General features: G+C 34.4%; 14 protein-coding genes, 2 long non-coding RNA genes and 1 pseudogene across 34 annotated transcripts; 7 read left to right on the top strand and 10 right to left on the bottom strand.

Moving 5' to 3' along the window:
• Positions 1 to 310: 310 nt before the first annotated feature.
• Positions 311 to 2,520, bottom strand: LOC142517769 (large ribosomal subunit protein eL20y-like). The gene is made up of 4 exons (XM_075620206.1): positions 2,375 to 2,520; positions 2,105 to 2,220; positions 1,140 to 1,203; positions 311 to 810 (listed from the first exon to the last, which is right to left on the bottom strand). The coding sequence occupies exons 1-4, from the start codon at positions 2,456 to 2,458 to the stop codon at positions 469 to 471; spliced, it is 606 nt and encodes a 201-aa protein (XP_075476321.1). The 5' UTR covers positions 2,459 to 2,520; the 3' UTR covers positions 311 to 468.
• Positions 2,521 to 2,578: 58 nt separating this feature from the next.
• LOC142517768 (glutamyl-tRNA(Gln) amidotransferase subunit A, chloroplastic/mitochondrial) lies at positions 2,579 to 7,970 on the top strand. The gene is given in 11 exon segments (XM_075620205.1): positions 2,579 to 3,062; positions 3,065 to 3,150; positions 4,933 to 5,244; positions 5,543 to 5,722; positions 5,824 to 5,918; positions 6,092 to 6,167; positions 6,330 to 6,407; positions 6,643 to 6,736; positions 6,856 to 6,905; positions 7,268 to 7,381; positions 7,546 to 7,970. Coding segments are annotated over 11 exon segments (1,614 nt in total). The 5' UTR covers positions 2,579 to 2,626; the 3' UTR covers positions 7,639 to 7,970.
• A 573-nt stretch (positions 7,971 to 8,543) lies between these two features.
• Positions 8,544 to 14,506, bottom strand: LOC142518746 (ubiquinone biosynthesis O-methyltransferase, mitochondrial). Of its 5 annotated transcripts, none has more exons than XM_075621558.1 (10): positions 14,484 to 14,506; positions 11,469 to 11,734; positions 11,289 to 11,378; positions 10,897 to 10,975; positions 10,681 to 10,758; positions 10,406 to 10,454; positions 9,705 to 9,754; positions 9,323 to 9,472; positions 8,906 to 8,986; positions 8,544 to 8,797 (listed from the first exon to the last, which is right to left on the bottom strand). In XM_075621558.1, the coding sequence occupies exons 2-10, from the start codon at positions 11,678 to 11,680 to the stop codon at positions 8,690 to 8,692; spliced, it is 897 nt and encodes a 298-aa protein (XP_075477673.1). In that variant the 5' UTR covers positions 11,681 to 11,734; positions 14,484 to 14,506; the 3' UTR covers positions 8,544 to 8,689. The 5 variants fall into 5 exon arrangements, with proteins under 5 accessions (XP_075477673.1, XP_075477671.1, XP_075477672.1 ...); XM_075621556.1 differs by lacking the exon at positions 14,484 to 14,506 and adding an exon at positions 12,177 to 12,535; XM_075621557.1 differs by lacking the exon at positions 14,484 to 14,506 and adding an exon at positions 12,256 to 12,535 and having other exon boundaries at positions 11,469 to 11,739.
• Positions 14,507 to 15,670: 1,164 nt separating this feature from the next.
• LOC142518686 (uncharacterized) lies at positions 15,671 to 18,668 on the bottom strand. Its single transcript, XM_075621483.1, has one exon. The coding sequence runs from the start codon at positions 18,429 to 18,431 to the stop codon at positions 17,022 to 17,024; it is 1,410 nt and encodes a 469-aa protein (XP_075477598.1). The 5' UTR covers positions 18,432 to 18,668; the 3' UTR covers positions 15,671 to 17,021.
• Positions 18,669 to 19,066: 398 nt separating this feature from the next.
• On the bottom strand, positions 19,067 to 27,707 carry LOC142518253 (serine/threonine-protein phosphatase 5-like). Of its 2 annotated transcripts, XM_075620999.1 has the most exons (13): positions 27,393 to 27,707; positions 27,090 to 27,259; positions 26,914 to 26,985; positions 26,058 to 26,208; positions 24,568 to 24,780; positions 22,770 to 22,878; positions 22,485 to 22,602; positions 21,683 to 21,830; positions 21,255 to 21,503; positions 19,975 to 20,100; positions 19,777 to 19,877; positions 19,534 to 19,608; positions 19,067 to 19,413 (listed from the first exon to the last, which is right to left on the bottom strand). In XM_075620999.1, the coding sequence occupies exons 1-13, from the start codon at positions 27,475 to 27,477 to the stop codon at positions 19,354 to 19,356; spliced, it is 1,677 nt and encodes a 558-aa protein (XP_075477114.1). In that variant the 5' UTR covers positions 27,478 to 27,707; the 3' UTR covers positions 19,067 to 19,353. The 2 variants fall into 2 exon arrangements, with proteins under 2 accessions (XP_075477114.1, XP_075477115.1); XM_075621000.1 differs by lacking the exon at positions 24,568 to 24,780 and having other exon boundaries at positions 27,393 to 27,701.
• A 7,624-nt stretch (positions 27,708 to 35,331) lies between these two features.
• Positions 35,332 to 40,964, top strand: LOC142517937 (uncharacterized). Of its 5 annotated transcripts, none has more exons than XR_012813433.1 (5): positions 35,332 to 35,702; positions 35,805 to 36,371; positions 38,174 to 39,860; positions 39,976 to 40,061; positions 40,228 to 40,964. XR_012813433.1 is itself a non-coding variant. In XM_075620463.1 (4 exons), exons 3-4 carry the CDS (start codon positions 35,958 to 35,960, stop codon positions 40,217 to 40,219), a joined length of 2,460 nt encoding a protein of 819 aa, XP_075476578.1. In that variant the 5' UTR covers positions 35,332 to 35,493; positions 35,656 to 35,702; positions 35,805 to 35,957; the 3' UTR covers positions 40,220 to 40,964. The 5 variants fall into 5 exon arrangements, 3 of the variants coding, with proteins under 3 accessions (XP_075476578.1, XP_075476579.1, XP_075476577.1); XR_012813432.1 differs by having other exon boundaries at positions 38,174 to 40,061; positions 40,228 to 40,381; positions 40,542 to 40,964; XM_075620463.1 differs by having other exon boundaries at positions 35,332 to 35,493; positions 35,656 to 35,702; positions 38,174 to 40,964.
• A 1,009-nt stretch (positions 40,965 to 41,973) lies between these two features.
• Positions 41,974 to 43,276, bottom strand: LOC142517938 (HVA22-like protein f). Of its 2 annotated transcripts, none has more exons than XM_075620466.1 (5): positions 43,059 to 43,276; positions 42,891 to 42,947; positions 42,676 to 42,798; positions 42,314 to 42,557; positions 41,974 to 42,241 (listed from the first exon to the last, which is right to left on the bottom strand). In XM_075620466.1, the coding sequence occupies exons 2-5, from the start codon at positions 42,905 to 42,907 to the stop codon at positions 42,215 to 42,217; spliced, it is 411 nt and encodes a 136-aa protein (XP_075476581.1). In that variant the 5' UTR covers positions 42,908 to 42,947; positions 43,059 to 43,276; the 3' UTR covers positions 41,974 to 42,214. The 2 variants fall into 2 exon arrangements, with proteins under 2 accessions (XP_075476581.1, XP_075476580.1); XM_075620465.1 differs by having other exon boundaries at positions 42,891 to 42,917; positions 43,059 to 43,273.
• A 1,920-nt stretch (positions 43,277 to 45,196) lies between these two features.
• Positions 45,197 to 48,822, top strand: LOC142518356 (zinc finger BED domain-containing protein RICESLEEPER 1-like). Of its 2 annotated transcripts, none has more exons than XM_075621113.1 (3): positions 45,197 to 45,472; positions 46,264 to 48,252; positions 48,334 to 48,822. In XM_075621113.1, exons 2-3 carry the CDS (start codon positions 46,305 to 46,307, stop codon positions 48,390 to 48,392), a joined length of 2,007 nt encoding a protein of 668 aa, XP_075477228.1. In that variant the 5' UTR covers positions 45,197 to 45,472; positions 46,264 to 46,304; the 3' UTR covers positions 48,393 to 48,822. The 2 variants fall into 2 exon arrangements, with proteins under 2 accessions (XP_075477228.1, XP_075477227.1); XM_075621112.1 differs by lacking the exon at positions 45,197 to 45,472 and adding an exon at positions 45,495 to 46,144.
• A 584-nt stretch (positions 48,823 to 49,406) lies between these two features.
• On the bottom strand, positions 49,407 to 54,604 carry LOC142518357 (putative galacturonosyltransferase 15). Of its 3 annotated transcripts, none has more exons than XM_075621114.1 (7): positions 54,432 to 54,604; positions 53,858 to 54,229; positions 53,673 to 53,716; positions 52,214 to 52,399; positions 50,515 to 51,096; positions 50,118 to 50,420; positions 49,407 to 49,968 (listed from the first exon to the last, which is right to left on the bottom strand). In XM_075621114.1, exons 2-7 carry the CDS (start codon positions 54,123 to 54,125, stop codon positions 49,684 to 49,686), a joined length of 1,668 nt encoding a protein of 555 aa, XP_075477229.1. In that variant the 5' UTR covers positions 54,126 to 54,229; positions 54,432 to 54,604; the 3' UTR covers positions 49,407 to 49,683. The 3 variants fall into 3 exon arrangements, with proteins under 3 accessions (XP_075477229.1, XP_075477230.1, XP_075477232.1); XM_075621115.1 differs by having other exon boundaries at positions 54,380 to 54,598; XM_075621117.1 differs by lacking the exon at positions 54,432 to 54,604 and having other exon boundaries at positions 52,214 to 52,394; positions 53,858 to 54,045.
• LOC142518358 (uncharacterized) lies at positions 52,380 to 53,075 on the top strand. The gene is made up of 2 exons (XR_012813530.1): positions 52,380 to 52,497; positions 52,551 to 53,075. It is a non-coding gene; the product is annotated as an uncharacterized LOC142518358 (long non-coding RNA).
• Positions 54,605 to 59,017: 4,413 nt separating the features above from the next.
• On the top strand, positions 59,018 to 62,041 carry LOC142519115 (uncharacterized). Of its 5 annotated transcripts, none has more exons than XR_012813708.1 (3): positions 59,018 to 59,143; positions 59,260 to 60,523; positions 61,538 to 62,041. XR_012813708.1 is itself a non-coding variant. In XM_075622044.1 (2 exons), the coding sequence occupies exons 1-2, from the start codon at positions 59,134 to 59,136 to the stop codon at positions 60,394 to 60,396; spliced, it is 933 nt and encodes a 310-aa protein (XP_075478159.1). In that variant the 5' UTR covers positions 59,018 to 59,133; the 3' UTR covers positions 60,397 to 60,736. The 5 variants fall into 5 exon arrangements, 3 of the variants coding, with proteins under 3 accessions (XP_075478159.1, XP_075478156.1, XP_075478155.1); XR_012813709.1 differs by having other exon boundaries at positions 61,670 to 62,040; XM_075622044.1 differs by lacking the exon at positions 61,538 to 62,041 and having other exon boundaries at positions 59,474 to 60,736.
• A 673-nt stretch (positions 62,042 to 62,714) lies between these two features.
• On the bottom strand, positions 62,715 to 64,334 carry LOC142519348 (protodermal factor 1-like). The gene is made up of 3 exons (XM_075622338.1): positions 64,049 to 64,334; positions 63,376 to 63,745; positions 62,715 to 63,263 (listed from the first exon to the last, which is right to left on the bottom strand). The coding sequence occupies exons 1-3, from the start codon at positions 64,173 to 64,175 to the stop codon at positions 62,906 to 62,908; spliced, it is 855 nt and encodes a 284-aa protein (XP_075478453.1). The 5' UTR covers positions 64,176 to 64,334; the 3' UTR covers positions 62,715 to 62,905.
• An 8,541-nt stretch (positions 64,335 to 72,875) lies between these two features.
• LOC142518448 (xyloglucan endotransglucosylase protein 1-like) lies at positions 72,876 to 74,125 on the top strand. The gene is made up of 3 exons (XM_075621235.1): positions 72,876 to 73,195; positions 73,294 to 73,487; positions 73,595 to 74,125. Exons 1-3 carry the CDS (start codon positions 72,944 to 72,946, stop codon positions 73,989 to 73,991), a joined length of 843 nt encoding a protein of 280 aa, XP_075477350.1. The 5' UTR covers positions 72,876 to 72,943; the 3' UTR covers positions 73,992 to 74,125.
• A 2,754-nt stretch (positions 74,126 to 76,879) lies between these two features.
• LOC142518808 (xyloglucan endotransglucosylase/hydrolase protein 24-like) lies at positions 76,880 to 78,226 on the top strand (annotated as a pseudogene).
• A 154-nt stretch (positions 78,227 to 78,380) lies between these two features.
• On the bottom strand, positions 78,381 to 80,270 carry LOC142518810 (uncharacterized). Its single transcript, XR_012813654.1, has 2 exons — positions 80,177 to 80,270; positions 78,381 to 78,617 (listed from the first exon to the last, which is right to left on the bottom strand). It is a non-coding gene; the product is annotated as an uncharacterized LOC142518810 (long non-coding RNA).
• Positions 80,271 to 81,269: 999 nt separating this feature from the next.
• On the bottom strand, positions 81,270 to 82,781 carry LOC142519096 (peroxisomal and mitochondrial division factor 2-like). Of its 2 annotated transcripts, none has more exons than XM_075622006.1 (2): positions 82,634 to 82,781; positions 81,270 to 82,439 (listed from the first exon to the last, which is right to left on the bottom strand). In XM_075622006.1, the coding sequence occupies exon 2, from the start codon at positions 82,428 to 82,430 to the stop codon at positions 81,543 to 81,545; it is 888 nt and encodes a 295-aa protein (XP_075478121.1). In that variant the 5' UTR covers positions 82,431 to 82,439; positions 82,634 to 82,781; the 3' UTR covers positions 81,270 to 81,542. The 2 variants fall into 2 exon arrangements, with proteins under 2 accessions (XP_075478121.1, XP_075478122.1); XM_075622007.1 differs by having other exon boundaries at positions 82,640 to 82,761.
• A 6,706-nt stretch (positions 82,782 to 89,487) lies between these two features.
• LOC142517733 (mitogen-activated protein kinase 20-like) lies at positions 89,488 to 96,084 on the bottom strand. Its single transcript, XM_075620134.1, has 10 exons — positions 95,581 to 96,084; positions 93,680 to 94,088; positions 93,218 to 93,345; positions 93,063 to 93,122; positions 92,404 to 92,553; positions 92,140 to 92,295; positions 91,408 to 91,619; positions 91,231 to 91,332; positions 90,269 to 90,411; positions 89,488 to 90,173 (listed from the first exon to the last, which is right to left on the bottom strand). The coding sequence occupies exons 1-10, from the start codon at positions 95,602 to 95,604 to the stop codon at positions 89,710 to 89,712; spliced, it is 1,848 nt and encodes a 615-aa protein (XP_075476249.1). The 5' UTR covers positions 95,605 to 96,084; the 3' UTR covers positions 89,488 to 89,709.
• Positions 96,085 to 105,515: the final 9,431 nt, after the last annotated feature.

Genomic DNA, 105,515 nt, shown 5'->3' with positions numbered 1-105,515 from the left:
CATAACTATCAATATTCGATAAATCAAAGTTAATTAAGAAATAGGAATGAATAATTTATAATAAGATGAGACATTTATGTGGTACTTTGAGATTCTTTGGAAAATGTTTTTAGGATTTTCTGACTTTTGAGCATGAAACTTTCTCGAGTGTATTTTCAAAAATTCAAATTTTTGTACGTATTTAAAATTCCAATACATCAAAATTAATATATTGTAATAATTAAACAACTCTTACAATCGTGAGATTAAATAATTATAATTAGCTATACTTCAGACATTTTTCGTTGCGGCCTAACATATATATCTATAGTAGCTCGTAATCCCGAATAATTTATAGTAGTTCGTTTCAGATAAGCACTAGTACAGAATATTTGTCCAATGATTAGAAAAGTAAAACCAAAAACTGGATTCAATTTACCGACTACAAAACGAGCGGGTATAAATTTGGCAATCACCAACTCAATCAGCTTACATAAACAAGTTTGGCCTGGAAGCTTTGTATGTGGTTTTGAGCTTTCTAGTTGGCGGCCTCACCTTTCTAAACACCAAGGGAAACTTGATCTTCGAGTCATGGAATTGCTTTGTGCTCTCCCTCTTGCACAGCTTAGCGGGAATGGTTGCAGTCTTAATAATTTGGATGCAATGGTGTCGAACTCTGTGGCGAGAAGCCATTTCTGTATACATCTGTTCAACAGCACCGTTCAAGGTAGTATCGCGGTATTCCTTGTACATGTTGTGATATCCAGTTCGACTTTGGTATCGCAGCCAGATTCCATAGTTCTTAATAGTAGTTGGGTTCTTCTCGAAAATCTACAAACACACAGGGGAAAGACAGAGATGGTCTCAATGTGAATGTCGGTGCAAGGATCAACATGTTTTCTCAAGATATTACATGGGAACATATTATCGGTACCAAAATGAACAGGAGATTAGTAGAGTGTAGATGAAAATGATCCAACAATGCCAAGCATAAAAAATGTTTTTTGTTTAAATCCTAATGCTTAATGGAGGAAAGTTTCACCGGACAGTGAGGTAATCTAAATGGGAACCAATATATTTAAACGATAGATCTGTTTTCAATTTCAAATCAAACAAACTGAAATGATCAGAACAAAAGATGAAACAATTGGATCATTTACCTCATTGATAGCAAGAACCTGACCATTGCTCTTTTTCACCTTCTTAAGCTTCCTCAAGAAGTACCTTCACGAATAAAACACTATCAAAACCCATTTAATGTAATCAATGCAAATCTTTAACTTATAAGTGGCAAGAGCACACATGTAACACATTTAACTATTAAAAATTAAATTATTATTATATAAAAAAATTTCAACAAGTTGTAAAACAAATAGTATTTAAGTAAAAATATATAGAAATTACAACACAACCTATGTTATTTTCTCATCTTACTTACCTTGAGGGTTAGTTATGAACACCACTAAAATATACCAAACTCAGTTTTTGTAAGGCCATCGTGAGAGATATTACTTAGGCATTCCGCATAAAAAAACGAAAAAAAAACTAATTTGTATCTTAGTATGTATGAAGTCGTGCCACTGAGAAATAGAATTTGCTTCTACTTCAAGGCCAGGGCCGGCAAAATAATAGTAACTGAATATATCCAGCATTTATCATATAAGATAAGATAAAGGGTTTCAAGCCTAAACAAATCAAGTTGTAATCCAATCAAAATTTTATTCTTTTAAATAAGACACTAATAACCAAATAAAATTAAGAAAAATGTATTTCTGCTGATCTTTAAAACACTTGAATCATAGATAGAGTAGATACAACATTGGGCAATAGAGCTAAATAAATGTTAATAAAAAAACAAAAAACTCCTGCCATATATTCCCCCTCTACCCACACAGATATTTCTTTTCTTTTGATCGCAGTTATTCATGGTTTCAGCTAGCATTTAACTTGGCTTCAAGGGGTGCTCAGAATTTTGAAGAAAACCAGGCGTAAACTAAAATTACCCCAATCAATCCTATAGACTTGTCAAAGTAACAGCGTTCAAAGTAAATGTATCCTTTTAACATCCAACAGCATCCAATTGGGAGACTGGGGATAAAGAAGAGGACGGAGAGTGCAATAATACCAGAATTTGGACTTGGCTCGGACCTCATTAGTAGCCCAAAGCTTCATGCGGTAGATCTTAGGGTGCGCATCTGTCTCCGTCGGAAGAGCTCTCCCCACGACCTGATACTGGTGGAACTGCGCAAGTACACAACCCAGTCAATTACATCAGGCTTCGAACCCGAATCAAACACCTAACGCATTGCACAGTAAAAATAGTATGTACAAGTACAATTACACGAATATATGAGTTCAAAGACACAGCAGATAGAGAAACTACAAACAAAAGTACCTTGAATGTCACCATTTCAGTGGATTTAGATCTGCGCGTCGCTTGTAAAATATGTTGGGGTTTGAATTTATATATGGTACGCATGAGGAACGAAATGAAACCCTACTAAATGGGCTCGTCAACCTATTGGGCCAACGGGTCATATTGGGCTAGCATATATCAAATATTATCACGGGCCCATCGTCATGAGCTCAAAATGCCGATCAAGAGAAGCGAGCAGCTTACTTTCATATTCCAATTCACCACCGGAAAATGCTATCCTCAGCCCAACCGCCACGTCTCTTCCGATCCCCCGCAACCGCCGCCACCACCTTCAAATACCTACACGCCTCACCTCTGCTCCCCACAGCCACCGCCATTCCTTCTCCGCCATCTGATATCCTCACGACCCGTAAATCACTCCTCTCCCGCCAAACATCTGCCGTCGACCTCGCCAAGTCCTTCCTCCACCGCCTCCGCCGCATTGAGCCTCAAGTTAACAGCTTCCTATACGTCTCTCCAGAAGAAGCCGTGTTGAGGCAGGCTCAGGAGCTGGATGATAAGATCAGGAACAATGATGAAGTGGGGCCCCTAGCTGGGGTATTGGTTGGGGTTAAGGATAATATTTGCACCTCCGACATGCCCTCGACCGCAGGGTCTAGGATCTTGGAGAATTATCGGCCACCTTTTGATGCCACGGCAGTGAAGAAGCTAGGGAGGCGGGGGCTATTATTGTTGGGAAGACGAACTTAGATGAGTTTGGTATGGGGAGTACAACTGAAGGCTCTGCTTATCAAGTTAGTATCTTTTTTGTAGCGATGATAGAGTTTGATTTTTGCATGAACTTTACTTGGTTTGCTATGTGTGGGTTCCTCTGCTCGTAAAAGTGGTAATCTGAATTGTTAAAATGTGCAATGTGGCTAAGTGAACTGAAGCTTGTGAATTTTCTGGAGGTGTTTGACGGATTAAAATTGTCCCTGTTCACTAACACTTTCAATCTATGGACTTCCGTAAAATGTCTGGATATTGGTTTTGTTTTTTTTTCTTCGCGGAGAAAGTTGCAATTTTTGCACTTTGTAGCATATATTTTGTGTTGCGGTATTATGTACCTCAGAAGATACTTTCTCCGTGAAATAATCAGTTGTGCAGCATTATGATTTGTCTCATTGTGGGGATACTGATTGAAAAAGTGTGATGTGAATATGTAAACATAAACGACGCAAACTCTTACTATGTTTCCCTTTGGGTAGTAAACCAAAATCGGAACATTATCTCTAAAACTGCAACCAAAACCTTTTATTAGTTGTTCCAAAACGGAATCAAAACCGATGATTTACAATTAGAAACTGGAACCTAACCCGACGCCATTTGGAATTAAAAGCTAATTAGTCTAAACTTCAAAATTCATCTTAAGTTTTAAAGTCATGAGCATAGATCGACAACTTAATTTACATAATTTGTAATACTTTTTTATTTTATTATTTTCAAATACAAATTTTATTTCTTTTTCAAATGGTTGTTTTATGTTGTAATACAATTATTGCATGATTATATTTAAGTAGTTTGATGACCTTATGAAAGTAATTTTCTTTTCTTTCACGACCGTTAAATTTTAACGAATAATGCGGTTTAAACCGTAACATAACCAGAATCGAGTCGTGTCTATGGCTATATGCTAAACCTTTGACTTTGGGATTATGGTCAGGTGTGATGTTGGAATACCAAATCCTTACCAGAGTTGTAAGTCTCTCAAGTGACTATGGCTTAAAAGCAAGGTGTAAGAAAAGGCAGGCCCCTTAATAGAATATTGTTGTATCTAGACATAATGTTCTAAAATCAAAATACTTTGTACAAATCTGTGTGACATCCCCAGAATGTACTTTACAAGGTATTGAATTATAACAAGCAAATATTTATCAGTTTAAAAGGAAAAACTAACTTAATATAAGATGTACTCAACAATTCCTATATCTTAGGTAGGTTCATCGAGACCTTGAGTCTTTAAAGCGGACCAAGGTGCCGGCTGCATGGCAAGTTGTGATTCATTGAAGAGTTGCGTCTTGGCTTGTGTATATACGCTAGTTACCCCTAGAGTCTATGATTAAACCTGATTCCATTTTTTACTTGCATTACCATGTGTAGAGAATCACCATGTTAAAGTTTGAAGTATTACCTGATTCTTGGTGGGGAGATGGATTTAAATAATTGATTATATATTCTCTTGTAAAAGGTGCCAAAGTAGAGTCTAGTGACCATAAATTCCTAATCAACCATGGATGGTGTTCTTGAAAAAGAAGTGGTCCATAATTTGACTTTGAATATTCCAGTTTATTGAGCCAACATAACAGAACAAATAGTACGGTCAATCACAAATAATTGCAGCACTTTCAGTCCTTTAGTGTTGAATAAGATCTTTATGGATATTGACATCATGATAAGATATTTAGATGGCTCAGAGCTCTTTTGATTTGCTACAACTATTTCGAGTTATTAAACTATTACAAAGTGAAGAATTAGCTTAAATTATAGCCTGTAATTGGATATGGTTTACTCAGGTGACACATCTTCATATTCGTTAGGTGACGGCTAATCCTTGGGATTTGTCACGGGTACCAGGAGGGTCTTCAGGGGGTTCAGCTGCAGCTGTTTCTGCCAGACAGTGCATGGTTTCACTGGGAAGTGATACTGGTGGAAGTGTTCGGCAACCAGCATCATTCTGTGGGGTTGTTGGATTGAAGCCAACGTATGGGCACGTTTCAAGATATGGACTTGTGGCTTATGCGTCATCCTTGGATGTTATTGGATGCCTTGGTTCATCTGTTGCTGATGCAGGAATTCTCCTTCACACTATCTCGGGCCATGATAATTTTGATGCGACCAGTAGCAAGAGAGTAAATGTTTAAATACTTAAACCTGCATTCGTGATTCAGTAGCACCCAATCATCTACTACCAAAAATATCTTATAACCATTGTAGGAATTAAGGTGAATGGTTGGGTTGTTGGGCATAAATTGAGATGAAGGCAAACCTCATTTTCTTTTTTATACATGTATTTTAAGTGACATACCTTTTTTATGGCTAGGAGAGTGCTAATCAAGCTTTTAGTCTAGCTTCTACCTTCCTAAGATCAAGTCATGCTTTCAAGATTCTTCAGCTGTCTCTTAATCTTGATGGGCGAATACGTTTTAGGAAGTTCCTGACTACACATCACAATTCCTTGCCATCGATTACTTGGAGTCTAAACCCTTGAGGGGGATGAAAGTTGGTGTGATAAGTGAAACGCTTGGAGATGGGGTTGATTCGGAAGTAGCATCTTCAGTTTGTTATGCTGTTTTGCATTTGGAAGAACTAGGTTGCATTGTCACTGAGGTTTCCTTTTCTCTGTCATATATTTCCCTAATCTTCATTCATTTATGCCACTCTGATAGAATCATAATTTTTTCCTTTCCATATTTTTTTGCCTGATGCAGGTCTCATTACCGTCATTTTCCGTTGGATTGCCAGCTTACTATATTCTTGCTTCATCTGAATCATCATCAAATTTGTCTCGTTATGATGGTGTCAGGTTATATTACAACATTCCTTTATGACAATTCAAATAGAGAACTGGTGTGATGTTGATTGGCGGATTTGGAAGACAGCCGTATATAATCATCTCTATTATAAACTACCCAATACTTATTGTATGGAATAACAGCAGAAACCTTGTAATTTGTATCTAATTATTATTCTGTTTAGATATGGCAATCAAGTTTTTGGAGAAGAGCTTAATTCTCTTTATGGGGGTTCTCGAGCTAAAGGTTTTGGTTCTGAGGTATGACTCTTGAAAATCTATTGGGGGAAAATAGCTCATTGTTTTGATATGGGTTTATGACGTGTTATCGTGGGAAGTATTCGTCTGTTGTTGTTTCATTATCTTGTCTGAGAGAAGACCTCTCCAGATATTCACTTTGCAACATTTATCTTCTTGTTGCAGGTTAAAATGCGAATTCTAATGGGTGCGTACGCACTTTCAGCTGGTTATTATGATGCATATTACAAGCGTGCCCAGCAGGTTTGACTACCAATTCCCTGTTTTTATATTGTTCATGGATGAGACGAGTTAGATAAAGAAAATTAATACCATATGTTTTATCATTCTGCTGCGGCTCTAGAATATTCGAAACTCAATGTTTGATAAGCTGATCTACTGCCGCCCTGGAAGTAATTTGGTGTAATCACTGTGTCATGAGTGTTTATCACATTGTTATTCTTTCTGCACTTAATTATTTTCTTTGCTGCTGTTTCAGGTTAGGACTCTTATTCGGAATGGCTTCAAGGAAGCTTTGGACAAAAATGATATCTTGATATCTCCTGCTGCTCCATCTGTTGCTTATAAGATTGGTATGACACCGGCATAGTTCACCTTGCACTTTATTCCATATTTGGTTTATGGACCCATGATTTTTTCTCTTAATGTTCTAGTTTGAAATCATTCAAGAAGAGTTATGTAATTTGTCCAGGTGAGAAGAAAAATGACCCACTGGCTATGTACGCAGGAGACATAATGACTGTGAGTTTGTAGAAACACTTCTAGATTTTGCAGTTGTGTACTTATTTGGAGATTTTCAGTTCTTTTTGTTGTTCCCTTATCTTGTGCATCTGCACCGTGAGTCTTCGTGGTTCCTATATCTTAATGAGGGGTTAAGGGGTTATCATTCTTTACACCCAAGTCATTTTTAGTTGCTAGAGTAGAAAAACCTTTTCCCTTTCCCATTTGTGAAGTGGTCTGGAATGTGTGTGTGTGTGTGTGTAGAGAGGGAGAGATGCAAAAAGGTTACAAGACATCTTTGCATAGATATTGAATCGGATTATTTTCTGCGCAAGCACGGTCCTAATTTGCTGATTCTTTTGTATTTTTATGTGTTCACGCAGGTCAATGTTAACTTGGCTGGTCTGCCTGCATTGGTTGTGCCATGTGGATTTGTTGAAGGGGGATCTGCGGGCCTGCCCGTAGGAATTCAAATGATTGGAGCTGCATTTGATGAGGTGCGTAAATATTCTTGTCTTAGCAAAAAATTTAACATGTTCATTCTGCAACTATACATCTCAATGCTATTTAATATGCTGCATAGTTGAAATTAATGATATGCCTTTTCCTGTAAGAAAATAAAGTTTGTTCTGATGCATTTCTCTGAATGTTGATGGTGCAGGAAAAGTTGTTGAGAGTTGGACATATCTTTGAGCAGACTCTTCAGGGTTGTTCTTTTATCCCACCAATTATAGCTGATGAATGGAGTTCGTAATCACCCCACCATATGGTGCCGTTTCCATGCAAATTTGTTCTGGAGGATGAGAATTTTTGGTTCAAATTTTTCTATACATTTTCATTTTCTCCTTGTTACCTAAAATTATTATTCCATTATATCATTATCAAATGTTCTTGAAAAGTTGACTGTGCTATGAATGGCTGATAGACTAGGACTGGTGGTCGTTATTGTTGACCGTAATCTGTCTGTACCCGAAAATTGAAGACATGGGGACAATTTCCGTTAGATGCCTGGATAATCGATTTTGCTTATTTCTCTGAAAAACTTGACCATTACAACGTTGCATTAAATGAAATCTCACTTTCTTATTGTACTGTTTTTTTATACTAAGATAAACTCTAATCTAACTATTATGTATACAAGTGGGATTTGAACACAAGTTCTCGGATAATATTGCAAAAATGAAAACTAAAAAAGACCGAACGGGAAACGAAGGACACTTTGAATCTAACCTTCTCATATAAAGTCTCGTGTAAATTAAATCCTAACAGTTCTGTATAATGATTTACGTAAAAAACAAAATTGTATTTTATTTGAAACGTACGCACATATATTAGCTTTGTTTGGGTGCAAAGGTGCGTCACATTTTGTTTTCGTCTTTAGCTTCTGCTTATTAGAGACAAAAGAAATTCTAAAAAGAAATAAACACGTCTGTTTACGAATAACAATGATATATGCTAAGCGACAAAAACAAATATCCACTACAAAAGAAAGAAATAATATTTTATTTTTTACTTATCAATATAAATTGAAAATGATTAAATGATTGATAATGCGCAAAAAAGGAATGTTTATATTTTTATATAAAAAATGTATTTTATTTTAAAAACAATATTGAAACAACCTACAGACTGATGAACACGGTTATACATTACATCAGATTGTTGTTGGTATGGATTTATTGCAAGTGCGTATGTGAACGAGCGCGCATTAATTATTATCGTGATGTGACAAAAATGAAAATGGTCAAAAGGGTAAACCGGAAAAATTAAAGAAACCTATATAAAAACAGTGTATTTCGGCTACTCTATGCGCTGTGTTTTGTTCCAAATGCAATGAAATTTACACTGATATCATCAGAGAGAGACCATAGCCCTGACAGAGGATTGTAGACAAACCCGGCCATCTCTTGAACCTGATAAAGATGGGAATTACAATCGAAAATCAAATGAAGGAGAAACGAGACAGTCAACTCCGTGGAAAACAAGAATGAGAAAGCTAGCAACTTTTATCTCATACTTACATGAACGGAAGCACGCTCAAGGATTAGGACCAGTTCCTCTGGCGTCAGAAAACTCGACCATTCATGTGTACCTCTCGGAAGCTATATGTAACAAAATTTAAACACTTTAATACCAAACAATGATGAAAAAGAGGGACTACTTTTGAGGCATATTTTTTTAAACTTTACCCCCATAGATTTTGCTGGTAAACAGAGAAGGTTTTCAAGAAAATAAATATATATTTCAAATTTCAGAAGCAGATGACGCACATCTGTAGGCATTGTCAGAAATTTTGTTAACGACACACGCTGGACACAGAACAAATGCCACTTTCAATGTGACTAAAATAAGCCACTTTACTGATGCCTCTATCTAGTCCATGGTTTACCAGCATATAAACACTTCGAAAACAATGAGCGGTTGTATAGTATACATACCCAATGTAAGACATATTCTGCAATGACAATGGCAGTTGCATAAGCTCTTATTGAACGATTAATTGTTGAGATTAGAGTAGCTCCACCAACAGCTGTCAATGCTGACAAGGATTTGCAAAACTCAGCAGGATCTGCCACATGCTCAATTACCTAGGTAGGATATGCAAGACAATCAGATTAGTCCACTTTCCTATTAACACAATACTAAGGAAACCGAAACACGATTAAACCAAAAAATAACTGAATCCAATCAAATGTCCACTCATTTAATGCAGACTTGAACAATATTAGTAAATTGCGTTGGAAGCCATATTAATGATTGCCCTTATTTTCCACAAGTTGCACCATTGTTAACTGCATTTGCATGAATAAGCTAACACACCTCCAAAGCAATTACAGCATCAAATTCTCTCCTCTCTTCCACCAATTTTTCTGTATGACAATAATGATGGCATCAGCTTTTGACAAATGGTTTACAAATTCAAAAGAAAAGGTTTCCTGAATGAATGATAGAAAAAAAAAAAGATATAAAAATCATTCATGAAGCACAAACGGATGGAAATGATGAAAACACAAAATCTAACGTATTAACATGGTGTGATGTATAACAATACAAGTAAACAGTAATGTAAAAATGAAACAGTTATACTTATGTGAAATTCAAGATGTGAAAGCAATAAATCACATTCCATGCCAGAGCAAAAAGAAATACAGACTACACACGCTTTAATCGCTTCCATTTATCTGCTTGCTCCATCAAACATTAAGAAAAGGGGGAAAAGAAAAGGGTAGGTAAAAATAGAAAGAAAAGAAATATATAATTGCTCATAGTGTTGCAGGAAAAATAACAAGGAACACATGGAAGAACCAACAGAAATCTTGTGTTCGTTATTTTTGGGTGAGCATAGATAGGGAAATAGGAAGAAAATAGAAAGATTTGCAGAATAGCTCGTAGAAATGAGTTACCGCCAAAGAAAAAAAATGCAAGATGCACGAAGAATTCAAAGATTATTAAAATTGAAAAGTAAAAATGACAGATCAACAATTATAACCTTCGCAGCAACAAACAAATATGATGTGTACCAGCAGTTGTGCATTGATAATTAATTGATGAAGTAACTGAATCCCGGTCCTGCAAAGATGCAAACTCTTATAAATGAACAGCAAAAAAATTTCGAAGAAAATATAAATGTGTGACTCTCCAAATTCTTTTGAAAAAATTGAAACAATTGAGAAGGACAGGTCCATAATAACTTTTCCCAATACACATACAAAGAAACATAATTGCTCCTTGTATTAGTTGATCATGCCTACAACTGATACCCCTCTTTGTTTATATGACTTTGCAAGTAACATACCGCATGAATGCGTGCAATCTTAATGTTCTTTTCTATAGCATCAATTCCTGTTACATCTGCACCCATGCGAGCCAAAGGCTGAAATTTAAAAGGATAAGTCATTAGATTACTGCAAAAAGGAAACTCTAGTACCCAAGTATATCTGAAAGGCATTAGGCAATCTCAAGGATAGATATTACTTGCCCTTCCTGAGAGCCAAAAATTAAAGATGCATACCTCAGATAAAATACCCCCTCCACAACCAACATCCACGAATTTCAATCCCTCAAATGGTCTTGGGCAGCGTGGATCCTTTCTGAAACAAGTTCACACCAACTAGTTTTTATAAAAAAAAAAACAAGAGAGAAAAGAATATCCAGGTGGAACATCATTTCTTAGGTTCCTACAACAAGTAGACCTTATAAAAGCAACGGTGTAGGATTAACAAAGATCAATAACTTCTTGCCTAAGAGTGAAATTAAGGATTAGCATTATTAAGGAAGTGTTTGCAAATACTTTAAAAAAATTGATCATGAACTTTTTCTTTACAAAATTTAGAGGTTATTTTAAGCATTTCCAAACACCACCTAAGAAACATAATAAGTCAAACTCGTGCAGAATAAGATTACCCAAAATGTCGGCATAACGTAGACCTGATAAAAGCAAGTCTGGTAGGATTCATCACATGTAATGGCTTAAATGGCCCTTCCGAATCCCACCTTCAATTCATTCAACAAAAATTATAAAACAAATAAACTTCAACAATAACTGGAAGAAAAGGAAATCTCCGACAATTTTGAAAATAATACCATGTCTCAGCAATGGCGGAGAACTTCTTGAGTTCATCTTGATTCAACGAGCTCTTTAACTGAAAACCGGGAGCTGGTGGACTGTTGACAGAATCTGAATAATGCCTTGCAAGATTCAAGCACCGATATTGGGATCGACAAAACTTATTGTGGAACCTTGGAGAGGACCTTGTTAGGGTTTGGAGTCGTTTTAACAGAAGCCTTGAAGCCATTGCATTAAGCCGATTACAGAAGCGCCACTGCTTAACCTGGCGACGTTACTGTGCCTGTTCTAATGTAAAACAAAACAATGGGCTTCATCAAAAACCGAAAAAAACAAACCAAATTAAAATCGGTTATTTCGGTCGGAACAACACTAACCGAATGTTCAGGTGAAAAAATCTAAAAAATTAAAAGCAATAGAGAGATTCATGTGCTGTCACCCAAACCCAACGAAATTTGCTGATAAATACAATGAATGTAGCTTAATAAATTCTTCATTTGCAATGCGAATGACGCTAAAAATATCTGCAAATACATGATATTAGATGCCAAAATACGGCCTTAGTTCTAGCAAACGCCAGTACACAATTAAAATAACAAAATTAGTTTAATATGTTTAAAATTATTCATTTATCAAATTAAGCAAATGATTAAGTGAAATTGATAGGCCACCCAGGAAATCCACAACAAACAATTGCATTTCTACAATGATTACACAATACTTACAGCAAAAATACAGAAATGGTTGTTTGGCTATAGAAATAGAGAATCAAAACGAGCAGAGAAGGAAGAACATGAACAGTACCAACTTGATATCGAGTGTGCTAATAATGAAAGAGATGTCATTTTGTGCCATTTCCGATTTTCTCACAATGGATTTTGGATGAAGATGACCAGCATACACACTGTCGATTTAGCTTAGGGTAGGATATATTTGAAGTGCTACAGATTCAAGTGAGTGAGGCTTTTCTTATTTTTTCAAAATAAACTTGGGCCAATCAAAACAAAGCCCAATGGACAAAACTGCTATGGCCCTAAACTAAACAATATAAAATTGAAATTGTATTTAAAAAGTAAAGCGATTAATTCTGTTTAACCGAATTTCCAAAACAATAATCAAGAAACGAAACCGATTTTTTTAAAAATAAAAATCGAATTTCTGAATTAAGTCAATTCGATCCGTTATTTCGGACTTAAAAATAATATAAATTTGTTTGAGTGACGATTTTCTACCTCATTTACATATTTTACCAATTTTATATTTTTTAAATTAATGTAGATGTGATTATTTTTCAAGAATGAGGAACATAATAACGGCAGATTTCGTATTTTTTTATTTAAAAAATTTAATATTGAGAGTTGCAACAAAAGTCAAAATGGGTAAGATAACCTTTGGGGTTTTGATTAAATTTACCACATGAAAATAGATATAATCCAAGGTTGTGATTGAGGGGATTGGGGTGACAAGGGATTGAGTGAACGTTACTCTTACTCTGATTGGTTAAAAACTTCTAAAGTAAAATACAAAGACTTTTGTTCCAGTGAACTTTATTCTTTTCAGCATGTGCTTTACTCTTACATAAATTCTTTGCATGAATGAACAGATATATCCCACGTTACAGACTCTGTTCATAAATTCATAATAAAAGCAAATGTATTTGTTTTTACCCTATCTTTCTTTTTTTTTTTCTTTTTTTGCAATTCAAAATGTTAACCAAAAAAGACATTCACTAACTAAAATTTTCAATTTATAAAACAATATTTTGTGTGTGCATCACGTTTTAACTACTGTTTTCATTGATATTTTTATATATAGATGTGATTTTTTGTGAGTGGGGACCCTGCGGTGGTACCTCGTTGCGAACGTGTTGGGTAAATTCTCGAACTTAACACAGTCTGGGATAAAAGAAATGGAAGTGGATTGACATTATTAGGGAAAAAAGAGTTGAATTGAGTTGAATGAAGGCCGCCCATTTATTGTGTGTTTATTAGGACAGCTATATCTTTTGACCATTACGTCTTGGTACCTGGCTTAAGTATGGGAATCTTATTTGTAGGCCATTGGTTCAGTCTTATGATACATGTAAAGTAATGAAACTCAATAATACCAGGTAATATCCTATTATTATGATTTTTGTTGATTTTTAATTTTATTTTGTTGGAGTGTTGAGGTAATATCCTATTATTATGATTTTTGTTGATTTTTAGCACTCCAACAAAATATGATTAAAAACCAACAAAACACAAAGTCACGTGATTAAAACCTAATTTTGACAACGTAGAGGAAGACAACATAATTTATATGACCAAAATGTCTATTTTAACATAATTAATATTACCCCAAAGGTAAGAATATATGAGTGTGTGCGCCGAAGTCCACCACAAAAGCTAGTTCAAATGAGAAGACTGTCTAATTTTATACATACAACTCTCAATGACTTAATATAGTCGATATGTGACATCTAGCATACTCGTTCACACCTAAAAATGAACAACTGAAACTTGAAGTTTACAAGACGTTATCGGATGAACGGCTCATAGCACTACAAAAAAAAAAGAGGACAACCGTCGCTAAAACGGTGAGGCGACGGTTTGGCGGTCCGTAACGGAGGTCGCATCGCCTTCGTATATCGACGGTTTCTCAATAACCGTTACAACTAGTGACGGTTTTATTGAACAACAACGTCGCTATTTAGCGACGGTAACATACAGACCGTCGCTAATTTAAGCGACGGTTATAGACAAATCGTTTAGTATAGCGACGTTTAGTCAAAAACCGTTGCTATATTTAGCGACGTCGACGTTTATTTACAAAACGGTCGCTTTATTAACCAACGGTCTTTCAAAAAACCTTAGCTTAATGAAATGACGGTTTTTTAATCTATATATTAAAAAACAACCAATGCATGATTTACAAAATTAATAATCTATTAGGCTAAAATTCATAAATAAAATACTACGCTAAAATTCATAAATAAACTATTATGCAAAAATTAAGTATTAAATTTTCTGTAAAGAAAACGCTTTAAAAACCTTAGTGCGTGAAGATATGCAGATCCACGTAATATTGGAAGATCATACCGACGAACAAATCTACGAAATTAATACGAAAAAATGTGATTACAAAATAAAAAAACCGAAACTGCGAAAAAATTGATAGAGTTTCGCTGCTACCAGAGAAGAAACGCGAAATCGCGTAAAGAAAATGTTCGCTAAGCGCGGTATATATAGAAACTTAGCGACGGAATTAACCCGTCGCCAATAGCGACTGTTTTTAAAAACCCGTCGCTGATAAGATCTGCGACGGTTGTAGAACAACCGTCGCTATGTGCGACGGTAATCCTAACCGTCGCTAGTAGCGACGGTTGTAAGATAAACCGTCGCCAATACCAAACTATTTTACAATAATAGCACATAAATACACTAAAAATTATAACATTCCAAAGCTAATACCATGAAGAGTGACGCGGAGAAGCGAAATCATTGTTATATTCTTCATCAGTATCTCATAGATTAAATTGATTTTGAACATTTGGATATTGACGTGATTGTCCATAGGGATATTGATTAGATTGAGATGACGAAAGATCATTAGAATGGGATGACTGATTTTGTAATAGTGTTTCGTCTCGACGATTATAGTATCTGAATTCACAATAAACAGTAGAACTATCAGCTGTACTTGAAGATCTATACTCGGGACCATGACGTCCAACACCGATTTGCCGTGGAACTTTGGAACACCAATGGCCGTTCTCGTTCCGAGACGGGCATTCCGACCGCAACGCGGCTGTTCCGGCGAACCATGGCTTATACCAATGTCATAAATTTTCTCATAGAAAACTTCTCCAAATATTATTTATAAAAATTATCCCAATCGAAAGCTCTTTTCACTAAACTTTATTATTGAAGTACTCTCAATTTGCTTAATCAATACATCATGTGTATCATGAAAAATATTATAAAATGTTTGCTCATCTAGGAGCAAGAAACTATGATTTACACTCTTTAATATTTTTTTAATGAAAAAAAAATGTGAAATAAATGCTCTCTGTTACATTAGCTTGGTGTCTTTTTGGTAGTTTACTAATAATATATTTTTATATTTACTAATACTAGGCGACGGTTTTCTGAAAATCCGTCGCTATATAGGGACGGTTTATTCTATACACGTCACTAATCCAACCGTTTTTTTGTAATGTAGGGTAGTCCAACACATAACGGTGAGATTGAATTCAGATACCTTGTCAAGATTATTTGTTTTGACCTAACTACACTCCAAAAGCTAACTCAAAATATGAGGATTGTCCATACATGCTACTCTCAATGACATAATACAATCGATGTAAGACATCTGACACGAAACACAATATTTTAGAAAGAATTCTAAATATATTTCAAATGATGACATCAAAACAAGACAAGTATAAATCAAAACCCAAGTATACATAACCACAATAAACACTTTCACAATATTACCGTGTATATTTATTATATGTGTATCATCTTTATTTATTGTGGAATATATGCAAACTCTTTAACTGTAAAGCTCCCCGTGAATTTTTCAAACAATTTTAAGTTAATTACTCATGTAAGGAGGAGTAACATAAATTCCTCTACACAAACGGGCTGTAAACCAATAGTTTTACAATTGGTGGTCATTTTGCAAAAGCCTTGCATATGACAGTAAAAGGAACCTCCGCATGTTTGAAAAAAACAGACCACTAATCAGAACTGAGCAAAATTCTTGTATTAACAGCTTGGATTAATCAAAGGAAAACTGAGGGGCAAACCTGCGAGAGAAGGTACAACCTTTGTACCACAAAAAAAAGGTGAAAAAAGGTAGAAGTAATAAAATTGAAATGTGGGATCCATTTCCTGCCTGAACTTTGTCCTTGTTTTTCAGTGGTCTTGTTATGTCATATCCACCATTTCTTGACATTTATGACTAAAAATCCCCGTTTATTATATATTTTTTCCATTGATAAACCAAGAATTTGTCATTTTTGTTTGACTGATTTTTTATATTGCAGGTCAGATAGTGGCCTGAAAATTCTCATGTTATAGCAAAGCCTTTTCCAGTTGATCTTATTTTGCAACTATTCCCTTGTAAGAGTAAGTTAAGGGTGGTTTCATTTCTTTCTATCATTAAATATTTTAGAACCAAGGCAACTCAATTTACAACTACTACTAGGAGTGATATCTTTCGAATTGCCCATGCACAGAATCAAATGCCACATAATTTCACATTGACTGCACAACAAATCAAGACACGGGGAGCTCTCATTAATGCACTTATTAAGAACAAACGATAGATGAAAAGATTTCCAGAGAATCGAATCAGTTAAAAGACCATTTAAATTGGGTTGTCTTTGTAACTTGAAAAGTGGTTTCTACATTTTAGAGCTCGAGTGTAAAATGTGATCAGAATATTTTTCTTGATTTGGTTTCTGCCCGAGTATTTATGAGTCTATGACCTACCAATATCAAATGCTGAAGTCAGTATCATCAGAGAAACTTAAGACTAATGAAAATAGCAACATTTGATCAGCCAGAAACTGTAGCAAACCATTAAGCAGAAAACATTAGTTCATTCAATGCAAGAAAAATCAAAGCAACATTGAACCAAAATGATGTGATATGATCCCTTGGAGCTTCAGATTTCTTCGGTGGATGGATTGATGATCCAGATTTATTATTCCCACAAACATCAACTCCAATATGAACATCATCGGCTGCTGCAGATGGACTCAAACACAGCCCCGAATTGCCACTGAGGTCCAAATTTTTTCCAAGCCTTTTCAAGAAACTTGAGTTAAAAGGCACAACTCCGTTCAGAAAATTTCTGCTCAAATTCAAGTGATATATATGTGAAAGATTGCCGAAACCCGCTGGAATTTCACCTGATAACAGGTTGTTCTGCAATGTAAGTGTGCTTAGATTTGTTAGTTCTGAATACTTCTCTGGTATTGTTCCCGAGTACCCACAGTTTCCAAGTCTAAGTTCTTGAAGTTTCTTAAGATGACTGAATTCCAATGGCAGAGATATAAACATTGGATTATCTTCCATTAATAAATACTGCAAACTCTGCAACCCTTTCAATCCGTCTGGGAGTCCCCCGCTCAATTTGTTGTTGCTCAAATCCAAGAAAACCAAAGAATGCAGCTGTTGAAAACTTTCTGGAATGCTCCCAGTTAAAGAATTGTAGCTTAAATCAAGCTTTTGAAGTTCATTGAGCTGTCCTATTTTAGAGGGGATTGGTCCCATGAACTTGTTATAGCTTAAATCAAGGCCCACAAGGTTTCTAAAATTGCCTATTTCAAAAGGGATTGCTCCAGTGATGAAGTTGTAGCTAAAATCCAAGTGTAAAAGTGAAGTCAAACTGAAAATTTCAACTGGAATTGGCCCTGTGAGCCTGTTTTGCGACAATGTGAGGATTTGGAGTGATTTCAAAGAGGAAAGTTGAGGTGGGATTGAGCCAACAAGTCTAGAATTTGATCTCAAACTCAGCTGTTGAACTGGAGAGTTGATGAACGATTCGTTTACTGAGACCGAAATAATTGTTGGGATGTGAGTGAGACACTGGAAAATGAAAACGGATTCAAGATATGGGAGATGAAAGATTTCTGAAGGAAATCTGGCTGTTTTCTTGCATGTTGGATTTGGTGGGGTGCCAAAATCAAGTCTAATTACATGGAAAATATTATCATCTCCTGTAATTTTGCACTCGATTCCGGGCCAGGATGAACCCGGTTGACAAGGCTCCGGGTATGAAACTTTCCAATTTTCATCAGACGACAGAGTTTCCATAACCTTGAACAAGGTTTCAAGTTCAAGTGGATCCATATTATGAGGGGGATTCTTGTTTGACTGGCTGTTTCTGTCAACTTCAATAGTGGAGAAGACAGGAGATAATAAAAGAAAAGGTAGTGTTAGCAGAAGAGTCTGAAGGGAACATGAACGTGAAAATGAACAGAACATCTTCGTTATTTTGAGTTGAATTTTGTGAGTAAAAATTGTTATTCGAGTAGAAGTAGTGGCTTCATCATATGGAAAGCCTTCATTGGATTCAAACGCTAGAAAAAGGGAGAGAAGTGAATGAAAATCGTGCACAGGTTTGATTGACGTGATGGGTGGGGTATGATTTTGGGTGTCCAGAATCTAATTTTATTATCATGAGAGGGAAATCATGCTGGGAGATGGCAATTCAAATCTTCCCATATTTTAGTCTCGGTTTTGTGATCAAGGATAAATTATTGACAAATGGGTGAGAAAACTGGGAATTATGAATTTTCCAAGATTCAGTGCGAAATACATAAGAATTGTGTCAAAAACTGAGGCGTGCTTCAAAAAGGAGTACAAGTAAACAGTGCTCCAACGTTGATTTTTCGTGGGCCAGATTACAGTTCATGTCTTTGGGGGTAAAGATGTGTCATGCTCGAATTGAATGTCCCTTTCTTTTCATAATCGTACATTAGAAAGTGTGGAATTTGAATCAACTTGCTCGAACGTAAAGATTTTCAATGTTTCTTGCTCGAATGTGAAGATCTTAAATATTTATGAATTAAAAAATAAAAATAAAATAACCGAAGCTTAATTACTTGCTGCTTTATACGTAAGACAAAATTGATTATTGATATCCACAGCAAATTAAAATCACAATGAGCATGAATAAAAAAGAACATGAATACAAGTTATGGCGACCGCTGTGCGTAGCCTGCTTAGCTTATGACTTTCAAATCCACAATGGGGCAAGTCAGAAAAGGGCCGCCTGTATGGGAAAATACACATGTTTTCCTTGACGTGAACGAATTCTTTCAGCCTTCTGCTGCAATTTTGCACTTGTTTGGCAACAAGCGAGCAGAATAGGATATAAAAAGCAGTGCAAGTTAGGGATCATGGTTTATGAGAACATTCGCAGGAAATTGTTTGCATATGCCATTGGCTTGACGTCTGGGTGTGGCTGCAATCGATCAAAAGATTTCAATGGAGGTTATTTTCGCCGAGACTAGTGAAATAAAATTTCATTTTCTAATTTTGTGGTCTGTGGTTGGGGACATTGTGCAGGAGGGAAGCTACTAACCACAGCTGAAAAGGAGACGATATTTGGTTTCAGATCAGGAGCTTCAAAACGAATGAAGGCGCCCTTGTTTCCCATCTGAAACAAGCAGATAAAACATTAACCAGAATTTGGCTATCAGATAAAGTCAGAATTCGGAAAACAGACTATCCAAACATTCAAAAGCAACATGTTTGCGGAATGGCATAGTTGCATAAAAAGGCTTAAGACAATCATAAGGTGTAAGATGAATTGAGACAAGATTACCTGATCACAGTAATTTGGAGCTGAGAACACGGTGATAAGTTTACCATCATGCTCGATCTCATAACCTTCATCCTTAACTTCATGCGACCGCACTACTAAATCTGTAAAGCATTAGGTTGAGGTGAAGATGTTTAGTCTGTCGACATATAAAGTGCATAGATAATGCCGTGGACTTTAATAAAATCCATGGAAAACAACCTAGGTTATTGTCCTGCAAAAATCTTTTTGTAACATCGGGCCCAAATGAAAGTCCAACTCCACGCTTGCTGGGTCCCCTCCCGAGTTGAGGTTGTGGATCACTCCATAACAATTCACACATCAACCCTGAATAACGTAGAAAAAAATGCATGATGTTTGCCATAACACAGCAGATAACGCATCACTAACATGCTACAGTGATTACTAATTGTTTAAGAAACTCAGCTTATGATATATCAACCTAACTGCAGAAGCAATCATCTTTAGGAAGAGTAACAAGATATACCTTCAACTAAGCGGAAAAGCATAAGAACTAGGATGATAGAAGCAACCCCATATATCATTTACAAAATCATAAAAGGCATTCAATTCTTATCTAAAATTTAGATGGCAAAGCAGTGACAATGAAATAGTTCCTTCAGATGTCATCAACACTAAAACCTTACTCTAGATGCCCTTCCCTATGCATATACAACTGTGGAATTAAATGCAGTGTTACTGCAACTTCATAACCTAGGATCTACTTAACAAGAAAGGAAGAGCAGGTACAATCAGGCTTCAACTACCACAGCACAATGTAAAGGAAAAGAAACTTAGGTTGTAATACAGATTATTATACTAGAAATTGTGTCAAAAAAATATCAACTTTCATACAAGGGCCGGAAGTGGCCGTGGGTGAAACCACCTTTCTAGAGCCTTTAATTGGGTTAGCAGATAAACCCAAACTTTAAAATTCAGAAACTATATTTTTGGTTCCCTTAAAATGAAGGTTCAAAAAACCATCCATGAGATCTCTCTAAATAGAGATTTCATAAAGCAAAAGGTAGTTGCAATACCTCTAACTGAGTAAAGAATGTTCATACATACCCTCACAAATGAACAAAACTCTTCAATCAGCACAATTTCCTCACTCACTCAAGTAAATTTCCTTTATTCACTCCCAATCCTGATTTCGGTCCCCTCATAATACGTGTCTAATATCCTAGGATCCTACTTGAAGTCTTTCTAAAGAAAAGAAAGAGGGATGGGGAACAGTCATCCAGAATTTTGGGAATACTAACTCAGAACAATAAGCCACTGTCAAAAGATATTTCAAGAGACATAAGCATATAACGAACACCTCCAAACCCATTAATAGGTAAATGTGTGTCTAAGGTAAACAATAATACTAGAGTTCATATAAGTAAGCTTCAGTCAAAGCGGTCAATTTTTTTAAGAGCGTCGATTAGAAGTGTCAAATGAAAGCATCAAATAATTATACCGCCACATTTTTTGCTTACCTTCTTCAGGAGGCTCACAAAATCGATCGATTGCTCCAATTTCAGAGAGCTTAACACCATCAACGCTGAAAAGTCCTCCGTGGACCACAAAAACTTTCTTATTTATGACATGAGCCAGAGGTAAACAACAAAACACTTCAGCAAATAGTTCCACAAACTTATCACTCAATTTTGACTTGACCTCGCCCTCAAAACCATATATTTTGTTCATGCTCTTGCTTTCATGGTTCCCTCGAGAAAGGTACATAGCTGAAACCATTGCGGAAAAAATACTATTAGATCCAATCCTACAAGCAGTAATTCTTTGAGAGTATATCAATTTTAAGAAAATAGATAAATAGTTCAGTCTGTTCATACCCCTAACAATGACTGAGGTATAGACTGTATGGTGCAACAAATCCAAGAATTCAAGAACATAGGGAGGATACCTGATGGCGACATGCATTTGAAGGCAAATAGTGTGAGTATCACTTCAACAGAAAATGAACCCCTATCTACAAAGTCTCCATTGAACAGATACGGATTATCCTCTGATGGAAGCCCATTGAGCTCAAATATATTCATCAAATCGTAAAACTGCAATCACCAAATATGAGTCATCAATCAATAACAAACATACACACACACACATATATATATATATACACACAACTTTTTAAAAACAAAAATATCAAACAAAACTTTTGTGTGGTTGTAGCACATCATAAACCAAAAGAGATGCCAGTCAGCTGAAATCCAAACCCCACAGCAACCAATAAAAACATAATTGATAACAAACAAGAGAATATCTTAAACTGATTTCAAAACATTTTCAGAGTTAAGCCCATCATTGGAGGCTAGAGCACGAGTTAAAAGCATACTGCATACTATATATAACAGATCTTCACATGCAAAACATGCTTTTTGAATTACACCCTCCAAACATTAAAGAGAATTGGAAAGTTAATTAGTAATTACGTATCTCAATAAACCCACTATACCCAGCAATGTGCTGCAAGCTTCTTAACATACTTTTGCATAAAATAGTTTCGACCAGAATATACCAAGAAAGGTTGTTACCGCCAAGTAAAAGAGTACAGGTCCTCAGGAAATAATGTTTACACATACCAAGGAAACAATTGTCGTAAATGCATTTTAGAAAATTATCATGTTAACTGAGGCTCACGAAATAAGGTAAAGCTGACAATAACAAGACTGTTCCAAGAAAATTAAAGACTGAAGAGGAATTACCTGGCCATGTACATCACCACATACAGTGAAATGTTTACCATCAGGAACATTGATATCAACAAGAGATGGCAATGCCAGAAGCTTTTCTCTTAATTGTAGCACAATCTGGAAGGCATATCTGTAATATAATGGAAACTAAAAATCATATCTAAAAACTAGCTTCTTCTATAAAATATCGTTTTACAAAGGTAGAAATAGACGACTTGACCTTCCAAAATATAGAGTTTTTTTTAAAATTTGTCACAACATATGACAGTCAAAGTAGCAAGTATAATAATGGTATACCTTTTGTGTAAGCACTTCTGGTTCTTGAAATCATCCATCATTTTCTTCACAAAGTCCAAAGTCACAACATCTCCTTCTATTCTAGCACCAGTATATTGAGGTTCCACGTCTAAGAACAGAAAACACAATCATTGTTAATTTTTCAGGTTTATAAATTTTTCAAGGAATATAGAGCATGAAGCAGAAAATATTCATAAGACATTCTAGCAAGTTGGCGTTCTTTGCGAATAATTCTATACAAATAACATCAAGAATTAAATGGGAATGTTAAGCCTGTTGGTAAGCATCTTAAAACCAGATCATAAATTTATGGATTCAAGTCACTTGAAGGGATTTAGGGAAAGGGAAAAAGGTAATATAAAAAATTTCCAAAATAGTACCAGGAAAAATTAATATAAGATTAATTATCAAACAATATTAATGCGAAAGGGGGGGGGGGGGGGAATTAGTTAAAAAATAGACAGGTTGGTAATTAAATGACAAAGAGTTATTAATTAATTCAAATTATCCAATTTCTGCCTAAAAAACTCTCATGTGTGGTAGAGTGGTACCATTATCATGAATTTAAATGGCCATTCAGAATGAGCTAGGTTTCAATAACGCCTTTTCATTTCTAGAGCCGTGACCTGGATAATTAAATTGGGTTTCTTGAAGGATGAGATGGCAGAGCTAGTCAAAATTGGTTGTGCATGCTATGAACGTGTGCTTTCATCGAACGTAACATGACTGTTACTTTTGTTGTTCTCAAAAGTCTCGTACAGAAATGAGAAAACAACATCCAGTTATGATTGAATACATCTTTATTGATGTTTTTCTTGAGAGAGTAAGATATAAACAAATCATGTGGAAGACAAATCATGTGGATGGTCCACAAGGTTCTTGGTCCAATTGTCCAATCCAGGAACAAATTCTATTTTCCAGCTATTTTCTTTGATTTCCAGCATCTAACCTAGTTTGATTTCAGAATAGTTCCAGATTCAACTTCAAACTACTTCATTAAGATTCAAAACCATCAGCAATTCCAAAGATTACAACGTCCAGGGTCATCAGATCAGTTTGCAAGCCGTCACCCTACATTGTTCAAATGTCCAATATAACCCAGGCATCACCGATTCCACACCAAGTCTTTTCTCATAATTTATGCTTCTAAACCAAAATATCTGGCATTAACAAGTTGTCGCATTTTTTTCAGAATAAGGGGTCTGAAATAAAGTTTGTAAGACTCGTGTTTGGTTCCACTAAGGATACTACTTTAGATTATGTTTGGTTCAATGAACCACCCAACCCACCCAATTCACTATACGACTAAGAAACTTAGCCAGGCAGACAAAAAAATTTAAACTTGGCAAGAAAACGAGAGAAAAAAGAAGCAGCATCAGTCATCAGATAATACATTCTATATCTAAAAATTACAAGAAATTATTTTTCAAACATTCCCTTCTGATTAGAACTTTGCAGCTGATAAACTGGTGAAAATTTGAAACCTTACTTGAGAACAGACGATTATTCCAACTATTTGACAGCAATTCTCTTCACTTAATCAATCAGTAAAGTTAGACCAGACACCATTGAGAACAACTGATCCCTAATCTCCAACAACTAAAAGTTCCTTGGGTCAAGAAATGCAATGACAGCAACGTCAAAGAGATTATAATATTTAGCTGTGTTAAACTAATTTTCGAATGCAGACTGACCTAGAACTTATATTTTATCCACAATTAAAAGGTTAAGTTTTCCAATTAAGAAGATCGTAAGTTTCTTTATATCTCATTAATTGATTTTATCTTAAAAGTTCTACCCAAGTCAAATGTTTGACCCTTGGTAAAGACACCTTCGTTGCCGCGACCATGCCAAAATGTTACCCAGACCACCAATATCATCACCACAGCTCTCGCTGCCACTGCTATGGCTGCTTTAGCCCCCATATATACCGCCATTACTGCCACTACAGCGACTGCCGCTGCTACAGAAGTAGCTTTCAGGTAAACAAAAGATGATCCTGGCCTATCCCCTATAATGATAAAATAGTAATATACTAGTGAGCGTAAAAGTTACGGACATCCACAATTACATACTCATTAACATGACTAAGTATAAGGTTTCCCTGAATTAATTATATTTGACACTTAATCACCAAATTACAATTTTCGTTTTTTAAAAAATACTTCTATTACGGTTTGATCCATTTGTTATTTTCTTTATATAACAAAATATCTTTAAAGTTTAGTGATTACCCTTTTATTTTATCAAAATGATCATAAATCGAGGAAAAAAATTTGTGTGCCTTTGTCAGCATCGAATAAATTCATGATAATGGTCAATAGCCCATTACACTTTATCAATAACAAAATATGAATTTATATTTGAATCATTAAAAACTTTAGTTCAATTTTAGACTAAAACTTTTAGATTAAATTTTAATAATTCCCACTTTAGTCCATAATTAAAACTTATTTTTTGAAAAAATATTTCTGAAAAATGATAATTCTTAAAAAAGTGAAAAAAGTAAAATATAATAAGCTTAATAATTAAAGGTTCAACTCCCACAAAATAATAAAATGTGAATCATACATATCAAAGGAAGTCATGAGAACTGGAGAATATTTTGGTCATATTTGTATAAGGTTTATTATTAAATGGGTGAAAAGGGTGGGGTTTATTGCTAATTTTTTTATAAAAAAATTTTTTTTTACCTAGAAACACCAAATACCACTTGATTTACACATTGCCATCAAGTACAAAGAAATTCGTGAATAATTAGCTTCTAAGCAGCAGAAAAACTTCTCAAAAGGTAGATCTCAAAATAAATATTGCTTAATTGATAGATCTGAGATTTCGAAGCTGTAAGTGAAATGTTTCCATTGCCAATATCCCTCAAATAGAGAGGGTAAAAGACTAGAATTACAAGTCTAACATTAAACCTGTGTTTTGATGGGCTTCGGAAACAAGCTTTCTCATCTCTGAATTTGCAAGTTTAAAATATTCTCTACTTTCATAAATCATAATACATTGCAACAGTCTCTAAGAAAACTCGGATTAACCATTCTCATAATGCGCATATAAGAAATCACATCCGAACACCTTGCCAATTGCCACCACCTAAAACTTTAGACTCAAACCCCCAGCTAGTCAACTGTCCTAAGAGGAGTGTAACAACAATGAACAATGTTCGGGTACAGATGTTGGTAGTAGTCTAGTAGACCAGATAAGAGTGGAAACAAACAATCATACAAACAACGAAAGAGGCGACGAAGAATTTTAGGTGGCAGTGATGACATTATTGCATACCTATAGCATTATAATCAATAGAATCAGCTACAGAATGTCTTTCAGATTCAGGGACAGAAATTGCATCTTCAAATTTTAGCTTCATAACTGCTTTCTCACATTCCTTCAATTTCTTGGTAGCATCAGGGTCATTTGGACAAATCTTTTTCACCTATATTAGTATGACGTAAAGTTTCAACAAGCAAATCATAGCAATTAACATCTCATTATGTGCAAAAGTTGAAGGAATGAAAACTTAAAAAAAAATCAAGTATGTATGAGAAGCAGTATCAGAACCTAAGCAGCATCCTCTTTGCAGATTACCAACTCATACTTGGCGGGTTTCTCTCCTAAAGTAGGGCATATCATGTATTACACAGCAATGTCTCCGCTGCTCGCATAAAGCAAACAGCATACATTATATTTGATCGACCACTAAAGTGTAGAGCCTCATCAGCATATTCTAAGATGCTACATCTGTCAAATTGAATTTGTATTGACACAAAATATGCGTTATATTTAGTTTATCCATCATGGTACCTTCCTCTATCCTTATGCAGCAAAAAACCAAACACTTTCCTTTGTTATAACATGAATAACTTGTCCTCGATATGCAGGTTCAATCACGTATAATACTTTTGAATAGTTTCCATCAATGGTGCCCAATTGTTTAGCTAATTCAAGCGCAAGTATGCAACTCTGATCTTCTAAATCACACTTCCCTCTAATTCCATCGAAGGTAATATAAAAAAGTTACAAAAGCACATGCTTTTAATCATTCGCAAGAAACCTGGCGAAATGATATCTTCTCGCTAAACCTAAACAATATAACTTCAGGAAGTGCAGACAAAATGACAAACACAATAAACAGTCGCACTTGTTGAAAATCCTTGAGAGCTTCTTTAAACTTTCCCATCGCCAAATATGCTGCACCCCGTCTGTAATACCCCTGTATTAAAAAAGAATAACCGACAACTTTTACAAATATATTCTCAAAAAAAAAATACACGTATCGATTTCAAAGAAGAAAACCAAAAGAAACCGAAAACTCGCCTTGGAATATCTGGAGTCAATTTCAATAGCTTTCGTAGCGTCCAGTATGGCACTTCCATATTCTTCCAATTTGGTGTGCGCAAACGCACGATTAGCCCAGTATACCGCATTATCGGTATTAACTTCTATTGCTTGAGTATATAAATCAATAGCCTGAGAATACTTGCGCGCTGGAAAATAAAAACAAATAAAAACAGCTGTCACCGAATATCAACTGTAATAATAAAACTCACATCAAGTCACAAGTATTCTTAGATAAGATCCTAGAATATGGGTAGATGATTGGTCAGATTGACAGATTACCTTTGAACGCTTCGTTGGCTAGGGCTTTGAGTTCTTCTGCTCGCGAATCGTTGTTGGAATCTTCTGTCGCCATGCTAGGGGGCATGGTACGAGGTACAGTGCAATTATCCTCTTTTTTTTTTTTTTTTTTACTTTTTAATCAAACGTTTTTGTGGCAAGAGAGAGGGGGAAGAAGAAACGAAGAAAGAGGGCTTTAGGCTTGATAACCCGCGACAATAATAATGCAAACCCTGGTTAGTCCCAAATTAGTCCCCCAATTGAACGTCTACAATATATATCCAGCCGACTCGGAATCTGCATCAATGGGTCTTTCATTTGTACTTTAATAATGATAACTTCCTATCCTCAAATATTTTGTTCGAGTCCGGATGGTTTATTATCGAGTTTCGAAATCAAGAACTCGTCCTAAACGTACCATATCGATATAAGAAAATGAAAATGAAAAATGAAATTATAATTTATAATAATGATAACAAATCATACCATAAGAAAAACACAAATTGAAGCAATAAATTTCATCCCTAATCAAATTTGTCCTTCTAAACAATTTATGCAAATGTTTTCAAAACGTAATGGTAAATAAATAAATTCCTATATTATGTATTTTTCATAAAATTCATTTACCCAAAACTAATACTAAAACTTCATACCAGCTCCGCCTCTGGCTAGCTTAATTGATCATTTAGGTAGATTAGTGATCAATGAGATCCCTGGTTAAAATAGAAATCATTGGGCTATATTCCTTTGTTATGTATTTAGGTATTGTTTAGTTGTTTGATATGAAGGTGGGGTGAGACATTGTTTTTTATTCATCTCAACCAGATTCATAAAAATGTATTACATTTTATATCAAAAGTGGTACTTTTCATTTTAAATATGAATTTAGTTGACATGTATTTCGAAAATAGATCTGTAAGAATGTCGTACGAAAAACATACTCAAATAATTATATTAATTTTAGTTGGTATAGTCCCATACTCCATTTGATTTTGTCATCATACCAAAAGATATGACAATATAAAGTAATATCCACCACTTCGAATTCGAATTCAACTCCAATGGCTATGTTCTCGCGATTATTGGTTATAATTATATACATGTTCGTTTTAAAGGCTCGAGATACGGATCTATACAAATCCAAGTTAGATAATATTCTTCATTTTTTGCATATATATATTTTTACATATAAATCACATATACAAATATATAAGAAGAGACTATAGAGACATGCATATTTTAAAGAAGACCATGAATCTAGCTAAAATATATAAACTTGAAATTCTTGATTAATATACTCTCTATCGTTATCAGAACGAATGAGTTCTGCTTGAAATTGAGTCTTGATCATTATATGAAAGGACTTAAACACATCAAACACCTCATATTTGTGTTTTAGCCAGTATACCCATGTCTTTTGGGTACAATCATTAATAAAAATCACAAACCAACGGTTCCCAGTCGAAGTAATAATTGGGGAGGGTCCCAAACATCAGAATAGATTAGAGCAAATGGAAATCACTTTTATTCAAATTTATTAAGAAAGAAACATAATGTTTTTTTTTTTTTACTAAATGCAAGTTTTACATTTAAATTTTGACTCATGTAAAGTAGAAAACAAACATGGAAACAAGTTCTTCAATAGCCGAAAGATGGATGTCATAAATGACGATGCCAAAGCCAAATCTGTCTTTCCTGTTTGGGCGGTGCATGTTATTAGCTCTCCCTGGGTTAAATTCATCAATGTCGTACAACCCCTTATTAGTACCACGCCCAATGATCTCCCGTGTGAGAATATCTTGAAAGAGACAAAAATCAGGATAAATTAATGCACAACAATTTTATTTCTTCTATAACTTGGGCAACAAGCAGTAGTTTGATAGAAAATTATAGGACAAGTAAAGTATTGGACAAAGATAGAGAGGGAGATAGAGAAACAATTCCGGTTCCTGTAGGTATGTGACCCCATTGGCATTAGAAACACCAGTTCGTCTTGGTTGGGTAGTCTTGACAAAGTCATTGGCGCGCGTCAAAATTCATGTGATATACACCATTTGAGTCGATTATCCAGCGACTGAAATTATCTAGTCCTGATCCGAAAAATGCAAAACCACGATTACCTTTACTGTTTTGAGAGTTTGGCTCATCTGATGGTTCCACCACCGGCGTAAAAGATAGTAATGGTTCTACATTCACTAAAGCAGCTTGTCTAGATTTGCTATTGGCACCTCGTGCATTTTTATTTTGTGCCTTGAGATCGTGCCACCACTCGAACCCGATGCAATTTAAAGCAGGTTTCTTGAGTGTGTTTAGGGTTCCCACAGCGTGAACACCCACCTTCAGATTGTGTCTTAGGCTTTGGAGTTGCATTGGTTTTTCCACCACTTTTTGAGAAGGATTATAATTTGGACCAATTTTAATTTAGGCTGCGTTTGGTCCGAAGGATAAAATAAATTAATGATTAGTAAGTAAATGATAAAGAAAATGATTGTTGTAAGAATGTAATATATGGTGTTATGTTTGATATGATTTTTAAGTGTAGGATAATTTTGAATTTTTTGATGAAATGACAAAATTTGTCCTTTCTTTTTTTTTTTCTTCTTCCACTCCGGCGACGACGGCGGTGGTTCGGCGGCGACGGCGGCGGTCCGGCGACGGCGGCGATCCGACGGCGGCGACGGCGACGTTCCGGCAACGTCGGTGCGGCCAGCAGTCAATGACGTCGACGGCTGCCGGCCGGCCGGAAGTTATCGGTCGGCGGCGACGGTCGGTGGTCCGGCGTCGGCTGGTTAGTCACTTTAGTTTGATGGGATAAAATATATTGCTTATAATTGAGTTTATGAGTATATTTCATTATTAAAAGTTGTTTAACTGCTAATGGAGTGATGAGAGTGAAATTATCAGATTTAGATAAAAAATTTATAAAATAGATATATTTTGTCCTTCGAAATTTTTTTATTATTATATGAACAAGATTTGTATTCTCGCCATATCGATATTATCTGATCCTCGATCGAGATTATAATAAAGCCACAATTAATTAATTACTAAATTTAAAATTTACTAAATAGATAATACTTAGTAGTCTTTGACTATTAAGTCAAAATTATCAAGGAACACTCATATGTTCTGAAGTACTTGAGTTGATAATTAATTAACTATCGTATCGTGTAGTATTTTATTCAAAAATTGGTGAAGATATACATAGAGATTTTGATACGAATAAAACACACGACAAATAAATATTCATGATATCATATTCATTAATTAAAAAATAATAAATAGATTATCAATAGTTGATAGCAAACAAAACAAATTTCATGAAGAGATCTAATCTTTAATATTTATTTCCTCTCTTCTTCGCAAAAAGAAAATCGGCCATATTGATAGGAGATTTTGATTCAGAATCAAAAGTAAATCTTGAACTTATGATTGGACAACCAAAAATCAAAATGTCGTCCAAGTTTGATTTGAGACTCAAAAAGGATATCTGGACCAATGTTGATTGGTGGAACAAGCAAGTTTCAGCAATGAATTGTTTAAGAATCAACAAGCAAGTCTCGACCACCATCTACCACAACCATGCCTCGTCGCTACCATAGGATCGTCGTCTTCCGGTGATCAATTCCCAACACAAATATGGTTTAGATTTCTAGTACAATCTAAACAAAAAAATCCATATTCCAATCGTGAACATGATTAGGAGATTGAAGAACAGATGACGACCCCGTTGATTGTTTCTAGGAAAATACAAAAAAGATTATGTCCGCTTAAAATAAGAAAAAATAATTTGATATCCAAATGTTTAGAACACACTTGTTAACAATTAATCATGTTTAGAGTCTAGACCACAATTTTGGTCGTTATCTTGCAAATACGTGCATGTTTAGACTATGAGGCATAGTTTGAAGTTTCACTTTATTTAATATCTCATGTTTATTTAATCATATTATTTATCATTTTACTAATTTTTTTTATCTTACATCAATCAAATAATTAAATTTAAATTACAATATTACCTTCAATAAATAATATTATTAATATTTTTTTAATTATTAAAATAATAAAATGATGAGTTATCATAGCAAACAAAATATTATATAAAACCAAATACTATATTAATTATGACAAAAACTTATGTGAGACGATCTCACGAGTCGTATTTGTGAGACGAATATCTTATTTGGGTCATCCATGAAAAAAATATTACTTTTTATGCTAAGTGTAATGCCCGAGATTTTGATTCGGTTAATATGAGATTATTGATTATGAATTGATATAATTATAGACGGGATATTACGAGACCAGATTGACCAAAGCATATGAAGGGTGCAATTTTTAGACAGAACTATTGGCGCCCAAGCGGTAGAAAATAACCGCCCGAGCGCCAATGTTCAACAGGAGCATGTTTTGGGCAGAGGATGCGGCGCCCGAGCGGTATTTTGTGACCGCCCGAGCGCCAGTGCATAATAAACAAGCGCATGGACAGAGAATGCCGCGCCCGAGCGGTAGTTTAGCACCGCCCGAGCGCCGACCAAAATTCATGAAAAATAGACACGTATCATTAACCGAGCAACTTGATATATATATATACGTATATCTTGCTATATTCTTCAAAAACCAGCATAAGGAATCGAGAAAAGGTTTCTGTGAAAGAGTGAAAAATCCTTACGCCTTTATACTTCAATCCGTCCGTCCGAATTGTAATCTGACTTCAGTACTGCAATCCTATCAACGTAGGCTACAACTTGACGTAAGTTTTGCTACGTTTTGACATGCTTTGAAATTATGTCATTGTCAGAATTGAATAGGATTCATATATGATGTTCTTGACATGTTAGACATCATAGAATCGAAGTCAGATTGAGAAACAGACTGATTATGGAATTGTTATGATTTTCTGATTATATTGATTTGAAATCGGACAGATTTAGATTATGAATGAGTTACAGACTATATCGGATATGAGTTATGATTTGTAATTGATGTCTGTTGATATGGTAGTGACGGGGATACTGAGATTGTGTCGTTCTGTCATGAATTGGATTAAATCCAGATTAATCAGATTCAGTGTTGAACTGAGAATAGAATATTGATATTATGATTCTCGACATGTCGTTTCAGATTTACAGAGATAGTCTTGAGTTCAGAACTGAGATTGCGGCAGACCGAGACTACAAACGAAAGGTATAATTCAATGTGGTATTGGGAGATCGACTTGAGTCGGTTTAGACTTGAGTTTCCCTAAAGCACATACTTTACTTTATTGCGGTGATATTGCATTGATTTGATTGATATACTTGTTCTCTTGATTTATAGATAGCAGGTATCAGACAGAAAATCTTGTGACAGAAGTGCCTGATAGTGGTGGGATCGCCACGGGCACATTGCACGATGTTACAGGATAGTGTAGACATCTTGGGACGGAAGTGCCTGACAGTGGCGGGATCGCCACGGGCACATTGCACGATGTCTCAAGATGGGATATTAGCGATAGAGCTACAGTCCATGACGGATAGGTCAGGACACCGGATGTTGGTTATATCGAGTAATAGGATTGGAATTCTTCTATTACGGAATTCGATATAGGAACACCATATTTGTTTATATCGAGTAATAGGAACAGAGTTCCTTCTATTACGGAATTCGATATAGGAATACCACATTTGGAAACCGGGATCCCTAGACTAGGATGGAGTCTAGTCTGAAACGTGGAGTCACGTATATGTTTGACAGTCTACGATTGTTTATGTTTCAGATTTGATACATATATCTGTTACCTGATTACATGCTTTATATTTGTTTATATGATTGCATGTTTCGTTGATATATACTGGGATTTATTCTCACCGGAATTATCCGGCTGTTGTCTTGTCTGTATGTGTACATGACAACAGGTGGGACATGATCAGGGTCCAGGAGATGAGGAGAGATCGTGATAGAGTGGAGACTTCGGACTTGGATGTATATAGGGTTTTGACACTTGATATTTAGATGTTGAACCTTAGTTTTACTGATTTGTAGACCGTACAGGACATGTACTTTATTTTATACTGAGTTGTATATTAGTTGATTTCACTACGTTCCGCATTTTAAAAAGAAAAAAATTTTAGACCATGTTTTATAATTGATTAATTAGTCTCAATGATGATTAAGAACTTGATTAGCGTCCGGGTCCCCACACTAAGACATAGTTTGATATACTTGATAACTAAATGATTAATTAGGTATCATCCTTCATATCATGTTTGGTTCATTTTTTAACGGCCCATAAAAATTGGATGGGCCCGTGATAATGATGGTCCACTATGGAGTAGACATCCCTCTAATGTGTAGGGATATCTCCATGATAAATAATAAATTCTGTGAAATGACATTATTGCCCTCATTTCTCAAGCATTGGGATTTAAATTAGTTTTAGATATTCTTTCGAAAAAAAATTGCTATTGATATTGTGTTAGGGCATACATAATTTATTAATTTTAAAAATATATTTTTGTTATTAAAATTTAAAACTAACTAGTTAGTATTAAAATTAATTTATACTATTTATTAAACTTGAAATATTTCGAAATTTCGCCAATAATTTATTTCAAAATATCCATAATCAAATTATAAACTCATGAAACAATAAAAAAAATTTAAAACGTAAAACATAAATAAAAATAAATATATAAAAAAGTGAAAAATGAACTAGCGTATTGCACACATCAAATTAAAAATTTAAAATATATAAGATTATTTGATAAATACTTTATTTATAATTGTTTTATGACAATGAAATATATACACACACATACATATATATCGTAATTTAAGAATTGAGATATGTAAGTGCATGATCTCGATAACAATGAAAAATAAAGTTTTTATGATAATGTTAATTTTGTCATTACTATCCAATATATAAATTTAATCACTCTTGTTAAAATCATACCAAACATTCAATATATTATCTTAGCATTATACTTATCTTTGATTTATCCTTATATTATATATCTTATACTTATCATATCCTGTGTACCAAGCAATGCCTAAGAGTATTACTTTTTATTGTGAATATCAGTAGGATTGATGCGTCTCACAGATTAGGATCCGTGAGACGGTCTCACATGAGACTCACTCATTAATTATCATACTTTTTTCTTATTGTATTGCATTATTTATCTTAACATTATTATCTTATGACTTTAAATTGTGCCGAGTGTATTTGTATACGGTTTGTAAAATAACTATAGTTATTTGATTTATTATTTTATTTCTCTAAATATCACATATTTAATTGATAATGTACCATAACGGTTTTCAATATTATAATCAATAAAACATAGACGAAAATTCGTGTGAGACGATCTCATTGGTCGAATTTTGTGAGACAGGATATCTTATTTGGGTCATCCATGAAAAAGTATTACTTTTTATGCTAAGAGTATTACTTTTTAATGTGAATATCGATAGGGTTGACCCGTCTCACAGATAAAGATTCGTGAGACCGTCTCACAGATAAAGATTCGTGAGACGTCTCACAAGAGATCTACTCAACATATAATAATTATAAATAATAGGTCTCTTGAGAGTTATTTTTACAAATCTATTTTAGTATGATGAGTCAATCGGTCAACTTTTAAGTGAAAATAATATTTTTGATATAAAAAAATATTTTTTTATAAATTAGATCGGATAGATGATCAGTCTCATAAAATTAATCAATGAAATAATCTCATGCGTCGAAGACAAATTTTGATAGGAAAAAATTATACAACATAATTATATTTTATTTAACTTTTTAAGTAAAAAATATAAAAATAATAGGAAAAGAAAATAAATAAGTTTTAGACAAAAGTTTTTGTACGCAGGTTACGGTGTGGGGTTCTCATACGTCGCTTTCAGTCATAAGTAGGGAGCTGAAAAATGGATTGACATCACCACTACACACCCCACGCCTTCACCCTCGCTGCTCCTTTTCAAGCGGGAAAACGCATAAAGAATTCACCATCTTACTACATCCCATTCCGTCTCCAGTTATTACCACTCTCTCTCTCATAACGAATATTAGCTCACTTCTCTTTTGCGATTCCCTTCTCTTTTTCTGTAATTTTTCCTTGTAAAATTCATGGGTTTATCGGGAAGTTTGTAATCTTGTTTGTCCGGCAGTGCATTTTTATTTCTTGTTTTTTAAGTCTTGTGTTGCTTTCGTTACAAGCTGTAGCTTCCGTGTGGTTACATTTCCGTTCTTGCCTGGTTTTTTACTCCTTTCTCACTCTAGGTGAAGGAAGCTTTGGACGCCGATATGCAGAAGGGTTTTTCTATCCGGTGAGTAGCAAAAAAATGTCATCTTTGAAAGTTTTGTTTGAGATACGACGTGGGTTTTCCGATAAGCGTTTTATTTTGTGGTGGGTAATTTTTTGTTTGCAGAGAACATGCATTGAGGATGAGAAGTGTTAACATGGTAAAAGCTGGCCCTTTGATGACTTTGCCACTGAACAAACTGTAGATTCATTCCTTCCTCCGATCACGGTCAAGAAATTCTCCTGGTGGCTCGATGAGCTCGAATATTCACGTTCAGGAATGGCTATTGATGCCGTAAACTCAAAAATGAAGAAAATTGTTGAAGGAAAAGGAGAAACCTCTTTGAGAGGCGTAGAGGATGTGGAGGAATCTGATATGGACATTGAAGGTGTTGGAGTAGTAAAGGCTCCCAAGAAGAGGTCAATTGTGGAGATTTTTGCTGCGGCGCCGCTCTCCGTGGAGAGGGTGATTAATCGTGGTGAGGAGAAAGATAATCACGATCAAGAATTAGATGGGTTTTCCGTCAATTCCGAGTGGGGCCTCAAAGGGAAAAGGAATGAAAAGAGCAAGGAACAGAAGAAAAATAAGGAAACTATGTTGCGTAAGCTGAAGAATACGAAGAAAGCAAGGGACAGCTTCAAGAACAAGACGAGGAGAGGAGATAGCGAAATGGATATCTTAGTTCCAAACAAGGTTAATGGTTTCGGTTTTCTTATATGTTTCTTACAACATACTCCTATTTCAGGTTTAATTTAATGTTTATTACCAACATGAAATATCGAGGAAATCTTGAGGAATGATGATTAACTTTAGCATAAAATATCGGGGATATGTACAATTTTTTGGATTCTAATTAATTTTTTTTGAGAGAATTCAAATCTAGTTGTTGAATCATGAATGCTCATTTTTGGTACGATTTAATCAGAATACGGTACCGCATTACTTGTATTAATATGAAATAGAATCAGTATCGGCGAAAATACTGGTAGGCTGGTAGCATACCTTTAAAGATGAAACCCGTAGTTTTGTTGTTGTACTTGTTGCTATTAGATATCTCGTGTTAGGGAGATTTGGGCAACCTAGGGAAGAGGGATGGTGCCCCAGCATGTGGAGTACGGGTATTGTAGATATTTTTTATGAGGTTGAAAGTGTTCTAAATCAATTATGTTGTTTGTCTACAATATGTCATATGTTTCTCTTGAACAATCAATGTCTTGATATTTTAGGTGTATCTCACCGATCCATTTTATTCATTTGACAGTTTTCATGATTACAAGTTGAGACGATTCATATTTCAGTACTTTGCCATATGTTTATCCTCGATCTAAACTTACCTACAACAATGTGTAGACATGAACAACTTTCAACATGGGTTCAGTCAGCCACTAAACAGTGTGGTCTCTTTGTTGAAGAAATGAATAGATGGAATACTCAATGCCAGTCTTCTTTGTTACATTATATTTACTCTAACCTTGGAGGACTGGTAGCATGGTGAAGTAGGGTTTTTGAAGGTGAAAATGGGATTAACTAGGTGGAATAGGTTTGTAAGTGAAAGCAAATAATTTCAGAGAGAGAGATTGATACTCATGCATGCTGTTGCTCTCTCAAATAATGGCACTCAGGCATCTGATATTTCCGAGATTAGTTTTTTTTAAAAATTATGTTTGGGTTGAAGGTTCAAGTAATGGATTTAAATGTGTGGATTTCAAATTACTTTGTGGAGGATTTTTTAAATGCTTTTGTACGATGGAAAAGTAGCATAAAATTGTAGATAAAAGGATTTGAAATTCGTAGATTTAAGAGTCATTCAAACAACTAGAATGTATTTGTTATATGGATTTGAGAATTATCATTTTTCAAATCCTTCAATCCAAAATACAAAAGCAACCTTATTGAAATATATGCCTTAAAAGACGGCTATGGAAACTAGATCACTTACTATTCACCTGTTACATGGCCCTTAAATATATTAAAGGTTTTGTAATTGCAAAGAGAGAAACAATATCACTAATAACGTTTTTCAACTAATAATTTTGGTTGTTAAAGTGTATTTATTTTCAGTTGACCAGTCGCATCACATATCGCTAGTTTTTGGATTTTTTTTCCTGATGAAGCTTAATCCATGTTTTGGCTTCCTTCTTAACTCATCTTCACTTCATTGTATACTTACCTTCCGTCCTTTCGTGTTAGAATTATTTGTTAAGAATAAAATGTACCAGAGCCAAAGCAGCTTAAGTACTAAATAGCTATTAACTGTTTTTTTTTCCTTTTTTGGAAAGACTTGCAATTATTTTCTTTAAGATCTTACAACCTTTATTTTGTACGAGAACTTGTAGGTTTATGGCATTTTGTGTCTGTTATATTGTTTTACGGAGTTAGAATTACATATTTTCTCTCTTAATTTAATAATGATAATAATTTCTTATCCATATAACCTTTAACTGGAAAAGTTTCAGTTTCTCCTTCTGTTCTCAATCTTTCCTGAACCTTGGCAGGAAAAACGTTTAAAGCTCAAGTCACGAACTCAAGATAATGCTAACAGAAATTTAATACCATTATACAATAAGGAGTCAGTATATGGTATACATGATCGTGTTTTGATCCAGAAGAGAAAATCAAGACCACGTGATTTAGATGCAGATAAGAAGACCATGGCTCATAATGTTTATAAGTTGATGTCAGAGAACCAACACCAAATACTTCCCGTGCGTGGTATTTTAAAGAATCACTCAAAAGTAATTTCGGTTCAGAATTCAGCAAAAAATATCTTTCAGGAGCCTATTCAACTGAATCATCTTGGAAAACAAAAAGAAAACAAACACGTTACTTTCTCCGAAAAGGATGACATGATTAAACTGGCGAGAAAATCATTGCTTACTGTAGAATGTTTGAAGGTACCGATATTAAATAGTTCAGATATGGATGCTGTTGCTGCTTCTTTTGGTGAAGATGGTGTTCAGAGGATAGAAAAAGATTCAACTCTTGGGGAAACCAGTGGAAATGAGGAACTATCCAACGGAACACAGAAGGAGATTGACATTGGACATTCATGTAAGGAGCCATCAACTTCCCATTGGAGTTCTATCGATACAACACACTACTTAAAGCAGCACAAAATGAATGAATTTTTTAGCGGGTCTGTAACATCAGATCAAAACATGTTGCACGACTTAAAAGGATATTTGTTTGATAGTGGCCTCAAAGAAGCACCCCAAATTCCAGTGAATGCCTATCCTCCTGGATTCTTTTGCATGCCTCTGGAGTGTTTTTGTCACACACAAAATATCAAGATGATGTGTGATCCATCGAACTCTAACTGTGGGAGCCTGGTTGAAGATTTACGGAGTTCTGGTGCAATATTCCATCCGTTGTGTTTGAAGGATTATTTGGATGCATATAAAAAGCCTTCAGTTCCTTATCTGTATAATAGTGGAGAAATCGACAATATGCCTCAAGTTTCATCTCAAAGCAAGATGGCAAATTTATTTCCCCATCCTTCTCCGTATCAAACATTTCCTAGTCTTTCTCCAAAGGAATATATGCATTCTTTATCTGGCTCGACTTCTGGGAACCAAGGAGGATATCTTTGTGAAAAAAGGAGCATATATGGCATAACTGAAAGTTTCTTGGGATTGCCTCTGACTTTACAAGGAGAGTTGATCAAATTAAATTCAAGTGTTGACTGGGACTTTTCTCAGATGAAACCAAGCATGACTGCAGATCCTTCCCTTAGTTTATCTACACGTAGCGATGTCATGTCAAAATGCTTGGGTAATAATTCAGATTGCAGAAACTGGGGTTGTAGGACATCAGCGGATCAGTTGAACTTGTATCCTTTTCAGGACGATCTAAAAGCAAAACCTCTCGGTATTTCGTCAAATTTAGATATTTCTAAATGCCAAACTAATGGGAAAGGAAATTGTGACTTAGGTTTCCAGAAGTTCCAAGGAAATGAGAAGATTATTTCAACAGTCCGTTTGATGGGCAAAGAATTTATAGTTGGTGGAAGATTAGGAGAACTCAGAGACACTTTGACCTGTCCATCAGAAATAAAATTCACTTCAGAAAGTATGCATTCTCTCCCTCAGTTTCATGATCAAACTAGAATGCACAAGAATAATCTTCCTGTCCAGACTTTATATGCTACTGTCTCTCCAGATGCTTCATTCACAGTAAACAGAAGTAAGCCTGAATTCCCTGAGGCCTTGACGAGACAATGTAAATCCCAGATATTCAGCCTTGAGCTACCCACACCAATACTTGCTCTTCAGGACTCACACCCCCTTTTTATATGTAGGTCCAATGAACTGAAAAACAAGCAGAATCGGCTTCACACTCCTAAATCAGCCATCAGATTTCCTTTCATGCACCCGGATATTGAAGGTGAAGTCCTATCTTCTCAGACTCGAAGTTCTTTGAATCCGAGCCCATTGTTTGTTGATGTTTTAGAGGAGGGAAGATTTTTCAGATACTGTCACTCAAATTGTACTTTTGGCGGTCACCGTTCACTTGCAATGCTTGAAACTAATCTGTTGGATTGATTTTTCAGCGTCTCTTAACCTAAAGTTTATTGCCATCCCATGGGTAGACAGATCTGCTGGGCAAAAAATATATTGCAACCAAAAGAAAATTGGATAAAGGATCTGGTCAGAATTACACTTGAGGACTTCATCACAGCAAGAAAGCCATAAAAGCAACTTTAGGTGTGTCAAAATTTTCTCCTTTACTCCCAAGAAGATCTCTAGTTTAGGATTTCAATAACATTCTCAACGTCCCGTCGAAGCCTGTGAGTATTAGATTCGAAGACGACATTCAAGATATTGATAAAACCGTTCACACAATTCTTTTTTTTGAAAAACATAGGAGAGGTGGTGAATACGGGCTTGGTAAGAATGAACAAGAATTATTCTTCAGTGATATTGCAATTTTCAAGTTCATTTAATGCTACGCTGACAGCTGGAACAAACATATACCGAAGATTTGCCAACGTTTGGATCAAAGCAGCAGCAGGTCCCCTTGCGACAACAACAGCAGATTTCAGTTTTTTGTAGCATGAAAATCTACAGTTTTTAGTACTGTTCCGATCATATTAGTCAACCTTGAATCCGATCATATTTACTTCTTTCAATGCATTTTTTTCCTGCAATGCACGGGGTATGCTCCCTTTTGCATCAGTTAAAAATAAGAATTTGTATGTACACTTGGCTTGTGATTTCCGTCAAAGCTGAAATTTGTGGAACTATGTACCTTGCAATTTGCTTCATGTGCAAGTATATTTGAAAGACATTGCAGATTGTTGAATATACAAGCAGATATGACCTCAAACCTCAACATCGGGATCTTGCGGCGGTCATATACACTCCAGTTTAATACATCACTCCTCCTTGCAATTTGAAAGACATTCCGGTTTGTCAAATAGACAAGCAGGTATATGAACCTCAAACCACATAGTTGAGATCATACCACTCAGGTATGATATGTCAGTCCATCTTTTTCTAATCTGATGGTGTTATATAGCCCATGCTTTGTTGCTTATTTATCCTGTCCTGAGAATAACTTATGGTATATGTTGATTATCTCGCAAGTATAGTCATTGATGCGGATTGTGAGGCAAAGAAAGAAGATATGTCTCGGAATATAGTGGGTTCCTGGATATATATAAAAGTCTTGGCCCGTAACTTTCTGTCAGATTGATTACCGCACTCTATAGATAATTTTATTCAGGTAAAAACTTAACATTGTCATTAAAATCTACACATCAGAAACTGAATCTTCACTACCAGAGGAAAAAAAAGGTAATCATGATGTTTGGTTTTGCCCTGGGAGGAGACTTTTAAGGGAAGTATGGTTTTAGTTTCAGACAATAAAATTGTAACGTGTCAAATCTTGCAAAAAATGGTTGGATAAATAATTTTAAAATTTTAAAATAATATATTTTAAATATAATTATAGAGTGCTTTGTATAAACGATGAAAAGTTTAGTTAAAATTAATAAATTATGTGGAGAGATGTGGCGATGAAGGAAAATTTGACAAGAGGAAGGAGAACAATAAATAAATGCTAACATATGTTCTTGTTGTGGGGATGAGAAATTATTTCTGGAAATGGAAAAATGATGTGGTGAATACTGTTTCTGGTATCTGTGAACTCAATCAAGAACACAATTTATTTGTATCCATTGTGCAAAGATGATCGGTAAACATTTTAATTATATCAAAGCCAAACAGCCTCTTCTGACTTTTCAGCCTTTCTGTAGAAATCTAAATTATGAACCATCATGACAGAAAGATAACCATTATGCTCAAAAGGAGAACAATTCACTCAATACAACTGGTAAAAATCACATATTTGGTCCTCTGGCCTATTACTTAGTTCCATCAAAGTTAGATACAAGTACTGGTTTTATTTAAGATCCTGTATGCTAAATTAAATTCCAATCCGAAAAATTTACAAGTATTATACTTATTGATGATCTACTCTCCTGTATCCTTCACCGCATTCTCTGGCTTTATATGACTTGATATATGTTCCATGCATCAGTGTTTCCTTGCTTCTTTCTCAGCCTGAAACAAAAATAATTGAATCATCTGGTGTTTTTGCTTGGGGTTGGGGCTATCATTTGATTGCTTTCTTACCGCTTTGATTACTCTCTCAAAGGCTTCTGGCCCGTATTTCTCGATGTAACTTTCAACAGACTTTCTTGCATCAGGACTCATCATCAGTAGAACCTTCCTCTGTCCCTCGGGATAATTTGAGATGACACTCCCGATATTCACATACTTCCTCACAAAATTCTCATATATATAAGCTGCACCATTGAAAACTGGCAGCACCAGCCACAAACAAAATAACAGCTTCGTATATGGCCATATCGGAATCCTGTGTTCACATTCAACATGCATTTTAAGTTGACATTTGTATGTTTACAACTTTCTATCGACCTATAAATACCAGTAAGTTGTATGAATATATGACAGAAATAATAAACATGAATTACCATTCAAGTATCTTCCAGCAAGAAAGCTCGAACAACGTCATGAAAGAGTACAGGACCCAGTATGTCAACCACTGCTGATCATCTAGTGTTGAAGGGCTCTCAATTGCTCTCACGGATGCATATCTGTTGATCCATTGAAAATTTTGGCCGCATGTTATTTCATCAATCGTTGAAACAAATAAACATCAAGAATTAAACGTATTGTCAGATCTTACAGGGGATAAAGCAGCATCACTCCAGGTCTGCTTCACAATCAAAACAAAGTAAAATTGCTGTTAAGTATTAATGATAATACAGTTTAAATTTGTAAACTAGGAGTGGAAGAAAATTTTCTTGAAAAAAAAAACTATTTCTATTCAAGAATTGATTATTGAAAACAATACCCAGCAAGTGTATCCAAATTCCTTGCGATTGTCCCGAGAAAACCCATGACCAAATTCTTCTTTTCTTCTCTACTCCAAAACAATGAACTTTTTCCTTCCGTGAAATATAGGATTAGCTCTTGACTTGCGATATGTTATATTATTCTAAACCTTTGCATTTGTAGATCATAGGTATTGGGTTTGGAATTTAATGGTATGAAGTAAAGTATATGTCCGACAAAATTATGTGGTAGAAAGGTGATATCAAGAAAAGGATAAAGAACCCCACACACGTCCAAACCCACCCCACCACGCACTATATAGAATAGCTGGTGGAACTTTTTCATAAAAGTAAAGATTTTTCATGTAAATTTTGAATGAAATATATTAACAAATATTAATGCGTAGCATGCACTTTTTGCTTTGAGCCTGAAATCTTGATAAGCTAATTAATGGGGGTACTCGACCCCCCATTTAATTTTGATATTAAATCACAAAAAATAATTTTTTGAGATCACTAATTAATTTCTCTAGTATTTACATACCTCTCACTATTATATATTTAGATTTATTTGTATTTTCACGCAAATTAAAAAATTATTGGAAAAGCTAGTTTTATAGTCATTTTACTCTTATTTAACGAGTTCTATGATATAAAAGCTTGTTTAAAATAAATAACATATTTAATGAATATTGGTAAAAAAAACATGTAAATAATATAAATATAGATACTATACTATATATTTGCATGGTACAAATAAAAAATAAATGTGAATTTTATATTTGAGACATAAATAGTATATTTTATGTTCATGCTTAAAAAGTTTTCTCTCTCATTATTCTCGACCAAAGTCTACCATGCCTCTTCGATTTCAATAATCACAATATGTGTGTCGATTTCAAAATTCTGTCAACAAGTAATGGTTTCCGTAGAACTTGGATACTGAGGGGGGATTAAAAAGCAATCAAAAAAAAAAAAAAAAAACCCTCCTGTTTTCTATTAATTTACGTTTTATACAATAAAATTTACTAATATTTTTTCCAAAATTTAATGTGTAATCTTAATCCCTTACATTTCATGTTATTATATGATTTATAGTGAAAGAAGAAGTGACCAATTTCCTGAGTCTTTGGTTGATGTTTTTTTTTTTTTTGAAATTATTATAATAGAGTTCAAACCTGAGTACTGGTCTTTAGATTTGAGAACTTGTAGTTATTAAGTAGACTATAATAAGCAATCAACAATGAAAAGGTGTTGTTGATCATAAACGAACATGAAATAAATTATGATATGTGTATCAGAAGTTAATGTTGTGCTCTGGTGTTGTCAACACTAATACACAACATACAGCGGAAATTAATTATTTAACACACATGTAAAATTTCAATAAATAAACAACATATTTAAATGTGCACAAGTATTCGTATCTCATGACAAAAATTCACTAGAAATTACACAAAACAATACTAGTGAAATTAACAAAACTAAATTCATTGACACTCTAAAGAATTAAAATACATCAAAAACTCAAACCAAATACTATATGCATAAACCAAAAATCGTATTGCTTAAAACCAAACGAAATCACTCTTCACCCAACACTACACACAGTATTGTTCTTCGAGTGTTGTCAACACCAATCAGCAACACTGTAATTATGTGAATCAATCATACAAACTCTTCACATGAAAATCTCCAACTCTGAACTCTATGTATGCCCAGAGAAAACTCTAGAAGCTGCACAAAGTGATCAACCGATCACACAAAAAACTTTAGCATCTGCACAAAGTGATAAACAGATCACACGAAAAACTTCAGAGCAAATACTTTTAATGTATCAGTCTCATGAATAGTCTCACAAGAAACTTGTCATTCTCATTTAGTCATGCACACTTTTAACCTAACCAAACCTAACTTAACTCAACCTAAAAGTCTTGTGTGGGTGGATGCTAATTGTCATCAGCTAGTTTTATTTTTCTTTTTTCAAATATAGATAGGCGGGGGCAATTTATTTGTATTAATCCTCACTCTAATTATAATATTATTGCTTTTTTTAAAAAAAAAAATTAGTTTTAGCAATGCCTAGTTGACTAATTATTTTTTTAGTCTCCTTAATTAATTTAACTTATATTCCTGGAACAAAAACGATTAACTGTAAAGTGGGCTCGAACTGGGCCTCAAATTTTAGCATACGAAACGATCAAGCCCAAAAGAAGAGCCGTTGATTACGTAATCGGGTTGGCGCTTGGCTGAGAAATAATTTCCCCAAATTAAATCGGCTCTTCTGAACTTTTCCATTTCACTCTCTCAAGCAAATTTGACAACAGACTTAGCCCAAACAAGATTTTGTAGTCCGCCGCATCCATGGATTGAAGACATTCCGCTGTAGAAACCCTAGTTCTTGCTCCGACTATTGATTTGACTCCGGTTCGCTGTAAGTTTATCCCTTTCTTAGCATCTGCGACGAAGCCATGTGTGATTTGGGTGATGTGGATATTATCTGAACTCCGAGTGGTGATCGTGGTAATGTCTTAGGTTCAATGATGATGATAATACGATTAAAAATTGAACTGACGTTGAACGGGTATGGATCAATCCGATGTTAGGGTTTTGTGAGCAGTTTCCGGATTAACCCGAAAAGTTCATTAACTCGTCGGGTCGGTTTCTTATAATATCAATGTTCGGGTATTTTAGCAAACAGGATACGGGCTGGCCTTTTTTCTTCTCTCGTTTTTTCGGTTTTTAAATCAATTCTCCTATCATTAAATTTTACCTCCGAAAGTTTGAAGATGGATTGGAATTAATGCATCTGTCATTATATAATATTGAAATTTTGTTCGAATGTTAGATTTTTTTATTTTTTTAGCTCGAAATGGGAGCAATTTTTCTTAATGTTGCTGGATTTTAACTCGTGTAAATTGAACTGGTCTGATTGTTGCAGTGATCTTTTTATGGCTTTTACTCCTTTTTTATGTTTTTGGGTTAGCCATAGGAGAATTGTTGACGCACAAATGACAGTTTCCGGCCAAGAATGAATTTTTGGTCACTTTCTAAATTGTAATCTAGAATTGGAGGCACCATACAACATTAATGTTCCTCTTTCAGAGTATTGTTATTTTACATTATTTTCCTCTTTCTTTTACCCTTTTTGAAAGGAAATGATCCGAACAAGCATGCTCTTGGTTGTTTTAAGTTTGTCATGGTTTCTTTAATTTACGTTTTCAGGTTTTTCAGAGCCTAAGGAGGAGGAATATCATTTAAAGCAAATGGATGGCCCTGATGAAGCTGTCGTTGTTAACTCTAGTAGATTGAAATCTGTTGTCTGGAATGATTTTGATAGAGTTAAAAGAGGTGAAACATACATGGCCGTCTGTCGGCACTGTAAAAGAATACTTAGCGGGTCAAGTACCAGTGGAACATCTCATTTGAGAAATCATTTAACTAGGTGCCATAAAAGATCAAACCACGACATTACTCAATTCTTGACAAGGGGCAAGAGAAAGCAAAGCAACCTTGCCCTTACCAAGTACAACTCAGTTCAAATAAAGAATGAGATGGTAACTGTTGCAAGTAATACTTGTGAACAAGGGCTAAAAAGTGGAAATATGAGCATGGGGAGTTTCAATGTTGATCAGAGGAAGAGTCAGACAGATCTTGCACGCATGATCATTATGCATGGTTATCCATTGAGCATGGTTGAGGATATAGGCTTCAAGACATTTGTTCGAAATCTTCAGCCCTTGTTTGATCTTGTGACTGTTGATAAAGTTCAGGCTGACTGTATGGAGATCTATAGAAAAGAGAAACATAGAATATACGAGGAGCTTGATAAACTGCCTGGGAAAGTCAGCCTTAGTGCTGAGAGATGGACTTCTAATGGAGATACAGCGTATCTGAGTTTGATTGCACATTTTATCGATGATTCTTGGGAACTAAAGAAGAGGGTTTTGAACTTTTTAGCCATTGATCCCTTTCAAGCTGAAGACTTGCTTTCGGAAGTAATCATGACAAATCTTAGGAACTGGGATATTGATAGAAAGTTGTTCTCATTGACAGTTGATAACTGTTCCACCTATGACAGGATTGTGTATAGAATCAGAGACCAACTCAGCCAGCGCAAGTTACTGGTATGTGAGGGCCAATTATTTGATGTACGCTGCGCAGCAAATACCGTCAAGTTGTTAGTCCAAGATGTCCTCGGAACATCACGAGAGATCAGTGACAAAGTTCGTGAAGCTATACGGTTTGTTCAAAATTCACAAGCCACTAGAGAAAAGTTTGAAGAGATAGTTCGATTAGTTGGGGCTAATTGCCAGCAACTCTTATCACTTGATAACCCATTTCGATGGAACTCAACATATTCAATGCTTGAAACTGCTTTAGAGTACAAAGAAGCACTCTCTCAATTGCAAGAACATGACCCTAGCTTCTCAATATTCCCATCTTGTTTAGATTGGGACAGACTGCGAGCTATCACTAGTATCTTGAAGTTCTTTCATGAAGTTTCCAATGTCTTTGCGGGAGGCAAGCATTCCACTGCTAATTCATACTTTGCTGAGATTTGTGACATTCATCTACAGCTGATTGAGTGGTGCCAGAAGTCAGATGATTTCGTTAGCAGTTTAGCATTGAAATTGAAAACGAAATTTGACGAATATTGGAAAAAATGCAGCTTGATTATGGCCATTGCAGCCATCTTAGATCCCAGATTCAAAATGAAATTAGTGGAGTACTACTATCCGCAAATTTATGGTGATACTGCTCTAGATTGCATAGATATTGTTTCAAATTGTATCAAAGCTTTGTACAATGGTCTTGCTAACTACAACCCATTAGCGGCTCATGGTCAATGTTCAAATTCGGAAACGAGTGGTAGTGCTGTTAAGGATAGGCTTACTGGCTTTGACCGATTCCTGCACGAAAATTCTGTTAACCAAAACATAAAATCTGACCTAGACAAGTATTTGGAGGAACCCCTGTTCCCACGAAGTGTTGATTTCAGTATATTGAATTGGTGGAAGGTTCACGAACCAAGATATCCTGTGCTGTCAATGATGGCACGCAACATTTTAGGGATTCCAATATCGAAAGTATCCCATGAGTCTCTATTTGATTTTCGAGATAGGGCCCTTAATCACTGCTGGAATTCACTCAAGCCAGATAGTTTGCAAGCTATGCTGTGTTCCCAGGATTGGATGCAGTATGGATTTGAAGGTAGCTGTGTTTTTTTGCCACATTTCTTTTTGTGAGTTTTGTGTAGTTGCAGCTAACAGATAACTTTTCTCCATTCTGCAGTGACAGAGTCGAAATCTCTCCCGACCCCTACCTTTGTGTTGCGCTACGATGCAAACTAACATATTTCTGATAAAATTTTCTGTTTTCGGCTGCCATCTACAAATTTCGTCAGCATTTTTCTAGGAAATATTAGAAAGCTTTATTTGGTAGATATAACTTCCGTGTAGAACTCAGTGAAGTAGCAACATGTTGAGTATCATTGGTAGATGCAGTGGGATTCATCATTTATTATCAAAAGGCACACTTCTTGTAGAGGAATAGCGTTAGAATGGAGGGTGGGTTTCGAATCGTTTCGAATCCTTGTGCTAACCAGGGAATGATCGATGAAAACAGTACAAGACTTTAAATTATTCAAATGTTTTATCTAGCTGTTACAAGTAGAACCTTTGCTTGCGATGATTTCATCCATTTGGTGTTAAGAATGAGGAGCGAATGTATAGGAACGAGCTAGGTTTATTTTAAGGAATCTAGTATATACGAATTTGAAAATTTTTTTGGAGCTAGGTATATGTGCGTGGTGATGATCTATGACTAAGCAAGATGCGCTTATATGTTAATTAGTTTTTATTTTTGTATAAATAAAATAATTTTCAATGATTCCAAATATATAACTGACCACAAGTATATTATAGTATTTGTTTCTTCTGAAGTTTCTGGTATGGATATCAGTTTTCACCCATAAAATTATTCGGTTTATTGATGTGCCGACAAGTTTAACATGCCTGTGAATAAAAGGCCAGGTTCGGTTTTGTTTTACAAAACATTTATATCTGTTTTCACATTTTCGTGTACAATCATATTTTTTTCATGTTTCCTTTTTTCTAAACATACTTATGTTATATTTTATATTTTAAAACATCTCATAAACAACAATTGGATGATTTCATGTTCAAAGTAAAAATGTCATCATCGCTGACATAATTTCTTTAAAACATACTTCATTTAACACATTCTCAAGCCAACCGTAGTCATTTTTTCGCCGTCGGGTAGCTGTTAAGTACGACACCAACTCAAAGACTAAACATCAGACAGGGCATCACTTGTGAGCGATGTAAGCGAAATAAAACAATATCTAAAGGATCATGAAAATATATTTTTTCTTTAATGGAAAAATACAAATGTACGTGGATCATGCCATTCCTACAATAACTTTGTGTTTGATATATGGATTTTGCATGTAAATGATTTTCGTTTACCTTCTTCTACTGTTACTTATCAACAAGCTAGGGAGCATGGCCTGTGACGAGACTGAAGGCTAAACCTACTTCTCTCTGTCACAGAGGATACTCCATGGCCTAAAACAGTAACAAGTAACTCAAAATTTAAGCTATGGGGTATAGATTTATCCCTTTAGCCCGCTATGCCACAGCTTCTTATACATTCGATCGAGAAATTTAGATGCCTAGTCCAAAGGTCTCTTACCTCAGGGGACGCAATTTTTAGCCACGGCTTTGCTGGCCCGCTAAAGTGTACAACTGCCGCAGCTTCTGACATCTGTTTATCAACTTGGTGGAAACGATGACCCAAACCAGCCAGTTGCCATGAAGAATCAATGCGATGCACATGGTTTTTGAAAGCAATCAAGGCCGGAGGAAGTGCTCCGGTATGCCATAGTACAAAACCAGAATTTAGGTTCTACAAAACATGTGAAAGAATAATGAAACGGTCATGACAACCTTTTTGATTAGGAAAAAGCAATTTATATGTTCATATATATATATATATACTTCTAAATCTTTCTGTTGATTAATTGACCACTCCCAATGTGGGAGGAAGATACTCACATGTTTGAGCCATTGGTGATATACTGCAGTGATGTTAGTCTTCCTCCATTTTTTGAGGTCAAAGATAGTCATCCCGTATTGCCATCCACAATGATCAGGATCCAAGTTAGATATTATGATTGGATCTGTAAAATTGAAGTAATCCTTGTATTTTCTTCCTGGACAACAGTCATGTCCGCACCATGAATCTACAACTGCACCTACAACCTTTTCATTGAGGTCCAAGTCCCAGACAGATGATAAGTCATGTTGTGCAACAATATCATCATCCAATAACACTACCTTGTCAAGATCTGGGAACAGCTGGGAGATAATGAAATTGAACACCAGATGAAATTTAATTCGCAAGGATGATGAGTTTTCATAATCAGTCCATGATATAAATTCAGGTATTTACCTCAGGGAGATAAATACGGAGGTAATTCAAAAGTGAAAAGCTGCTGGGGATTAGGACACCTAGTTTGTAATCATAATCTTCCTTGTTATCAAAGCCTCCCTTCTTTAGATTTCTCAAATTGTACTTCATGATCTGGCGATGAATTTCGAACACCTCCTTAATTCCGACATTTACATCATGAGACCACTCGTATTGATGCAAGCCCTTGACTTCAACGACTGCAGAATCTATCGTGTTCAATGCAAACCATGCATGCATTGAAGTGTATGTTTTCTTATCAGTGATCACATGAAATACCAAGTTTTTGGGATTGATCGAAGTTTTAATGGTAGAGGAGATTACAACAGATGCAGCCAGGACATTGTCGGTTAGAAGAACAACATGTTGAAATGAAGTATCGGTGAGGCGGTAAACATATCGAGGCAAAGGTAAACGAGAACGAGCCACTGCATTTATGGCGTACTCTTCGGTCAACTTAAGAGAAAGACAGTGCATGCTGTCGGGTACTCCATGAGCAGCTAAATGCCAGTAAACGGATTCCTGCCATTTAGCTGTTTTAACCGTGTGTTCCATCTTCTCAATCTGCGCATAAAATACAAAAGCTCAGTGAAGGTCATTTGATTATGGTTAAAGCAATGATTACGTATATGTCAACAAATACCCTCGAGAGAAACGTTTCTTTTTATTAGCATATAAGATCACGTCAAAAAACATATGTTGATAAAATACATTCATGATCTACATATTTGAAACTTCATCGGTAACTAAAGAGATGCTAGCTAGTTCAGGCTTCAGCCAATAATATGTCGAGTCCTTGTGACCATGCATGGCTTAAATTATTTGAGCAGTACTATTGTCGGTTTTTCATTGTATGTATGGCTTAACCTTGTGGCAGAAAAGCACAGATAATATTTAAAATCGCCATATTTGAAAGAGTGGTCCTCAGGATTCCAAATCCATCCTTTTTTTTATGATTGTTAATATTGCATCTTCATGTGTGGGATCGATAAACTTCTCTTTGTTTCTGTAGTGCATCCTCGAAAGTAAATAGCTTGTCGGTTTCGTTTTTGTTTGGTTTCCTCTAGTAATCTATCCAAGCATTATTAATGTCTTTATGCCGACCACAGTGAGGATTATGGTGCACTGAAAGCATCTTTTACTTTGAAGGACCTATAAACCCGGAAGGAAAAAAGTAGGCATGAATGAAGTGATTTGAAGGGAATTACGAAACCTAGTACTTTACCTAGCCGCATAACACCAACTTTCACACACTGCTAAAAATTAAACAACGAATTTCTTTTTCTTTTTTTAGGTGAAACAACGAATTTCTCAGACACGGTCAAAGGTGGCGTTTTGAGATTAATTTTTAATTTTAGATAATTCATAATTATCAAAAAGAATCTGGTGACCTCAGAAGAACACGGTTGAGATGAGAAAATGGCTAAATAGAAGGGCCCCCCGATTAAGGCAATATTCCACTCTGAAGCAAGTGGCTTGGGTAATACCTTATAGTTTCAGGTAAAAAATAAGTGGGAGCCATTTATGCCTAACAATGGCACGACAGGGACTGCACGCAAATAATGAGAGTGGACATTAACGTCAGTAATAATCAAGTGAAAAAGAACACAAGAATAGGTAATAGCAATAGCCAATAGGACGATGGGCTGCAATAAATGGCAGTTAATGTTTGCTAACTCACCACGGCTCTGGTCTTGAAAGCGAAGGCTTTAACGTCTTGTTTGTTGGACGCCATGTCCTCCACAAGATCCTTGAATGTAACTGGTACTCGATTTGAACTCTCCATTGTTCCAATTCCGACTCCACCCCCATACTCACCATTACTAGTGGTTGCTTCCAGTAGAGCCCGTGTCAGCTCTTCTCTGAGCTTTTTAAGGAGTGCCACAAAATAGAAAACAAATGAAAGAAAATCATAAGCAAAACATGATTACAATACTGGTGTAATCTTTTTAATTTTTTTTTAAAGTTTACATTCAACGGATCCAAAACCCAGGCTTCTTTTTAATTTTTTTTTAAAGTTTACATTCATCGGATCAAAAACCCAGGCTTGATGTTTCGACGACAAGATTTGGAAACCCAGCATTTAATCACATCAGAATGTCCTCCGTGGGGTTGGAGGAGTTCTTCCCACATTTGTTTTTCTATCATAATTGTCCGTTCACGAAAAGTCAAAGTACCTTAATCCTGGATCTTTCCTTTTTTAAAAAAAATCTAAAAGATAATCTTCATTTTCTAAAAAAAATCATTATGCATGTGATGTCGAAACATATGATAATCCATTGATTTCATTGGATGGATCATTTTCATCTTTCAGATATTCAAATTACTCCAGATGAAAAAGTTAAAGTTCGGGGTAAATTCTAAATGTAATGATCAAATTGAAAAGAAAACTTCTCGGACACAAATTTCAACCTGATGTAACGTCTGGGTATTACGCAAATCTAAAAGAAGAGCAGGAATTTAAATTTTCAACTGTAATGATGAATGAACAAGAAAAGGTAATTAAAATCTCACTTTCATTTTCACCTCAAAAAAAATAAAAATCCTAATCTCATGTCACGTCAAAGACGACCCATGCACGATTTATTAACATCATTATCAAATGAAGGATGAGAGGGAATAAATAAGATCAAGTTCGACTAACAAATCGGTCGGCAGTGCAACTTGCCAACTTTTTACCTAAGCACCGGGTGAAGGCTGTATACCGACACTCGCGAAATTATTTGTACCCACTCGCCTTTTAGTCCGATTTACAGACGCAAAATCGATCCTCGTACAATTTCAGTAATTTGTCCATAATCTTTTGCCCATTGAATATCAACCACAGTAAAAGTAAGTATTTGTGCTTGCTAGGACGTCCAAATTTCGCATAATATCAATTAATTAGGCAAAGCTTTCATGCATAGTGATTTGCAAGTATTTTGCAAAAGATTACGCTTTTGTAGAAATGATCAATTTTATAGAATAGATTAGATTGTAATAAAAAATCAGAATACCAGCTTTAAGATTTAAATTAAATTTCTAACCAGAATAAGAATTTTAAAAATACAACTGCTTTTTTTTAAAGCTAAAATCAAACAATGTTTTTTTTAGTGAATGTGCAAACACTCCCTTAGCTGAGAAGAAGCACTTTAACTTACCAGAGCAGCATCGCTCCCGCCAAAAATCCTTATCGTCATACATCCTACATGGTCATGTATGCGCAATTACAATTTACCCAACTAATAAAAGTAAAATTTGAAGATTATATTTATTCCAAAAATTTTTTTCCGAAGATTATATCGAAGAATTGAAAGGGAAACGAAATTAAAAGGCCTAAAATTACCGATGGAGGAAGAGCAAAGAGCGGCGGATTCAAGTACTAGAAAAGCAGTTCTAACGAAGAGTAAAGGCAACACCAGCCCAAACAACAGCAACACCGGTAAAATCGCCGCCCGATGGTATAATCGGCGGCCGAACGCAATCGATGGCGGATTCTTCCCTTTCAACTCACTCCGAGTACCTCCAACGCCGGCGCCCTCTGCGGCGGCACTGTATGCCGCAACTCTCTTAGTCCTAGTCGTGGATATGTAAAGCTTCATATTACGAGCCATGATTCCTGCTGCTCCTCTTTAAAAACGCCCATCAGACTTTAAATCTCCGCTTCAGATCCATTCCATTGATTTTCTTTTCAACCAGAACTCCAAAATCTTCGCACCTGCGAGAAAATTCATCGCAGCATAAACATCGGTAGTGATTTACGAAAAAAAGGAGCAAATTAATCCAAAAGCATACTTATTCCTATCATTCAAACACCAGAACAGAAATAAACAAAAAAGAGAGTTCATGTAGGAACTGGACTAATTACTTGTGCTTGAATTTGTGAGAAAACTGAAAAGGCAACGCAACAATCAAATTACCTTTTGGAATTCAATAAAGCTGAGGATCGAACTTTATGCAACGGCATCAGTGTTTGCGTGTGCGAGAGAGATCATATCCATGAATTTATTCGAGTCTCCATCTGTATGTCACTGTGTGTTGACTTTTTGTCCCAGCAAAGATGAGGTCACTCACTACTAGCCCTACGTCAGAATTAGGCATCACTAGGTTTATATATCTATTATATCTATTATATTTTATTAAGTTTGAGCACGACACCAATTTTTTTTTCCAATTTTACCCTTACATGATACTAATATTACATTTTTGTTTTTTGTTATTTTGTTTTATTTTTTTAAATTTCAACACACATTTTATTTATTTTTTTTTATTTCAACAATTCAAATATCAATTTAGTTGCTCCATAAATTATTAATTACACTTTAGTCCATCGATAATGATAAAAAAATTTTGTACACACACATCGCGTGTGCATAATAGCTAGTACTCATACATGGACGCACACGTCGTGTTTATATTTAAAAAAAATCAAAATATTATTATAAAAAATAACTCAGATTATATTATTATTTTAATATATGAATAAAAAATATAAATTAAAATTGAATATAAGTTAAATGTTGGGCAAATTTCAAAAAAATACCTCTGTACATTTTTTGTTTAAGATTCAGTATCTATATGATTTTTTTTACAAATCAATACCTGATAACTCTACAAACTTAGTTTTAGCTCCCTACAGAGATAAATTTACATTTTTGGCCTTTTATTATTTAAATAAATATATAATTTTATCCACCAAATTAATTGTGTGTTTTCCATCTACCAAAATATTAGTACCTATTATGGGGTTTCAGATACTTGATTTTGTTATTTGAATACTCCAAATGTGTAAAAAAATACTATATTTTCGAAAAATAACAAGAAATTCAGTCATTGTTGGTTTTTTATTAAAAATGCATTATGATGACTTATTCATGTCATTTTATTTTTAAAAAAATATAGTTGTTCATTCATCATGAAATAAGATTAAGTACTTATTTTGACATATAAAGTATATATTTTGAAGTTCCAGATACTTGATTTGACACTTTAAATACTCCGAATGTGTAAGAAAATACGAAGATCACCATAAATTTAGTTATTGTTTGTCTTTTCATGAAATGTGTATTTGAATGATATATTCATCTCATTTAATATTTTTTTGTAAAAAAAATTAAATTTCAAACTAAGCATGTAAATTTTAAAATATTTAGTTTTACTTGAGAAATACCTAATTGGAGTTTGCAAATACTTGATTTCATAAATAAGATACTCACAATATGTATTAAAATACTGGATACTCACAATATGTATTAGATACTCTTTGTACCAATTTAGCTATCATATTTTTACTTTCACCAATTTAGATACTCTTCATATCAATATATCTTCCATGAAAAGAACAACACTTGGTTAATTTACGTTGCCTATTCGAATATCCAGTATTTTAATACATATTGTGAGTATCTCATTCAAAATATCAATTATTTACAAACTCAAATTAAATACTTCTCAAGTAAAACTACATATTTTAAAATTTAAATACTTAGCTGGGAATTTTTTTTGTTTTTTTACAAAAAAATATTAAATGAGATGAATATGTCATCTAAATGCATCTTCCAAGGAAAAATAAACATTTGGTGAGCTTACGCTATATATTCGAATATCCAATATTCTATTACATATTATGAGTATCTCATATACGAAATCAAATATTTGCAATATCAAATTAGGTATTTCTCAAATAAAATAAGTACTTTAAAATTTACATGCTTAGTTGGGAATTTGTTTTTTCTTTTACAAAAAAATATTAATGAGATGAATATGTCATCCAAATGCTTATTCCATAGAAATATCAATACTTGGTGAGCTTACGTTGTCTATTCAAATATCCAGTATTTTAATATATATTGAGAGTATCTCATTTACGAGATCAAGTATTTGCAAACTCAAATTAGGTACATTTCAAGTAAAAATAAGTACTTTAAAATTTTCATATTTAGTTGAGAATTTGTTTTTTTTTTAAAATATTAAATTAGATGAATATGTCATCCAAATGTATATTCTATAAAAATACCAACACTTGGTGAACTTACTTTTCTTATTCGAATATCAAGTGTTTTAATACATATTGTGAGTATCTCATTTACGAAATCAAGTATTTGCAAACTCAAATTAAGTACTTCTCATTTGGATAGTAAAATTAAGTATTGATATATACTCGAATTAGATACTTTTTGTGCTAATTTGGGTATCATATTTTAACTTCACAAATGACACATCAAAAGTAACTCAATATTACTTGAAACTATATTTTTTATATCCAAAAATAATCAAAATTGAGTCTTAAAAAAGTAAATCAAGTATATGTGAAATCAAATTAGGTACTATTTGTATCAATTTAGGTAGCACGTTTTTTATTCACAAATCTCATCATCAAATAACATTCAATATTATCTTCGAACTATGTATTTTGACATACTCAATTGAATTTGAGTATTTAGAATGTAAAATCAAGTATTTGTGGACTCGAATTATGTATTATTTGTATTAATTTAAGTATCACATTTTTACTTCACGAATTTCATCATCGATGTCACTTAATATTAACTTCAAATTATATTTTGGCATTCTCAAATAATTGGATATGAGTATTTACGGGGTAAAATCATTTATTTATAGACTCTAATTAGATACTATTTGTATCAATTTAAGTATCACATTTTAACTTCACAAATGACACCATCAAACGTCACTTAATATTACTTGAAACTTAAGTATTTTTTTACACATTTGAAGTATTCAAATAGCCAAATCAAATATTTAGAACCCCAAAATAGGTATTTTATCGATCAAAATAAGTACTTTTTTCTAATTCAACAATGAGTGAGAAACTGTGTTTTTTCAAAAATTAGATGACATGAATAAGTCATCTTAATGCATTTCCAATTAAAAGACCAACAATTATTGAATTTATTGTGATAGCTCGAAGATTCAGTATTTTCTTAAACATTTGGAGTATTTATAGAATCAAATCAAACATTTGGTATTTTCTTAAACATTTGGAGTATTTTTTGACATTCAAATCAAACATTTGGAACTCCAAAATAAGTATTTTGTAGGTCAAAATAAATATTTAATCTTATTTCATGATGAGTGATGACCTATGTTTTTTTTAAATAAAATGAAATGAATAAGTCATCCTAATGTATTTTTCATTAAAAGACCAACAATGACTGAATTTATAATCAATGCTCGAAAATACAATATTTTCTTATATATTTGGAGTATTCAAAGAGCGAAATCAAGTATCTGAAACCCCATAATAGGTACTTTGTATGTCAAAATAATTATTTACTTTTATTCCATGATAATTGAGAAACAATATTTTTTAAAAATTATATTTTAAATGGAAAAGACACATGTAATGTTTGTGAATAAAATAATATATTTATTTAAATAATATAAAGGGTAAAAATGTAAATTTTGTCTTATAAGAGTTAAAACTAAAAGTATACATTTTTCAGGTACTGATTCCTAAAAAAATATGTCTAAGTACTGAATCTTAATTGAAATGTTGGCAGATGCATTTTTCTTAAATTTACCGCTAAATATTTAGAGAATAAAGATTATATTACGTAAAATTTTAACAATTAATTAATATATATAAATAAATCGTGACATCAAAATTATTTATTTTAAATTTCTAAAATTTAATAATATATTATAGATATAAAAACTAATTGCAAAAATATATGACTTTTTTTTTATATAAAATAAAGAATCTTTTTTTTTTGAAAGGATCAAAGAAAGCATCTTAAAAACATTTATTATTATTTTTTTATGTATTGTGGAGCATATCTTTAGTTCTTTTTTTATTTTATCTTGTATTATCGTATTCCTTCAATAGTCTGTAATTTCAATCTTTTTATGTTTCTTTTAATTTCATGGTAACGTACAATTAATTGACATAGTCAATCATTAAATTTTCCACGATTCAATTATACCACATATGTTCTTTTATTCCAAATATATTGTTCAGTTTTTTTTTTAAAAAAATAAGTTTAATGTGATAAAATAATAAAATAAGAAATTGGTTTGTACATTTTTTTTCTAATAAGATTCTTAATTTGAATGCGTCCACAAAACGTTTGCTAATGCTACAAAAACTTTAAATACAATTTGGTCACTTTGGACACTCATCAATTGAAAATAAATATTTTTGTAAATTCAGTTTTAAATCATTTTGAAAAGAAAGAAAAAAGGTTTCCCAAGTGTAAAATATTTCAATGCTTTCATTAAGATAAAATGCAATTTTATAAATAAATAAATGCTTTTATTGAAATAATTTGTACAATCCAACACTCAATAATTTTCTAAGACCTCACCCCTTGTATTCGAGTCCCCACGTCCTGTCCAATTTTATGGTAAATAAACATAAATAACTTTGGGCCTTTGGTGAACTATTTAAAGCCCATGGGAAATTGTAGAAAAGCCCCATGGAATAGCCCATACAAAGTACCCGATTTTAAACAAGTCCGGTATTGCTTGGTTTCAGCGGCCCATGTGCAATCCTTCTAATAAACATATATTATTACAATCAAGCGAATCAGGGCAAAAACTTGCAAGACTTGTAAATCTGGATCCACTTCGCGTTTCGACTTAATAACCGCTGATAGATTAATGCTTCCAGGTGATTGTGATTATCAACTTAATGCTCCTGAATTTGCTTTACTTGTTTTCCAGTTCGTAGCAATTCAGCCTCGAAATAATAATAATTTTATGTAATGATTCAAATGTCATTCACAGGAAGAAATCGCAAACCATTTAATATTTTATGTAGAACGGAGTATTTTTCTGGCATGTATTAGTTCATGTTATAATATGTGGTTTTCAGCCATGTTTAGACGCGGATACAGATCGCTGAACCATTCAAGAAGTGCGGGAAATACTCAACTTTCAGTTTTTGTTTTGTTTCTGGTTCTGATAATGGTGCCATTGACTGTAATATTTGGGAAAATAGGTTATAGATCCAGTTCAATGTCTGAGCTTCAGAGCCAAAAATGGAATAGCTTCGACTCTTTGGTTCGATTAGATCCCACGGTGGAGTTTAGGAATGGGACCAATTTAATCTGGCAGTTACCCGACTCGCCTAAGGCAGTTCTTTTCTTGGCTCATGGCTGTAATGGTAAAGCAGCAAACTTTTGGGATAAGTCTCCTAGTTGCCCAACTTGTGTTGGTTTGCCTGAAGAGAGGCTCATTGTACTTCATGCCTTGACTAGAAAATTTGCTGTGCTTGCCATATCAAGTAAAGGACGCTGTTGGTCACCTGGGGAGGAAAGGTGGATTGCTAAAGATATTATTCAATGGTGGGTTGCTGAGCGAACGTTAGAAAAGTTTCCTTTATTTGCGTTAGGTGCATCCTCAGGTGGGTATTTTGTCTCTGTTCTTGCCATGGTGGTACGATTCAAAGGTATTTCTTTAATGATTGCCGAAGGCGAGTTTAATCATCTGGATATCACAAAGGACTACCCTGCTACACTTTTTGTGCACATGCCCAAAGATGGAAAGAGGAAACGGAGGATTGAGAAGTATATGGTGGCTATGAGTAGAATGGGAATTGATGTTACTGAAATCAAGTGCATGGAATTCCCTTTGACCCCTGAATTATTTGCCAATAGAATTCCTGGTCTTGACCAATCGCTGTCAGCAACATTGTTCGAAGTTTTTCAGGACCGAGGCTTTGTCGATGAGAATGGTTACATGAGGGATGACGGGCGTGCAATACCATGGAAAACTGCTCTTGACGAGGGAAATATCCTTCTTCCAGATAAATCATTGGTCGATCACATTCAAGAGGAAATGAATCTTGCATTTGCATATCATGAAATGACCAGCATACAGTCTCAGCAAATCTTTGACTGGTTTGAATCTCATAAGAGTTGATGAGCACCTGTCACATTCTTCATTCCTTCTACCTGGGCAAATGATGTTTCTGTCATAATGACCTGAAATTTATTCAAGCTTGGCAACAAAGAATATCTCTTTAGATTTATCTCCTCTATCCAAATTGGTGAGTTGTGCAAGCAGAATGTTTCACGAGTTTTAGTTTGAAACTAGTCGGTTAATGTCTGATACGAATGGTTGAGACTCTATACATCTTCAGATGCTGAGTAGACTTGCTGCCTTGAGACAGAGTCTTGTTGCTCTAATTGTTTGTATAAAATAATTGGCGAAGTTATGTGATCCATCTTCATACAAAGTACAAGGAGATGTTTACATTAAATTGTTGGCAAATACATATATTTGTTTCGATTTTACAGTCTTTGAATCAATCTCTAATTACCACACACCGTATCTGCCGACATTTGTGGGAATTATTTAATTAAATGACCTTTGTTTGACCATGTATTTGAAATCTAACATTTTCAATTTTTACCCTTTGACCAAGGTCATTTTTCGAACTATCCCGACATTTGAGTTGTATGGTTAGAACTACCTTGCTTATGTTTGGGCTAGGAGAATGATAATGATAGGTGTAACTAGTGTGTGTATTTTTGCGTCTGTGTTACTTTGTCAAGGAATAACTTCATATTTTGGATGGATGATTTGTGTCATGCTTTTTCTTAATTCGGCAGCAAGCAGTCACTTTACTAGTGAAATGGCATAATTCATGTAAGAATTATTGATGGTCCTTGAAGTCTGATGCATAAGTACGCGTATCCCCATTGGTGTTTCTATTTAACTGATGCTTTTAAATATTTACTGAATGAAGCTCAAAACATTTGTGTATATATATGACATGCACGCATGAAATTTTGCATAGTTGATGACACCTCAAACATATCAATCCAGAGTGCTATTAATCTAGTCGCCAGATTGGCATGTCATTTCTGTGTCTGGAAGTTTGGCCTTTAATGTCAGCACATGATTATGCCGTGGACAGAGAATAAAGCTAGTTTTTTCTTATCATCTGTAGTGATTGCATGCTCCTTCATTAATTTAAGTAGCGTAGAGATGTGCTGGAAAATGCATGTCAAATTCCATTCTTTTCTGAACTTGGTAAATCCAACTTCTCAATAGTCAGGGAAATGTCAGTAAGGAAGTCGTTAAATCTGAAAAAAAATTCGTTCCAATTGAGATCAGCAACTTGATATGTACTTCACTCATCAAGGTAACACTCACATCGTTTCAAGTGTTCTCATAAAGATATATGCAGGTCTGGCTTTATCTGATTTGAAGAAATCCAATCACAGAGAGATTTGGATGGTGGAGGGCTGCTGGCTAAAGCAAGTCATTGTAGTCCCAGATGTGATAGTCGAGTTCCATAATTTATGGTTCTCGACAAGTGAAGCTCCTGATATTATTTGTGACAACACCACCTTATTTTACTTCAAGAATTTTGCATTATGAAGCTAGCATTTGCTGCATGACATAAACCATGTGACATTTATTTTCAGCTCAACCGCTTAGATTTGGAGTGACACCCTGTGTTATCCAGTATGTTAAACTTTAATTTGTAGTTGTATCTGCATTTATTCTTTTCATCAATGCCGATGATAAATTTTGGACAGCTCTGTGATATAATCAAAATAATTTTAACATTTGAACTAGTGTTGGACGTGAAGAAGGTGTTTGGTGAAAATAGTGCGATTAAATATTTTGCATGAGTTAGTTCTTAGTATATTTAACAAGACTTGACCTGCCATGAACCTAATTAATTAATTCAAAGGATGGCTTATTCTTAGTATATTAAGCAAGATTTGAGCTAACATGAAACTAAATCAAAGGACTGTTTTCATGAGAGAACTTGTCAATCTTAAATATCATCTCATATGTACATTCGTTATGAGAGGTATAACGAATTATTATATGAAGGGCATGCATCATGAGTGGCTTATGATGCATGTAAATTTATATATTGTTGACATGCAGCTGGAAGGTAAGGTCATTTACTCTCTCTGTCAATTAATCAATATCGCCCACGTCTGTGACGAATAGATGGTCGTATATTTTTCAACTTTCTTTGTGGATCTTGCGACATCCACCACGTTGCCATGTCTAGTTTACTCTAAATTCATTAAAAAATACTATGTTCTATATACGCAACTTTTATACGGTAAGAGTGCATTTTCTTGCAAGTGGTGATATGGCTGAGACACGGTTTGAAGACTGGAACTTTCTGAGTTTTTGTATTCACTGTCTACAAATCTGTTTTTTTCAATGTCATAGAAAAGTAAAGCGGTTGAAACATATGAAATATGAAATACAAACAAACAACTAAGATTATTCAAATAAGAAAGCGTAAGGTTGGTGGTATCCATCTTGATTCTATGGCATTACAGTAAAGTAAACAATCTCATTCTAAAGGACTTCACACAAACAATGGAAATGCAGCACGAACCAAACTGAACATGACAGAAATAGTGATTAACATAAAGAATACAATTGCTTTTCATATTCTTGGCTGGGTTCTACCCTCATTAGCCAGCTTGAAGAGCTGTGCCTGAGCTGATGCTGCTTTGTTTGAGCTAAGCGCCGCAATAAAACTATCCCTGACTTGTGTGGTTGTGTAAGGGAATCTCGCGTGCGCCATGGAGTTGAGGAAAGCTGCAGTCCCTTCCCTGTAAAGTGATCCATAGCCGTCAGTATGTGTGTTTGAAAGAGCCTGAAGCACATTTGTGTTAGGACTAAATCCAGGAACAGTAGGCAAGCCGAATGTGCCACCAATTGTTCCGCCATTAACTGGTCCGTCAACTGTTCCAAGCCAGCCAATTAATCCCCACACCAATGTCGGGTGATTCCTCCAGAAACTGCAATTTATAGGGAAAGTAAGTTTAATGCCTTTCTTCTGACCGGGTGATATTTTGATTCTATAAGTAGAATTTAGTGCGTGTTTATTTATTCATGAAAAGTGATACTTACATGCAAGTAAAAGGTGGAGAGGTTGGACCAAAGGAAAATGGAGGTGACGGAGTTGTGACGCCGGGAGTGCTTGGAGTCCCCGGGATGACAATTGGAGGGTTGACGATTGGGGTGGTTGGCGAAGTTCCACTTCCTGGTGTCGGAGTGGTTGGTGTCGTAGGGGACGGGGTTGAGGTTGGAGGGGAGTGGTAGTATCCGCCACCTCCACTTCCACCTGGAGTAGATGGACTAGTTCGGTGATGTCTGCCGCTTGGTGGGGTACCACAGTTGGCTGGTGGAGAACCTCCGGAGCTGCCGCTGCCACCTCCATGAGAAGGTGTCGGAGTTGCATGGCCACCTCCTGAACCTTGTGATGGAGGGGTGTATGAAACTGTAACACAAAAAACAAAGATGATTTGACCAATGTTGAAACACTCTTTATTTTATTTCTGCTTTGCTTCATGTGAATCAGAAAGGGTCATCGTATAACCACGTGGTTTTGCTTTCAAATACTATAAAGAATGAGAAAGATCTTACTTAAAACTTACTCCCTTTTAATGTATTTTCTTGATAACTGAAAGTTCATGGTGAGATTTCAGTAGTATAAAAAACAGGTTTGTTCAAACATGAGTCAAGAAACATATAAATTTTGTAAATGTGTGTGTGCATGAATAAGCTTATGTCTAAGAATGACCTAATGGAGGATAGTAGTTTTTCTGATCCTCAAAGCTTGCTGCAGACATGACAGGAATGAGCAAGTTTTGGGAAAGCAACGCCGCCCACAGAAGCAACATTGCATCCTTACTTTTCAACCTCTCCATTTTTGCAGCCTTCCAAGAAACTGAAGAACGGCTTGAAGAAAAATAGAGGAAGAAAGTGTGCTCAGAGATGAGAAAGAATCCAAGAGACAGCAGTGTATATAAAGAGCGATCAGAGACGGAAGTAAATATAAGCAGGTAAACAAGTATGTGGTTGGTTGTATGGATTGCAGGCGCATTTAAATCTCACTAGTGCTCTTTTTATTTGTCTAAAAAGAATTTATCCCATCCTGCGTGTGTGTGTGTGTGTTTGGCCTTGTGCCTCAAAACCCTGTGCGCGCATAGTTTTAGCCATGGCAGGGAGGGGTGCACTCAAGAAATGCAACTGGGGGAGAAAATCATGATCTTATAAAAATCACACATATATTTGATAATTTTTTTCCCATTTTTGGGTGGGGGCACCTGCTCTTTTATCTCCTAACATCTCCGTCCGTAGCTAGGACCGAAAAGAACTCGTTTAATATTTCTAGATAACAATCTCCAACCCATCTCTATTTTGGCCTCCAAAATAGAGTAGGGGTTGGTACTCCAACCCAACTCCAAATGCAATTGGAGATTGCAATAGTAATCCTCTATTTTCTTAGGATCACTATTCATTGAAGATAAATATGGAGATTCCATCAAATTACTGAAATGACATCATAACAATTGCAAAACAGTCCTTTTGTATTTTTATGTAGTTGATTTGCTCCATTTTATATTATTATATTTCAAATTATTTAATTAATTAATTTTAATGTTAAATAATTTTTATACTTAGTTAATTTATTTAAATTGTTTTTATTATTTTCATGAATTAATTTTAAGTCTATTGTTTATAATAATCATGAAATGAAAATAATAAACAAGATAATGATCACAAAAATTAATAACATATTTTATTAGAAACACTTATTGTCTATTTAATTTATTTAACTTGATAAACATGCGATTTTTTTAGATGATAGACAGTAGACAATACTAAACAACATCACAAACAATTAAAAGACATCACTAACAATTTAAAAAACACACACAACAATAAAGTTAAACGTCGATTTTTGGTAATTGCAATCATAACAATACACTAGTACGGTGGAAGGTCGGACCCTGACGGTGAAGTTCCTCCGAAGAACTGTCCAAAAGGCGTAGAAGTGCCGTCGGAGCCATCACACGTTGCCATTTTTTTCTGCCAAATTTTTTGTTGCTCTTCAACCAAATTTTTTGTCGTGATTTATATTTTATGTTTATATTATGAATGTTGTATCTTGTCGTTTATATTTGTCGTGTCAAAAAAATATATTATTTTAAATAAATTGAGTTTAATACATGTTTTATTGTATTTTGTTTATCGAATTAATTAAGTTCGGTTATATAATACATTATGTAATTATATAATTATATGTGTGTATCTTTGAAAATGAAAAAAAGAAATGAAGTGTTTTGTAATATTTTTAGAGGATATTGGTTGGACAAGATTTTTAAAAATAGAAATCACGGATCTCTATTTTGGAGGATAGAGGATGAAAAATAGAGGATATAGGTTGGCATTAAGTGTTTGGCTAGTTTTTGTCCATGTCGCACCCCATTTTTATGGATTAGCAGACATCCTACTTTATTTGGTCCTTGGACAAGGAAAACGAAAATGTATATGCTTTGCTCTTCCTAAACATCCATCATAATCATTTCCCATTGCAGTGAATTAGAGGTGGGACACATTCATTTCTTTTTATTCACATTTCTTTAAAACGTGAGAAAATATTGAACTAACTACCTTGATAACTAAAATGTATTATCAAAATCAACTTAAAACAAGGCGAAAGCAAATAAAGAGAGGAAATTTGTACAGTTATCCCAGCTATAGTCATTCCACAACATACATTTCTATTTTCATACACAGGAATAGTTCAGACCCAGGAAACTCAAGAAGCTCGTAACCCCCTCAGGTAAAGTCTGATCCGAATCCGATCCTCTATTTTCTGTGTATTTTTCCTATGGATATCGATTAATTTATGGGCGAGCCATTTGTTTTGTAATAAATACGTTTGATATTCTAACAACTTCGAATTACAACTCTCAAATCCGTTGGTATCAAATGGGATATATCCATACTTATTATGCATGGATGATAATTATGCACATGTTGATCTGATTACCGAGTGTGGGTGTCAAACGAGAGGCAATGAATTTTACGGACACGGTGATGAAAATAAATTAGGTGTAATGTTTGAATTTAATCGGAGTAATGAGTGTCGCAGAGACGTAGGTGAAGAAGTTGAAAAATTATAGAGTCCACATTCAATTTCTTACCGTAAATGAATATAATTTTTTCAATTCTTTGAATTCTGAGTAATGACTACTGCTTTTTTCTGTGTAATGTGGTAAACCGGCCTACGGGTATATATAAATTTGGATATTTTTATTTATTTAATTTTGTACTATTTCACGTACAAATCGCGGATTATTTTTAATAAGTATATACAGTGACAGATCTCGACACACATTATGCTTGTGAATTAGAAAATAATGTTTAATATTATAAATATTATATGTTACATATAAATAATGTTTTTTAGTTTACAAAAACTAGTTTACTTACAATTTTCATAAAATAAGGAATTTCTCAAATATTTGATTTAGTTATGGTTTTTAGTGTCCGATAATATATATACTTAGCTAAAATGTCTGATCGTGAATTCGTGATCATTTTATTCGCTCACGTATTTGAGCTGTCTTTTCTAACCAAATAATAGAGCTGGTCAATTAGTTCTATGGCCTTTTAAATGCCTCAGTCGTTCAAAATATTATACAAAGCTTAATAAATAATAATATAGATATTATTTCTGATTTCAAAATATTCCCATGCAAGGTTTATTTCCAAATCATAGCCATCCACCGTATGGATTAAGTTGACCTGGTAGAATCTGACCAGAAAAAAAGTTGAGAAAGACGATGATAACAAATTGAATGGTAATTTTGATAATGGAAAGATATACTGTGTTTTGTTTTGAGACGAACGTTATAAAACTTACATAAAAGCCTAATGGGATTGCACTGGATTGGTGAAACCTTAGATTTCTACAAAGCACAAAGGAAGAACCAACTATACAAAAATTTTGTTGAACCCCGGATCCGAAAATATGGGAAAACATTCAAAACAAGGCTTATGGGATACCCTACAGGCTACAGTTGTGGTCAATGGAGCAGAAGCCAACAAGTTTTTTCTGTCAAACGATCGAGTACAAGTTAGTTAAGCTCGTGGCCAGCGTCATCAGTGCAGCTAATGGGAATTAATTCGATCATGGAAAAGCAAGAAAAACATCATTTTCTGCATGGGATTGTGGTCAGAAACCTCAATTCTTCATCTGTGGTGCCAAAAATACGCAGGAATATGATTAAAATTTACTTTGAAAAATACTGGGATGGGGGTAAAACCTTTTATGCTTGAAATCATTAGATATGCAGAAATTAAGATTCTTGGGAAGATAAAAAAAGTTCACTCGACCAACTTGCCTCACAATCAAAGGTTCCTCTGTATGACTCAATGGTTCAGTCAGTATCGTGAAGAGACCATGTCTGTTTCCAAAGACAATATCAGTGAAGGGCCGGTCACCGCCTGTCCTTTGGTCAATTAATACACTTGACGATGTGATATCCCAAGAAAGAAAGAATAGCAGAAGACAAAATAAATCAATTGGACACAAATCAAGGATCTCACCGTGATAAGTTTTGATGATTCACAACCAAAGTGATCTTTTCAATTTCGTCAGCATTTCCACCTGGCTGCTTCCCCCCTGTGTTAATGTAAATATAAGTTTGATTTCCGAATTAAATCCAAGAATGGTCAAGTAGATGCATTTTTCTTTCAAAATATCAGTCGTTTGGAGGTTTTCCTCTCTATTACCTGATGTTTATCCATTTATATACAAAAAAGTACGTAATTAATAATAAAATAATAGTCACGTCCAACAGTTTAGAAAAGCATCGCAGGCTTCAAAAGGAAAAGGAAAACACGTACCGTGCCTTATCACTATGATTCCGATAGCATCCTCGAGGGCTCTAGCTTACTATCATCAAGATCATACTCAAGCAATCCTAAAATTTTATGCTCTAAACATTTCATTCATTCAAAAGAGAAGACTTGTAACGAGAAGTTTTACAAGGTTTCTAAAAGTACCCGCAGAGTTGGTGAACACCGCAATATTATCTCCGAGCAACAATTTACAATGTTCCATGCACTACAAGAAATTCTGCATACAACAACGCACATACGACAACGGTTTTTGTGAAAAACCGTTGTCGTATATTTTTAACAACGGTTTTAGCGAAAATCGTTGTCTTTGGGGGGTCAAAGACAACAGTTTTTAAAATCCGTTGTCTTTTTGGGGTCAAAGACAACGATTTTTAGGGTCAATGACAACGGTTCTATGAACCGTCGTTATCTATTAGCGTGTTTTTTTGGACAATCGACAACGGTTTTAAGAAACGTTCCTGTCGCTAAATTTAGCGATGGTTTTGTTGAAACCGTCACTAATTTTAGCGACGGTTTAAAGCCAAACCGTCGCAAAATCAAAACATGCGACGTTTTTCAATTACCGTCGCCAATAGCGACGGTTGAACCAAAAACCGTCGCAACCTGTCTATAAATAACACCATTTTCGGTCAATTTTCCTCCACAACACTTCACAACACTTAAAATTTTTTCTATTACACGATTTTATCACTTCACACAACACTAAAAATTTTTCTCACCACTTCATTACACTGAAAATTTTTCTCTCTTTCACGATTTTACTACTTCACAACACTTAAAATTTTTCTCTCTTACACTATTTTAGTTTCGATTGTTAGTTTCTTTTAGATTTATTAAATTATTAAAAGTATTTTTTTTTATTTTTCGAAACAAATCAGCGACGAAAATCTTGATTACAGACCGTCGCTAAAATTTTAGACCGTCACTAATTTTAGACCATCACTAAAATCTTGATTACGGTCTTGATTTCTAAATTAGCGACGGTTTAATAAACCGTCGCCGCAAATTCTACCTACCACAATGGATAAAAACCGTTGTCGTTGAACGGACTTTCAACAACACCCTCAATTACAACAGTTTTAAAAAGGCTACGACAACGGATTTTATCCGTTGTCTTATGTCGTTTTTGTTGTAGTGATGGATAATACAAGTGGCTCCCACAAACTTAATGTAATGCCTCGAAACCGAGACGTGTCATCGGCGTTGTTTAACAATTTAAAATTGCATAACAACAAGCCACATAGTACATTAAATAACCAAAAGCCGGTCTATTACATAATCATAATCGTCTTTACAATGTGATTAAAATGAAATGCAGAAGCGTAAAACACGATAATATAACTAAAAGACAGAATAACAAGATTGGTCTTGAATTGAATTGGCTTCATCACCATCCCAAAAATATTATTGTTTTTTATCTTCGATTTGTTCATCGTTTTATCTGAGTGAGAATGTAAGGGGTGAGTATTTGGGGAAATACTCAATAAATGGAGGTCGATCGTGCATAACAAATATCAAGGTTATAATTATACGAATACATTATCATAATTTCAATAATAAGCATCTTGAATCGAATACGAACAAAATACAAACATAGGACTGAAAATCATCTCATTTTCATGGTTTACTGATAAGTCCTCTATATGTTACTCTTCTGAGTAGTTGAAGCCAAATGAACGGTTATTATCTATCACTGCATCAGGGCATAAACAAAACATATCAAATATCGGAATTCCTTGTCATTTCTAATTCCAATCATTATAGTGCATTTCAAATGTTTCGAACATGCTTTCAAATATTATAACTAATATCAAACAACAAATTATTCAAGAATTTTTATAATAAATAAAAACATAAATAAATCATGTTGATCGAATTTTCAATGACATACGTATATCATTTTTAAAACTGTAATAAACCCACTTACCTTTGCAAATCTTGCCAGAAAGAATGCTGCTCGTTTTGGAAACCTAACTTAGCTGCTGCAAGGCTTCGAAAATTGACAAGAATGAGCCGATGCAAGGCTTCGAAAATAACTGCCGGCGGTATGATTCCTCTTAACATTTGGTCACTATTTATAAGCCAAAATGAAGAACTAAAAGGGCAGCTTTCATTCTCGGTTTTTAAGGCTGTTAATGGCCATTGAATTGGCTCATTAACTCTCGGTTTTTAAAGCCGTTAACGGTCAATGAATGGGCTGTTACAACTCGCCCTTAACAGCTGCACATGTCCTTCGAATTTCAAATTTTGATATGCATTTCTGGATCTTTCTTTCTTGATTTTAGTAGTTGTTGCATGTTTGGTCAAAGTGCTGATTTATGGCTAGGTTTTAGGGACGTCAGTGTCCTTCAATGTGGTTCAATGACCATTCTATCAGCCATTACAACTTGTTTTAGGTCACTTAAAGAGTAAGGAATATTGTCCTTATAAAAAACCATGCCTTTAAACCCACTATTTTTCAGCTCAGCCCAATTGTAAACGTCTGTAAAGGGGGCTGCCATCCAAGCACGAATATCTTCGTTTAATAGAATATTTTTTGTGTATAAAGTATAAAATTCAGGATTTTCCTCTGCGCGGCTTTGCTTTTCTTATTCAAGAAATTAAAATCGTAATGTTCCGATAGCTGGTTTCACTATTTGTGATCGAACAATAGAAGAACAAGATATATCATTTCTTCTCTTGCTCCTTGCTGCAGCTGTTTGTGGCAGTGAGAGCGAGAAAGCTACAGTCTTGCACTGTACTTTCCTTTGTTTTGGATCGAGCGTGACCTTGCTGTGAAAAGAAGAGAGGTGCTTAGGGAGAGGATAATAATAGCATGCCTGCCATGAACCAATCGAAATGGAGTGCATATTCAATTCTACGTTGGAACACACAATGTAATATGTTTAACTAATAATAAAAAGCTTAATGATAAAATTTTAGTATTGTAAAAAAATTAATGGTAGTCAACATAATTAAACAAAGAAAAAATACAAAAATAGTTATTAAAAAATGTGAAAAATTACAATATAATCTGCTATGATTCGCACCAACCCAAACGGCTACATAGTATTTTGAATACTTTACAGACAGGGTCCGAAGACCAGCCCGAATGTGCTATATGTTCCGTATAGACATCCCTCTATATATTTTGTAGAAGGGATTCCTCGAAAAATGAGAATAAACATAATATAATAATACAGCCATTAATTACATTATAATTCAACTATGCAGTGCACATATAAACATATATATTTCGTTCTTAATAGTGTTCGAGTTGCTAGATTGGACAAACATTTAACTATTGATTTTTGTTTGATTTTTTTACTAACATTTTTTCAAGAGAGTAAGTCGCACAAAACTTACTCAATACGGTTTATTTTACTAACATAGTTTGTAGATTATTGCGTTAGCATGAAAATTTACTGAGGGTGCACCAAAAAAATCTGGAATATAATGGCTCCAAGTTCTATAGTTTTTTTTTAATCCTATTATAGTAATTTGAAAACTATTAGCCAGCTGTCAGCAGAGAAGCCGGACGGAAGTCATGTAACGGAACTGAAAATGAAAGTTTAAAGAGTTGAAAACAATGCAATGTTCGATCGTGCCTTCCTCGAAATAAATTCGCTCACTCACCCGCAACACAAGATATTCAAAATAATCGAGTTTATTATCTATTTATTTTTATAAAAATGTCACATTTCATGTATTAATCTCAGTATATATTCACTAATTTGTCTCGTGTTTGAACTAATAATGTATATAAATATGTTCGATTAAGGAAAGCACACCGATTTTCAATCCTCTATAAATATGTTCGATTAAGGCTTAATTGGCTCGACTAGGCATGCCAACTAGAATGATTTACTAAATATATTTGGCAAAGCTCTAAGTACAACTCCTAATTTAATGGTTATTATTATTGTTGGAAAGTTAATGGATGTAATGATAATTAACATTTTAATTATCAATAGATTAAAACAAATTCTAATCCACTGCAGTTATTAAAACATTGAACAAGTCAAAGTAAATATATATATATATATATATATATATGTTTCATAGCTACTGTTCATATTTATATAAACAATAATGAGATAACATTAAACTATTAGATGTGACAGACACATAAATAATTGTACATCTAATAGATAAATAACATTTCATCGTTGCTTATATAGACATGGACACGAAAGGTGCACAGGCAGCGTTTAAAATTTGGAGAGAGACGAATTTAAAAGAGAACATACGCGTTTCGGAAGATGTCGACTTACTTTAGAAGATCCTTCCTTGACTAAATATTGTTTCCAAATATTAATTTTCTTGACAAAAGTTGCCCTAATTAAGTTATAAATTTCCTCGGTTAAATTATAAATTTATCGGTAAATTACACAAATTAATCTTTCTAAACTCTCGTTTATTCTTAGCCAAAAAAAAAAAAAGAAGAATCTTCTTTATCTCATAAGATAAAACAATAATTGGACGTCATATTATGACAAATGGAGTTTCATTAATTGTCGAGCGGAATATGCTAAACATATTAATTTATTAAACTTCCCCACCAAAAAAAAAAATACTAGCTGTATGCAGTTGTTTCTGATCCCTTCTTCCTGTGATGAAACCTTAGAGGAAAGCATGTCAACTATGGCAGGCCTAACAGTTATATATATCCTTTCCTTGATCAACAAACAGAAACATAAAGGCATTCAAAATCCTAGTCTCCAATCTTCCTACACGCTATCTTTCTCTGAAAATAAGATCCCATCAAGAATAAAAGAAAATGCTCAGGCTTCTAGTGGCCGTGACCTTCCTATTTGGCGCCGCAGCCGCAGGTAATTTCAGCAAAGATGTCACCATTACTTGGGGAAATGGAAACGGTAAGGTACTCAACGGGGGACAACTTGTATCCCTGTCCCTTGATAATTCGACCGGCTCCGGTTTCGAATCCAATGACCAGTTCTTATTCGGAAGATTTGATGTGCAAATGAAGCTAGTGCCCAACAACTCAGCTGGCACTGTCACTACGTTTTATGTAAGTTTAGTCTTTTTAAAAAATGCGAATATATTTTAAGTTCGAGTACTTTTCGTACGTCGTAACATGAAAGGATCGATTCAATAAACTGTGTGCAGATGTCGTCTCAAGGAGATGCACATGATGAAATTGACCTGGAGTTCTTGGGTAATGCCAGTGGACAGCCTTATACTTTGCATACAAATGTATTCGCGAAAGGCGTAGGAGGCCGGGAGCAACAGATCCGGCTTTGGTTCAATCCAACGGCGGCATTCCATACATACACCATTCTTTGGAACTCGCAACGCATCATGTAAGCATTATATACACACACACAAACACATTGTACGTTTCAGTTAATGTTTTATACAGAAAGATTACATGTATAATATATCTTACACGGTTTCATTTTGTGGTTAGTATCTTGGTGGACAACATCCCGATTAGGGTTTTCAACAACAACGAAGCAAAAGGCGTTCCATTCCCCAACACCCAGCCCATGAAAGTGTACGCGAGTCTGTGGAACGCCGATGACTGGGCAACACAAGGCGGGCGGGTGAAAACCGATTGGTCTCTGGCTCCTTTTACTGCATACTACAGGAATTACAACGCCAATGCCTGTGTTGTTACCGCGTCCGGAAATGCCTGCGCAAATTCCACCGTAGGCAATCAGGCATGGCAGACGCAGGGTTTGGATGCTAACAGCAGAAACAAGATACGTTGGGTGCAGGATAAATATATGATCTACAACTACTGCACCGACGCCAAGAGGTTTCCAAATGGTTTTCCGAAGGAATGCAGACTCCCAAGGTTTTAGGGATGGAAGCACAGCTGCCGCCATTGCTGATTGAGCAAGTTCTATTTGCCTTGTGTTTATTTTTAATTGATTAATGTATATTTATTTATTTTTTGCCTTCAATTAATGTGAAAAATTGGAGTACTGAATAAATTTTGGTGTTTAAAATATATGGTTTTTTTTTTTATACAAAAAAAATTAATTTCTTGAATTCCTGTTGTTTTGGTGTAAATGTACCACATTTCGAAGTGTGAAAACATATTTGCATTGTACAAGGTCATGATATCATTCAACTATTGAAATTTATCGGGGGAAATGGACATTGTTGGATCGTAGTTTGCACGTTTTATGCATTTAGATCGTCTACTGTGTTGAAAACATAGCACCAAGTGCTGTGCATTTTTATATAAGATGATCATCGTTTAATCTGACAATTTTTAAATTTATCTCATATAGTGTGATGTCCAAAAGATGATCATGTGATAATCTCGTGTAAAAAATGTACAACATCAAGTGTTGTATTTTCAACACAGTGGAGGATCCAGATCCATTTTTTATACGTGGTCTTTTATTAGTTAAATCACAATTTTATTTCATTAATTCGTCAACAATTTTCAATGATGCATAATTAATTTTTGATGTCATATCAATGTTATGATAAACAAGATCGAAATTTTAAAATATACGAGTTATATGACAAAAAATATAATTTTTTCAGTTTATTAATATGGAATATAGTTTCCCTTATAAATTCAAAATCAAGATATACTCACCTAATTTGATTTTAAAAAAATTTCATGTTGGGTCAAGTTATTTACATATTTCAAAATCCGCAAAATGAGACAATTTATTAGTTGTGTCAGTTTAATTCTGAATAAATAAAATGTCAAAGCCGTCTCGTGAGGGCTCGCTTTGACAGTGGTACGTATAATATTTTGAATCTAAAAAACATAGAATTCTCTCAATAATCGACGTTGGATCGACGGTCAGTTCTTAACTATTTTTCAATATATTCACATAGAATTCTTTCAATAAATATTTACTTATTTTTTATTACGTAAAAACCCGCAACAACTAATATTTTATGAATATTGTGTAAACTTACGAACTTTGTTAGTTCATTTGAAAAGATGTTGATAGGAGAAATTAAAACTTCTAACAATTACTCAAACGTTCAAATATTTCATTAATTTGATCACTTCCTCGAGACAATGAATAATTACTTTATCAATATTACTTGATCAGAGTACGTTTGATATACTCTTAACAATATTTTGGTCAAAATTATGAAATCACAATCCAAATATTTGATTTTTTTTTAAAAAAAAAAATCATTTAGGGAAGGATAGATAAACTTACCAATGTGCAATGTGGTTTACTGGCCAATGTGATTTGTAATTTGTTATGTTAGTCTAGAGGTATACTCATCGCATATCAAATGATAGCAAATTACCGATTCCCGCTTCAAATAAAAAAGAAAAAGAAAAAAGATACCCCCTCAGAATTTTTTTAAACAATTTTTATGCTCTTGCAATATCAATTACTTGTGTTTGGTTTGAGAATCAATTCTGTTGCTATATAGAGTAGGTCTCTTGTGAGACGATTCTCACGAATCTTTATCTATGAGACGGGTCAATCCTACCGATATTTACAATAAAAAGTAATACTCTTAGTATAAAAATTAATACTTTTTCATGGAATGATCCAAATAAGAGATCCGTATCACAAAATACGATCCATGAAACCGTCTCACACAAGTTTTTGTCTGCTATATATACGAGGACACGATCGAGGGCTTAGGATTAAAAATGCATAACCGATATTTGAGGACGGATATTTATACCATAAATAATTACATTGATATATTAAACTAATGAAGAGTGACTTCATAATTCAAGAGGTCCACTCAATAGACAAATCTTTTAAGATGATATCCCTATTGGATTTATAGCCTAAAAAACATTGGGAACATAATTAAAGAAAACCAAGAATCTAATAAAAGAGATATCACCTCATGTATTAGTCAAGAAAAGGGTTTATTTATATATTACGACTTCATTTTATGGAAGTAATCAAGTTGTCTTCATTCTGTTAGTGGTACGTGGCGGCGTCGCAACGGGTTATGAAATTTCAAATATTGTTTCCTCGTAAATTTAAGGTTTACTTACTGAATAGAATTTTTAATGGATTACGGTTTGTCTATTTTAAGAAAATTTCATGTCGGCTCGAGTTATTTAATAATGTAAAATTTCAAAATCCACAAGATGTTGAATACCTAATTGTAGTATTTATTTTATCTCCTACTATTTCAATTTAACAATAATAACTTTCATTTTAAAATTTTGGAAAAATTATATAATTGTCTAGTTTTTTAATAAGCCCGTGAATAAATTGAGATGCATCAATAAGTGCTTGTATGATTATGGTTTTATTATTAATTTTTTTAAAATTTTCCTCAATTTTTTTAAAATAAGTGCGTGAGATAAGGATAGTTTTTGCAGTTTAGATAAAATAGGGGTAATATGTTCGTAATTGGCAATGATTCGTCTCTATTATGTCTCAACGTGAACCAACCTTGCCCAGTAAATGCAGAAAAAGGTGTGGAATAAAACGGTGATAGGGTAGTAAGAAATTAGGTACAATTTGGCTATCGGAATAGAATTGAAAAGACCAAACTCAAACAAACCAACTATTAATCTTGTAGGAAAGAACTATGTACGTATTGTGCATGGAATAGTGTATATAATCAAATTTTCTATATATATATTTTTTTACAGTTCAATAGTGATCATGTCACTTGATGTCAAATTCTTCCTCAAGTTAGTGATTATGTGGGATGGTTCAAAGAAAGGCCCCCCACAGCCCAATCAAGCAGCTTCGTGGAGTTACGTTGGGGATTTATGGGCATTATTATTTGGTAATAAATGCCAGCTTTTGAACGCGTTCCAGGCCAATCCAGCTCTTGGAAAACGGATACTCCATACACAGCTGGCCCCGACCCTGCGCCACACCCACTCAAACGTCTCTACATAAATATGCAACTTCATTCATCTCACAAACACCTCAACCTTTTCCAACATTCTTATCTGGCGATCTCAAATTTAACCATGCTTCTACTTTCCATCTTCGTGGCTTCTATCTTGACTGCTTCGGCTGATTTCTACCGGGATGCTGAGATCTCATGGGGGCAAGGTCGTGGCAAGATTCTGGAAGGTGGGCGTGTCTTGACATTGTCCCTGGACCAGTATTCGGGCTCCGGGTTCCAGACCAGGAATGAGTATTTGCTGGGACGGTTTGATATACAACTCAAGCTTGTTCCTGGAAATTCTGCCGGAACTGTCACCACATTCTTTGTAAGTCCTGAATTAGTAGTCATTCCCTTCTCACTCAACATCAGATTTTGTTCAACCTATCTAACTCTTTCGTGTTTCTATCACTGCACAGTTATCATCTCAGGGTGCGGGGCATGACGAAATTGATTTCGAGTTCTTGGGAAATTCTTCTGGAGAGCCATACACGGTTCACACAAATGTTTATGCACAAGGGAAAGGAGACAAAGAACAGCAGTTCCGCCTCTGGTTCGATCCAACGGTGTCATTCCACACATACTCCATCGTCTGGAATTCCCAACGCATAATGTATGTACAATGAAACTAGTTAGAATTTATATTTGGGTAACAAAGCTTGAGAATTTCTTATGGGGTATAACAATTTTTCTTATTACAGATTCTTGGTGGACAATATTCCTCTCAGAGTATTCAACAATAACGAAGCAATCGGTACTCCATACCCGAAAAGCCAAGCCATGAGAGTATATTGCAGCTTATGGAATGCAGATGACTGGGCTACACAAGGTGGCCGAGTCAAGACAGATTGGACTAAGCTCCATTTGTGGCGACTTACAAAAATTTCAACATTGTTTCTTCGAAGCCTGGGGATTCTTTGAATAATAGTCAGGCTTGGCAGACTCAGGCATTAGATGCCAATGGAAGAAACAGATTGAGATGGGTTCAACAAAAGTATATGATTTACAATTACTGCACTGATTCCAAGAGGTTTCCTCGGGGAATCCCCGCTGAATGCAAGAGCGCAAGATTCTAAAGCTGTAATCTTTCTTTTTTTCATCTGTAATTTGATCTACTGTTCACAGGAATTCGTTATTTTTTCATTATTTCATTCAATGTTGCCTTTTGTTCTGAGGATGATGTTTTTTTTCCAAAAAGTTATATTGATAAATATTATACTTTTCCGGTTAATTTTGCCACTCATTATCTGCCAAGATCCCCTTATATTTTTCCCTTCAATTCTTCAACAAACGGCATACTTGGAAGGAAATCAAGAAACAGGAGGAGCCACTAACATTACTCACATACACGAAAACTAAAAACCAAAATGAAACAAGGAAAAGAATTGAATGATAATGAAAAGCTAAAAAATGTTCCTTTTTTTTTAATCAATCCCACCTTCTAAAGGAATTTCAATGTGCTACAGTAGTGTCATTATGCAACGCGGACCAATGGCTTCATTCCCCACGAGAATGATGATATATTTATCAACCCACATCCTTCATAATGAGCCTACTAACTTCTATGACACAGTTGAGAGACTATGAATCAGTGAAGCAAAGAATCCCAGCCATTTCAAGGCCTGGAAAATGAGAATTACAAACAATGAAACAAAAGTTAAATTCTCGATATTCCGATTTCCGTGCAAGAAGTTACAGTTAACGGGCTCAGCAAGTTGTCAAAATCAGCACAAAAGAACTCATAAAAAAAAAATTAAAAAGAAAAAGCAGAAGAAAAGAGATAGACAAGTGATTTCGATTATCCTAGCCATCTTCTAAATGCATAACTTGGGTTCAAAACTCGATTTGTGCTAAAAGCTCGAACTCAGGAAAGTATGACATGCAATTAACTCATTGACACAAAGCAAATTATGCGAAAATAAGAATACGGTGACAATTTGAATAAAAAAATCTAACGATTTCGATGGCCTGTTAATTCATCAATCTTTCTCCTACCTTACGAAACTGAATTGATTAGGCAACAATTCCATCTCAATTATCATCAACACCACCAAAACAAAGATTCTTTAGGTCTAATGCAATAAAATACACATGAAGATAGATAGAAATGTTAAAGATGCACAAAAAAAAGACTACGTTGAATAATGTTAGAGAAGACTGGAATTCAAGATTTCCAAGTATTTCGATATTTCAACAATGATAAGTTCACAATATATTTGTGCCATAACGCTGATACCATGTATATAAATTCAGCGATCCTTTTGGTTGATAAGAAATTTACAGGGAGTGTTAAAACTTTGTAATCCTTGAATACATGAATAGAACATTTAATCCTCAAAGTTAAATGAGATGCCTAAAATAGGATTTTACGAAAAAACCAAAACTTCTAATATTTAATAGGAGATCTCTTGTGAGACGGTCTCACGAATCTTTATGTGTGAGACAGATACCCTACCAATATTCACAATAAAAAGTAATACTTTTAGCATAAAAATTAGTACTTTTTCATGGATGACCCAAATAAGATATCTGTCTCACAAAATACGAATCGTGAGACCGTGTCACAGAAGTTTTTACCAACTTTTAAAGCATGAATCAGGCACGAACATCGTCATTTTGTTGTCTTACAGGCATATGTTATAAATAAACGAAAATCAACATTATACTGAAAGTAAATTTTAAAGCGGGAGATTATGCTTAATCAAATGTATTCTCCATAAAAGATAATATATATATATATATATACAAAAAACAATGGTTTGACAAAAGAGATGTATGTTAAAAGCGTTTTTACTTAGTTTTTTGGTACAAATCTTTCCTTCCTGAGAAAAAAATGATAGAAAATGTCAGTATACAGACATATGAAAAAAAAAAATTCGATTTTCTCAAAAGGATAAAATGTCACTAAATTAAAGTTTCTAATCACCGGAAACATAAACTAAAAATAGCAAAAACTTGATTTGTCATGGAAGGAACAGAAAAAAAAAAAAAAGAGGGATGTCAGGAAAAATGATACTCTGGTTTTACATCAAAGCAAATGCAAAAACCATTTTCCCAATAAACTAAAAAGATATCTCTAAAAATAAAACCCATCAATGACAAGAACAAATATATAAAAAAATCTATAATTTCTGCAGAAATTAAAAATAAAAAAGTAAAACCCGTGTGCGAAAAAGTATACCCCGTATAAAGCAATGGCGGAGAGCTGAAGGCTTGCGTGGGTGGCTGGTTTGACAGAAGGGGAAAAAGAAACTAAAAGGCATACAAACAAATACAGGGTCGGATCTTTAAAATATAATTATCTACTAGTTTATTTTTATTTTTATTTTTAGTTTAGTTTAAATGAGCCTCACTTTTTAAATTTGATATAAAAAAGTGATTTAAAAGATAACGTGATCTTTATGCAAGTTTGTTAAAATAAAATAAAAAATAAAATCATATTTTGACCTAATAAAAATCGGAACAATGTGTTTTTGTACAACACAATAACTTATCAGTACATAATGTTATGTATGATTGAATACGCAAATAATTATATATATATTACATATGAGTCGAGTTTTTCACATTTGAGACGAGTCTGGATCATTTGGGTCTTTTTTTATTTTGGTTGAAGTTTTCATATTTGAGTCTAGCATGATTCAAATTTTTCATAATTGGATCGATTTTTTCAAATTCAGGTCAAATTTTTCACATTAAGATCGAGTTGTTCATATTTGAATCAAAATGTTCACATTTAGATCGTGTTTTCACAGTTTGGATCAATGTTTTCATACTCGAATCGAGTTTTAAACATTTAGGACGGATTTTGAGGTCAATTTTATGTCTGAATTGAGTTTGAGATAAAAACTTTATTTTTATTAATTCAAGTTTTTATTTTTATGAAAAAATAGTTTCGATTTAGAATTTAATTGACTTCCAATTATCTCGTCTACCGACACCGACAGTGCCTTTATTTATTTTTTATATTTTCTTCTCACGAGATTTGATGTACGGAAACTAAAACCCCATATATTACATGCTGCCTCCAAATTCTTGAATCACTGAACACCATTACTAGGATTGAAGCACAACAATGCAGGAAAATCCCATCACCATTTGATTAGAACAGAGTTAACATAACTACACAAGCATCAATTTTTTTAGGCAAGAAGAAATATGCATATGAATGGCACTTGCATCATTCCAAAAGAACCATAGAAAACTTGGAAACTCGAGTGGTTGAATCCGGTTCTAACAAGAGTACCTTAAAGAAAAGGAGCCTCAAAACTGCATTACCTAAATCAATCGTAGTGATGCGTGTAGTGAATTTTATTCCACAACAAATTCAATACACAAATTTTTAAAGCAAGACAACATGTTTCTCGAGAACTAGCTATCGAACATATAAAACTGTCAACTAAGTAAACCAAATTTCTTACTAAAAAAAGAAATTGAAGTTAACAAAACCATGAGGAATGACTAAGCAAAATTGAATCTTCTCCACTCAGCTACAAAAGAAAGCCTTCTCACCTCTACGACTTTGAAATGTTAATTATACGTGTGAATCATTGTTTCCTGGCAGTATGTTTAATGTAACAGATGACCCCCATCACAGCTACGGCAGCAAAGGTTGAGCCTGCCACCACCACCCAATCCTTTTGCTTCAAATTACCAATAAATCCATTCCTTCCAACCCTGACTGCAGAGTTTCCACTAATAACACTAGAAACATCATCCAGAACTGCACTTTCCTTCATTATGAACTCGTTAATCACCTCTTCTTTAACACCCACTCTACTCTCTAGATCACCTATTTCCACCTTCATTTTCTCGACTGTCTTCTCCAAATCATTCTTCAACGTCTCCAAAGTCTTGATTCTTCCCAGAGTCGACTCCAAGTCGTTGACTTTCTTCTTCAAACCCGAGATACACTTTTCTTTTCCCTCCAACTCATCCCTAATACTGCTTTCCACTCCCTCCAAATTCTCAACTTTCAACACCAACAAGTTCCTCTCCTTCTGCAAGGCCTCCAACTTAACATCCTTTTCCTTTTCCCTATCTTTCATCCCTGTCAAATCCCTCTTCAAATCGGATAACTCGATACTTGACTCCTGCAAATCGCTCATGGTAGAAACCAAATCATGCTGCAGTCTTGCCACCTCAGCTTCCAGCTCTGCAGCTCTAGCTACCACTGCTCCTAAAGCCTTATTTTCCGACTCTGCTTCACCAAACTTCTTTTTGAGCTCCACATTCTCATCTCTTAGCACGTTGACAGAGTCCTTCAACTCTTCGATCCTCTGCTTATATTCCCTGTTCTCCCCTGCAATTTCATTGTTTTCTTGCTTAAGGACATCCACCTTCTGATTGAGCCCTGAAGTTTCCGACGCATCATCCCCAGTAATTTCCAATTCCGGGTCATCGTAAATTTCCCCATCGATCGTCTCATCTGCCATTTCTTAATCCTAAAACAGGCAAAAAAAAAAAAAATAAGGTATCGAAATTGAGTCAAGATATTAGAAAAAAATTCCAACTTTAACAAATAAATAAAAAAACTAAAACATTCGACGAGATTACAGAGCTCTATGATTGTCCCTTAAAACTAAAAAATAAACCAACAAAAACAGCATTCTCTCTTCAATTTAAGCTAATAGCGAACCTCAACCAAGATCCCCAGCAGCGAAGCAAAGGGTAGCATAACCGACAGCAATACTCGCGTCAAATCGCCTGTGTGCAAAATCGCCAAATTAGGAGTAGGGATATTCTGCTTCAGTAGCCACGGTTCTTTGAGAAATGTTCGTAGCACGTGCTGGAAAGTATGGTGGGCTTAGGCCTGCAAAATTCAATCACAAAATCCAATTAATATAAAGGCCAATCATTTAAATTTTAGTGGACTGAAGCCCAATTAATCCCGAACTTCAAAATAATGCTTATATCCCACCAATTTTGAACCACTTCCAGCCAGTTTCGTCGGCACAAAATGAGATTTTTGTTTGTTATCTTCTAGGCTCATTTAATCATAGGTTCGATGATTGTAATCAATATTTTTTCGGATGAATTTATTGTACAAATCTTATCTAACTAGTGCAATTTACCTGACTACTACGTTAGCCTAATAGTTAACAAGTGCAAATCAAATAGTAGCAGTTGCAAGTTCTCGTTTCATAAAAAATGAAATTTTGTTGCTTCCAATTCCTCGTCTCCCCCTTACTCCGAAATATTTTGTATTTCGGAATTCTTTTTCCTCCAATGTTCTTAAACAATTATTGACCCGTAAATTCAGTGTATTGTACATATATAACAACGCATAAAATGTTTCCTTCGGCCATACTTATAGGTTATATTTGGGTTTATGCATTTCAAATCCATGTATTTCAAATATAATATAATGTGTTTTTGTAGAGAAATAAGACCATAACATTCAAATTCACTTATTGCTTGTTTATATAATGTTTCATATTAAAAGATCAAGATGGATTTCAAATTCACCTAATAACGGAGGCATTTAAAATTCATTATACTTTTTTAATTAATATATAAATAAATAAGATATTTATGTAAAATTTCATCTATTATTTCATTGCTAACTATAAAACTATAATCGAAATATATGGATCGATTTCAAATTCATCTATCCAAATGCAACAATACATTATTAACTAAAATCATGTATACAAACATACAAAATATGGTGAAAATTATTGACTTAAATTGGTTTTTAATTTTTCATTGTTTAATTTGAACTTATAATGCCAACTAAATTGATTCGGTTGCAAATTAATAAATAAATTTATAATAAAATCTGTTGTTTTAAATTATACTTTTTCTGGTTGTGAGTGCTGTCTATAATCACTCTGTTTCTAGAACACCGGAACAAGTCGGAAAGGGTCCTTCTCTGATAATAATTTATTACTGATGATACCCTCGGGATAGCCCGGGTTGTGCCCGAGTCATGGACGATTCTTGTGCACGGGGCATGGACGACCCAAGATACTGGATGGATGGCCAGAATCAGGACAAGTCGGCAGGAAGGGTTCATCAGGAGCCAGGCGGGTGAATGCCCGGGACGTCTCCTCCCTGGGCCACCGGACGCCCGGGCTCTCGTTCAAACTCCCGGAAACTTTCTACCTGGGCCACCTCGAGATGAGCACCGCACTCGAGTATACTAGTAGAATAGGATGTGGGCGACTGTCTCATCTCTGACATCGATCCAAGTGATTGACGGAATCAGACATGCAGGATGTGACTAGTATATGATTTGACATGTCAGAATATAGAGTGTGCTCAGCCGTCCTACTATAATCAGTAGGTAGCACGGAGAACGAGGTCCTCATTACTTCTCCTACTGTAAATATCAGGTTCTCTCTTTACATTTACATTCATTCATTCACACCAATATCACAACCATCACTTGGTTACAATGGTTTTCTTGCTTGAGTTCCTCACTGACTTAAGCATCGGAGTGGCCATGCCGGACACCCCTCCGGCGCCCATTCACGAGTTCATCTCCCTGTCTGCAGTGGAAGCAATAGCTCACAGATCCATCTACCTTGCTCATTTTCCTGAACAACATTATTGATTCGATCCGATGGAGCACCCGACCCTGCTCATCCATTTCACCAGGATCGCATCAATTACATTAATGTCATTCGTTAGCTTCTTTAAAAAAATAAAAAAGTAAAAATAACATTAACATTAATATATAACAGCGAAAACACTTATTTAAATAAAGTGCAGAACGATATAAACGCAGGTTTTTCCGATCTCTAGCTAGTTATATCAATCACGCGCGTTGCATGTATGTCTAGTAGATCTTTTTATATAAAGGGGGTGTATTGGTTATAGACTTTTAATGACTTTTATGGAGTTTAAAAGTCTAGAGGTATTCAAACTAGACTTTTATATACTCCATAAAAGTTTAGTGGTATTCAATGTAAACTTTTGTAGAATTTTAAAAAGTCATGTGGTATTTAAACTTGACTTTTAAAAACTCTACAAAAGTCTATAGGTATTCAAAATGTCAATAGACTTTTAATGACTCTATGGAATTCTATTAAGTACAAGAATTATAGCCTAAGGTACAACAATAAAATGTCAACAAAAGTTTTTGATTCAACCTAAAAATTTGGATGTACATTTAATTGAGAAATCTCCCAAATTCAATACAAACTTTCATTCTTTTCTCATCTATTTATTTTTCCTTTTATTTGTACTTTTTAAAAACATAATTAAAATTTAATTTTTTTATTAATTATTATATAACATTTTATTTTTAATTATTTTCTTTAATTTTAGTTAATATATATATTAAATTATTGTATAAGCAAATTCACACCGATACTATACCAAAATTTTCGGTATACCGAACCAAAAAAACCTTACATTTTAAAAAAATTTATAATTTATTGTTTTAAAATTTTTGTATATTTTTCCGGTATTTCGGTATATACCAAAATTTTCAAATTGGATATCGTTACCGTATCGAAAAATTCGGTATTGTTACCGTACCGTATCGAAATCTTCGGTATACTTAAAATTCGATAAATTCAATATTTTTTTGTTATGGTAATCTCGGTATACCGAAAATTCGGTATTTTTTCCCACCTCTAACAGGGCTTGTATTGGCATGTGCTATATTACACAATTTTCTTTGAAAAAAGTGTCAATTTGATGAATTTCAAATTGAACTAGATAATGAAGCTCAATTGTCTCCATCAGCACAAGTTTATGAAGGTGACGACTTTGATCAGTTATTTAATACTCAAAAACAACAACGAGCAAATGCTAATGCATGGAGGGATATCATAGCCAATGGAATGTAGAACGATGTTGATCAAATTGTCAGTAATGATTATATTTTTTTTATAAAAGACTATTCATTATTTTGAGTGTTCTTTTAATAAAATTTTATTATGACCTTATAAAAATATTATTCATTAATATGTTGAATTGACATAAAGAATTGAAATTTTGATTTCAATAAATTGGATAGTTCATTTGTCGTTTTTCACAAATTAAATTGATTTAACTTTTAAGTAAGTAAAATTCATTTACATTCATAAATAAAAAAAATAATTTAAAATTGAAGAGGTTATCTATGTCCAATAATTATTTTAAAAAAATTAATAAAAAATAAATCACAATTATAAACTACAAAATTCACATAATTCTAAGAAAAAATTTACAAAAGTCTACAAAAATCTTGAAAAAAAATCTGTAAGAGTCTATGAAATTTGTTTTACAATTCTATGAGATTTTATAAAAGTCAATAAAAATCTATCAACTCCACAAAAGTCCATCATTTAAAAAAAGTCATTAAAAATCTTTGAAAGTATAGAATGAATACACCCCTAAGTATTCTTTTGTTTTAGAAAAATTGAAATTTTTAAAACTTTAAGATTTTTAGTAAATTATTAATTTTTTTTAACATAAATTGAGTTATTCATGCAAAAAATTAATAAAATATTAAAAGGCTAAAAAAATATAGATATTTTCAAGATTCTAAAAATTACATTAAATTATGATACAAATATATATATATATATAATATTAGATTATTCACATGCATGCAGCAACTATGTTTTTTTAGTGTAAAACTTGTAATATTATTATATATGTTAAAGATCCAGAATTACAAGATTTATAAACCAATAAGAGAAATCCCCTAATTGCTTCCATACAAATTAAGGAAGTCATGGAGGAAATAACAAAAAAGCCAATAAATGTTCCGAGGCATTTGCCGTTCACCGAACATGATTTAGTGATAATTTGTTGTGTTGATCAATTAACCGTGTAATATCTACTAATCGTCTGATATCTATTGTAATTAGTTAACATAGCTAATTACAATTTTCTTGTCGCGTGACGGTTTGTATGTGTGTGTGAGCATTAATAGACTCATTCCGCCAAGCGTTAAAAAATGCAATAAAGTGAAAAAACGATTGTGATGATACCAAAATTTTACTTCGGATTCGGTCTGGAGAGCGGATCTTCAAATCTTCACAGTTGAACAAGTCGGGTCGGGCTTCTGAGTTCTGCACAGACCAAAATAGGGTTAGAGGACATTGGAGAGTTTCTCAGCATGACCCCTTCGATGCTTAAGTCAGTCCGGATATCAAACTTAAGTGTGAAATATGCTCGTGTTAAGTGAGCAGGAAAGTGTAAATATGTAAAACCGTAGCACATACCTGATATTTATAGAAAGAGGTATAGTTACCTTGCAGGAGTGGGAGTTATGCTGAGATAGAGTCCTATCCCAGGTAGGAGACTCTAAACACTATGATTCTATCCTGACGACGGCTAGGACTCTCGCTTTATCGTGACTAGATTTACCCGAATCTCGGATTTATCGAGGCTCTCATCTATCCATGAGAATATCTTCACATCTTTTAGTTGCGTAGGGACTTAGAACTCCCGACCCTTTGATGGGCTCAGATTTCTAAGCCCCTTTGTGAGCTTGGACCCCAATAGTGTTAGAGATCATGGGCTGAAACTCCTGATAGTGTTGGGGATCGTGGACTTGGACTCTTCATAGTGGGCTGGGACTCCTGATAGTGTTAGGACCGTGACCTTGGATCACCTAGGGAGTACCAATTTCAAGGGGTATCAGATTGACTTTTTTCATCGGTTGTTTTCTTTTATTTTGATATAAATCCCATCATTTACCTTTAATCTCTCGAATTTTTTTCATGAGCACCAACGAATGTACCATAGCCAGCCTTAATTTAGCTGAAGGAAATGGAATAAAACAAACGATTTTTTTTTAAAACCATAAATCAAGATCTACACGATGTTACAAAAAAAAAAAAAAAAAAAAAAAAAAGACAAATAATGTAATGACTTGAAGAAAAAGCACGTAAAACAGTGGTGTGTGTATCAACCACCAAGCTTCCGTTTGTTATTTTCGGAGCTTTCAACAATGGCGACAAGAAACCTCAAAGCTTCCACTTTGTACTGCAATGAAAGTATATAATCAGCAGTCTCTTCAAACAGATTCTCCACAGCTAGGGTTTCACCTCCGGGCACTATTTTCTTCAACGCCACAATCTTCTTCTCAAATAACTCATCTTTTTCCGTGGATTCTTCTTCGGCCCTCGAAATCATCTTCCTCATACGGGTTCTTCTCCTTCTGCTCCTCACGAGCCTCTCTGGCGACAGCACACCGACGGATACAGAGGTGGAAACGGATTCTTCGGGCGGTGCCATCCTCGGTACTTTTTCCGATATGGTTTCGGGTTCTGAGGAGCAAATAGTTGTGTTGAAATTCTTCATTAAAGAAAGAGGGAGAGAGATTAAGGATGACGATACGAGGAAATGGAGGGGGATGGCCTTAAATTATTTGCAGAAGAAATGTCAATGACAACGAAGCTGGTCCTACCATGGTTTCTAAATACGTCCGTTTATGGTGGATAATAATATTTTTGCGCATAAATTGACATGCATGTATCAGAATTTGGTTAAAATAATTATTATGGTGGCTTATAACTAATCATTCACATTGAAAATCAAGAAATGTTATAGATTATAAGGAGAAGAAAGTCATGGCCGGGGACGAAGGGGATAGATAATACATAGGGTGGCAGCTTGAAAAGGTTAAAAGCACATGTTATCACATGAAATTCTCGAACCCTACACCTTCCCTCCCCCATGTGCTCCCCTTATGGACTTTTAGAGCCCCACACCTCAGCCTATTCCCACAAGCCACACGTGATAATAAAACAATCTTATAAAATATTCGGGTTTCACATAAAATTATAGATAATTAATTAATTCAAAGAGAGGTCCATATGTATGCATTTAATTTGTATAATATATGTATATCAAAGACAAGTAATGGTGTTTCCAAGAAGGGGACAGGAGTCCGGTTGTAGAGGAAATTTTAGGGTGAATTTAGTAATTATGTGACACTGCAGGGCATTTAGGATTCACATTACACCACCTAGCATAGTCTACCCCCATTTTGTTACCGCCACAGACGGCATTTGCTGTCATTCTTTTGCCTGCTTCTTAATTTTCTGTGCATTCGTGATTCGGGATTTCTTGGATCAGTTGCCATTAATAAAAGACAAAATCTAATTTTGATTATAGGAAGTATATGTGATTGATTTAATAAATTCTCTAATTGAATGCGTTCACATGCACGTAGCTTGAGATGGCAGAAGAAAGTTAAGAGACTGGCTTGATTTGATGTCAATGACATCTTTTCTTGCATAAAATATACATCGTTTTCACCAACTTAATTAACTAACTCTATGACGACATAATTGGGGCCGGGGCCTAATTACGAACTTGCTTTGTTAGAATGCATAAACTGTGTTCCATTAGTGGCTCTTTGAATTTAATTTTCCTAAGATAATATAATAACCTCATGATATATTGAACTAAATTACTCCCAACGAGAAAATTATATTGGCTGCACCTTAAAAATATAATGTGCCTTCTTTATATGAAAAAAATTTATTTGATCACCTAAAACTAATTATTCTACCTTTTCCAATAGATGAGCAACAGAACTTGCAACGGCAAACTTGTTGCCATCTTTATTATTCAGAGTAAAATTTTCACAAGACCCCAGCCACAACTAAAAGAGACGTATCGGCTCTCACAAGAAACTATGTTTCCCCTTCTGTACACCACCAATGATTACAATGTATTCAAGCCTCCCAACAAAGGAGTATAGGTCCAAATCCACCATCCATTCAAGTTTTCACCATTCACTCAACTTCAAACCTTTCTCTAATACATACTTGCCATGCCGTATTGAACACCGCCAGTTTTTCTATGGGCAGTTGCATTTGTAGCTGCAGCGATGCCGAGTCCACCGTAGTGAGCTTTTGCTTGCAGTAGATTTGTGTCAATACTGACACTGTCGGGAACATGATTGTTGTCAACCTTGGGCACTCCAGCTTGTGAAGTATGATATGGATTGGCGGAATCTATGTTGATAGCTATATCAGGAGCTAATTTAGCAGCCATGCCACAGTTTTGTATCTGTTTAGAAAGTGAAGACAAGTCTCTCTGAGTCTCAGCCACAAGCCTTACTGGTTTTCCAGGCGAACTTCTTTGGTAATAATAAGTCGAGGGAGATGATTGGGCTGAAAGGGCTGCATTTCCTACAAGATTTCTAGGATCGTATGCATCTTTGACAACATTTCCATTCTCATACAGAACAACTGGACCACGGACATTCCCTGGTTTTGCTGAGCACAGAAAGATTGAGCGGTGAACAGATTAATTCACTGAATAATGGAACAAAACAATGGGGAAGGACAGACATTTTAAGATGTAAAATTACCTAGTACGATCCTCTGTGGTGGTTGTAAGTTTCTTGATAAACTGTTACGAAACCCACAAGATTCTTCAGCATTCTGCGGATCTTTGGCATTTGCAATAGTTGCCAGCTCCTTAGGAAGCACTGTACTGGGTACAATGGTCGACCTGCATAATCAAATATTGTTTTATGCATGACAGCACAACAGGTCTGGCACGTGAGAGATCAGACATGATAACAGAAAGATATTGCAATACGAAAAGGACACAATTGGGTCGTGCAACTAAAATAGGAAGAATGAAATGAGATGGTTTCAACAGGATACATCGCTCTTACAAAATCTGCACCTGCGACTAGGCACACACGCTGTGTATAATGTAATGGTGTGTAATGTAATACACGAAAATACTGTACATATTTTGTTTCGAAAATTTGGATTTAGTTATAATATTTTACAAAATGAAATATGACATGAGATTTAGTAAGACGATTTTTTTTAATGAAATATGAAAATTTTAAGTATGCACTGGTATACTAAATAAGAATACAAATAAATAACAATTCGACACATAAAATATAAATTATAACGCAAAAAAAATTAAATGATGACATTACGAGGAAAAGACCGACAAAAATGATCGATGATTTTTTTAAAAAAAGGGTCAAGTTCAAGAACAAAAAAGTACCAAGCTAAATACATGAAACACAATTTTGGAATTAAGAAAAAAGTTTCACCAAAAAATAATAATTATCAGGGAGTTTCGCTTTATTAATATTATAGATATCAGTTCATGTATTTTCAAGAATCAACACCAATAAACATCCAATACTACATGCTACCCTGTTTAAAACAATTTTTAATAGAAGTCGGCGAAATGTTAATTTTACTAGCCTTGTAAAGGTAGCTAACAAGCAGAACATCATAGCATAAAGTGATTTTAAAATACAAATCCACAACAATAAAACAGGTTAAGTTCTGCATATACCTAGGAAGAGAAACATGCTTTCTGTCGTGAGGAATCACCGGTTCACTTTTACCACCATTTTCTTCTAAAGCAGCAAATTGTTTTTTAAATTGATCAACAGCACTGCCAAGAGGCATATTTTTCAGTCGGCAACATTGATGATGAAGAGGACAGACATAATAAAGAAAGAGTTACCACCTTGGATAGAGGAAATTAGTTCTCTCAATACCATTGATGCAGTCCTTCAGCAACTGAGGATGGTACTCTAGTATCTCCCGAAATATTAACTCACGAACATGCTCCTTTGTGACCCTTCGCCTTTCAAATTCAAATTCCATCTTTGAAATTGGTTGACAGGATGGTTCTCTCTCGACTTTGGACAATCCCCGAAAGTAAGGATCGCATAATGCCTGAAAATGCAGAGAAACTAAAATAACAAATGACCACAAATATAGCCAGTTTCAAAAGAGAACACAAAGTCAAAGATCAAATCCTGACGTATGTAATGCACACAAGGGAAAGACAGCCAATTTAGGATAGACTGTGTTGAATATGTCTTCTAAAAGATCAGCATATCATCTAAATCCAGATTTGGAAGAACGAGAGACTTTATCATGTTGCAATCAGCTTCAAAAATAATTATTTCGGTTTGATTTGAATGAGTTTTGGAAAATTATAGTAATTTATGAAATTTTGTAGTCTTACATGTTATTTATTTCCAAACTCTAAAATATTAGATTTTCTAAATAGTTTCAGATAAGAAGCAGGGTTGATCTGGTGTTCAAAAGATGTATGTAGACTTACGATTAACCACGGTGGTGTAAAAGATGTATGAATACTTATGATTTTAAAGTTCCCAAACAGGGCCGGGCCCTAAATTTAAAGGACTCCAGGAAAACTAGTTTTAGAAAAAACAGGGCCATTTGAAACCTCTTCAGCAGTCGGACGGTCCTTAGGATCAAAAGCGAGCAGCCTCTCCAAAAGTCGAAGGGCAGAAGGATCAGCATTTGGAAATTTCTGAGCAAATGGAACAGGTTGCTTCTTTCTCATGCTTGTGAGATATTTTCTTGCCTTTTCATTTCGCACCTTCAAAAAAAATACAAGAATCCAAATATCACAAGTAGGTAAGATTGCCCATACAATTTCAAATACCAGGAACCAAGATTCATACAGAAGGGTTTAACTTATACTTACTCGAGAAATGGTATCCCTTGTAGGTGTGCCTAGAAGATCAGTTATCAAATCCAGCTGGTGAACAACATTTTTTCCAGGAAAAAGTGGCTTCCCAGTCAAAACTTCAGCAAAAATGCAGCCAATACTCCATATATCAATTGCTGCTGTATACTGAGAAGCAACCAAAAACCAAGATATATCAAGCCTTGTTACTGAGTAAGTGCGTACTTTGATGCTATAAAACATCAACAAGGAAAATACCTATAATTTCCGACGAAAGTTTAAATAGGGGACTATTATGACTACTAAAACACAAGGCAATCATCACAGCTGACAACAAATAAGGGATATAGGATGAGTATTGGAATACAAGGGAAACAGTAGCCATGCAACTCACATGAAATAAACATGTTTCAACCTCAGTATATCCACGTAAATTCAATCTAAAGCCCTTTCAAGGAAATCAACATGTTTCCTATATGCTATAGAAATGATTTGCATAAGCATGGAAAATGATTTGTAATTTGAATTAAAAATTAGGAGTAAAAGAAAAACTTGCGTATTGATCTGGAATGGGATCATGGGGTAAAGCACAGCTTTTTTACAACTTAACAGTCAATGACGACAACTTCCATATACTTCAATCACAATGAAAAAACCAGGAATATGCACAAATATACCTTTGAGAAAAATGAACCACACAATTCTGGAGCCCTGTACCATCTTGTAGCTACGTAATCCTGTATTTATGACATAACTTAGAACTCTAAGAACCAGGCAAACAGTTGTAGTGAGTACAGAATTATTAAGGTACATATTTTTTATATTGGCATACCGTCCAAAATATCATTGTAGGCGTGTCATTGAAAGCAACTCTAGCCAATCCAAAATCACATATTTTGAGTTTACAGTTTGCATTTGCAAGAATATTCTTTGGCTTTAAATCACGATGATAAACATTAGCTGCATCCAAAGACTTTAAACATCAGATATTTTCCCAAACTCATAACGAACAATTAACTAGCTTAAATCGCCAATCCTTAAATGAGGCTGAGAACATTCTTAACACAACATAAACCATCCCTGTTGACAATTGTCAAATTTAAGGCATTAGCTGAATGCATATTACAAACAATGACTCTAATCATCAAAGAAATTCATGATTACACAAAAATCCAGCGGTCAGATGTGACAGCAAGGCCAATGTTATTATTGTTATTAGTTTTTTTTGTCTTCAACAGCTGAGCAAAAGAAACAAAACACAACATAGCCGAAGAAACGTAGCAACGGGGGTCACCTGTGTGAATGTATTTAAGGGCACGAAGCAATTGGTACAGGAAAAACTGATAATGTTCTCTAGTCAAATCATCGTTGGCCTTAATGACTTGGTGTAGATCAGATTCCATCAGCTCAAAAACAACATAGATATCTTTGAATTCTCTTCTAGAAGGTGGAAGCATGATATGTTTGATTTCAACAATGTCTGGGTGTCTCAGAAGCCTGAGAAGCTTGATTTCTCGGAGAATTCGAGCAGCATCAGAAATGTGCTCAAAAATGTCATGTATTTTCTTTATTGCCACCTTTTCACCAGTATGGGTGTCAGTTGCTGAGCAAACAACACCATAACTTCCTTTTCCAACGACTTCCTGAATTTTATACCTGCTTGCATCACCATATTCTGAAAAGAAGTCCATTTCTGTTGAATTCTGTTCACCGCGCACGAAGAAACTTTAGTCCTCCGAATATAGCATATAATTTCAGTACATGTTGAATGCTGAAAGAGATGTAAGATAATACAATTTGACATGTATGCATTAAACATGTCAATTACATACTATTTTCCTAGAGTAGGAGAACAGAGTGCCACCGAAGCACATGCCTGAGAATTGTCAACTGACAATAAAATTATTTAAAAAGTTGCATAAAGAGGATGCAAAAAACTTGATTAATGGAGCACTTTTTTATTTGAAGAATAAAATTCCACTCACACCCCCCAAGTCCCCGAAAGATGGAAAAAATTCAAACTGGCTTGATGAAATTCCAACAACATAACCACCAATTTTGATTAAAAAAGAGAAGAGTACTCTAAGGTTGTGCCTTGGATTGGTTTGGATGGGCAAAATTCAAGGAATTTCAAATCCACAATTTATCAAGTTAAACAATTTCAACCGTTACCACACTCGGTAAAGGTGTCATTTGAAACTCTATTAATCAAATACTTTATCAAATCAAATCTTTTCCTCCAAATCAAATTCATTAATCCAAGCGCAGCCTAAGGAAACCAAATGCATATTTTAGTCTCCTTTAAATCAAAAACATTAAATGTATTGATATTCATTGTATAAATTATTTAGCGCAAAAACGTTTTCCTCATTTTTGAAGATCAAAGTCACCATGAAGGCAAAACAAACGCCCCCAATAATCCACAGTAAACAAATCTTTAAACAGGAACTGCTAGACAGGATACCTAAAAGTCAAATTCAATTTAACCCAAAACTCACAATTAATTGAAACTCAGAATTAATGACATTATACAAGTGCAAACATTTAATCTGCATCATCTCATTAACCTAAACTATACATTATAACCAGGGGAAATGAATCAAAAGAGAGCGAATACAATAACTAAGGATCCAAAGATTAATTCAACGGAAAAAGGCAGATGAAAGATGATTTCCCCATTTTGCAACAGAATTAAACGCCGATAAAATGAAGCGAAAAAGTACTTCACATAATTAAGCCATAATGAACAAGAAAATGAAAGGAAGTGAAAAATTGTGAGACGGTCAAAAGCATTCATTTCTTTGAACTTTCATATGCAGGACATCCGCGTGAAATAAGAAAATCTCAATTAAACGAAATCTTACTCATGTATTTCACCAATCATTAACCAAATCCCACAATCTCAATTGACCAATAGTACAATTAGCCTACAAAATGCAACACACTGTCCCACACACCTATTTGACTTTCTAAAATCACGCCAAGAGCAGCCCAATTCATAACTGCGCAGTAACAGGTAAAAATGATCATATCATCAAAAGGAAATCAGATAAACAAGCACAGTCAAATCGCGAACACTAGAGCACCTCGTTTTCAGAAAATACATATATAGAACACGGAAATTAAAAATCAATAGTATTTCTTTCACTCGATTTATCTAAGAATCGATTAAAAAATCTCAAGCAAATAGCTCACTTTCTTCCGGTGATCCGCCTGCATTGTCGAGGAAATTCAAGACCCTCAAATAATTTCCGCAGCAACCCTCAACCCCAAAAAAAATCCAGAATATCTTCAATTTTCATGAAAACAAATTCGACCACATTTTCCGTCCAATTCGAATTACTATTGAAATCGAAGAGAAACCGATCCTTCATGCACCTCATCTATTTTCCTCCTTCCTCAGCAATAATCACAGAACATCAAAACCCCCCACCAAGTTCCTCGACGAAAAATCACCCTCTTCTGCAAATATTAAATGCAAGTAAACGAGAGTGTGGGAATGTGTGGATCTGAAGGTATCGTTCCAGCTGGTGGGGGTGTGGGGCGTTGTCGAGATCTGTCACCGACACATAGTCCAGTGAGAGAGGTGGGGCGACGGGGTTTTGCCTGGTAAATACAGCGGATCGGTTTGTGTTTTTTTTTTTTTTGTGCGCGCGTGCGTGCGCACGCACATAAAACGATGCTTTGCCAAAAGGTCTACGCTACGTATCTCTGGCAATGGCGAAGCTATATATATTTTGTGTGTATAATCTTACTTTATTTTGACAACGTATAATGTTTATTTTTAATAATTGTTTTATTGAACCATGACAATCAAAAAATATATAGATTAAATTATTTGAATTGCATTATTAATATCAGTTATAAATTTTTATAAGCCACAAATATTCGTTTCTACAATATATATTAATTAATAAGTGTATTTGTATCGATCGTGTTTTCCTTCTTCTTGTCCGTAAACATAATTAATAATCATAAAATTGATTTAAAATTAATATTATTGAAATTTTTTTAAAAAAAAACATCAGAATTGTAAAATGATTTGTAATATTTAAATTAACTTTCTGTGTTGGGAGAATTTGAGTTGAGTTTCAACATATTGTGCTCATACGTTATATGTATCTAAAGTTTTATTTTAGAAAAATACAAATTTGGTCAACAATTTGAGTATTGGTTACATTTTTTGCTTTTGAAAATGAAAATGTAGAAGTGTATATATGGTCCAGTTAACTTGTGCATATCCGTCTAAGGTTTTGAATAAAAAAATTCAAAGGGATTGTAAGCTCTTTTTTCAAAGATATCGTTTAAATTGTGAGTTGCACGGTTGGGTGCGAAGCCTGTTTCCCACCAAACAATTACTTTCATATTTTGACAAACTTGTAGATTGGCATGATAATGTACAATAAAGAATGTTATTAAAAGTAAAGTTTTTGAATTTAACCTGTTAAAACACGAGGAAAATGATATGCCAAACAAGTAGGCCAGACGTAACTCAATTTGATTAATCTACTTTAGGATGGGGGGAGGGCAATTAAGGAGATTAAATCAAAAATAGTGACACGACAAAGTTGCCGACTTCGTTTGGTTATATAAGAGGACAACATTTGTTAATTATTATTAGAATAAGGAAACGGCCCTTATGTGGGAGAGTTATTCGTTGTCAGAATTTAATATTATATCGAATAAACTATGGAAAATAAGGTTTACCTATCACGAAAGGTAGATAAGTTGTCTCTTTCATTTATCAACGAAGAAAGTGGCACACGCTACGTTAAAATATAATATAATAAGAGCAAGTGCGGTTATTGGGAATTGTTGATAGGTATTAATCATTTCTTTCATTTAATCTGACATGCTCTCGATGTAGTTATAATGACTTGATTTAATCTATTTTGTTTAGATTTTTATTCGATTTAGTTTAACTTCTGATTTTATCATTGTTGTCATTTTTTATTTACTTTTATTTTTATTTTTTATTTTAGTACGTGGCGATGTTATATTTATCGAATCTATCGAAGGACATAAGATTACACAAAGTTTTCAGTCTATGTACCATAGATCTGAGTCTTCTTTTTTTTATATGACACATCATGCTACTACTGTAAGGTAAAAAAAAAATTGTCATATTTTTTAAAAACAAAATGTTGTCGTGTCTTGTACACGGGTTTTACATACTGCTACTCAAAGTATAACAACACAGTCTCGACTGAGGTTCCTGACGCATATTTGTTCAACAACACCAAGCACAACTTTATTTCTTTTTATATCTCAAGGTGTATGATATTATAATTATTTTGAAATTAATACATAGAGGTGCAAAACTTATAAATTAGTCAGGCACACTAAATATAATGATAATTAACCTTCTGTAGAAGAGGAGAAAACTGCTTAGATACGATAAATACAAAACACATAAAATAGAAAGAGAAATATTATAAATTTATTTAAAAAAATTGAAGAAATTTTCGATGATTTCATTTTTCTTATGCCTTGTATTTACAAAACTCTTCGGATTTGAAACTCGGACTTCAAATTTGTGAATTATTGTTAACTTTTGTGGCCGACAACATCTTATAATATGCGTACCACTCAGTTAGTAATATCTTATGTTGTGGTGGTTGAGTGATTCATCCATCATTTAATGAAATTGTCAGATCACATGTCATCTTTAAGATGATTCTTATGTGGTCTCCCACCACTTAGAATTATCTCTGGATTATGTTTATTTCTTGAATTTTGATTCTTTCTGGTTCAGATATTCTGCACAAATTCCTTCGGAACATCTTTCTACATAAACTATATTACAAAAATTTTGACGAGTTTCTTTGTTCTCTGACAACTTGCTGTTCCACTTAAGCTTTTTTGGTCCCAAACTATATTATCTATTTTCTACATTGAGTCGCATTTAGTAACATATCTCTGCTAATCAGGCTTGAAAAATCGTGCAAATATTTTTTTAGTGATTTATATAAATACAACATAAGAAGTTTATTTATAAACTTTTGAAAGCTTGTAATACAACAACAGATTGTATAGGGAGATCTATTGACAAGATTTGTGCTATCTTTGTTAAGAAACAAACTAAATCAGATAACCCGTTTTAGTTATTTTTTATTTCAATCGATCATCCTACTAGGCTTCCAATTTGATTATTCTTTAGTTAAATAACATTATACTTTCGAATATCCAACTACATATTCGAGAATTCGAAGACATAATTACCAAAACCTATTTTGCCGAAGTAAAATCTATATATTTCTATATTTTTAAAAGCTCAAATATATAATTTAAAAGGTTGTGATAAAACAAGGAGAGGTAATATTCGCTAATTTCTTGACATCTCATTTTCGACAACGATTTGAAAAATAGGGTAAACATCGGTGTCCGCACATATCTTGCCCGCAGGAGTGGCAAACCTGATGGTTTTAGAGAGGAGATGGCATGAATCTCCAACTCATACAAACATTTTATTGACTGAAATGAGAAGGATAAGATCTATAAGTTATGTTTTATATATTTACTTATTTATTATTATTTGAATAAGTCATTCTAAATAATTTGGAGCGTCAACGTGATACTAATGTTTTTTTACACGTTTACTTTTGCATCACATTCGTTATTTTACATCGATTTATTAATAATTTTCGTTCGTACATCTTTCAGCTTCTTCCATTTTTTTCAAACTTCTCATATTTTATCCATGTTAAAATAATAGACCTCCAACTAGCTAAAGAGGAGATGATTGTTCAAATACATATATACAAATCTCAATAATATAATACAACCGATGTGAAATATCTAAAACACAAATATCATGTTTAGGAATGAACAACTGGAGTCCATGTCAAGACCATTTACTTAAGCTCAACTTCACTTCAAAAACTTATATCAAAAATGGAGGATTGTCAAAATCCATATATACAACTCAAAAACTTAATTCAATCGACTTGATATATATGTTAATGTCAAATTTGTATATAATCTATAATTATCATATCCTTAGAAAATATTTAGTTATCATTATCTATATATAAAAAAAAAAGAGATATGCATGTATCGCGTGTCAAAAGCATCTGAATTTCCAAAAAAAAAAATTAATAGATATGCATATATCGCGGGTCAAAAACTTTATTAAATATATTGAGAGAAATAAATACAATACTAGATATATGTAGTATATTTAGAGTATTTTTAGAGTGGACATGTGCTTGCCTGCGGTAAATTAGTCTCATATGCATGTAAAGCAAACTCCATAAAAAGATAACCAAAAGGTCAAACATCACTCTCATCTGGTTGATAAAATCTTATCTACTGTGAGCACTACCCTCACTTCAATTTCAACGGGTAAGATCTTGCCACACATATAATTTCAAAAAAAAAATGGGTCTTATATATGCATGTGCAAATCTTGACCATCTATCCTATCATGGGGGTAATGCCCACATGGATAGGATGAAATAAACCCTCTCAACTTTACATAGTGAAACAAATGAATAATCAGCCATCAACAACCTCAACAACATCACACTGCAACAATAACATCACCCCAACGCCGGCGACAGCAATATCGTCGAACGAATAACATCAACGATACGTCGCACCCCAACTCCGGCGACAGCAATATCGTTGAACGAACAACATCAACGTGACGTCTCCCAACAACGACAGCAGACAACATCAACAATAATAAACAACAGCAAATATAGTATCAAATCACATAATTCCGGTGATTTACCATCGTTCAACACAATAGTATTTATCAATACTAAACAATAACAACGTATGTTCATACGTCGACACGTACCTGATAATCGAGTATATATAAAATCTGGCAATTTCTTTGATCCTGAGGCTTGTGATGTATCTAAATAATTCAACAACAATATCAGATCATTGTCACCGTATCAACACAATCATAACAGTTTCAACATATAACATCAAATAGCCCAACAACAATTAATTCAACAAAATATAAAATTAGATTATAAATTCGTATTGTTCAACAATTTAATATTCTGGTGTATTTAATTCACAATACTACCATCAAATACACCCTAATTAATTAAATTCAAATAATATGCTATTTTACAATATCCGTCAAATTACGAAAACTTTATATCAACGTGTAGGCTATACTTCGTAGACTCCGAATATATAATCAGAATTAATAACAACTGACAAACAACTCTCCGATCTCAATCCAACGATTAAAAATCCCTAATTATAATAAATTGAGAATAATTCAAAATAACACTAATATAATCTTCTCTACTTCGTTAAAATCATACAATATTCAACAATCTTCAATTTCAGTATGATTTAACAATTTATCAGATTTATTCTAAAAATCTACGAATTTCAAACATCACCAAAACTATAAAATTTATACCTCAAATCGAAGACCTCGTGTAAATGATCCCAAAACTGAAGTCGGTTCATCGATTGGATAAACCGAAAAGTCGCACGATCGAAAAGAAAATTGAAATGATATTTTCCCTATACTATCTCACCTCTGTGAGATCTCTGCCGAAGATGAAATTTCATTCTTTCAACGTAAGTTAAACTTTATCTTTATTTTAAAAAAAATATTATAATATAATATAATATTTAATATTTTTAACACCGGTATATCCCTTGGACTAGTCAAACGATCAAATTTTTCAAAACTCAAAACATGAAACTTCTATATCTTTGAGTTTTCTACGTTATATCCAAATTTCAAATCATTTGTACTTCATATAACCAAAATATGTCATATTTCCTTCTTTAAAAATCATTAATTATGTAATAATATCACATTACTAAATCAACAAAATGTGATATTTACTGTAGGCATTACAATAATTATGAAAATTGTTCTAACATTAATTATATATATATATATTCTCCTACATATATAAGTAGGAAAAAAAATACTTGTTTCACGCAAAAATTTGGATTCTAAATTAGGTTACTAAATCGTTGGAGTTTCAAGTGTTCGCAAAAAGCAAATCACCCACCAACCTCGTTGAACAATTATTTAATTAATTAATGTGTGACCAGCTACAAACTTAAAACGCTGAATTACAATTACAAAAAATTAATACAAGGATAAAGCTCGGATGAAATCATCCCCTCATTTAATGTTCCAAACCGTACTAAGTTTTGCTAAAAAAAGCCTCATTTGAATAAATTATTAAAAACTAAACACACTAAACATTATTTATAAACAAAATACAATAACCATTCATGAAACATTTAATCTTCTATCATTTATTGTATTTTGTTAATAAAATGTTTGGTACATTTCAATTTTAATAATTCATTCAAACATAGTTTGTTTGAGTAAATAATATTAAAGTTTGGAGTATCTAAGTGGATGAGATGATTTTATCTTGCGAAAACAAAAACATCAACATTATATTTTTTTTTATTACATCGTCATTAGAGTTTCCAATTAACTCATTCGGACCTAAATGAGAATGACACGAAAAGTCTTTTTCAAAACCTAGCATTGTACCTTGACTTCAATGTTTTCGAAAGTTAAATAACAAAATTGAAATAAAAGTACTTGTAACGATGAAGTATAAATACACACATATACTCGTTGTTGATGCAAGTTGAAATGTAAAAAAATATATATATATTTAAAACTATTCATAATTATATATATAATTTAATTAATTCATTCTTAATTTTTTGGAGTGGTATAATTGACAAAATGAACATCAAAAGCTTTTATGTGAAGTAGAGCACAAATGCTTCAAAAACTGAAATAAAGTACAAATCCCTGAATGATGAAAACCTATAGCCTACAACTTTCTTGTAGGTTTTTCCACACCTTTAAATGGGCCGGATTGTATAATGTTCGTTGATCGGGGAATTATCAATAGGCCCAATTATATGTTATATACTTCTTAAGGCTTAAGACTCTCATGGCCCATATGTAACGGTGTCGTAATACAGGCTAGTCTTCGATTTATGGAAGATTTTTTTTAAGTCACTATCGCCCATGTATTTTTAAAAATAGTAATCTTCTTTGTATTTGTTTTTTTTGACAGCAAAAACTTGTAATTTTATTGAGAAAGATCAAGAGTTACAAGATTTACTAGCCACAGAGGAAACTCGCCATTCTTCCAGACAAAGGATGAGTGGGAGCAAGAAGAAAAATGAGCAATACTGTGGGCCACATTATTAGCCAATCTATTCTCATAAGTAAGACTTGACATCCTTAAAGGTCGTGACTGTTTGCACTGCCAATAAGGAATCTGTTGTAACTTGGACATCATGGATATGTTTGTCATATAATAACTTGATACCTGCATGAACTGCCTCTAGTTCTCCCATAAGCACTGATATTGGTTTCGAAATTTGTTTCCCAAAGGCCAGGAGTAGTCTACCTTGGTTGTCTCGTAGTGCTCCACCTATACTGTATCGATTCAGGTGTTCATTGAAGCATGCATCAACATTCATCTTTAAATCATTTGCTTCTGGTGGCTTCCATTTGCTGGTCAGAGCTCGTCCTTGAGGAGGACTTCGAGCAGTCGATTTAGCAGCTTGGAATTCGGTTAGAAAGGTATTGCTCCAAGTAATTACCCTTTCATTGAGTAGCCCGTCATTGCCATGTAGGATCTTTAGCCTTTCTTTCCATACTGCCCAGGATAGTATAGCAAACTTTTCAAAATTCTTATGGGATAATTGTTCGCTCATCCAACAGCACAAGTCCATCGTGCAGGCTCTTTTGACAGATTTTAGCATTGAGTAATATTCTGTGTCCTTCCATAGCTTATTGACAGCCTCACAAAAAAATAATGAGTGGCATGTAGAATCATGTTGGGAATAGCATAAGTAACACTGCCCATTAACTGGCACATGATGGTGGAGTAGATTTAGGTTTGTGGGAATGATATCATGGGCTACCCGCCACCAAAAAATGCGTACCTTCGGGGGTATGGAGAGGCTCCAGATAAAGGACCACCATTTTTGCATTGAATGCTCTGATTGGTTCCCCGGGGGTGAAAAAAGACCTCTCTGTAGACGATAACCATCCATCGCGGAGTAGTGACCTTTCGTATCAAAACGCCAAAATCTGGTATCACCAGTATGTTGAGCAAGAAGAGGAGTCTGTATTATTTTCTCGGCAATGAATGGATTGAAGTTGTGCAATATCGCCGAATTGTCCCAAACTCCATTTATAATCAAGGACTCTACTTTCGCATCATTCTGCCATGTTTCATTGGGAATGCATAATTTTGATGTCAAACCTGGAACCCAATTATCCTCAAAGATTCTTATTGAGTGTCCATTTCCAACTCGCCAAATCAATCCATTATCAAGAATTTCTCTGCTCCAGACAAGAGATCTCCAAATAAATGACGGATTGGTACCTGTCCCTGCGGTCATAATATCTCCATGTCGAAAGTACCGTCCCTTAAGGACTTTGGTTGCTAGGGATTCAAGATTTCGCAATAGTCTCCAGAATTGATTGGCCAACAGTGCTCGGTTAAATTCATCCATTTTTCGAAAGCCGAGTCCTCCCCTCATTTTCGGTTTGCATAGAAAATCCCAAGTTTTCCAGTGCAATTTCCTCTTTCCATTCTCCACTCCCCACCAGAAATTTGCACATTCTTTCTCGATCTCATCACAGATTGACTTAGGAATTCTGAAGCAGGACATAGCATAAGTAGGGATAGATTGGAGTAAAGATTTGATAAGTACTTCATTTCCCCCGACCGAGAAACATTTATGTCCCCATCCTTGGGTTCTCTTAACCACTCTGTCCACCAGATATCGGAATTGGAGTCTCTTGCTTCTCAGCGAAACCGTGGGTAGTCCCAAGTAGATATCATGTCTTTGAACTACTGGAATGGTCAAAACCATTTTGATTGACTCAATAAGAGATGAGTTGGTATTTGGGCTAAAGGATAACGCTGACTTATCATAGTTAATCAACTGACCCGATGCTCTTTCATAGGCATGTAGACATTCTTTAACACGAGCCCCTTCTTCCAACGAAGCCCTGAAGAACACCAAACTATCGTCCGCAAAGACAAGATGAGAAACCGATGGACTAGATGAAGCAACACGCACACCCCGGATCCACCTTCTTGCCTCATACGAAGTAAATAGAGCAGATAAACCGTATGCACATAAAACAAATAGATAATGTGATAACGGATCTCCTTGTCTCAGTCCTCGTGTAGGGATTATGGGCCCTACTACTTCTTGATTGATTCGAAAGTAATATTTGACTGATCGCACACACCTCATGATTTTATCAATCCATGTTTCGGCAAAACCCAATCGATTCATAAGTTTTTGTAAGAAAACCCACTCCACACGGTCATATGCTTTACTCATGTCCAGCTTTAACGCTGCCCAACCCGTTCTTCCAGATTTTCTGTTGCTCATCCAATGAATTGTTTCAAACCCGACTATTATGTTATCTGTAATCTGTCGCCCGGGAATAAACGCACTCTGGAATTCATCAATAATCTTTGCAAGCACTGGCCTAAAACGATTGGTTATGGCTCTAGATATGATCTTGTAACAAACATTGCATAGACTAATCGGCCTGAATTCCTTCATAAGCATCGGATTTGCCGTTTTAGGAACCAGTGTGACCAGCGTTTCATTCCAGGACTCAAAATCGGCATTTTCGTTCAGAATATGCAAAACTGATTCAGTTACTTCCTTACCAATAACATGCCAGAATTTCTGATAGAACAGGGGGGGCATCCCATCGAGGCCAGGGGATTTGTCCAGATGCATATCAAACAGTGCACGCTTGACCTCAGCTGCAGTGAACGGTGCACAAAGAAAATTATTCATGTGATCATCAACTTTCAGCTGCAAGACTTCAAGAATAGGCTGCATGTTGCTCTCAGTAGGTGTATCCGAGGTAAATAAAGACCCAAAGTAGTCCAACACAATTTTTTCCATACCATCTCTTTCAGTGCACCAATCTCCATGAGATGATATCAAACCATGAATGGAATTGCGAGCTCGCCGTTGAGTTGCTGTAGCGTGGAAATATTTAGAGTTTCGGTCGCCATCTTTCAGCCAAGATATTCGACCGCGTTGTCGCCAATATAATTCCTCCTTTGTGGCCAACTGTTCAATTTCTTCCTCAAGTTTGTGTATTTGACTGA

Source organism: Primulina tabacum, chromosome 11 (assembly GCF_025594145.1).
Source record: "Primulina tabacum isolate GXHZ01 chromosome 11, ASM2559414v2, whole genome shotgun sequence".
Classification (NCBI taxonomy): domain Eukaryota; kingdom Viridiplantae; phylum Streptophyta; class Magnoliopsida; order Lamiales; family Gesneriaceae; genus Primulina; species Primulina tabacum.
This window is presented reverse-complemented; position numbering and strand designations above follow the sequence as displayed.

Excerpts from the sequence above, each read along its gene's own strand:
- LOC142518746 (XM_075621558.1), bottom strand. The coding sequence starts at position 11,680 with ATGGCTTCAAGGCTTCTGTTAAAACGACTCCAAACCCTAACAAGGTCC. Across the intron at positions 10,759-10,896 it reads GAGGGGGTATTTTATCTGAG|CCTTTGGCTCGCATGGGTGC; the intron begins GTATGCATCTTT and ends TTTAAATTTCAG. Across the intron at positions 10,455-10,680 it reads AGATTGCACGCATTCATGCG|GACCGGGATTCAGTTACTTC; the intron begins GTATGTTACTTG and ends GCATCTTTGCAG.
- LOC142518356 (XM_075621112.1), top strand. Across the intron at positions 48,253-48,333 it reads GATGCAGTATGGATTTGAAG|TGACAGAGTCGAAATCTCTC; the intron begins GTAGCTGTGTTT and ends TCCATTCTGCAG.
- LOC142517733 (XM_075620134.1), bottom strand. The coding sequence starts at position 95,604 with ATGCAGGCGGATCACCGGAAGAAA. Across the intron at positions 92,554-93,062 it reads GTGGTTCATTTTTCTCAAAG|TATACAGCAGCAATTGATAT; the intron begins GTATATTTGTGC and ends GTTGCTTCTCAG. Across the intron at positions 91,620-92,139 it reads ACCGTCCGACTGCTGAAGAG|GCATTATGCGATCCTTACTT; the intron begins GTTTCAAATGGC and ends CTGCATTTTCAG.
- LOC142517938 (XM_075620465.1), bottom strand. The coding sequence starts at position 43,105 with ATGGGTTTTCTCGGGACAATCGCAAGGAATTTGGATACACTTGCTGG. Across the intron at positions 42,558-42,675 it reads TGCTGGAAGATACTTGAATG|GATTCCGATATGGCCATATA; the intron begins GTAATTCATGTT and ends ATGTGAACACAG. Across the intron at positions 42,242-42,313 it reads TTGAGAGAGTAATCAAAGCG|GCTGAGAAAGAAGCAAGGAA; the intron begins GTAAGAAAGCAA and ends TTTTTGTTTCAG.
- LOC142518253 (XM_075620999.1), bottom strand. The coding sequence starts at position 27,477 with ATGCCCCCTAGCATGGCGACAGAAGATTCCAACAACGATTCGCGAGCA. Across the intron at positions 27,260-27,392 it reads AGCCAACGAAGCGTTCAAAG|CGCGCAAGTATTCTCAGGCT; the intron begins GTAATCTGTCAA and ends TTTATTTTCCAG. Across the intron at positions 26,986-27,089 it reads TTGACTCCAGATATTCCAAG|GGGTATTACAGACGGGGTGC; the intron begins GCGAGTTTTCGG and ends TTTTTAATACAG.
- LOC142518357 (XM_075621114.1), bottom strand. The coding sequence starts at position 54,125 with ATGGCTCGTAATATGAAGCTTTACATATCCACGACTAGGACTAAGAGA. Across the intron at positions 53,717-53,857 it reads TCTTTGCTCTTCCTCCATCG|GATGTATGACGATAAGGATT; the intron begins GTAATTTTAGGC and ends ATGACCATGTAG. Across the intron at positions 50,421-50,514 it reads TCCGTATTTATCTCCCTGAG|CTGTTCCCAGATCTTGACAA; the intron begins GTAAATACCTGA and ends ATTATCTCCCAG.
- LOC142519096 (XM_075622006.1), bottom strand. The coding sequence starts at position 82,430 with ATGGCAGATGAGACGATCGATGGGGAAATTTACGATGACCCGGAATTG.
- LOC142519348 (XM_075622338.1), bottom strand. The coding sequence starts at position 64,175 with ATGGAGAGGTTGAAAAGTAAGGATGCAATGTTGCTTCTGTGGGCGGCG. Across the intron at positions 63,746-64,048 it reads AAACTACTATCCTCCATTAG|TTTCATACACCCCTCCATCA; the intron begins GTCATTCTTAGA and ends TTTGTGTTACAG. Across the intron at positions 63,264-63,375 it reads TCTCCACCTTTTACTTGCAT|TTTCTGGAGGAATCACCCGA; the intron begins GTAAGTATCACT and ends TATAAATTGCAG.
- LOC142517769 (XM_075620206.1), bottom strand. The coding sequence starts at position 2,458 with ATGCGTACCATATATAAATTCAAACCCCAACATATTTTACAAGCGACG. Across the intron at positions 2,221-2,374 it reads CTGAAATGGTGACATTCAAG|TTCCACCAGTATCAGGTCGT; the intron begins GTACTTTTGTTT and ends GTACTTGCGCAG. Across the intron at positions 1,204-2,104 it reads CGAGCCAAGTCCAAATTCTG|GTACTTCTTGAGGAAGCTTA; the intron begins GTATTATTGCAC and ends TTATTCGTGAAG.
- LOC142518686 (XM_075621483.1), bottom strand. The coding sequence starts at position 18,431 with ATGTTCTGTTCATTTTCACGTTCATGTTCCCTTCAGACTCTTCTGCTA.
- LOC142517937 (XM_075620463.1), top strand. The coding sequence starts at position 35,958 with ATGGCTATTGATGCCGTAAACTCAAAAATGAAGAAAATTGTTGAAGGA. Across the intron at positions 36,372-38,173 it reads ATATCTTAGTTCCAAACAAG|GAAAAACGTTTAAAGCTCAA; the intron begins GTTAATGGTTTC and ends GAACCTTGGCAG.
- LOC142519115 (XM_075622040.1), top strand. The coding sequence starts at position 59,335 with ATGTGGTTTTCAGCCATGTTTAGACGCGGATACAGATCGCTGAACCAT.
- LOC142518448 (XM_075621235.1), top strand. The coding sequence starts at position 72,944 with ATGCTCAGGCTTCTAGTGGCCGTGACCTTCCTATTTGGCGCCGCAGCC. Across the intron at positions 73,196-73,293 it reads GCACTGTCACTACGTTTTAT|ATGTCGTCTCAAGGAGATGC; the intron begins GTAAGTTTAGTC and ends AACTGTGTGCAG. Across the intron at positions 73,488-73,594 it reads TGGAACTCGCAACGCATCAT|TATCTTGGTGGACAACATCC; the intron begins GTAAGCATTATA and ends TTTTGTGGTTAG.